This window comes from Muscardinus avellanarius (assembly GCF_963383645.1).
Source record: "Muscardinus avellanarius genome assembly, chromosome: 12".
Taxonomy (NCBI): domain Eukaryota; kingdom Metazoa; phylum Chordata; class Mammalia; order Rodentia; family Gliridae; genus Muscardinus; species Muscardinus avellanarius.
Window position 1 is genome coordinate 44,478,636 of NC_137798.1, and position 144,179 is coordinate 44,622,814.

The 144,179-nt window shown below is 39.9% G+C and overlaps 2 protein-coding genes across 3 annotated transcripts in view; one reads left to right on the forward strand and one right to left on the reverse strand.

Moving 5' to 3' along the window:
• Positions 1-39,237: 39,237 nt before the first annotated feature.
• On the reverse strand, positions 39,238-99,067 carry SEC23A (SEC23 homolog A, COPII coat complex component; the record flags this gene model as incomplete). Its single annotated transcript, XM_080706960.1, has 19 exons — positions 39,238-39,327; positions 45,855-45,920; positions 47,689-47,844; positions 50,968-51,054; positions 53,919-54,080; positions 58,732-58,809; positions 61,448-61,601; positions 65,826-65,932; positions 71,605-71,694; positions 74,704-74,784; positions 77,831-77,954; positions 79,440-79,555; positions 82,435-82,593; positions 88,026-88,170; positions 89,366-89,445; positions 93,884-94,120; positions 95,595-95,681; positions 96,601-96,658; positions 98,847-99,067. The coding sequence occupies 19 exons, from the start codon at positions 99,065-99,067 to the stop codon at positions 39,238-39,240; spliced, it is 2,298 nt and encodes a 765-aa protein (XP_080563086.1).
• A 30,299-nt stretch (positions 99,068-129,366) lies between these two features.
• The window catches only part of GEMIN2 (gem nuclear organelle associated protein 2), a gene marked incomplete at both ends in the record, with an annotated part of 18,907 nt that continues 4,094 nt past the window's right edge, over positions 129,367-144,179 (forward strand). Inside the window, 8 exons of one of the 2 annotated variants that reach the window (XM_080706758.1) lie at positions 129,367-129,535; positions 129,820-129,904; positions 131,619-131,708; positions 131,951-132,010; positions 134,842-134,955; positions 137,724-137,768; positions 140,452-140,520; positions 143,563-143,673. In XM_080706758.1, the coding sequence (XP_080562884.1) occupies positions 129,399-129,535; positions 129,820-129,904; positions 131,619-131,708; positions 131,951-132,010; positions 134,842-134,955; positions 137,724-137,768; positions 140,452-140,520; positions 143,563-143,673 (711 nt within the window). The remainder of the gene's footprint in view (positions 129,536-129,819; positions 129,905-131,618; positions 131,709-131,950; positions 132,011-134,841; positions 134,956-137,723; positions 137,769-140,451; positions 140,521-143,562; positions 143,674-144,179) is intronic. The other variant, XM_080706759.1, reaches the window with a different exon arrangement.

Below are 144,179 nucleotides of genomic sequence, written 5' to 3' on the forward strand. Positions count from 1 at the left end.
GAGGCGGAGACTGGAGGATCGCTACTTAGCTAGGCCCTCGGCAACTTAGTGAGGCCCTTTGCTACTTAGTGAGACCCTGTTTCAAGATAAAGAATAAAAAAAATAGGGCAGGGTATGTAGATCAGAGGTCAAAATCCCCCTGATCTGGGAAAGAAAAAAAAAGAGGAGGAACAGGAGAAGATAAAAAGAAAAATAAATTACATAAGAGAATAACTTTGTGTGAGGTATAGCTTAAATTCTAAAAATCAAAGACAACCTAAGTGACATTTGTGCTAGCAGGAGTCAGAGGAAGCCAGGAGAGGAGACCAAGAGAATTCCATGTGGGGAGGGGGATCCTGAGGAAGGAAAGGATTTGCCATCACTGTGGAGTAGGGAGGAGAGGCCAGGTGGCCAGGTCAGAACAAGCAAAGGGGATCTGATGCAAAATTAGATTGAAGGGGTAGGCATCTTACAGATGAGAAAACCAAAGCTCAAAGAGGTTAAGAAACATACCTGAGCTTGCCCAGCTAGGAACTTAACCGCAATCTTTGAACCCAGAGCAGCTTGACTCAAAGTCTGTACTGCTAACCCCACCAGCAGACTCCCCAATCCATCCTGATCTTACCAGTCCCCTCGGGCACTTATTAACACGCAGAATCCCAAGCTCGCCCCAAAACTTCAGAAGCAGAATTCCATAAAGAAGTAAATCAGAGTCCATAGAAAACACAGTATACTTGGATTAGGTAGTTCAAGGAGAGGTTAATACAGGAACTGAATTAGTCCCTGATTCAGGGAAGAAGCCCATCTCCAAACTCGTGTGTTTCCCCTGCATACAAATGTACAAAACATTCAGAGACTGAGCCGATGATGGTGCCTGTGAGTTTAGCGCCCTCATTCTGTGAATTAATTTGGCTTTCACATATGCACTGTTTTTCTACAATACATGATTACTACATTATGAAATTCTAATTGTCTTTGCTATCCTGCATGAACTGCCTGGGAGATGAGATGCAAATTAGCACATAATATAATTATGGCTGCTCTCAACCTTTTCAAATGTATTTTTCTTCTCGAATAGGCACAGGTAAGTGGCCCTTATTTTAATTTCCAGCATTCTACTCTAGTCCTGCCTCTTACAGCCGAGTAGTAGTTGTGTACTTTAAACAAACATATCAGAACTTCTGTATCCAAATAAGCTGTCTTTCTAAATAATCACCTTAGGAGACCAAATACTTGATTCATCCAGCTGCATTTTTGGTACCAGTGCATCCTCACTAAAATATTACATGAAGACAAACCCCAGAAGAGAAAAGAGGAGTCATCAGAGCGGGGTGGAAGGCGCATGTCAAGCCAGGGCTGCTTTCTGCCCTCATGGCCACACGGAGTATAACATGGGCACAGACCTTGCTCTTCTTTTCACCCGCTGTTTATGGCCTCCTTGCCAACGTCCCACCCTGATTTGCCCTGTTGTTTTACCAGGACAGAAGGAAGCACCTTACTGATAGACATGTGTCCAAAAGAAGAAAGAGAGGAAGGGGTCTAAGGGGGAAGGTAGGAAGGGAAGAGGCATCATGACAGGGAAATGTCTTTTGGTGAAGTACCTGAAAATCTGGCACTAATAAGACATAAAGCACTTCAGAATGTTCAGAGTGTGAGTCATTTTTACTTGTAAAAACTTAAAGCTGCTCAAGTGTTTGACCTCAGTGGATCAGTTGAATAATGGATGGATTATCCATACAATGGAATAGTTTGCTGTGATTTAAAGTTATAGTGTAGACCTATTTTCATTAGAATGAGAAATTGTTAAATGAGAAAATCAGGTTTCAGAACTCTATGCACAGTGTGATCTCATTTTTTAAAATATGTGTGTACTGTTGGTGGGAGTGCAAACTAGTTCAGCCACTATGGAGATCTGTGTGGAGATTCCTAAGAAAGCTGGGAATAGATCCACCATACGATCCAGCTCTACCACTCCTGGGTATTTTTCCAAAAGGGTTGAATTCAGAGAACTACAGCAACATATGCATACCTATGTTCATAGCAGCACAATTCGTAATAGCCAAAATATGGAACCAACCCAGGTCTCCATCAACAGATGAATAGATAGCAAAACTCTGGGAAATACACACAATGGAATTCTACTCAGCCATAAAGAAGAACAAAATCATATCATTTGCAAGAAGATGGAAAGTCCTGGAGAGCATTATGTTAAGTGAGATCAGCCAAGCACTAAAGGAGAAGGTACATATGTTTCCTCTAATATGCCCAAACTAGGGAACATAGAGGATACCAGTGGGACTCCAGATAATGGAGGGGAAATACCAGCAAAGCTTGAATGGAAAGATAGGAGAGGAGGAAGGCTGAACTTGATTAATGAGGGTCTACATCTGAATATGTGTAAAATTATAAATAAGGCATGGTTACTCTGGTCAATCATTGGTGGGGGGGGGAGGGAAAACTGGGGTTGTGGGGAGAGGGCACCAAGGATAGTTTAAATGTATACCATTTATGTTCAATAAAAAATAAAAATAAATAAAATAAATAAATCGGTGATGTTTACATGTACGTACACACAAGTTTTTTACCCCAATATGATGTATGAATATAATGCACCAATAAATATTTTTAAAAAAATACTTGAAAAAGGAAAAAAATAAAATAAAATATGTGTGTACATGGGAAATGTGTAGGGAGCCGGGGGAAAGCCCACCTAGTTCTGTGTGCATGTATGTCACTATCACTACAAACTATGTTTTGATGTGAGACTACAATGTACCAATAAAAGTATAAAAATAAAATATGTATGCACATGTGTGTTTGTATACAAAGGGAAGAGAAGAAAAAGACAAGGAGACACAGGCAAGAAAAGAATGATTCTTATTAAACATCGGAGGTAAAAGAGTATTTCTGAGAGAGAAAAATGATGGGTGGTTTCTTTCTTTTTACTTATTTCCTAATATCTTACAAGGAATATCAGTTACTAGTTTTAAAAATAAAGAAGGCTGTCAGAAAAAAAAAACTGAGTGACTATGAATAAATGTTTTCATCCTAGTCACTCAACATTTACTATTTTTTTTAAGTAGGCAATGTTGTGCCACAGAGACAGTGATAATATTTGTATACAACTCTCTGAAGCCACTTTGAATGCTCTTTTAAAATCAGACTTTGCATCTTCTAGATGTATTATTAACTGAAAAACTGGGATCAAAAATGCAGAAAATGTAGAGTATGCAACCAATTGTTTACAAAATAAAGTAAAACAAAGAAGATATATCTGATTGGCCTAAATGTGCACAAAAATTATCTGGAAGAATAAATAAGAACTGTATAACAGTGATTACCTCTGGGGAATGGAAACTGGTCTCAGGGAATGGAGATAAAACTATATCTCTTTGATGTTTGAACTTGCAAATGTATTTTATAAACAAAAGAAAGCGTTCGTGTGGTTGTTGTTTCTTTCCTCCTTTATTTACTTTGTTTTGTTTTGTAGTACTGGGGATTAAACTCCAGGAAATTCTACCTTCAAATTAAAGTGTCAGGCCTATTTTATTTTATTTTATTTTTGAAACAAGATCTCACTAAGTTGCTGAGGGTCTCTTTAAGTTGCTAAGACTACCCTCAAACCTCAATCCTCCTGTCTCAGCCTTCCAAGTACTGGGATTATAGATGTGTACCATCAAACCCAACTTGTTTTTAAAATGGAATCTTAGTCGCCCAGGCTGGCCTCAAATCCTTGATCCCAAAGTGATCCTCCTGCCTTAGCTTCCCAAGTAATTAGGACTACAGACATGCCACCTGGCCTGGATAACAAAATTTTTATTTTAGTCTTTTGTACTTTGTACTATCTTATTTTTTTGTGTGGTACTGAAGGTGGAACCCAGGGGCTTTCTACCTCTGGGCTATATTCCCAGACCTATTTTATACTTTTTATTTGGAAATAGGGTCTCACTGAGTTGCAGAGAGCCTCACTAAGTAGCTGAGGCTGGCTTTGAACCTGTGCGAGCCTCCCGTCTTAGTCTCCAAGCACTGGGATTACAAGTGTGCGCCACCATGCCCGGCTACTATCTTATTTTTTATCATATTTCTTCAGTGTCCTAGTCAGCATTCTTACTGATGTAATCCAAAATACCTGACCACCACACAACTTAAAAGGAAGATTTATTTTCTCACAGTTCTGGAGATTTTAGGAATTCAATCTATGTCAGACCAGGTCTGTGGAACTCAGGGCATGGCCACAGGAGACAGACAAGAGAGGAGAGAGAGGAGAGAGAGGAGAGAGAGAGAGAGAGAGAAAGAGAGAGAGAGAGAGAGAGAGAGAGAGAGAGAGAGAGAGAGAGAGAGAGAGAGATCACATCATGGACGCCAGAAATACTAGAAAGAGCAAAAGAAGAAAGAACCAAATATAAATCCCAAGGCCACACCCTCAGATAACTCTCCTCAGCAAATAAGCCCTGCCTCTGACATGGATTATTTGTTTCTTTAAAGTTTAGGGAGGCATTCTAAATCCAAACCAGTAGGGCATGATGGTGCACACTTGTAATCCCAGCACTTGGGAGACTGAGACAGGAGGATCGCACAGGTTCAAAGCCAGCCCCAGCTACTTAGTGAGGCTCTCAGCAACTGAGTGAGACTCTGTTTCTAAATAAAGTATAAAATACTGGGAGTATAGCCTGGAGGTAGAAAAGTCCCTGGGTTCCATCCCTACTACCTCCAAAAAAAAAAAAATTCAAACCTTAATACTCAAGATTATACCTAGTTATATGACTGCCTTCATGGTTGAGTCTTGATTTGATATTAATGAGATCCAAATGATTTGCAGTCATGATTTGTTTTGCACATTTCTCCTTGGTTTCTCCTCAAAGCTGGATGGGTGAATATTTTCATCCCACCCTTCTTAGGAGAGGTTAGTTAAGACGGTCAAATAGAAAATGAACCAAAGTTGTGGCTTTGTTGCTCACAGGCATGTAGGAGGCAAATGTGCTCATTCATTATTCTATTTTGGATTCAATGTTAACTTCCCTTGGATCACAATGCTGCCTCTATTGCTTCCCCATTAACACGGCGCAACCAATGGGAACATCTGCCCAACACTAATGAGCTATTCACAGGAGAAACAAGAACAGGGTACCAGGAGCCAAGGTAAAACAATTAGAGGGAGAGGGAAATGGTTGGCTCCTGACCTAAATCGAATTGCTTTTAAAAGACAGAAACATATTTTTAATTATGTAATCCCTTTGTTTCTCATTCCCTTTAAAATGTAAAGGTCAAATTCCCCTTGCAAATGCTAAGGACCCCATCTGACATTTATTGTGTGTGTCTGTGACAACCAGCTGGACTGAAACCAGAATAGGTACCCTGTTCAAACCAGATGAAGTAAAGCATTTTTGTTTCCTTTTTGTTATCATCCAAAGTGCTGTTTGGAATAATTAGTTAATAACTGCCATCTTTCTCCTTTTGCTTCTCATTCTTATTTTTCAAATACTCTTCTAAAAAATTTCAGTTTGCCACTACTAGGAAAGAGAAGTGTTAAGGCATAGATTCCCAAATTTATTTAGCTGACTGCCACCTTTCCAGAGGGGGATAAAAATTACTTAGCCCTCCCCTGGAAGTCTACCTTCTTTAATCAAATAATGTAAAAGATGCAGTGACAAATTTGTGCTCTTTTATGAATCTATATTTTGTTCTAGAATTTTCAGGGGTGGAGGGTGTCACCCACTTTAGGAACCTATCGTGTAAGGCATTGAGATTTGGGATAAAAAGTCTAGGTCACTTTTACTTTTGCAAGACTTCATTTGGCTTTGAGATTTTTTTAAGCCACTCTTCTTTTTCTCGTATTTTATTGTTTACATTTCTATAGTGGGAAAGCTCTTTCTTCTCATACACTTTCCTTCTGTTTTTCATTTTAATGCCCCTGGCACCTCTCTCCCAACCGATAGCCCCATCCTCCTGAGCCCAGCCAGGTCCATGTCTTCAGTAGCAACCTCCCTGATGGTATTGGCTTCCCAGGACTTGCTGTTCTCTGCGTTTCTGCATATTTCTCTTCATATCATTCCCCCTAACACTTAGGCCAACATTGTCTCATCTTTCATTGACAAGAGATATAAATAAAGAGACTGCATGGATTCACATGACAGGACATAAAAGGAATGAAATCACAGCTGTGCCCAGAGTTTCAATCATCATCAGACTCCCTCCTTCTCCATCTCTGAGCTCTACTTTCCTGCTGTGTAGTTTCTTTCACAGGAAAACTCTCCCCATAAGGTAGTCTATATAATCTTGCACTTGGAGACCCCAAGAGAAAAGGATCCTCTTTGCCAAAGTTCTAGCAGAAGTCCCAGGGCTGATGATAAAAGACCCAGACCATAGTTATACATTCACCTCTGGAGAAGAGTTCAACCCAAAATTTATGCCATAAAAAGGGGAACAGAATGGACACGCCCAAAAGAGAGACTGTCGTCGTCTTAGTCAACGTTCTCACTTCTGTAATCCAAAAATGACCGGCCACAAAATTAAGAGGAAAAAAGATTTATTTGCTCACAGTTCTTTAGAGATTCAGGATTCAGTCCACGTGAGCCTGTGTGTGTAAAGCTCAGGGCATTGTGATGGTAAGCAGAGAAAGGGAGAACTTATGGGTTCTGCTCCTCACATCACAAAGGCCAGAGGCAGAGAGAGAGCAGGAGGATCAAGGTCCTTTGGCAACCAAGCCCCACTTCCAATATTGCTATTTTGTTTCTGTGAGGGCTAGGGGAACATTCTATTTTTGTTGTTGTTGTTGTTTATGCAGGTCTAGGGATGGAACCCAGGGGCATTCAACCTCCGAGCTATATCCCCTGCCCTATTTTTTATTCTTTATTTTGAAACTGGGTCTCACTGAGTTGCGGAGGGCCTCACTAAGTAGCTGAGGCTGTCCGCGAACCGCAGTCCTCCAGTCTCAGCCTCCCAAATGCTGGGGTTACAAGCGTGCGCCACCACGCCCGGCTCTAGGGGAACATTCTAAATTCACCATCACATCCACCTTGGGCCCCTAGGCCTCACAGTCACCTCACAGTGCAAAATGCATTCAGTCCATCTCCACGAGTTTCCACAGTCTTAACAGTACCAGCATCTCTCAAATTCTCCTCTGAAAATTTGGCTATGGGTCCCTGTAAAAACAAAAATCAAGCTACATACATCCAATGTACAGTGGCACAGAGTAAAGATTTGCATTTCAATAGGACCAAAACAGGATCTAAATCCAGCAGGGCATTTGATCCCACAGCTCCATTTCTGGCATCTGGGGTACATGATGGTGAGATGGGATCTCCAAGGGGCCTTGGCAGACCCACTTCAATGCCCTGGTTGATTTCAATAAGCAACATACTGGCTCTTCCAGCCTGGTTCCATGCCTTGCAGCTTGCGGTCTTTACTCTCAGTTATTCCATGTTTCTGGCATTTCTAAATTGTAAGAGGTTTTCTTACAACATTGGCTTCACCCTCACAGCTTTACAAATTGCCCCATTTTGGCCTGCATGCAAGAATTCCAACTATGCCACACATTGCCTAGCTTTACCGGGCCTTCTTTTGAGACTCAGAACTCAACCAGCAGGAAGACTGCTTCTTGGCAAGAAAAGAAAAACAGCCATACCTCAATACAAGAAAGACAGTCGCCAGGCGTGGTGGCGCACACTTGTAATCCCCGCGCTTGGGAGGCAGAGACAGGAGGATGGCGCAGGTTCGAAGGCCAGCCGCGCATGCTGGCTTAGGAGACCCTGTTTCCAAATAAAAATGTAAAAATAGGTCTGGGAGTGTAGCCCGGAGGTAGAAGGGCTTCTAGGAACCCCAGTACCACTAAAAAAAAAAAAAAGAAAGAAAGAAAGAAAAAAAGAAAGACAGTCAAAATGTGGTGGAATTGGATGCAGCACAGAAAGCAGAGCTCTGAAAAGAGCTTCACGTGCCTCACCTGGTGAATGACGAGTAGAGGTCACACCATGTTTACAAGCCTGTGCCAGGGCTGGTTGCTGCCAGGGCCGGTGGCTCTCAGAAACCAATGCCAGCAAAGAAGAAGCAGAATCTTGTCGAACCAGTGATCGCAGAAAACTATCATCAAAACCAATCACATTTTTCTCTTCATGCTTGAATACCTCAGACTCAGCTCCCCAGACCGCCCAGCCAAATCACCCAGCAAACTCCTGTGGCTGAAGCTGAACTCATATCTACCTGCAGGGACCCGAGCAGCAATCATCAAGACCACGAGTTTATAAAGCATCTTAGTGGGAGCCTGCACAGCTGCAGGGATTTGAGTAGCGATGAACAGACCCACAGGATTTGTGAGTTGGCAAATTATATTCCTGCAGAGGTGGGGGTGGGGGCTACAGTAGACACAGCAAAAACATAAATTAGCAGAGAGTCCCTAGGGACATTCAGGAGGCGTACCTAGGTTCAGCAGTTTGTCTTGCCTCTGCAGTGTCTCAGCACTCACCACCGGATGGCCAGAAGTTAGGTGCATGGGTTGAAATAACTCATTCAACCAAGCTGAAGGCTTGTAAGGCTAGAAACATGTTCAGCAGTGTTTGGGTGCTAAAAGGACCAAAGCCAGAAGACTAAGAAGGCCTCATGATCACAGCTGCCCAGAGCAGCAGTGGTATCCCTAGGGCTAAATAACTGAGCCACCCAGGCCCCAGGCTCAGAACTGTACAATCTCTCCCTGCCAGTGCTTGGACCCTAAAAGCAAGGAGGTCAGGGGCCAGCAGGGGTTCACATGATCCCAACTACAGGGATATACACACAATGGAATTCTACTCAGCAATTAAAAAAAGAACATAAGAATGTGATTTGCAGAAAAATGGATGGACCTGGAGAACATTATATTAAGTGAGATTAGCCAGTCACAGAAAGTAAAGGGCCATATGTTTTCTCTCATATGCAGAAGCTAGGGAATAATTGGGATACCAGAGAAAGACCAAATAATGGAGGAGAAACTTCAGTGGATCCAGGGAGGTGATCTAGGGGAAAGCTGATAGGTAAGGGAAGGATCAATGAAGGAATCACCTCCATTGGCATGATGAACATATGTGAGAATATCAGTGCCAATCTCAGTACCCTGAATGGGGAAGGAGCAAATGGGGAGGGAGCCAGGGAACGCCCACCAAGTGCTGTGTACATGTATGTCACCATCACTATTCTTTACATTTTAGTGTGAGACTATAATGCGCCAATAAAAGTATAAAAACAGCCAGGTATGGTGGAACATGCTTGTAATCCTAGTACTTGGGAGGCTGAGACAGAAGGATCGCAGGTTTGAGAACAGCCTCAACAACACAATGAGACTCTCAACAACCTAGTAAGACCCTGTTTCAAATTAAAAACTAAAATAAGGCTGAGGGTATGGCTCAGAGGTTGAACTCCCCTGAGTTCAATCCCCAATACAATAATAATAATGATAAATAAAAGTATAAAAACAAACAAAAAATAAGTAAGGTGCTTACAGACTAAATAAATCAAAGGATGCTTTGCAAAAATAAAAGAAAAACTACAAGTTTAAAAAAAGTCTAGGGGGAAGCCTCCATAACCCCTTTTTTTCAGCAAATCCAGTATTATATGAGCACCCAAATGACTTCCAGCAGGAAAGGTAGTCATGTTTTTTCCAATCAGAGCAGCTGGGCCCACCTCCCTCAGGACCTTGGCCAATCCCCATCATGGGTAGTGCTGGGCCTGCCTCCATCCGGGCCACAGCAAAGAAATCTGAGTGTTTTTCTTCAAAATGGCTTTCCTCATCTCCATTTCTTTCTTTTTTATGCAAATCTTCAACTGCCCTGATTACATTCTTTTCTTTGTTTCTAATCGAAGTATTTGCCCTCCCTTTGCTGATCCTACTTTCTTCCATAGCACCATCTCTCTGGGTCCCAGCTCTACACGTGACTTTCTGACCAAACTACAAACCTATAAAGTCTCTATACTTTTCTTTCTGTTCCCCAAACTTTCTAAATGTGGACACCAATATCCATAATTCAGTATGAATACTTTGCTCTTTTACAGGTTTTCTCCACCAATTTAATTCATCTATCATCTTTCAATTCAGCCTCATTCAAAGTTTCAGGACACAAGCAAAATGCCAATAAGTTCTTTGCCAGAGTATAACACAAGTGGCCTCTACTCCATTTTTTTCTGTGGAGTCTTCATTGCCCTCCAAAATCTCCACCAGGCATTGTTGCACATGCTTGTAATCCCAGCATTTGGGAGGCTGAGACAGGAGGATGGTGATTCACAAATAGCCCCAGTTAATACTTAGTGAGGCCCTTTACAACTCAGTGAGACCCTGTTTAAAAAATAAAGAATAAAAAATGAGGGCTAGGGGTGTAACTTGAAGGTAGAATGCTCCTAAGTTCCATCCCCAGTACCGCAAAAAAAAAAAAAAAAAAAAAAAATCTCCTGAGCATAGCCTCTAATGTCTGCCTTTCTAGCCACATTCTGGCTCTTCCATTTTCCTCTCACAAACCAGTTCCAAATACTCACAAAAACACACGGATATATAGACTTGGATATATCAGTGATCCCACTCCGGGTACCCATTTCTGTCTCAGTCAATATTCTCACTTCTATGATCTGAAACAACTGACCATGCAACTTAGAGAAAGGAAGATTTATTTGCTCAGTGTTTTTTGGTTCTGACCCCCATTATGTGAGAGCAGAGCCTTGCTTTCCCCCTCTCTCTGCTTCCCACTGACATGACCAGAACTCCAGACCCTGGCTTCACATGCACTGAACCAAAAATCTCCAAAAACCTGTAAACAAATAAATCTTATAGTAATGAGAATATTGATCAAGAATGTTTACAGGCACCAAAAGAAACAATGCTGGACAGACACACATACAACAATCACTGCCAAAACAAAAGTCATCCCCCTAACTTAGCACTGGTGCTGCCCTGGGGTTGTATGTGTACATCTTCCTTTGCCTGTGTAGACTTGAAGATCAGACACAGCATAAAACACATCATTAATTAATATATGTATTCAGTAAATAAAAATTTCTCATGCCAAGAAAAAAAAAATGAGATGCCTAGTGTAAACCTCAGTATCCACACAGGTGAATACCTTCACAAACACAGTCGTAGTCCCCATTTTTGGGGCAGCAGACAGTGTTATCAATAATAATGGACACCTGATCCTGGTTCCCTATCTGAAAATCTAAAATGTTGGCCCCTCTTTATGCTGTGGGGAAGGTTCCAGATGTTATTCTTTCCTTTTTGAAGAGGCTAGACCAGGAATCAGTGAGCTTTTTCTGTCGTGAACCAGATAATACATATTTTAGGCTCGTGGGCCATATGGTCTCTGCTGCAGCATTTGATTCTACTGGCATTGTGTGAAAATAGCTTTAAATACAATACATGAACTGATGAGCATGGCTGAATCTCAATAAAACTTTATTTATGGATTCTGTAATTTGAATTTCATGTAATTTTCACCTGTCATAAAATATTGCATTGTTTTGATTTTCTGTCAATGATTTCAAACTGAGACATATATTTTTAGCTTGTATTCCATATAAAAATGGGCAGAGAATCAAAATCAATTCATAAGCCATAGTTTGCCAACTCCTTTCATAGAGAAGTTTCAGTGCTTTCTAGAAGTACTTTCTTATGTAATAATATGAAATCAAAAATCAAATTAGGTAAGTTTAATACTTCCACTTTTAGGTTAACTTCTTGAGGGGTGAAAACCAGTTGAACTATCAATATGCAGAGTATAGGGCACTGAGAACATTCAAATCCTTTTTTAGCCTAAGGACCTACAAAAACCATTTAACTATGATTACTGGAGTTTTCTACAGCTAGAGCCATAGGAGGCTTGATACCATGATAAAAGCTTCTTCTGATTTAAAAGTCATATCTCTAACATACTGTAGCAGATGGATTGTTTGGTGAACATTTATATTAACATTTATCCAGCTTCAAATTGATCAAAAAATCTAATTAATGGGGGGAAGCCTTTCCTAAATTCATGTATAAATTCAATCAATATTTACTGAATGCTCTAGATATTGGATAACAACAAATGGATATATTGCTTTATTCCACAGAGCAATTGAGATAGCCAAGTAACATTCACATAGTGTTCTAAAATTATCCAATTGCTTTGAGAATTACTGAGTCATTTATGTATCATTATGTTGTTTGCTTCTTCCACTCACTCAGAGAATCAATTGGGAAAGTTGATACTATCATGTAAACCCAGTTGACTACAAGGAAACAGCCAGCGAAGTTGAGAGACTTGAAGAATCGAAACCTGAGCTTAGTTATATGCTCCTATCTACCCTCTGTGCCTTTGGGAACCCCAGATGATTCCTATGGAAGATACAATTACATTTCTCCCTAAAGGTAGATGTGATGGTTAGTCTGGATGGTCACCTTGACTGGATCACGAAACACCTAAGATGATGTGACTTTGGGTGTGTTGATGAGATGATTGGCTTATGTGATGGCAGATTGAGGGAGGAGTCCAGCCCTGAATGTGGACAGCACGGTTCTGACAGGCACAGGACCTGGATAAAAGGAGAAAGCTGTGTGAAGGTATGTGTGGTTCTTCCTGAAGAAAGCCTGTCTGCTCTTGCCTGAGATATGGGTCTTCAGCTCTTCAAACTGGACATTCACCATTGTTTCTCTACAAAATTTCCTGGCCTTTCCTTCTTGGACTGGTTCTGAATTAGTGGTCCCTCTAATTCTGATTCCACCTCTTGTACCGCTCGACCAGCTGCTGGTTCCTCTGGCTCTCCATGTGTAGTTGGAAACTTGGGACTACACTGCTTTGGACTCTAAGCTGATTTAATAAATCCCCTTTTACCGTATATGTGTTCTGTGAGTTGTGTTACTCTAGTGAACTCTGACCAATCCAGCAGGCCAGTCCTAAAATAAAAGATGGCCTCAGCCTGGACCCCACTTTGCCCAGATCTTTCCTCTTTGCCCCTGCCGCACACGAGCCCACATTTCTTTCCCTCCTGAGCTAACTTCTACTTAACAAATAAAAAGCCATCTGGGGAATGGTGGTGGCCTAGAAAGACTCCAAAATAAAGCAGCTATTCAAAAGGGTTATCCATCATCCATGGTGCAGGGCATGAACTTCTACAGAGCTAATGACAGCTGACTGCCTTCCACCTAGGGAAACACCTACCTGTCTCCCAAGAATCAATCAACATCAATCACCAATCATCCATGACCCTGCATGAGCACTCTAGCTCTATAAGTAATTCTCCCCTGAGCTAGGATTCGACACTTAAATAAGGTCTGATAGCCTTGACTGTTATTTAACACTACCTGTATATTCACCTATCCCCAACTAGACTAAACTTTAGTCATCAGTTTCTCTTCCTCATAGCCCAGCCCTTTGTTAACATCTGCCTCGGCTGGAATCATTGTGAGAGTCTTTTACATCAGTGGCCCCAGTGAACCACAACTCCCAGTACTTACACACTTTTTGCTCCTCTCCCATGTAATTGAGGGTTCACCATGTGACCAGCTTTAATCATGACACACAGTGGAAATGATGCTGTACCAGTCCTCAGCATAAAACATGAGAAAACCTGCAACTTTTGCCTTGGAGCTCATGGGAATTGAGAGCTACTGAGGGAGAGAGAGAGGCCTTCCACCCGACTCATCTAACTTAGTCTAGTCCCCTCTGACTCACAAGACACAGGAGTGGCCTTCAGTGAAATTAGCAGATCTATCCAGGGGAGCCCCTATTGTGGAATCAGAAGAAAATAAAGTCATATTGCCCTAAGACACCATGTTTGGGATTTGGTATACAACAATGAATAAAAACAGATTTTCAGAAAATTTGTTGACTGGATAACTAAGTGGAATTCTTGATTTTTTAAAACTGCTGTAAAAGTGCCATAGCAATGAAGGTGACATTAAAAACTCATAAAGAGTGGATTGAGTAAAAGACTGCCAGAACAAAAAAAAAGAAAAATTATCATTTATTGAGAAATGTCTATGTCTGAGACATAATATCAAGGCATTTTTCACATTCACAGTTCAACTTCTCAATGACAAGCCAATGAGGTTAATATTATTTTTCTACATTTTTTGTTGAGAAAACTGAAGCTCTAGAAAATAAATTAACTTGATGTTTTAGTCAGCTTTTCAGTTTCTGTGACCAGAATACCTGACAAGCACAACTCAGAGGAGGAAAGGCTTATTTGGAGTCACAATATCAGAGACTCGGTCCATAATCAGCCAGCTCCAAGGCAGAAACCTCAGGTGCAAGGCATAGCCTAGGAATACCACCCTCACATCTTGATATCAGGAAGCAGAGAGAGCAAGAGGAAGGGGCAGGGAACATATGCAGTCCCCAAGGCTCTGCCCCTAATGACCCACACCTTTCAGCAGGGCCACTTCTGAACCTTGCTACATTGGAGAGAGCTTTCAACACAGGTTTAGAGGGACAAGCCTGACCCAAACCATAACATTTGGTCAAGGTCAAACAGCTTTAAGGTATGACAATATGGCTTCAAATACAAGTCTTTGAGCCAGGCGTGGTGGCATACACTTGTAATCTCAGCATTCAGGAGGCTGAGACAGGAGGATCGTGGTTTGTGGCCAGCCTCAGCTACATAGTGAGGCCCTTTGCAACTCGGTGAGATCCTGTTTCAAAATTAAAAATACTACAAAAAAAATCTGGGGGTGTAGCTCAGAGGTAGACTGCCCCCTGCGTTCCATCCCCAGTACCGCAAAAAAAAAAAAAAAAAAAAAAAAAAACACACCTTTGTGCTTAGAATAAACACCCATGTGACTTCCACCCTGTTGTACTGCCTTCATAGACATTTGTAGCCAGTGGCTGTAACCATCATCCCCAGATTCACCACTGGTTTTCCATGGGATTTGTGCTTCTCCCATGACCCCATGTACCCAGGTTTTAATTTCTTATGCATCATACTACTTTTCCCAACCCCTAGAATAGTTATGAAATTCTAGAGACTTTTTTTTTTTTCAGTACTGGGGATGGAACACAGGAACATTCTACCTCCGAGCTACATCCCACCCCCACTCCCAGCCCTATTTTGTATTCTTTATTTTGACATAGGGTCTCACTGAGTTGCAAAGGGCCTCACTAAGTACTTGAGGCTGTCTGAGAACCACCATCCTCCTGTCTCAGCCTCCCGATTACAAGCGCCCACCACCACGCCCGGCTAGAGAGTCTTCTTGAATAACAGTTGCTAACTTAGTCACTATTTTCACCGCGGCATCCCAGTAAACCTGACCATATAACTTAGAGTATCCTTGGAAATCTCAGAGTTCAGTCCATATGAGGCCAGGTCTATGAATCTCAGGACATGGCAGCAGGAAGCAGAGAGAGGGAGAGAGAGCGGGAAGGTTCTGCAGCTCACATCACAGAGCCTGACAGAGACAGAGTGAGGGGATCAGGTACCATATGTAATCCCTAAGGCCACCCACCTTCTCCAGCCACACCCCACCTGCCTAACTTAGCACCTAGTAAAACCATTACAGTGAGTTTATCCACTGATAAGCCCTGCTTCCCACATTGCTGCTTTGTTTCTGTGAGGACCAGGAGAACATTCTAAATCCAAATTATTACATTTGTTTATTCCTTCAGGCCTGGGATTAGATCCACAGAAGCACTGGGATCAGATCAGACCTAATTCCAGATTCAATGATGCCTCTGGCTCAGATGTACCTTGTCGGCAGTGTCCAAGAGGTGTAAAAAAGCTAGAGAAGAAAGTATGCCCTGGTCCAATGGCACCTCTTTAAAATGCACACCCATGGCCGGGCGTGGTGGCGCACACTTGTAATCCCCGCGCTTGGGAGGCTAAGACAGGAGGATCGCTCAGGTTCGAAGCCAGCCTTGCTGGCTTAAGAGACTCTGTTTCCAAATAAAAATATAAAGTGGGTCTGGGAATGTAGCCTGGAGGTAGAAGGGTTTCCAGGAACCCCAGTACCACCAAAAAAAAAGAGGAATAAATAAAAATAAAATGTACACCCATATCCTGGCACATCCATGGATATGCTGGCTCAGTAAGTCTGTGTGTGAAAAAAAAAAGTCTGTGTGTGACAGTAAATAAGTATGTACTTTGACAAGATCCAAAATCAATTCTAAAGCACAGCCACATTTGAAAAACACTATGCTAGTCCGTTTAGAAATACAACAAATAGCTGGGTGTGGTGGTTCACGCTTGTAATCCCAGCATTTGAGAGGCTGAGACAGGAGGATCGCAGTTTGCAGACAGCCTCAGCAACTACTTAGTGAGGCCCTTTGCAACTCAGTGAGACCCTGTTTCAAAATAAAGAGTAAAAAATAGGGCTGGGGGTGTAGCATGGAGGTAGAATGCCCCTGGGTTCCATCCCCAGTACTGTAAAAAAAAAAAAAAAAAAAAAAAAAAAAACAAGAAATTCAAGAAAAACTATTAAGTCTTTATTCCTCAAAACTGTTAAGTCTTTATTCCTCAGAGCACATGTCATACTGATAGTATGTGAAAGACGATACATTTTTAATTAAATGGATTATCTATCTCGACATCTCCAATTCACTAGATGTCATCAACCATATTCTTTAATGCTGACTTGAATGAAACTAATTTAATATTTCACAAGGTGAGATCAAAATCTTAGTAGTATCCTAAAACTGGTGCCAATATTCCATAAAATAACAAAGTAGGCTTGGTTCTGAACCAAACCTAAACACACACATAGGTTCAAAGCCAGCCTCGGCCACTTAGTGAAGCCCTCTGCAACTTAGTGAGACCCTGTTTTAAAATAAAGAACAAAAAACTGGCGCCCGTTTTAGGATGAAATGAACTAACCTCTGAAAATAAACTCTACATATATTGCAGAAGAAATTTTTCAAACTTTGGCCTCTTAAGGAAGTAAAAGCATAGGCTCCAACAAAGAGAGGCATGGCAAGAAAATGAGAAGTAAATGATGAGTAATTTTATTTATTTATTTATTTATTTATTTATTTATTTATTTACGTGGTACTGGGGGTGGAACCCAATGGCTTTCTACCTCCAGGCTATACTCTCAGACCTATTTTATACTTTATTTGGAAACAGGGTCTCACCAAGTTGCTGAGAGCCTCACTAAGTAGCTGAGGCTGGCTTCAAACCTGTGCGATCCTCCTGTCTCAGCCTCCCAAGCGCTGGGATTACAAGTGTGCACCACCACACCCGGCAAATGATGAGTAATTTTAAAGAATCAGAAACCATACCACACACACTGCTGTTTTGGTGACCGGTTTGACAAACAAAATTTTTTTTCAGAACTGGGAATGGAACCCAAGAGCATTTTACCTTTTAGCTACACTCCCAGTCCTATATTTAATTCTTTATTTTGAAACAGGGTCTCACAAAATTGCAGAGAGCCTCACTAAGTAGCTGAGACTGGCTGCAGACCAGCGATCCTCCTGTCTCAGCCTCCCAAGCACTGGGATTACAAGTGTGTGCCACTTCACCCAGCTACTACTAAAATTAATTTTACATGTGCTCCATTACCCAACAAGCTCTTTCAGAGGTACAATATTTACATTTAGAAACATCACCAGGAAGCTGGGCATGGTGATGCATGCCTGTAACACCAATGCTTGGGAGGCTGAAATAGGCAGATCACAGGTTTGAGATCAGCCTCAGCAATTTATCAAGACTCTCCACAATCTAGTGAGACCGTGTTTCAAAATAAAAAAGGGCTCAATCCCCTGGGTTCAATCCACAATACCACACACACACACACATACATGCACACCACAGGGCCATCAGGATACAAATTTCAAGACTGTTCATAGCAGCATTGTAGTAACCAAAGTCCACAGACAACCCAAGTACCTGACTATAGAGGGGATAATACAGTGCTATACACAAATGACAGAGCACAGTACATAAAGGAAAACGAGTAGCTCATAACACAGATGGATGTCGCAAATAGAATGGGTGTGAAAGGAACCAGACCAAAAAAAAAAAAAAAATCCACACTGGTTGATCTCATGTGCATAAAGTTTTAAAATTTGCTTATGGGTCTGGAGATTTCATCCGTACTCCATTTACACTGACTGCTGTGGGCACTGTGAGGTCTGGCTGAGGCCTGGCCAGAGGAGGTTGAGAACAATGGACTCCAGGAACGGTGGGAAAAGAGTCTCTTGCCATCCCCCTGCTCCCAGCCCCATAAATTCACCTGCTCTCGCCAGCTGTCAAGCCAACCAACCAGAGAAATGCACGACTGCCTTTTAACACCCATAAAAAGCCCCTAGTTCCTGCTGTCGAGCTGTACACTCCTTGTTCCCATCTTCCCCAAATGCTGCCAAGCAGAAGCCTGAACTATAGACCCTCAGACCATGATGGTGGGAGGCATAGAGCGCAAGGGGGCGGGACAAGGGACACATCTAGGCCCCACAGTCACGGCCCTAGGGACTCACCTCCCAGCACGAGGTCCGAGGGACACAAGCTATGACTACCAACAAAGGCAGAAGAGCGTTACCTTTAAGGGGAGCACAGCCCATGCTGGGGCTGAGGCACACAGGACCCTCCACGACCTGGCAGCCTTCTGTTTTGTAACCTGAGGCAATAATACAGTTTGTTTTCTTATAATTTCTCGAGATGCACATTTAGGATTTGTACACTTTTTCTTCATATGCATTATTTTTTAAGTTTTAGAGGCATATTAGCAGAATTAAAATTTTAAATTGAGGGCAATGACAAGTTTGGTAAAAGAAAAAAATTAATTTGTACCCTCTAACAGAATATAGAGGAAAAGACTAAAGATAAAATGCGAGGTAGCCAGGCGTGGTGGCGCACGCTTGCAATCCCAGTACTTGGGAGGCTGAGACAGGAAGATCTCACGGGTTCGAAGCCAGCCTCAGCTACTTACTGAGGCTTTCAGCAACTTAGTGAGACCCTGTTTCCAAACAAAACATATCATAAGTCTGGGAGTGTAGCCTGGAGGAAGAAAGCCCCTGAGTTCCATCCCTAGTACCACAAAAAAGAAAAAATATATATATATGAATATGAGAAGTAAGAAAAGAGACTGGAGGGAGAGAAATTTAGATCATTATTGTGCCCAGAAAAGAAGTCCAAGATGAAACAGAAGTCTATAGACAATAGGTACAAGACAAAGTGATTTATAGAAATTAATTCACTGATCCCTATGGTAAGCCTACGAGATTAAATACCATTAGGTGCTTTAAACTCTTGGGCCAAAAGCCACCTCCTAAAAAACTAAGAAAAAAGCAAAACAACTACTAGAATCAATTTAGAAGTAACCAAAATGTAAATGCTACTTCTAAAAGAATATATCATTGAAGCACTCATAGGGAAATATTCATAAATACTTTAACTATTAATAAGATAGCATCAAAATAAATGAGCTGAGCACTTGTAAGAAGACAATGAGGCAAGTTAAGGGTAAGCACAGAAAAGAAATTAATAAAAGAGTAAGATAATGGATAAGAAAACAGAAAAATATTAGAATTGATAAATAATCCCAAAAGATGATTTTCTGAAAGAGCCAACAGAGCAGACAAATTTCTGCTGAATCTAATCAAGAAGCAAAGACAGAATCATAAAGGAGCAAGAATTCAGGCATGAAAAAAGTTTTTTTAATAGGATTAAAACATTCAAAATCTGGATCAGATGATGAAATACCACAATCTCACACCAATTAGTCTAGCAAAAATCTTGCAAATAGCAAATGTTAACAAACACGTGTTTGGATGCACCAGGCTGCACCACAGAAAACTGTTTAGGTTTTGAGGACAGGCCAGAGTAGAAACTTAAGTAGTTCAAAGTTGCTCTTCTAAAGAAGCAGACACGCAGTGCAGACATGCCTATAATCCCAGAGAATCAAGAGGCTGAAGCAGGAGGACTGCCAGGTTCCAGGCTAGGCTGAGCAGCTTAGTGAGATGGTGTCTCAAAATAAAAAATAAAAAAGGAGCAGTGTTTCCAAATAATAAGATAAAAAGAAGAGCTGGGGGTATAGAATGGAAGTAGAATGCCCCTGGATTCAATCCCCAGTACTTTTTATTTAATAAAATTTTAAAAATCTAAGGGTAGCCAGGCATGGTGATACATGCCTATAATCCCAGTACTTGGGAGGCTGAGACAGGAGGATTGCAGGTTCAAGGTCAGTCTCAGCAACTTAGTGAGATCTTCTGCAACTTAATGAGGCCCTGTTTTAAAATAAAAAATAAGTCAGGCATGGTGGCACACACCTATAATCCCAGTACTTGGGAGGCTGAGATAAGAGGATCATAGGTTCAAGGCCTAATGAGACCCTGTTTCAAAACTAAAATAAAATAGGGCTGGAGCTATAGCTCAGAGATAGAATGCCCTTCCTGGTTTCAATTCCCAGTGCCAAAAAAATTAATTAATTCAATATAAAAAATAAATAGAGCTGGGTGTGTAGCTCAGAGATAGAATGCTCTGTGATCCCTAGTACCACAAAAAGGTGAGAGCTTGGTGAGTAGCTCAGAGTCATAGTATTTTTCTGGGTTCAATCCCCAGTGCCACACACACACACACACACACACACACACACACACACACACCTGGGCATTCTACCTCCGAGCTACACCCCAGCCCTATTTTTTATTCTTTATTTTGAAACAGGGTCTCACTGAGTTGCTAAAGGGCCTCACTAAGTAGCTGAGACTGTCCTCGAACCATGATCCTCCTGTCTCAGCCTGGGATTACAAGCATGTGCCACCACGCTCGGCAACACACACACAACTTTTACTGCCCAAGAAGTTCAGTGCCTATGCCTAATGGTAAGATTCCATGACCTGAGATTCTTGTGCCAGCTTTGGACAATACCTCTTGTCTGCACTGCAAGACCCAGGAGGGTTTGTTTGTTTGTTTTCATTTATGCTCACTCAGGAAAAATTTTTTTGCAAAGACCTAGCTATCATCTTTCACAGATTAACACCCATGACTCCCCTCATTTTTTTATTAACTCATTCAATCAACTCATTTAACAAATGTTTGACAGTCTTTATGTGCCAGGCAATGTAAAACTCTGGGGATACAAAAACTTTGGGCAAAATCAACAGCCTTTACTAGAGACAGCACATTCTCAAGGAAAGACAGATACAGCGAATAAAAGATTTGCAATGTGAACTGTGTACAGGTAGCTATGAAAGTGTTCCCGGTCAGCCCAGGGTTCTTTGGCTCCACTGGAGATAGAAATCATAAAGAGGCGAGCAACACCAGCCTGCCAAGGCTGTACTGGGGCTTGCGCTCAGTGCCTGGGGTAGGTCCAGGACCAGCTCCCCAAGGCTTTGATGGAAGTGCTTTTAGTCCTGCTTTTGCCTTGCATTAGGTGCATTGGTGGTGGTTGGATGTGATGCAGAATTTCTGCACGCCTACCATCTGCCTTCTGCCTCTGACACGGGGGTTTGTGCTTGACGGGACGGTCCGCCCAGTGCACGCTGGGTTCATCTCCATTCAGCTTTCCACCCTCAGGAGCTGTAACAGTGGACAAAGTCGGGTGTTCTGTGCATGCAGCAGTTGCTGGTAGGGACAAACTTATCTAGAGAACTTAAATAGCTTGAGTCAGGGAAGAAACATTGATGGGGGGATCGGAGCCTCCCTACTGTCTCAGAAGCAAGCCCTGGGAAGTCAGAAGGAGGCTTCGCTGGGAAGTACTTCAACAAATAGGTCTCAGAAGAAAAATGAAAGGGAGGGAGAGAGGCAGAGACAGAGAGGAAGAGAGAGAAGTGTGCATTTTTCTAGCTCAAGTAAGGTGACTCCAACAAAAGCAACATCCTCCCCTCCCCTCCCCTCCCCTCCCCCTCCCCTCCCCTCCCCCCTCCCCCTCCTCCTCTTCCTCCTCCATTTTCTCCTCTGAACTCCTCCTTCCTGTGTAAATGACCACAGGTACATCCCGCTGACCTCCTTGTTAATTACATCCAACCTCACCACTCTACAGACCTCTTCCATCTGGTCCTATATTTCCCTGCCATATAAGTCTGCCACTGGATCCTCGGTGTCTTCGACATAAAGTCTAAACGTCTTAACCAGACTTGGATCTTTAGGACTTTGGTTCATGTTTATCTCACCAGCACCACTGACTGCATTTCCCTAGTGTATTAATTAAAAGAAGCAAAAATTACCCAACTGCAATGACTCCTAGACTCTTGCAAGTGAATTATCTGTTAGCTGTTCTCCCGTGTACTGGCATTCCTCTTGCAACACACACCTGATGTGGTGCCAGAGCCGGGGATGTGCTATAAATGCTCAGGGATGGGAGTGATGTTCGGGTAATCACGTGCTGGAAACAGACTATATCTCCAGTAAAAAGAAAGAAATTTGGAGTCTGAGAAGAGAGAAAAATAGGAGACGGACAGGAGTAAGAGAGATTTGGGACATGAATATGAGACTTTTTGCCTCAAACCCACATCGAAAGGCTAGCATGAGCCGGGCGTGGTGGCGCACGCTTGTAATCCCAGCATTTGGGAGGCTGAGACAGGAGGATCGCGATTCGCAGACAGCCTCAGCTACTTAGTGAGGCCCTCTGCAACTCAGAGACCCTGTTTCAAAATAAAGAATAAAAAATAGGGCTGGGAGCTGGGCGTGATGGCTCACACTTGTAATCCCCGTGCTTGGGAGGCGGAGACAGGAGGATCCCGCAGGTTCGAAGCCAGACGCTCTGGCTTAAGAGACCCTGTTTCCAAATACAAAAAAGTATAAAATAGGTCTGGGAGTGTAGCTCGGAGGTAGAAGGGCTTCTAGGAACCCCAGAACCACCAAAAAAAAAAAAAAAAAACAATAGTGCGGGGGGGCGTAGCTTGGAGGTAGAATGCCCCTGGATCCCACTATCAGAAAAAGAGAGACAGAGACAGAGACAGACAGACAGGGAAGAATGGAAGAAGGAAAGAAAGGCTGGCTGGCATGTATTTCTGGGACAGTGAGTGAGGCTGGTCACACTCACAGGGCATTTCTTAAGTGCCAGGCAGTGTCTAAGCAGATTACAAGCATTCGGACGTTTAAGCCTCACACACCTCGTGCCCCTGAGAAAGCAAGATGAGAGAGGTTCAGAACACAAAGAGGAACAGCCCAGGATGGTAAAGCTGGGCCTCGGTCTTCACTTCCCCACTCCTTTTGATTGGTGTTTGTTTTTCTTTGTGGTAGTGGAAAATAAACCCAGAAGCATTTTACCTCCTAGCTATACACCCAGGCCTTTCTCTAATTTTTTTGTTTGTTTATTTGTTTTGAAACAGGATCGTGCCCAGCTTGCATTTATGTTTGAAGTCAACATTGGTGACCTTTTCCCTTTAAAGATATAGACTGTTAGTCGGGCAGAGTGACACACACCTGTAATCCCAATATTTGGGAGGCTGAGACAGGTGGATTGCGGGTCCAAGGCCAACCTCGGCAACTTAGAAAGACCCTCAGCCATCTAGAGAGACACTGTTTCAAAATTTCAAATTTTAAATTTTAAAAAAGGACAAGGAGCCAGGCGTGGTGGCACACACTTGTAATCCCAGCATTCCGGAGGCTGAGACAGGAGGATCGCGGTTCGCAGACAGCCTTAGCTATTTAGTGAGGTCCTTTGCAACTCAGTGAGAGCCTGGTTCAATAAAGAATAAAACTAGGGCTGGGGTTGTAGCTGGGAGGTATAATGTCCCTGGGCTCCACCCCCAGAACCGCACACCAAAAAAAAGGGGTCAAGGGTGTGACTCAAAGGTAGAATGGCCCTGGGTTCAATCCCCAGTACCACAGAAACAAAATAAATAAAATGAAATAAAATAAAATAGACTTTTTATATTTGCTATGTGAAAATATACTTGATTATACTTTAAGAAATAGATCTCGCGCCGGGCGTGGTGGTGCACGCTTGTAATCCCCGTGCTTGGGAGGCGGAGACAGGAGGATCGTGCAGGTTCGAAGCCAGCCGCGCTGGCTTAAGAGACCCTGTTTCCAAAACTAAAAAAATAGGTCTGGGAGTGTAGCCCGGATATAGAAGGGCTTCCAGGAACCCCAGTACCAACAATAAATTAATTAATTAATTAATTAATTAAAAAATAGATCTCTGAATCTAAATTGCTGGATTACCTCTACCAGAAACAGCAGATACTTCGACATTGATGCTCAGAAATAGCTAAGACTCCCACAATTTCTAACATGTACTAAGTATATTGGCACAAAGATCTCCACTCATATGATAAGTAACTTATTCAAACATGAAAACTGAATAAGAACGAGAGAATTTTTAACACTTTAGGATCTTCCACTAAATATTACTTACTGACATAAATTCGTCTGGGCATGGTGATTACACTTTTGCTGAATAAAGAGTATCACCAACCTTGAATTTATATTTAGGTTGTGAACAAAATGGAAATGTAGCTAAGATACTGAATATTCTACAAGAAATTATAGGTGGAAAAAAATGTGGTGGTCACATTGGGAGATGGAAGGAAGATGTGATCTCAAAATCCCACCCCGCCTCTCCTGTGCTGCCGAGTCCACAGCTGCTGCCTCTAAAAGGACTGACTCACACAGAAAACTAAAAACATTCCTGTATCCATCATCATCTTCTGGGAACTCAGACCTTGAAAGCTTTCCATGCTTGCTGTGGAGCTGCAGTATTTCTCCATCTTGTACCTTTGCAGCAAACTATTTTTTACTTTGGGGGGGTCCAATTATTTCAGACAGAAACAGGGATTATCTTTCAAAAATCAAAGACTTAAAAAGATATGGTTTTTCTTTCTGTCAAAGAAAAATCGTATTAAGAATTAGGAAAGTTCAGAATTTAAAGTGGAGGAGAAAGGTATTAGCTAGAGATGAGTTTCCTGTTCTGTGGTAGCTACTGCCTCCTGGTGGTGAGAAGTTGTTAGTGCCTTCAAAATATAGCGGACTCTACCGAAGTTTGATTTATCCTCAGCAGGTTCTGACATGTTACTCTTAAACGCTTTCTTTTGTATGCCCACTGTGATTTATTTTCTTATGTTAGCCATTCTATCTTTTGTTCACTGAAGGATTAATAATATAAGACACCGAAGTGAATTAAAACGTTCGCTCAGTTCACAAGCTCTTTCAGCAACCCTCCAAAATAACTAGACAGTGGAAATAATATAGAAAAATGTAATGACAAGTCTCCCAACAGAACAAAAGAGGAGCACAATATAATTTGCGTCTCTTGACAAATTTTATTTCACGGCCCTTCTAAAACTTAATAGTAAAGAAGACTTGGGCAGAAATAAAATTGTAGAGCTAATTTGGTTAAATCACAGGATTCAGAAATAAAAGACAATATACTCCAATGCATGAGTCACCTAACCCAGAAAAAAAAATTTCCATTGATTATTTGAAATGAAATTATGATTTTCTTTCCAGGGTATTTTTTGAGAAGATGAATGATTAAATATTTTATGCTGCTGTCCCTGCAGATATCTAACTGGTGGCTTTGTAGAACTTTGTAACTTTCTAGAATCATCGGCAACTGGTATTTTTAGCACAAGGCACTGCTCTCTAAGTCATTTTTATCTCTAGTCTATCAGCAGTTACGTAACCTACATACTATTGCATATAAAATGATTGAACAATAATATCCCTGAGCTATTTTTTAGCCATGACTGCCAAAAAAATTTAACTGATACTACACAGAGCGGTCTAGAGTTGAGCAAAGGATAGTCCATTTTGGCCCAGACTCTGAGCAAGGAAGGATTCTCCTCCCGATAGCCACGGCCCACGAAGAATCCCACAGGGTAGCTCAGACCCAGTGGGCAGAAGACAAAGCTGCAGCATCACGTCACCATCTTTGTCAACCAGAACAGCAGACAGATGGCCCTGACCAGCATCTTGGAGGCAAACCCAGCCTTTCACTAGAATTAGTGGATAAAGATTCAGCCGTTGCACATTATATATGTTATTGACATATCACACGGTACTCTACAAATATGTGCAGTTCTTATGCATCAATTTTTTATTTTATTTTTATGTGGATTATATTAAAAATGATATACATTCACACAGTGTTTGGTGCCCTTTCCCCCACTTTCCCTTTCCCCCCTCAACAATGAGTGTCCAGGTTGACCATGCTACATTCACCCTTATGCACATATTCAATGTAGCTCCTCCATTAATTAGCCTCAGCCTTCTTCCTCCCCTCTCCTTCCTGTCTAGCTTTGCCGAGGTTTCCCCTCCATTATCTGGAGTCCCTCTAGTATCCCTAATACTCCCTAGTTTGGACATATTAGGAACATGTGTCCCTTCTCTTTCTGTTGCATCGATTTTTTAAAGAGTCACCTCTTAAGGTTTATTTTGAGAAGTTTATAAGCAAATTCTGTGACTAGAAATAAAGGTTCTGAAGAGCTGTATATTCCAGAACAAACACTGTGCGGTAAGAGTTGGTGATGGGAAAGTCCCAAGAGAAAGTCTTCACGTCCTGGATGAATAATGCTAGAACAATAGAACAATTCCCAAGACACCTATTCAGGCCGGGCTTGGTGGCACACACCTATAATCCTGCCTCAGCAATGCAGCAAAAAAGAATTAGAACAAAAACAGGGTTGGGGTGTAGCTTGAGGCAGAATGCCCCTGGGGGTTCAATCCCCAGTCTCACACACACACACACACACACACACACACACACACACACACACATGCGTGCGCGCGCGCGCGTGAGCGCAAGACATACTGATTCAGAAATATCCTTAAAATCGGAGAATGGTTTCCGGGCGTGGTGGCACACACTTGTAATGTAGGCGGAGACAAGGAGGATCGCGCAGGTTCGAAGCCAGCTGTGCTGGCTTAAGAGACCCTGTTTCCAAATAAAAATATAAAATAGTTCTGGGAGTGTATCCCGGAGGTAGAAGGGCTTCCAGGAACCCCAGTACCACCAAAAAAAAAAAAAAAAAAAAATCGGAGAATGGCAATGGAAATGGAATTTTCTGTGTATCATTTGTATTCTCTTCTTGGGTAATTACACAACTGATGGCTTAAACTAAGCCATCAAGATAACACAGACGACAGACCCCAAGTGAGCTATGAGATGAACACCATGTGGAAATACAGATGATGTAGAGATTTCCCACCTAGCACAAGAGGGACCACTGTTAAATAGGGCATGTCTATGACTTAAGAGTGTCATTAAATGACCCAAAAATCAGCCTTCTGGAGTCTGCATCAAGTGATTGTGAGGTGAGAGCCTATACATATGGAGCAAGCTTACAAGGACATTTGGAAATAAAAATATAACAGCTTTCATGGGGAATAGGATGTAGTTCAGTGATAACAGTGTGTGCTTAGTATGTTTGATTCCCAGCACCAAAAAAAAACCCAGCTTCAGCCGGGCGTGGTGGCTACTTAGTGAGGCTCTCAGCAACTTAGTGAGACCGTTTCCAAATAAAATATAAAATAGGTCTGGGAGTATAGTCCGGAGATAGAAAGCCCCTGGGTTGCACCCCTAGTACCACCAAAAAAAAAAAAAAACAGCTTGCAGGGAGTGGTGTCTCGTGCTTATAATCCCCGCGCTTGGGAGGCGGAGACAGGAGGATCACACAGGTTCGAAGCCAGCCGCACTGGTTTAAGAGACCCTGTTTCCAAATAAAAATATACAAATAGGTCTGGGAGTGTAACCCGGAGGTAGAAGGGTTTCCAGGAGCCCCAGTACCACCAAAAACAAACAAACAAACAAAAAACCAGCTCTCATAATTATACCCTATCATTCTTGCTCATTCAATACCCTAGAATAAAGCTGTAGTGAATTTCCATCACACCTTTAGGCCTTCTATTGTTTTCAGAAAGCTGTACGTTCGAAATCCTGCTGGATATTATTAGAAAGATACCTAGAGCTGGGTGCAGTGGCACGCACCTGTAATCCCAGTGTTTGGGAGGCTGAGATAAGAGGATCCCAGGTTCAAGACAAACCTCACTAACTTAGTGAAATGCTCAACAACTTGATGAGACCTTGTTTGAAAATAAGAAACATAAAATTGAGCTGGGAGTGTAGCTCAGAGGTAAAGTGCTCCTAATAAGTTCAATCCCCAGTATAAGGAAGGCAGACAGGAAGGCCAGCAGGCTAACTAACTTAAGCTTGCCTATTCTGTTCTGAGGAGACAGATGAGGTAGACCAGTGAGTCTTCTGGAACGTGACACTCACTGCACCTCTGACTTGTGTCTGACCCTTGAGTCCTTATTCTTTGCAATATAGACAAGTCAAAGCTAAGATCACTGTGACCCTTGGCCCATAGGTAAGTTTAACTCATCTCACATACTGGGGGGTTATGGTACCTAAAAAGCACATTTGAAGCTGAGAGTGAAAGGATCCCAGAAACGGCCATGCTCCGAAACTCGGGGCCACCTGGCAGCGGCAGGAGCTGGTGACCCTTCACCCGCAGGGTCCACTGTCAATGTTCTTCTTCCACTCCTTGTTGTTTCTGCTTGTCCCTTTTCCTCTCTTTACAGAATGGCTGGTGCTCTCTGAAGTTTTCCTTATTCTCTCTTTGCAGAAGAGAATAATTAGTCAGGTAAATTACCATTATTCCTACTTGGGAAACTTTTCCATGCTAAGCCATATCAGAGCTCAGCGGCCTGTCTAAGTACATGGCTTCCCGCCCTGGGACACTTGACTCCACCCTTCACCTTGGCAAGAGCCTGAGGCTGCTGCTTGGCTCCAGAGAGACTGAGGGGCAGCACAGTGATTGGCCTGTCTGCTACAGCTAAGGTTTGAGGATTTTTGCTCTGCACAAATAACTTTTGATTTTCCTTACTAACAAGATTTACCTTTTTTTTTTACTTTTTTTTTATTGGTACACTGTATTCATGCATATTGTAGCTTTATATGGTTTGAAATCAGAAAATATACATCTTCTAGCTCTGTTCTTTTTCAAGATTGTTTTGGGTATCTAGAGTCCATATTCCATATTAGGATAGATTTTTTTTTCTGAAAAATAAATAAATAAAGGTATGATAGTTTCACCTAAAAAAAATATTCTCTGGTAAGAAAGAAAGCAAAAAGAAATATTGAAATGTTATCTTTAAGTCATCAAAAGCTTGGTATCAGACAAATGAAAATGTTCTGTGAGATTATCATTGTTAATTTTGGATAAATTGCTATAATACTAGATGACATTTTTCTTAATAATAAGTAGGCCGGGCGTGGTGGCGCACGCTTGTAATCCCCGCGCTTGGGAGGCAGAGACAGGAGGATCGCGCAGGTTCGAAGCCAGCCACACGCTGGCTTTGGAGACCCTGTTTCCAAATAAAAATATAAAAATAGGTCTGGGAGTGTAGCCCAGAGGTAGAAGGGCTTCCAGGAACCCCAGTACCACCAAAATAAATAAATAAATAAATAAATAAATAAATAAATAAATAAATAAATAAATGTAGGCTCTACACACATTTAAACATCTCTATTTGCAATCACAGCTTCAATAATCTACTTAATCATAACAAATCCTCGTGTTGCTTCACAGAGCTATATTTTTGTGGAAGATCTTGCAGGAAGGTGGAAGCTTTTCAATCCAGTAGTTTCTTTGGGCAGACACAGGCAGATTTTTAAGTGCTACAGACAGCTAATGATATCGACTTAGATCCGAGAGGTGCAGATGGAGAAGCAGATGTAGCTGTCACCACACGGGCTGAGTAAGCACAGCGTGCGAGCTGAGTGTTCTTCCCAGAGAAGCCACAATAATAAAATATTAGCTCTCTGAAACCATGCTGGACTTTAGACTCCAAATGGAAACTAATCATTAGAGTCATTTACCATGAGCCATGTCAGGAGTACACACAGCACTCAGTAAGTAAATAGAATTGAAAAGGCCCACTGTAAATATATAAGAAAATGAGAAAGGCCACCATACAGCGAACGGACATAAAACACACGTCTATGATCCAAAGTCTGCTCAGAGGCTGTCAAGTTATTTCTCTAATTCCAATCAGAGCCATGTCTATCCACCCTGTCATGGTTATCTAACCAATTAATAAACATGCCTAATTAGAACACTTTACAATATCTCTTGAAAATGTTTTTCAGGGTCCTAAAAAATGGGAGATCATTCTCAAAGTAACTAGAGACAATTATTAATTGATCCATTTCATAATTACTCAGGATCTTATTTTCTCAATATCGCTATTAATTCTAGGTATTATCAAAACCCAGAATTTGATTTAAGAAAACATTCTCTTGACTTCCGGGAAGATGGCGACCGAGAAAAGCGGGGCTTAAGAGCCCCGCTAACAACCAATCTCCATTACCACAAAATCAGCGCCTTTCATAGCCAGAAAACACCATCACCAGAAACAAAAAAATCACCAGGCTCCAGAGAGAAAGCGGACTGAGAACAGAGCTCAGAGCCACAGAGGAGATAACCGGCCTCACGCCCGAGGACGCGGCAGCAGCGCCATACTGCCGGCAGCAGCAGCAAATTCACCGGACGGCTACAGCAAGCTGAGGTGAGCCGCTGCAGAACAGCCAGGTGGGATTTCTCGCTGCAGGTAAAATCTAAAGCTCCCAGTGGCTGAGCTCAGCACACGCCGCAGGGATTCAGAGTGGAAATCAAAACCAAGAAGAAATACGCCAGCCTCACGGCCGAGGGCGTGGCAGCAGCGCCATATTGCCACCGGCGGCAGCAGCAGAGAATTCACCGAATCCAGTACAGCTACATCTGCGTACTCAAGAACAGTGAGTCAAATTGCGGGCCACAGAGGAGAAATCCCAGTACTGTACTCCCTGGGACTTGAACCAGTGGGGGAGGGGCGGTGGCAGAGATATCACACCATAGGAGAACGTGCAACCTGGCACGTAGAACCCAGAGAAGGCACAGGTAGAACCCAGAGAAGGCACAAACTTCCGAAATCATGGGAAAGAGGAATAATACTGGAGCAATGAATGCCCACAACCCCACAACATCAGAACCCGATAAAACAGAAAATCAGAGATTTCTAGAAGATCAAATCAGGAAAATAACTGTAGAAATAATAGAGGTGCTTCGAAAAGAACTCAGAGAGAGCCAAAAAGAGATAAAGGATGCAATTAATGAAGTAAAGGCCTCAATTCAAAGCACAAACAACCGATTAGACCACATGGAGAACAGAATCTCGCTCTTAGAAGATGATCATTCCAAAAATGAATGCATAGTTTCTAATCTAGAAAAAAATATCCGACAGCAGGAATCTGACTTCGAAGAAATATGGGCCCATTTTAAGAGAGCTAACCTAAGAATAATTGGAATAGAGGAGGGAAAAGAAAGTGAAACCAAAGGGATCAACAATCTCTTCAAGGAAGTAATAGCAGAAAATTTCCCAAACATAGAGCAAGAGGTTGATACACAGGTCCAGGAAACTTATAGAACCCCCTTTAGACAGGATCGGAGAAGAGGATCCCCACGCCACATAATTGTCAAAATGACCAATGTGGAAGCCAAGCAGAGAATCTTAAAGGCAACAAAAACAAAGGGCCAAGTGACATTCAGAGGGAAGCCAATTAGAATCACTCCAGACTTCCCAAACCAAGTCATGAGAGCCAGAAGGGCTTGGAGTAACATATTCCAAACTCTGAAAGAAAACAACTTCCAGCCAAAAATTTCCTACCCAGCAAAACTTTCTATCAAACTAGATGGAGAAATAAGAAGCTTCCATGACAAACAGAAACTGAAGGAATTTTTGTCTTCAAAACCAGCACTAGAGAAAATACTCAAAGAGATTAACTACAAAGAAGAAATAGGTAACACACACCAGGACCAGAGAAACAAGAGTTTCCATCCAACAGTCAACTAAGATTGGTTATCTGTGGAGATTCATTACTTATATTAGTCTTTTACCTATCTCTAAATGGTATTGTTTGCCTTTATTGTTGTTAATTTTTAGGATTTCTAGTTGGAATATTAATATACCTTCAGATATAGCATTTGGAAATATTTTATCCCATTCTATTAGTAACTGTTAACTCTGTTTACATTGTCTTTGGATATACAATTTTTTTTCATTTTTTAGGGAGTTTGTATACTCTTCTGTTGCCTGTGCCATTGAAATCATATCCAAGAAATCACTGCCAATTTCAGTGTTGTGAGGTTTTATGACCCAGATTTTCTCCTAAAAGTTTATAGTCTTAAGATTTATATTTAGGTCTGTTATCTAATTTGAGTTAATATTTGTATGTGGGATTAGGTAAGGGTCCAATTTTATTCTTTTGCATGTAATTATTATGTTTCAACAATATTTAGTTATAATATTATTATTTCTACCACCAAATGTTCGTGGAAACCTTGTCAAAAATAACTTGACAATATAGGAAAGAATTAAGCTCTAGGCTTGTATTTAACTCCAATGGCTTATATATCTGCCTTTAGAATAGTACTACACTGTTTCAATTATTGTAGCTTTATATGGTTTGAAATCAGAAAATATATATCTTCTAGCTTTGTTCTTTTTCAAGATCGTTTTGGGTATCTAGAGTCCATATTCCATATTAGGATAGAGTTTTTTTCTGAAAAATAAATATATAAATATATGATAGTTTCACCTAAAAAAAATAGAAAAAAAATATTTTCTGGTAAGAAAGAAAGCAAAAAGAAATATTGAAATGTTATCTTTAAGTCATCAAAAGCTTGGTATCAGACAAATGAAACTGTTATGTGAGATTATCATTTTTAATTTTGGATAAATTGCTATAATACTAGATGTCAACCACTAAGCCAAGCATGGGAGGGAGGGATGGGGAGAGAATGGGGTGGGGATTGGGTGGGGGCTGACTGGGCGATGTGTGCATGTATGTCTACAAAAGTTTGTATCCCACTATGATGTATGAATACAGTGCACCAATAAAAAATAAATAAAAAAGAAAAAAAGGAAAAAAAAAAAAAAAGAAAAGAATAAAAAAAAAAAAAGAAAACATTCTCTTTAGCTACATGATATTGTACTACCATTAATATTTCAGCAACTTGATAGCCTTGTTAATAGGAATGCTTCCTTGCTGAAAAAGGTATATTTGATAAATCAGTAAGCCTAATGATCTCATTAAAAATAGAATTTTAGAATTAAACATTGCAAGAGCCCATATATAATGGCATAATCGATTCTCGACAGAGAAAGTCTGTGTCTTACTTGGTGCCCCCTACCTACCTCATTAGTACTTAGTAAATAATTAAAGAAGAGTCTCATCTAGTCTCATAACTTACGTTACCAGTTCCATGCTATGATTCTCAAACCTGAGTCTCCCAATTCCAAAATGGACATTACCCACCGACTATTGGACATCTTCCAACAAAAGTCCCAAACACAGCAATGTTGCTCTCACTAAGTTGTTGAGGATGGTCTTGAACCTGCAATCCTCCTGTTTCAGTCTCTCCAGTACTGGGATTACAGGTGTGCACCACTATACTGGGTTAACATTGCATTTAAGTTGTGGTCCATCAGAGACTTTGTAATCATTAAAGGATGGTATGGGACCAATACTTCAACATATAGGCACTGGTACAAACTTCCTCAGTAAGACTTCCAAAGCTCAGGAAACTAAAACAAGAATAAATGGGATAGCATTAAATTAAAAAGTTTCCTTACAACAAAGAAAATCTTCCATAGTCTAAAGAGAGAGCCTACAGAATTGGAGATCTTTGCCAGTTCTGAGAAAGGACTAATATCTAGAAGGCACAAAAAACTTTAAAATTTAATGCTAAAAAAAAAAAAAAATTAGCCAGGCATGGTGGCACATGTTTGTAATCCCAGTATTTGGGAGGCTGAGACAAGAGGATTGCAGTTGGAGACCAGTCTGCAAGTTGAGGCCCTCTGCAACTTACTGAGACTTTGTTTGAAAATAAAAAATAAAAGAAAAAGAGCCGGGCGTGGTGGCGCACGCTTGTAATCCCAGGAGGATCATGGTTTGCAGACAGCCTCAGCTACTTAGTGAGGCCCTCTCCAACTCAGTGAGACCCTATTTCAAAATAAAGAATAAAAAAATAGGGCAGGGAGTGTAGCTCGGAGGTCAAATGGCACTGGGTTCCATCCCCAGACCCTCATAAAAAAAAAGTCACCCTTCTTAAAAATAAATAAATTGTGGTCCAAAATAAACTGGGTGTGGTGGCACACACCTTTAAATCCCAAAATTTGGGAGGCTGACACCGGATTGCAGGTTGAATGATGAGACTCTCGGCAACCTAGTAAGATTCTATTTCAAAAAAAAAAAAAGCAAAAAATAAAAAAGACTAGGGGATATAACAAGAAGGTAGAATGCTCCCAAGCTCAACCCCCAGTACCAGAAAATAAAATAAAATAATAAATTGTCATCTACAATAGCAGCACTGGTCTCACCTGGAAGTTTGTTATAGACATTCAAAATCTCGGCTAGGCGTGGTAGTATATGCCTATAATCTCAATACTTGGGAGGCTGAGACAGGACGATCACAGGTTTGAGGTCAGCCTCAGAAACTTAATGAGATTCTCAGCAACCTAACAAGACCCTGTTTCAAAATAAAAAATGAGATAGGCCTGGAGGGGTGCTCAGAGGTAGCATGCTCCTGGGTTCAATCCCCAGCACCACAAAATAAAAGAAAGGCAAAATAAGAAAGGCAAGAAAAATAAGAAAGGCAAAAAGAAAGAGGGAGGGAGGGAAGGAGAGAGGGAAGGAAAGGAAGAGGAATCCCAGACTCAGTGGATCAAATCTTTTTATCACAATCCCTCATGTTATGCATGTTCCAGTCTGAAAAGGACTGCTCTTGGATTCTCTCATCTCCGTTGAATTTTACTTCTTCACCAATGTTTTCAAACATACAGAATACTTAACCTACCAGCATCTTAACAAGGATTTCATGAAGATTAATTTTTAAACCTCTGCAGATTGTTATTTTTAAATTGCCTTGAAGAAAGGGCTCTAAGCCACTAAATATAGTGAAATGTGATCCCTCTCTACTGAAGGTTCTTTAATCAGTGGACTTATCACTTCAAAGTAAACCTTTACTCATAAGTAATCTTTATTCATAAGTAATCTCCAGATTTGTTATTCTTAGAAAAAATTCTAATCCCTAGGAAAAATTGTTGATTTTATGAATTTCTCTATTTTGCCAAAACAAACAGTGCGGTCCCCAGAACAGGTTAAAGGTGCACATAGGATCCGTGCAGCTCCTTCCGCCCATGAAGGCAGAGCAACATCTTGACTCAGATCAGAAAGGGCAGCTTCTCCAACACAGTCACCCTTCCCCCAGGACACGGCTCACAGCACCCAGCTCTATAACGTACTTTTCTCCACTTAAATTCCCTGGTTAGCCAGGCGTTGGCGCACACTTGTAATCCCCGCGCTTGGGAGACTGAGACAGGAGGATGGCGCAGGTTCAAAGCCAGCTGAGACTGGCTTAAGAGACCCTATTTCCAAATAAAACATAAAATGGGTCTGGGAGTGTAGCCCGGAGGTAGAAGCCCCTGAGTTCCATCCCCAAGACCACCAAAAAAAAAAAAAAAAATTCCCTGGTTATTACAGTTGGGAAATGTACAGCTGTTTTGTTGTGGTTTAACCCGGGTTTTTATTTTTTATTGGTACTGAAATTATTCATCACAGTGAGATTCAAAGTGATACACTGGTCCCTGCACACATCACGGGGGGGGGGGGGGGATACAGTTCTATAAACAGTGGATGCACAATGTACCCACATTATGGAAGCATTTTTCTAACCTTCAAGTATCTCCATTGCACTACAGACTGCCCTGATTTTTTCTAATGGCATTATCAGGGTGCGAGATGGCTTTGTAGGTTGATGGTTATAGCTCTCCGGTGTATGTTGTTGTGTAAAAAAGATTGAAATATTTCTTCATAAAATCCTGGTCAAAGCTTACTTTGACATGTCAGACATGAATCCACCCCAATTTTGTTAACATTATATTTTCTTTAAAAGTCTGGTGTTTGGTGGCCCACACCTGAAATCTCCGCACTTGAGAGACTGAGACAGGATTGCAGGCTTAAGGACAGCCTCAGCAACAGATCTTGACCCTATTTCAGAAACAAAAATAAAAAGGGCTGGGGCTGTAGCTCAGAGGTAGAATGCCCCTGCATTCCATCTCCAGTAGTGTGTGGGGGGTGGCGCGAGCACGCACACGCGCAGTTAAGTCACTCTTGGCATTCCATCTCCAGTAGTGTGTGGGGGGTGGCGCGAGCACGCACACGCGCAGTTAAGTCACTCTTGGCATTCAGCAACCTAAACCTATCTCGCTAACTTGAGAAAGCCATCGGGAGACCAGATGAATATTAATGATGTTTTGGGGAGTTCTTTTTTATTGGGGGGGGGGCCACTGGGGATTGAACCCAGGGGCATTCTATCTCCAAGCTACACCACCAACCCTATTTTTTGTTTGTTTTGAAACAGTGTTTTACTACACTGAGGCTGTCCTTGAACCGGCCATCCTGTCTCAGCCTCCCAAGTACTAGGATTACAAGCATGTTCGACCACGCCCAACTTTTTTCTGATTCTTTAATAACACACACAGACTCTCTCCCCCCCACCTCAATTCTCCAATACATACTGTCCTCAGTCTTGACAATTAAGCTTTATGTCAGTATAACCAACAAGTGGGGAAGAAGAAAAATCTAAATTTATTTAGTAATTTAATGTCACTCTCGCATACCTGGATATTATTATATTCCCTGGGTGATAAATGCATTAAAGCAACATCAGCTATTGTTTCAGTAGACTAAGTAGAATGAGCAGAAGAATATTTTAATAAGGCAAACTATTAAAAAGCAAACAAGAAAAAGAGAAACATCTGTAGAATTACTTGGTAAGATGCTCAAGAGAAATACAAATCAAGCACATTAGAGTATTAAACGTTTATATGTGTATGTTAGAGATACAGAAAATGAAAATAGAAATGTAAAGTATGTTAGAAAATAAGTCTGAATTTGTCAGCATTGTTTGAAAATTAACTGAAAAATACCTTATTTAAAGTAAAATACAAGTGCACATTTAATTTGCAATAACCAATAAAAATAAATTTTCTTGGTGCACACCTGTAATCCCAGTATTTGAGTCTGAGACAGGAGAACTTCAGGTTCACAGCCAGCCTCAGCAACTTAGTGAGGGCCTCAGTGAATTAGCAAGACTGTTTCAAACATGAAAACTAAAAAAGAAAAAAAGTCCAGGGTTATAGCTTAGAGGTAGAATGTCCTGGGTTCAATCCCCAGTATGACTAAAAAAAAAAAAAAAAAAAAAAAAAAAAGGAGTTTTAGGAGTTAGGACCTAAAGGCTCTGCCCTCCTGTTTAGCCCCTTCTTTCTTCCTTCTGCCACATGGCCCAGAGAGAAAGCATCCTCTATGAAGCAGAGGGCCTTCACATCTTCAGACACCCCCTCTGCTGGCAACTTGGTCTTGAATTCTCAGTTCCCAGAACTCTAAGAAATAAATGTGGCTTTTTATATCAACTACCCAATATAATGTACTTTGTTATAGTAGCCAACTAAGACAAAGGGCTCAACATTTTTTCAATAGTTTATTTAAATAGCTAATAATTTAGTAATAACTAAATGCAAAAAACATGATCCAGTTAAAAGAGTATAATGTATGTGTTCATCCTGTACCCCTTTTAGAGAGACTTTTATCACCTTCAGCTGCAATTTATTTATAAGTAAAGGTCAATTTCGAGGCTAAGTATCACTTCATTCAATTGGGTGATGTGCGTCTGTATGCCTCTACCATCTTGTACTCCATTGAGATGTATGACTACAATGCACCAATAAAAATAATTTTTTTTAAAATTGAAAAGGAAAAGAAAAAAAAAAGACAAGCCCAGCAGCATTCTTGAAGGACCTATCTTAAGGGGCCAGGCAAGACAAACGCATTCTCATCACAAGTTATCTCCTCATTCCTACATATATAAACTCCAAAGCACACTTACCTTACAGCAAGAATAAGTAGCTCAAAGGTTCCCAACACAAAGAAACAATAAATGTTTGAGGGTATTAAAATGATAATTACCCTAATTTAATTATTACATATTGTATTCATGTTTCAAAATATCACACTAGACCCAATAAATATGTACAATTAGGTGTCAATCAAAAAATTCTAAATGGTCTCCAGAACTCAAAACAACCAGAAAAACAGAGAAAAGTATATTTTATTGGCATTTTGGCCTAACACAGTTCAATTCAAACAAAATGGAACAAAGCAATTTATTTAAGCTAATTGAATATAACATATAAACAATTACAAGTTTCTGTTTTACCATATGATTGTGTTCATGCAAGCAACATCATCAAAACTTTCCTTCTAAGTATATATCAGAGCACCACCTTTCATTTGCAGTTCTTGATATGTACATTTCGTTGTCAAAATGTATCTGGTTTTAGCAATGTAAACATGTTTGCTACAAGTAAACTTTGAAAGATAAAAGTGAATGATACTAATGAATCAAAACAGAACTGAGTATCATCACACATGACATAATTAAATGAACATCACATAATACTGTTTCAATAAGAACTTAATAAATTTCACAAAAAGAAATCAGAAACAAAAGTAGTGAACAAACTCCCAAAATAGTGTTATAATAATGAAGGATATAATGTAAAACTTACCACAGGGAAAGAAAGAGAAACAAAATGATGTAGACAATATAATGTAGTGAAACCAAGTCATTTTACTGCAAAGGCTTTCTTTTATACAATTTCACCAAATGCCTTATATTCTGTCTTCCTTCTTAAAAAAAAATTATTGCAGGTACTCACATAAGTTTGGTACTTTGTGGGAATTTCACATTTACTGTCAGTTGCGGGAAGATAATCTCCCCCAAATTTTCATTTCCAAACAATTTTTCCAAGTCATCAAAAACATTAAATTATCTTCATGAAAACTGCCATTATCAAGTCAGATAACCTCTAAACAAATCATAAAAACAAATCTGCCTTAACAGAATAAGCACAGAAAAAGTGTATATATAAGTGCTGAAAATCACAAAAAATATTCAACAGAAAAGCAAAAATGTTCACATCTATCATCATTATTGACTTGTTCTTTTCTGGCTAAAATTAAATAAACTCAGTGCCACTTTGGATTTGTCTGCAATATACAAATAAGTTATATCTGTAGTGCAAGGCAGACTATTTTTACTTTTAAACATAATTAAATTATAAAGACCTCAAATTTCTAAAACCAGCTATAATACTGTGGCAAGCAAAACAAGTTTGTTCTCACTGCTCTCCTTATAATCCAACTTATTTACAAACGTGAACATTTTTCCATGTTTTCTCAAACCATACTGATACAAAAAAAGTCTAGATATATCTGTTGGTTTCCATAGATAAGAAAGAAAAGAATGAAATTAAAATAGTTTCATCTTCTTAAGTGTCCTTAACATTTTTAGCATGTCAAGCAGCACTTGACACAGCAAGTTTCTTCAAATGATCCATAAACACTTGCAGACTAACATCATCTGTGAGGATAGGTGCTCCAGACTCCTAGAGAAAAAGAAGCGTGAGCTGGATTAAAACACAGGACAATACCTTGGAATGGACAAGCCATGGATAAGCAAAGGTTTTTGACAGACAAGGAGAGCCAGGCATGGTACAATCCCAGTACTTGTGAGAGTAAGACAGGAGGATCTCGGGTTTGTAGACAGCCTCAGCAACGTGAGACCCTGTTTCAAAATAAAAAATAAGATGGGGCAATAAAGCTGTGGTTGTAGCTCGGAGGCAGAATGCCCCTGAGTTCAATTCCCAATAATCGAGGGGAATAAAAAAACAGACAAGAAAATCATTTTAGGTAGAATACTACCTATTCTCCTAGTTTCTGAAAGAAAAATTATCTAAATCCTTAAAATTCCAAGTTGTAACAGAACTGTCCTGTTATTCTTGGGCTGCTCCCATGACACCTGAATTTATGCTAGGAATGAGATGAAACTGGTTACCAAATATACCAAAATGTGACTAGAGGGTTGGAACTTTTTTTTTTTTTTTTTTTTTTTTTGGTGGTACTGGGAATGGAACCCAGGGGCCTTCTACCTCTGGGCTACACTCCCAGACCTTTTTTTTAATATATATTTTATTTGGAAACAGGCTCTTTTAAGCCAGCTGAGGCTGGCTTCAAACCTGCGTGATCCTCCTGTCTCAGCCTCCCAAGCGCGAGGATTACAAGGGTGCGCCACCACGCCCGGCTAAAGATTAGAACTTTAACACAGCTGCATCTCAGCCAGGCATGGTGGTACATGCCTGTAATCCCAGTACTTGGGAGGCTGAGACAGGAGGATTTCAGCTACAAAGCTAGCCTCAGAAACTTAGCAAGGCTCTCAACAATTCGGCAAGATCCTGTTTCCAAATAAAAAATAAAATAGAGCTGGGAGTGTAGCTTAGAGGTAGAATGCCTCTGGGTTCAATCCCCAGTACTGCAAAAAAAAAAAAAAAAAAAAAAAAAAAAACCACAGCCTGACCTCAAGGCCCCTTCTCCCTGGCATTTTAACAGGAATGTCAGCTGGAAGTAAATTCATAATATCATTTTAAAAATTAACCATGTATACCAAGTTTTCAAGCTACTTAAATTGATTTCTATAGGTTTCAAATAACTGACCAGAGTTAGGGAAAATTTCTAATATCCTTTTTACTAAAAACTGTATTGAAAAAATGACCTTAATAACTCAATTTGTTAAAAATGAAATATTATTGTAGCATGAAAAAGTATTTCTACATTTTATATATCTGAAATTTTGAAGTTTTCTTCAGATACTCAAATTCCATTTACTAATAAGTGAGGTCTAGAACAGGGAAATTATTAAGTAATTTTCAGAGGAAATCAGCAGGTTAGTGGCAAAGGTGAGAATTTATAGCTCTTGTAGGCCTAATCTTGCAGAGCCAAAGACATTTATTACCTCTTCTGAATAAATCATATTATACAGATTAATTCATAAAACCTGAATAAACTTAGTAGTGAAGGGAGGCAAAGGGTGGAGACTAGGCACAGAGTCAAGCCAGCCGGCCTGCCCCGCACAGGTTCTGGCTCTGCCACTTAGTACTCCTGTCGCTGTGGGGACGTTACATAACCAGCGTCTTAGTTTCTGCACCTGACAGATGAGCTAAACAGTATAAACAAAGTAAAAAGCAATCCCTGGCCACATATCATGGACACACATAGCTATCCTCACAATTACTTCTTTTGAAAAATCTGTTATTTTGTAACACTGAAACACTTTTCCTTATCTACATTAATAAAGTTATCACACTCTCTCAAAACTGTAGCCTAGAGCTGGGTCCCATGATGGTACAGGCTTGTAATTCCTGTCCTTGGGAGGCTGAGACAGGAGGATAGAGGTTCATGGCCAGCCTCAGCTACTTAGTGAGGCCCTCCACAATTTAATAAGACCCTGTTTCAAAATAAAAAATAAAAAAGAGGGCTGGGGTTGTAGCTCAGAGATAGAATGTCTCTTGAGTTCCATCCCCAGTACCACCAAAATAAAAGTTACCTGAACTAATAATAACCTGATGGCTCCTACCTTTTTACTTTCTGTTTTTTTTTTTTTACATGTTTCTCACTTCAATTCACCCAGTCCCAGATCTATTTCTTCTAGTCAAGATAAAACAGATAATGGACCGTCTAAACCACATACTGCAGACTTTATTTGAAATTATAAATACCAATGCACAGCTCAGCTTTATCCAAAATTAGTAGGAAGTTGATCTCAATTTTTCAAATGGGTCCTTTTCCTCTTTAAAAAGACATGAGAATTAGACAAAAAGGTCCGGCTTTACATCATTTAGCACATTAAGCACTGCACCACCAGAGGACCCAAGTCTTATCAAAGAAGCAACGGTGCGGTGCTGCCCTCTTCAGGCCACTCATGGAAAACACTTATCATTGGGTTTTATTTGGGGTTTTTGTTGTTTTATGGGGCGTTTTTTATGGGGGTTTTGGGGGGGGGTATTGGGGATTTAACCTAGAGGCGTTCCACATCCAAGCTACATCCCCAGCACAATTTTATTTCTTTATCTAGAAACAGTCTTACTAGGTTTTTGAGAGCCTCCCTACATTGCCGAGGCTGGCTTTGAACCAAGTACTGGGATTTCAAGCATGTGCCACCACTCCTGGCATCACTGGGTTCTTGATCACTAACAAAATAAGAAACTAGATTCCATTAATTTTTAGTAAAATGTTTGGCTACAAAGACAATTCCCTAAACTGCAATCATCAAATTATCTAAATGATTAACAATTTTGATCTAGAGTCAGACAGTCCTGGGTTATAATTGGGGTAGGCCCTGCCACAGTTTAGCTGTGATCGTAAGGTAAGTTACTTAGCCCATTATGTCTCAATTTCTTCTTCTGAACCACTGGCTTAATAGTGGAAATTTTTTCACAATTAAATGAGATTGTATAAAAATCTCAGCATTGTGATAAAACAGTACTGATTCAACTTAGTTATTATAGTTAGATATGAAAAAATTAACAATTTCTCTCATAATAATCATAGGTCAAGAAAGATCTTAGGGCTACTGTTTATGCCACTAATGCCCTACTTTGGGGCAGCATTAAGCTTCAAAGTTGAAAATAGGCTTTATTTTCTATGTCATCAATTATTTGTAGAAAAAGACTAACTTTTCTCAATTATGAAGAGTAAGAACTAACAGCTAATATTTAGACTACTGCTGTCCATATCAAGCAAGTGCTATTACTGAACTCAACAGACAAGGAAGAGGAGGGAAAGAAGGACCTTCCAAAGTTTGCATTCTCAACCACCATCCAGAATGATGCTTCTCTATTTCTTACCAACTAACAAGTCTTCATAAGCCTATCAACTATACCTCCATGTTGTGATTTAAACCCCCCCCAAAAAAAAAGAAATAAGAAGCAATCATTTCCATGAACTATTTAGTTGCATGAACTGTGTGTGCGTGTGTGTGTGTGTGTGTGTGTGTGTGTGTGTACTGGGGACTGAGCCCAGGGGCATTCTACCTATAAACTATACCCCAACCCTTTTTATTTTTGTTTTGAAACAGGGTCTCACTAGGTTGACCAAAGTCTATGTTTCTGAGGCTGCCCTGTGCTCCTCCTATCTCAGCCTCCCAAGTACTAGGATTATAGGCATGTACCACCATGCCCAGCTTAAACCACATCTTTTAAATGAAGAAATCCGGCCATAGAGTGAGTTTTTTGTTGTTGTTTTTGAGCTACTCCCAGCCCTATTTTGTTTTTTGTTTTTTTTAAACAGGGTCTCACTGAAGTTCCAAAGGACCTCACTAAGTAGCTGAGGCTGTCCGCAAACTGTGATCCTCCTGTCTCAGCCTCCCAATTGCTGGAATTACAAGTGTGTGCCACCATGCCCAGCTCAGGCTCTGATATTTTTTAAGTGAGTTACATGAATGGTAGTAACCAGCTGATGGGGAAGAGCACCTGCCTCCTTTAAAGAAGTAATAGCTCCACACAGCTTTGTTTACCAGACACCTGCACTCCCAGGTACTGCTTCTTAATAGTGAATGTCAGGTCTCCTTAAACCCTGCCACCAGCTTCACTCATTTTCTCACCTGGCCCCAGGGATGAGATGACCACTCACAAACACCAAAGTCTCCTTTACCCTCCCTTCTCCATATTGATCTAGTTATATCACACATATATTCTCTATATTCAAATTTCATAAATCTCAATTCTATTCTTTTTTTGTTTGTGTGTTTGTTTTTTGCAGTACTAAGGATAGAGCCCAAGGATATTCTACCTCCAAGCTACACCCCCAGCCCTATTTTTTTTTTTTTTTTTTTTTGGCAGTACTGGGGATTAGTAACCTAGGGGCATTCTACCTCTTATTGACACCCTCAGCCCTATTTTTTTTTATTCTTTTTTTTTTTTAACAGGATCTCACTGAGTTGCAAAGGGCCTGGCTAAGTGGCTGAGACTGTCGGCAAACCACAATCCTCCTGTCTCAGCCTCCCAATTGCTGGGATTACAAATGTGCGTCACCACCCCACCTTCAATTATATTCTTTATAGCTATTCTCTCCCTCTAATCCTAGATTCAAAATAATTTTGATTTTGTGTGTAGCTGTCATGCCCTAGAATGATATACTTTTCTGTGACTTCCATCAAGTACCACTGAGTCTGCATTGGAAATATCTCCATAATCTATTTTTATCATCTTGTCTTCATTCCCCCTCACACTTGAGTTATTCAGTAGAGATTCAACCTACAGACTGCTCCCATTTTGAGATGCAACTATACTAAGACTCAAATTTGCTCCTCTATCCAAAAACCTTCAACAAATTTCTTTTTCTTTTTTCTTTCTTTTTTTTTTTTTTTTGTGGTACTGGGGTTCCTGGAAGCCCTTCTACCTCCAGGCTACACTCCCAGACCTATTTTATTTTGGGAAACAGGGTCTCCTAAACCAGCGCGGCTGGCTTCGAACCTGCGCGATCCTCCTGTCTCTGCCTCCCAAGCGCGGGGATTACAAGCGTGAGCCACCACGCCCGGCCAACACATTTCTTTTTTCTTTTCTTTTTTTTTTTTTTTTTTTGTGTGTGTGTGTGTGGTACTGGGGGTACACTCCTAGATCCAGGCTACACTCCCAGATCTATTTTATACTTTATTTGAAAACAGGGTCTCACTAAGTTGCTGAGAGCCTCACTCAGTAGCTGAGGCTGGCTTTGAACCTGTGGGATCCTCCTGTCTCAGCCTCCCAAGCGCAGGGATTACAAGTGTGTGCCACCACGCCCGGCTAACAAATTTCTATTACCAAATCTAGGCAACTTCTTACTCTTCTACCTGGTATTCAAGATCCTCCACAATTTGGTAATGCAACACATTCCAGTTTGATGTTCTGCTATTCATCTCCACACGTACTGTATTACCTTAGTCCATACTATCCACTACCTGTAATTCTCTTTTTCAGGCAATTATACTAAAATTATAATCATTCTCTAAACACCCCCTTTTTCCTGAGTTTTCTGAGTTGTTTTTTTTTTTGTTGTTGTTGTTTTGGGTGGTACTGGGGGTGGAACCCAGGGGCATTCTACCTCTGAGCTACATCCCCAGACATATTTTATTGTTTTTATTTGGAAACAGGGTCTCACTAAGTTGCTGAGGGCCTAAGTTGCTGAGGCTGGCTTCAAACCTGTATTCCTCCTGTTTCAGCCTCCCAAGTACTATAATTACAAGCATGCACCACCACGCTAGGCTTCCTGAGCTCTTTTCTGATCACACACCTTCTCCTGCTACCACTTTACCTCTTCCCCTCTTCCTCTGCTAATCACTGTAACATTTCATATTTTTCTAAAGGCACATTGCCTGTATGTAAGTATGTATCTTATCTCAATACTAGACCACTCAAGCTCTTAAAAGGTACCCCAAAGTTCCAATACAGACTCCTATGCATATTGGATATTCAATAAATATCAATATTTTATATAAAGAGTTAAGACTTCCACCAAGTTAAAATATGTTAATAATGGTTCCCAGGCTTCCTGCCTTTCCTTTCCAACTATAACTCCCTGGCCTCTTCTGCTTTATTGAGGGGCTTTTGTGATTTACAGCCTCACATTAAGCCTCTTTTGTGTGTAAAGGCTGGGCACTGGGGATTGAACCGAGGGGTGTTCTACCTCTAAGCTACACTGTCAGCCCTATCTTTTAAATTTTTATTTAGAAACAGAGCCTCACTAAGTTTCTGAGACTGGTTTCAAGCCTGTGATCCTCCTGTATCAGCCTCCCAAGTACTAGAATTACACGCATGCACCCCTACGTCTGGTTCACATTAAGCTTCAGTTATATACTTTATTGCTTTATGTCTCCACAATATGGTGCTAAACTTGGAATAAAAAGGGGTTTTGTCTATTTGGTAGGATCATTTTTTTATTTTCTATGGTACCACCAAATACTATTTTCCACTCTTGTATTTTCATCCCCTTTTCAACACAAATCATCATCAAATACACACAGAAAAAAATATATAGCTTTCAGTAAAATAACAAACTATCAATACACAAAGAAGGAATTTCCAGGGCTGCCATTTATACTTACCTGCCCCCAGGCATACATGTTATTATGAGTCTGTGAAGGGTTGACTTTTGAAAGCAGGAAACGAGCCTTAAAAGAAAAAGGAAATAACATTATCCATCAGAAGTAGTTTTAGTAAATATAAGCCTAAGAATACATTCTAAAACCAACTTTATTTAATGTTTTATTAAAATTAATTTTATTAAAACATAACACTTAAAAATAGTAACTCAATTTTTAAATATATAGGCCATTATGTTAATAATAAATGTACATTCTCTCCAAATTATATATTTATAATATTCATAATAAATTATTCCATCTAAAATTCAGCATATAAAAACTATGTATACACAATGGAGTTTTACACAGCCATAAAGAAAAAAGAACAATATTATATCATATGCAGGAAATGGATGGAAATAGAGGATATCATGTTAAGTGAAATAAGCCAGATTCAGAAAGTCAAGTGTTGTATGTTTTTCTCTTAAGTAGCAGAAAGCTAGATAGAAAAAATGAGGAAAAAATGTGAGACTAGAAGGGAGGCCAGTAGAGTAGAGGATGGGATCCAGAAGAAGGAGCCAGGGGTAGAAGAAGGAGTACTGGGCAATAAAATTGATCAAATTATTTTATGTGCACGTGTTAATATATCACAACAAATAATTATATATATATAATTATATATATAATTATATATATAATTATAATGCACTTAATTTATTGTAACTCTAATCAGAATTACAAGGGAAAAGTAATAAGTATTTTATGAATGTATCTTAAGAGCATCTAAAGGGCATCTGAAAGCCTCAGATGGGATGGGTTTATGTGCATGTATTTTATTTAATCCTTCTGGTTTTAAAACTTACAAAGCGCCAGGCGTGGTGGCGCACACTTGTAATCCCCGCGCTTAGGAGGCAGAGACAGGAGGATCGCACAGGTTCGAAGCCAGCCGCGCGCGCTGGCTTAGGAGACCCTGTTTCCAAATAAAAAAATGTAAAAATAGGTCTGGGAGTGTAGCCCGGAGGTAGAAGGGCTTCCAGGAACCCCAGTACCACCAAAAAATAAAAATAAAACAAACAAAAAAAACTTACAAAGCCCTTTGTAATACCACAATGCTTTCCTTTAACTTGACAATTTATTTTCTAGGAAACTGGAATGAATGAGGAAGACAGATAAAAGTAAGTTCCCAGAAACTACATCTTCAAAGATTTTACCTGTAAATAAAACAGCTTTAAGAAAAGTTCCCTAAAGCCAAGTGTAGTGGCACATGCTTTTAATTCCAGTACTTGGAAAGCTGAGATAGGAGGATTGCAGGTTTATAGCCAGCCTCAGCTACTTAGTGAGACCTTCTGCAATTTAGTGAGACCCTGTTTCAAAATAAAGAATAAAAAATAGCACTCAGGTAGAATGTTCCTGAGTTCAATCCTGAGTATAACAAAAACAAAAAAAGGAAAGTACACTAGCCAGATGTGATGGCTACATACTTGGGCAATTGGTCAGTCACCTTATGGCTCTGCTCTCAAAAGTGAATATAAAAATCAACGATACCATTCTCTCCTGTTTCCTTCCCTTTCTGTCTGCCACATAAAGCAATCTATGCAAATTCAAGTCAGAAGGCAAAGCCAGGCACAGTGGCATATGCTTGTAATCCCAGTAACTGGGAGGCTGAGACACAAGGATGGCAGGTTTGGGGCCAGCTCATCAACTTAGCAAGACTTAGAAAGACTGTTTCAAAATAAAAAATAAAAGGGGCTGAGATGTAGCTTGGAGGTAGAACACCCCTGTACCAAATCCTAGTATCAAAAAAGTCAGAAGGCAAAACTATCAACAACCATGCAAACACATCAACACCACTCACCTGGCTGCCACCATGCTCGGTGTCAATGTATCTTGGCATTGGAAATCTAGAGTGAAGAATCTCCTGTGCATCATCCACGGGGGCTTGCAAAAGGTGGCGGAAATTTTCATATTCTGGCATGTCCTGGTATCCTGACTTCCTCCACTGTGCTATGGTCTGATTTTAAAGCAATCGAAAGAATTACTTTAGCCATCGAAAACTCTGAAGTTTTTCTTTTTTTCAAAGGAAGTAATCTTCAGGAAATATAATTATTCCATTTATCTCAAACTTTTAGGTTAAAAATACTAATTGCAGTAGAGAAAATATCAATAGATTAGAAACTAGGATATTTCTTCTACTTTAAAAATAAGACAAAATGTAAGTCAGAAAAATTTTACTGCACTATGCATGTCAAGTTAATGTTAGCTAAAAGTTATCTACCTACGCTTATGAGATGTGAGGGGCATTTCTGTTAAAGAAAATCTCCCAGAGACTCGGAAAAACTAATGGCCTACTATTATGAAGTCTTTACCAGCAGAGTATACTCTAGTAAGACATATAAACATAAAAGCTTTACTAATATTAACAACTATAAAAATAATATATCTGTAGAGGAATTGAATAAATTCTTTTTTTTTTTTTTTTGCAGTACTGGAGATGGAACCCAGGGACATTCTACCTCTGAACTACACCCCCAGCCCTATTTTTTATTTTTATTTTGAAACAGGGTCTCACTGAGTTGCAGAGAGCCTCACACTAAGTAGCTGAGGCTGTCTGCTAACCGAGATCCTTTTGTCTCAGTCTCTCAAATGCTAAGTGTGCACCACCATGCCTGATGAATAAATTTTGTCATTCAAATTTTAAAACAGGTTTAGTTGCTTTTTTTTTTTTTTTTTTTGCGGGTTTGGGGATGATGGAACCCAGGGGCATTTGACCTCCAAGCTACACCCCCTGCCCTATTTTTTTATTTTTTATATTTTGAAACAGGGTCTCACTAAGTTGCAGAGGGCCTCACTAAGTAGCTGAGGCTGTCCATGAACCGCGATCCTCCGGTCTCAGCCTCCCAAATACTGGGATTACAAGCGTGCACCACCACGCCCGGCTAAAACAGGTTTAGTTTCTAAGTTGTCTGAACCAGTCAGTACATATTCTGTAAATCTTTATACCTTCATGTTTTACATGGTTATCTGCACTTGATTTCTTACAAAAACAAGAAGCTAATTTGAAAAAACAAAATTACCATGTAAACAAACAAAAAAATCCCAGCCTGTCAGCATTATAAATATTTTTGTTAAAAAGTAAGGGGCAGCTGGGAGTGGTGGCTCACACTTGTAATCCCCACGCTTGGGAGGCTGAGGCAGGAGGATCGCACAGGTTCGAAGCCAGCCTCAGCTACTTAGTGAGACCCTGTTTCCAAATAAAATATAAAATAGGTCTGGAAGTATAACCTGGAGATAGAAAGCCCCTGGGTTCCACCCCCAGTACCACCAAAAAAAAGGGGGGGGGGCACTAGAACTTACCATCAATTAAAAATAAGCAAATAGTAATAATAATGAATTAATCCGTTAAACTCCTAGATATTACTTAAAAGGATATTTTGAATAGCACCTTTACTAGCACAGTGCAAATCTAAAATCATTTACAATTAAATAAACTGGAAAAAATGTGTATAATAACTAAAACACTATACTGTAAACTTGAGCACAAATCTATAAAAAATCTACCTTCATGCCTTCGAAAGCATCGAGTGCAATTTTTTAATTTTTATAAATAAGATAGACTTAAATGTTGGCTGAATTAATAAGTGCAGAAATAAATGAAATTCTGGATTAAAGCTTAAATGATACTCAAATACTCTGTTCTTTTCAATCATTTATCATTCCAATTAAGAGAAGTTATACATTTTAATTCATTTATGCCTTAAATGAAGATTGCAAGACCATGTATAACATTTTAACAATAACTTCTAGCCGGGCATGGTGGCGCACGCTTGTGATCCCAGCACTTGGCAGGCGGAGACAGGAGGATCACACAGGTTCGAAGCCAGCCACGCTGGCTTAAGGGACCCTGTTTCCAAATAAATTTTTTTTTTTTTTAAGGTGGTACTGGGGTTCCTGGAAGCCCTTCTACCTACACTCCCAGACCTATTTTTTACATTTTTTATATTTGGAAACAGGGTCTCCTAAGCCAGCGCGCACAGCTGGCTTCGAACCTGCGCGATCCTCCTGTCTCTGCCTCCCAAGTGCGGGGATTACAAGCGTGCGCCACTACGCCCGGCTCCAAATAAATTTTTAAAAAAGTATAAAATAGGTCTGGGAGTGTAGCCCGGAGGTAGAAGGGTTTTCAGGAACCCCAGTACCACCAAAAAATAAATAAGTAACTAAAAATTATTTCTTATAATGATATGAAATAATGAAAAGGAAAGATCACTGACAAAGGCTGGCTTTTCCCCTTTCAAGTTCTTCAGGTAAAACAAATGTGTAATATGTCTATTTACTTGTCAATGTTTTTATTTTCACAACACTGTGCTTGTATAAAATACATTTGCACAATCGTGTATGGACAAATGAAAAAAATAACCACAGGCAGGTGAACTGAAATTGAAGCCTAAGAACATGTACTAGGAAGATCAAATTCTATACATATAGGTTGAGCATTCCTTAAAGATGCTTGGGACTAAAAGTGTTATGAACTTCAGATTTTTTTCAGATTTTTTAATATGTCCATGCACACAATGAGCTATCTTGGGGATAGGACCCAAGTCTAAGCACAAAATTCATTTATGTTTTATATACTCAATATAGACACCATCTGAATGTAATTTTATACAATATCTTTAATAATTCTGAGCATGAAACAGTTTCATGGTGTGGAATTTTCCACTTGTATCATGTTAGTTCTCAAAAAGCTTCAGATCTTTTTTTTTTTGGTGGTACTAGGGGTGGAACCCAGAGGCTTTCTACCTCTGGGCTATACTCCCAGACCTATTGTGTATATTTTATCTGGAAACAGGGTCTCACTAAGTAGCCAAGGCTGGCTTCGAACCTGTGCGATCCTCCTGTCTCAGCCTCCCAAGCGCAGGGATTACAAGCGTGCGCCACCACACCTGGCTACAGCTTCAGATCTTGAAGCATCTTAGATTCTGAATTTTTCAGACTAGTGATGCACAACCTGTATTTTATATACATGGAAATCAAAGTTATTTACCATAAATGACAATACTAACTATATACTAAAGGGGGGGCTTCCCTGGGTAAAAAAGACTTCACATGCATAGCTATAGATGCTATCAAATCTTACCTCACCATGATAAATCAAAATCTGGAAGAATGTGTCCATGAGAAGGATACGATCTGCAAGGATGCTGCTGCTGTCAAGAAGAACCGGCTAAGGGGAGGAAAACAATGAGAGACAAGGAGAAATCAAAGTTTAAAGATACAAAACAGATCTTGCCAGCATACTTCCTTTTCATTTATTTTGGTGCCCGGGATTGAATCCAAAGGCATTTTACCTCTGAACTATTCTAGCTCTTTTTAAAATTTTATTTTATTTTGAAACAGGATTTCACTAAGTTGCTGAAAGTCTTGTTAAGTAGCTGAGGCTGGCCTCGAATATGCAATCCCCATCTTTGTTTCCCAAGTACTGGGATTGCAGGCATGCATCACCAAACCCAACTTTCCCAGGATTTTATGAATTTTAATTTTTTACTACTTAAAATTTCTTGATACTATGTATTCTCATAGTACAATTTAATTTTCTAAGGAATATCTCCAAGCTGAGAAAACAAATAAAAATACAGTCAAGAAGAAATCAAAACACTCCTAAGCCTGATGGTGCAGTGCTAAGCCAAATAGGAAAGGCTGAGGATACAGCAAATTTGGGACACATGGAAAAATAGTTCTGTGTATGAATGAAAAGGAGCCTGGACTGATTACATAATTTTGAGTGTCACAAACACAAAGACTATAATTAAAGCAGTGGGGTGGGATTTTCTTGGGTCAGTTTTCTTTTTTAATATGAGCACTGTTTCTAAGTTAATGAGTTCCTAAGTTTCTAAGTTAATGAGAATGATAGACAAAACGTGATGATGCAAGAGAAAAAGAAAATAAATTCAAAAGCAAAATCTTAGGAAAATGAAGCTAGTGGAATTCGCATGTTAAATAGTATGATTGGAATATGACAAGAGCAGATACTAGGGATGCTGGAATCCCAATTTTCTTCTAAACATTATCAGATATTTGACAAATGTCTACAATTTATGTACAATACTCAATTTTTTTTAAAAAGGTTATTTAAGCAAGACATGGTGGTGCACACTTGTAATCTCAGCATTCGAGAGGCTGAGATAGGAGGATCTTGGTCCATGGCCAGCCTCAGCTACTTAGTGAGGTTCTTTGCAACTCAGTGAAACCCTGTTTCAAAATAAAGAATAAAAAATAGGGCTGGGAAGCTGGGTGTGGTGGCACAGGCTTGTAATCCCAGAGCTTGGGAGGCTGAGACAGGAGGATTGCAAAAGTTCGAAGCCAGCCTCGGCTACCTAGTGAAGCTCTCAGCAATTTAGTAAGACCCTGTTTCCAAATAAAGTATAAAAATAGGTCTGGGAGTATAGCCCAGACGTAGAAGAGCCCCTGAGTTCCACCCCCAGGACCACCACCACACACACACAAAAAAGGGCTGGGGGTGTAGCTTGGAAGTGAAATGCCCCCAGGTTCCATCTGCAGTACCACAAAAAAAGGTTATTTATAAACTTACTTTCTTGTTCAAAAAAACTATAAAACCAAAACATAGCCAAATCACATATAAAAATATTATCCAGCCGGGTGTGGTGGTGCAGGCTTGTAATCCTAGCATTTGGGAGGCTGAGACCAGAGGATCGCAGTTCGTGGACAGCCTCAGCTATTTAGTGAGGCCCTCTACAACTCAGTGAAACCCTGAGTTTCACTGAAAAAATGAAAAACATTTTTTCAAATTAAAGAAAAAATGGGGCAGGGGCTATAGGTGGTAAGTCAAATGCCCCTGGGTTCCATCCTCAGAACCACAAAAAATAAATAAATAAATAATATATATTCCAAAAAAGTAGAAACTATTGACAAGTTACTAAAAAACTGTAGTAACAAAATAAAACATTTTATACCCTATTTAACAAAACATGGGGCATGATGAACATCACTAATCAATAGATAATTATAAATATTCTCTCTCTACTGATCCTTCCTAAAGAGATACTTTCATATATGGTCAAACATACTGGTAAAACAGACCAATTGAAAATATAGAATTAGGATAGACATGGTGGCACACACTTGTAATCTCAGTACTTGGGAGGCTGAGACAGGAGGATCACAGGTTGGAGGCCAGCTTCAGCAATTGTGAGGCCCTCTGCAACTTAGTGAGACATTGTTTCAAAATAAGCAATAAAATAGGGCTGGGAGTATAGCTCAGAGGTAGAATGCCCTTGAGTTCAATCCCCAGTACCACACACACACACACACACACACACACACACACAAAAAAAATATATATATATGTAAATAAAAAGGTTCACTGATAACAGGTTAAAGTAAGTGGGACAGTTCACCAAGCCATCTCACTCTCCTAATTCTTTTTTTTTCTTTTCTTTTAAATGGAACTGGGGATTGAACCCAGGACCATTCTACCTCCAAGCTATATCGCCAGCCCTATTTTTATTCTTTATTTTGAAACAGGGTCTAAGTTGCAGAGAGCCTCAATAAGTAGCTGAGGCTGGCCTTGAACATGCAATCCTGCCTTCCAAGTTGTGGGATAATAAATAAATGCCACCATGCCCAGCTCCAGCTCCTAAATCTTTACAATCAATGTAGCTTATGTTCTCAATAGACAAAAAGAAAATGAGAATCTGTTAAAATGAAACTTTGTTTAGACAGACTGTCCCAACTATCAAACACTAAACTTTGTAATAAGCTATGAAATCAATCACTCTGATCACTGTTAAAAATCTGAAGCAGCAGAAAATTTTATCAACAAAAGGCTGGACAAAACGACCTAAAAGTCGCTTCTAAAAGAGTTTTATATTTTTTATCGATTTCTTAAGATAACCTACTATGATAGGTAGTACATAGAAAGTACCCAAATATTTTAAGTGACTAGCTTGAGGTAACTATTCATTTAACTCATATTTAATAACTATCTTTTTAAACTTAGTTGTTTTCATTTTTTAATGCCATACATCACAGTTACAAGACCAATTAACCTTTTTCATCTGTTCCTCTTACCTCTGGTGGTCCACTAAAAGAATATGCATATAGAATAGGCTGAATCATAATGAGAGACTGGGTCAGATCTTGACGCATAAAATGGTGACGATAATACGAGCTCTCATCAGGACTATTGTTAAACACTTGCAAGAAAGGAGATCTTCTTAAATGAAACATAAACTGCAAGATAAAACATGTGGTACAGCTTTTACCAGTTTTAATATTGTGACAGGAATTTACTAGCAAGAAAGCATTTGATTATAATGATTAACAATACAATAAAATGAGTTATATTGAGAACACTCCAAATATATTCCTTAGAAAGGAATCTTATTCAATATTTATCAGCTGCTTAAAAATATAATTCTATAGCTGGGCGTGGTGGCGCATGCTCGTAACCCAGCATTTGGGAGGCTGAGACAGGAGGATCACAGTTCGCGGACAACCTCAGCTACTTAGTGAGGCCCTCCACAACTCAGTGAGACCCTCTTTCAAAATAAAGAATAAGCCAGGCGTGGTGGCGCACGCTTGTAATCCCCGCACTTGGGATGCAGGGACAAGAGGATCGTGCAGGTTCGAAGCCAACCGCGCTGGCTTAGGAGACCCTGTTTCCAAATAAAAAAGTATAAAAATAGGTCTGGGAGTGTAGCCCGAGGTAGAAGGGCTTCCAGGAACCCCAGTACCACCAAAAAAAAAAAAAAAAAAGAAAGAAAGAAAGAAAGAAAGAAAAGAAAAAAAAGAATAAAAAATTGGGCAGGGGGTGTAGCTCGGAGTCGAATGCCACTGGGTCCCATCCCCAAACCCGCAAAATAAATACACACACACACACACACACACACACACACACACACACAATTCTATGACAAGAAATTAAGAGAAGTGACTTAAAAGGAAAGAAACAGGGCCAAAAACCTCTCATTCAAAGAAATTACTCAGAGGCAGAAGAGGCAGATGCCAGGTGGTGTGTTAGTAACATTCTCTGTGTTTACCACCTCCGGGCTTTTTCATTACTATTCATCACCACCATAAAAGGCTCTTTTTTAAAAAGTGAACATATTTTCTACCTTTCGCATACCTCTCAAAAAATTGTGCCATGAAGGGTCTGCATAAAAAACCCTTATATATCGCCATATTATTAATTAATATTTAGGTCTTCCTCATCCCTAAAAAATATCCTCCAGGCTTTGCTTTACTGCTTCTTTCTTCTTTCACTTTCTCTCTCTCCACCCACTCCCCACATGAAAGAAATCATAGAGGAGAAAAGCTGGGCCTAAATAAAGCCAACTACACTGGATCTTTCATAAAACTAGCAGGTCAGTCCCAAGTCCACCCACCTGTCTTCAGTCATCTCTGAGTTCTTTCACCTCTGAGGTTCCAGGTTGTCTACATGTTAATCTTGCCTGAAATCAACAGTGCTCTCGCAACACAGGCCACTCACTGAAACACTCACTCCCTGTCCATTTTCAATGATCCACAATCCCTGAAAGACTCTTTTATCCCTGACTGTCTCAGTCATTCCTGTTTTACTCATGAGAATGTCTAATAGCTAAATTGTTAGGTAAATACTCTGAGGATGAAGAATCCCCTTCTATTTAGTATATACCATCTACCTTTTAGATCATCAAGCTTTGAAAACCCCAAGGAAAAATGTATTTCTGGGTTTTCTGCTGATTTCCAGTAGAGGGGGAAAGGGAAGATTCCAATATGTCATTGAAGATTTAAAACTCTAAAGAGAAGGCCTGGACTAAGGACAGAGAAAGAAGAAAAACTATAGAGAACATAGACCAACACTTAGGCTAATGGCCTCATTCTTCTTCTTTTTATTTTTTTTATTTTTTTTATTTTTTTTATTTTTTTGGTAGTACTGGGGATGGAACCCTTCGACCTCTGGGCTATACTCCCAGATGGAAACAGGGTCTCTTAAGCCAGCAAGGCTGACTTCGAACCTGCACGATCCTCCTGTCTCCACCTCCCAAGTGCAGTGATTTTACAAGTGTGTGCCATCACACCCGGCTGCCCTCATTCTTTTTGCTTTTAGTTTCTATCATAAAGATGAGGCCTCGTGTCGGGCGTGGTGGTGCACGCTTGTAATCCCAGCATTCAGGAGGCAGAGATCAGAGGATCGCAGTTCATAGACAGCCTCAGCTATTTAGTGAGGCCTTTCACAACTCAGTGAGACCCTGTTTCAAAAAGCATAAAGACTAAAAATTAGCACCAGGGGTAGAATGCCCCTGGTTCCATCCCCAGTACTGGGGAAAAAAAAAAAAAAAAAGAGGCCTTATCATTTCCAAAACAGGAGCCAGGTACGATGATGCTCACTTGTGATTCCAGTACTTGGGAGGCTGAGATAGGAGGATCGCAGGTTCATGCCAGCCTCGGTTCCTTGGTAACGCCCTCCGCAACTTAGTGAGACCATGTTTCAAAATAAAGAATAAGAAAATATACTGGGGATGTAGCTTGGAGGCAGAATGCCCCTGGGTTTAATCCCCAGTTACACACACACAAAAAAAAAATATCCCCAAAATGAAAGAACTTTGTTTACCTTAAGATAAGCAGACCCTACTTTTTCCTGGTTCTCTAAAACCTCACCTTAAGTTTAAAGAACTCTTGCTCAATAAAAAATGGAGTTTCTGGGTTACAGATTAATAAAGAATCTTTTAAAAAATAATAAAGTAAGCTGGTCATGGTGGCGCACACTTGTAATCCCCACGCTTGGGAGGCGGAGAAAGAGACCCTGTTCCAAATAAAATATAAAAAAATAGGTCAGGGAGTGTAGCCCTGAGGTAGAAGGGTTCCATCCCCAGTACCACCAAAAATAAATAATGAGGATGATGATGATAATAATAATAATAAAACAACAATAATAATAATAAAGTAAGAGCTGGGCATGGTGGTGCACGTCTGTAATACCAGTACTTGGGAGGTTTAGGAGGATCATAGGTTCAAGGACAGCCCCAATAACCTACCAAGACCCTATTTCCAAATAAAAAATAAGTATAGTTTAAAGGAAGAATGCCTCTGGATTCGATCCTTAGTACCACAAAAGAAATAAATAAAAAATAAAGCAGCCGGGTGTGGTGGTGCAAGCTTGTAATCCTAGCACTTGGGAGGCTGAGACAGGAGGATCACACAGGTTCGAAGCCAGCCTCAGCTACCTAGTGAGGCTCTCAGCAACTTAGTGAGACGCTGTTTCCAAATAAAATATAAAATAGGTCTGGGAGTATAGCCCAGAGGTAGTAAAGCCCCTGGGTTCCACCCCCAGTACCACAAAAAATAAATAAAACAAAGTAAGCCAGGCATGGTGGTACATGCTTGTAATCTCAGGACTTGGGAGGCTGAGACAGAAGGAGTGCAGGTTCAAAGCCAGCCTCAGTAACTTAGTGAGGCTCTCAACAACCGAGACTCTCAACAACAGAGAGAGACCCTGTTTCCAAATAAGAAATAAAATCAGATTGGGGGTGTATCTTGGAGATAGAATGCCCTGATTCAATCCCTAGTACCAAAAAATAATAATAATAAAATAAAATAAAATAATAATAATATAGACCTAAAAAGAAAACTAAAGTTTTAGATAGTTTTTATATACAAACACTTGAATTTCCATATCTCAGTATTAATCATCCCTCTAAGTTGAGCTGAAATGCCACCTCTTCCATAAAGATGATCAAACAAACCATCCATTTGAAAGGACTGCTTTAAATTTTCTTTACGTCTCCTCTCTCTTTCACAGCGTTTCTCACTTTGTCCTCTGTATTTGTTGGGCATTTATCATCTCATACTCTTGAGACTAAAAGTTCCTTAGAAGTGGGGAATCCATGTAATCATCTTTAGTTAACAAATATCTTCTGTCACTTTTTTTTTTTTTTTTTGCAGTACTGGGGGTGTTCAGGGCATTGTGTCTCTGATCTATACCCCCAGTCCTATTTTTAAGCCTTTTTTTTTAAAAAGGGTCTTACTGCGTTGCAAAGTACCTTGCTAAGTAGCTGAGGCTGTCCACAAACCACGATCCTCCATTTTAGGCTCCAGAACACTGGAATTACAAGTGTACGCCACCACGCCCAGTCTCACTTATTATTTAAACAACTTAGACTTTTGAAAACATCTTTCAAATCGACAGATTAGGAGAAAAGTTGGACGTCCATGGTGCACACTTGTAATCCCAGCATTTGTGAGGCTGAGACAGGACAATTGGGGTTTGTGGACAGCCTCAGCTACTAATGGGTGAGGCCCTTTTCAACTCAGTGAGACCCTGTTTCAAAAAATAAAAAATAGGGCTGGGGGTATAACTCAGAGGCGAATACCCCTGGGTTCCATCCCCAGTACCGAAAAAAAATTTTTTTGAAAAAAAAAAAAAATTAGGGGGAAAGATTCCACTGTTTCCAGTGGAAAAGGTTCAATAAGGGAAATAAAATTAGTTTCTTTACCTGGTATGACCATATAAATTTGTTTACAAGTGATAATATGTCCTAAGACCAGCTAGTTGGTAAAATCACATAAAGCCCTTTTGGAATTCACTATAAATAGAGCCACTTATATAAGATGTAAAGCTAATCAACCTTACACCTAATTTTACCTACAGTAGGAATTAGAGCAAATTTGTATTCACCACAAATAAATGACTATTTGTAAGGCCAATATTAAAATACTATATCCTTTTCATTGACTACTCAGAACACAATATTAATTTCTCAGCTATCCCAAAATTTAACTAGGAGAATAACCCAATAAAACAGGAACTGTAAGATGAGTAATAAAAGATGAATAACAGAAAAGGGAAGACCCAAAACTATTGGCAACAGAAGAAAAGAACATGGACCTTTTGTCTACTTACTTGCGGGTAAAGAGAGAACGTTTCTGAAAATCTGAAGGAACTTGGATCATCTTTGTGATACTCTCCAAATTTCTGACACTAAATTAAAAAGCAAAAGTGTTAGCAATGTATTTCCTGATATAAAGTGCTATAATTGTTGCCTATATATTCTATTTGCTACTTTTAAAAAAGATTTGATATAGGATAAAATTGGAATATTACATACAGACTTAGCACGAAATTGGCTACAACCAAAAGGAAACATCTGAATTTCAGAACAAACTTCGCCCCAGTGCAGTAACAACTCATCCTAAAATGTTTAGATTTGTGTATTTAACTGCTTCTGGTAGTAAATGAACAACTATTAGATACTGACCAAAAACACAACATAAGCTCCTTAAGACTTTACCAAAAAAGGTATTAGCCAACTGATGTAAAAATCCATTGTCAAATTACCATAGGATCTACATAAATTGCTAATCAGGCATGGTGACACATGCCTGTAATCCTAGTACGCATGAGGCTAAGAGAATGATAACAGGTTTAAGGCCAGTCTCAGCAACTTAAAAGAAACCCTAAGCAACTCAGCAAAACTCTGTTTCAAAATAAAAAATAAAAAGGGCTGGGGGTATAAGTTAGAGGTTGCTGGTACAAAACCTGGTATATCAGAAACACTATAAAGAAAAAAGAGTTAAGGAAAAAAATTGCAAAGACCAATGGGCAATACGGTAAAGGAAAAAAAAAATACACAAAAGCATAATTTTTTAAAAAAATAAAGAAAAGAAGGTAGCCAGGTGTGGTAGCACACACTTGTAATCCCAGTTCTTGGGAGGCTGGGACAGGAAGATTGCAGGTTCACAGCCAGCCTCATCTACTTAATGAGGCCCTCTGCAATTTAGTGAGATCCTGTTTCAAAAGAAAGAATAAAAAACTAGGGTTGGGGGTTAGCTCAGAGGCAGAATGCCCCTTAGTTCTATCCCCAGTACCACCAAAAAAATAAAAAAGAAAAAGAAGGTAAAGAGGACATACACTGGCAATGGAGAAGTAGGCTCTCTTATAAACATGACAAAAGGCATTTGGAGAATTAAGAAAGATCATCTATTAAAAAAACTACAACACAATGACTGGCATGTCTAAAGCACTCAGTGAATGTCAGCTACCTATCCTTATTCCTGAGCAGAAAGTCTCTGCCCAGCAAAGTTTTTAGAGTAGTTACAATAGTTATATAACTGGTCTATTTTCTAGCAATGTTTATCTTAATAGTTGCTCATGAGTCAAGGGCAAAAATAACAAACAAAATAATAAGAAGAAGAGTAACAAAAAGTTCATTGCTATAGTTGTATAGGACTTTTGCTGCCTAGAATGTTCAACTGTCATTTATGCGTTTATCTGTGCCTTACAGAAAATGTGAACAGGAATAATTAGTTTAATCTCATTGTTAGCTTCCAGGAAAAATCATTTCAGTATCATAACACAAAGATAGAAAAGCCATAGCTGGTGTCCTGGTAGAAGCACACTTGCCTAGCAATTCCGAGAGGGGAGAGGAGGTTAGGGGAAAAAAGGGGAGGGGGAAGGGGAGGAAATTGTAGAGCTAATCCTCAAAAAACACATCTTGGATCTACAAATAAAGAGTGCTGCTCTCCTAGTGTTCCCTGATTCACTCATGAATTAAGGTAATCTTTACTGCCAGAATGACTATCACTAGCTACATGCAGCTTAAATTAATTAAATTAAATAAAAATAAAAATTCAAGCCAGGCGTGGTGGCCCACAATTATATTTCCAACATTTGGGAGGCTGAGACAGGAGGATCACGGTTCGAGGACAGCCTTAACTACTACTTACTGAGGCCCTTTGCAACTCAGTGAAACCCTGTTTCAAAATAAAGAATAAAAAATAGGGCTGGGGGGTGTAGCTCGGAGTTAGAATGCCCCTGGGTTCCATCCCCAGTACCACAAAAAATTAAAAAATTAAAAAATAAGTAAATATTCAGTTCCTCAGTTGCACTGGCTGGTGGGATAAGAAACTGATTCTAAAATGTAAGCAATGGAAAGGAAAATATAATTTCAAAAATATATGTTAGAAATAAGGGTGGGTGTGGTGGTGCATGCTTGTAATCCCAGCATTTGGGAGGTGAAGCCTGGAGGATCACGTTTTGTGAACAACCTCAGCTAATTAGCAAGGCCCTTCACAATTCAGTGAGACCTTGTTTCAAAAATAAAAAGACTAAAAAATAAAGCTGGGGGTGTAGCTTGGAAGTATGATACCCCTGGGTTCTATCCCCAGTACTGAAAAAAAAAAAAAAAAGAAAGAAATAACAATTTTTAGAAAAACTTTCAAATAGGCTGGTAAGACAAACTAACACCATTGTACTGAAGAACTGCACACAAAAAAACCCAGCAAAAACAGGTATACTAATATAGAACTAAATTGCAAACCAACACCAACCAAAATAAATAGAAAAATAAGGACAATAATGTCCTTATTTTATAATGAAAAATAATTATTTATTCTTTATAATGAAAAATAATTCTTTTTCAGGAAAAAAGGCATTCTACGTTACTGTAAGTGACACCAAAATCTACTACTCGTTACTATGTTATTGTCTCGACTACTTGAAGAGGAGTCCTCAAACAGTATTTCAGGGACATTGTTAAGTACTTTGAAGGAGATTATGCACAACAATCATTTACTATAAATGAAAGCATACACACCTGGAAAGGGAAATGTTTACTCACCAGTCGAATGAGCTGTCTGTCCAGCCATCTAAGCACATCTGGCCCTTCCTCTGTTTCTGCTCTGTATATTGCCAGCCGTGCCATAAGAATGGCAGCTGCCTCCTGGTCGAAAGATGCGGCGATACTTTGGATTTGAGTTTGCGCATCTGCCCAGCTAAAGACATAAGAAAGTACAGAAATGTTACTGAATGGTATTCACATTACCACTTGGCCACCACACGGATTTAAATTTAAAAGATACAGAAAAATACTTCAATATTTCAAAATTCCAATATGATCTTGACAAATGCGTGCTTTTTGTGTGTGTGTGTATGGTCCTGGGAATTGAACCTACAGGCATTCTACCACTGAGTTACATCTCCAGACCAATTTTTTTTTTTCTTATTTGGAAACAGGGTCTCACTAGGTTGCTGAGGCTGTCCTTGAACCTGAAATCCTCCAGTTTCAGCCTCCCAAGTATAAGCATTACAACAAGTATGCACCAGCATGCCCAGCAAAATAGCATGCTTTTTAAAAAATCACTAATAGCATTTATCTATAACATTGTTTTTCAGAAAAATAAAACCAAACCTTTAAGAATTCTCAAAAGTGCTCACTTGGGCAACATATATACTAATATAGGAATAGTAGAGAGGTTAGCATGGCCCTTCGGCAAGGATGACACCCAAATTCAGGAAGCACTCCCCATTTCTGGAAAGCTCACCAAGTGCTGTTGCATGGGTGTCACCATCACTATAAGCTACATGATGACATAAGGCTATAATACACCAATAAAAGTATTCTTTAAAAATTCTCTAAAGTGTAAGGCACATCTTTCATATTCCTTAAAATATCAAAAAATTTACAAGTAAAAATAATGTGTTCATGTGTTTTTACATACACATAGAGACATGAGTCTCTATATTAGACAAAAAGGTTTTATTTCTTCAATTTAATAAAAGCAGAAAAATAGAGGGTTTTGTTTTGCTTCTTACAGTACTGGGATTGAATTCAGGGTCTCATTCATGCTAGGCAAATGCTCTACCATTCAGCTATATCCTTAGCTCTAAGAGCAGAGAAATGGAAATACAAAAAGAAATGCTTTTCCTATCAGCCTCCTTTATTAAAATGGAAAATTAATAAAAATCGAAATTTTTTCTCATTGGCTTTTAATTCAATCTGTGATAAAATCACATAATTAAAATTACTTTGTGTTTTCTCTCCATGTTAATACACTGACTAAAACCAATTAAGTTAAGAATTTTAATCTCAATAATTATCTTTACATTATGCATAAAATAGCAGTAATTTATTACCTTCACATGTTCTGTAAATCCACTGCAGTCAAACTATTTGTGGTAGACACAGCAATAGGGTTTATTTCTTTTTTTTATATACTAAGGATTGAACCCAGGGGCATTCCACCTGTAAACTACATCCCCAGCTCTATTTTATTTTTTATTTTGAAACCAGGTCTCATTAAGTTGCCAAGGCTGGCCTTGATCTCCAGTACTAAAAAAAGAAAGGTTAAAAAAAAATGGATAAAAGAGGACACTGGTAATTTTGGTTGTTTTTTTGTTTTTTTGTGGTTTTTTTGCAGTACTGGGGATGGAACCCAGGGCTCCAAGCTACACCTCTGGTTCTATTTTTTATTCTTTTTATTTTTTGAAACAGGGTCTCACTGAGTTGCCAAGAGACTCACTAAGTAGCTGTGTCTGATTGCAAGCCACGATTCTCAGTTTCCGACTCTCAAATGCTGGGTTTACAAGCGTGCACCACCATGCTTGACTTTTTGAACATTATTTTTAATGCACTTTAAACACAGTGAATATGTAAATCATTTACATTATTTTATTTTAAATAAGTCAAAGCACTAAAGCTAAATTGTTTAAATCAACACTTTCCCAATTAGAGAACCATGATACTTAGTTGCTTTAAACTGAACCATAAAGGTGACATTTCCTCTTTAGAAAATATAATGGTTTAACAATGAAATTATATTTGCAATTAAGCATATGCAAACATGCTAATTATAACTTGTTTGGCAATAAATTAAAATGTATCCATTTAAAGCCCAGTTTAAAGGGTATTCTAACATTATAAAATCTGTCTTCTGCCTTTCCAAAATCCCTTCACTGTGAATCTTATGACTAGCTTCATACCAAACTTTCTAGATCAGTTATTTTTTGTGTGAAAAATAGGGTAACTATGATTCTCTTCTCAGGACCCTGAAGTTTTACTTTCTCATGGCTTATTCCTTTAACAAAAATACTCACTTAAGCCTTTAAAGTCATATTTCTAGTTATTTATAAAACAATAAAACCTGACTATTGAAAATGGTCACATTAATCTAAAAAGATGGCAGCTTTAGTGTAAAACAATGCTATAGAAGGCACCATAACACCTATTATATCTCTACAAATTGCCTCATAATACTATGCCAGCAAGCTGAAACATAAATTCATGAAATTTCTCAAAGAAAGGTCTCTATCTGTTGAAAGTTTAACTTAACTTTTTAAATTTTTTAATTTTAAATATAAATGCTAAAATAGCAGAATAAATTCCTGTATACCCATTACCTAGATTCATCAATTGTTATCAATTTAACACATTTACTTTATCACTTTTCTCTTTATTTACACACACATTTTTTTCTTTTTACAGAGCTTTTGAAAATTAAGTTGGAGATTTTATGAGCCTCTCCCCTAAAAACTTCAGTGTATAATATCTCCTAAGAACAAACTACTATATAATACAAATCAATTATCAAGTTCATGAAATTTAACAATGAAATAATGCTATAATCCTACATGTAGGGCATATCCAAATTTTCCCGATTGTTTCAATAATCATACCCTATATTAAATTCTTCTCCTGACACAGAATTTTATCAAGGACATCCCATTAGCTTTAGTTGTAACATCTCTTCAGTATTCTTTAATCTGGACCAGTTACTCAGATTTTCTCTGGGTTCTAAAACTCAAGATTCAAGGCCAGTCTCAGCAATTTGGCAGAAACCCTGTTTCAAAGCATTTTTAAAAAGGGCTAGGGCTGGGCATGGTAGTGCATGCTTGTAATCCCAGTACTTGGGAAGCTGAGACAGGAGAATCACAGGTTCAAAGCCAGCCTCAACAACTTAAAAGGCACTCAGCAACCCAGTTAAAACCCTGTTTCCACATAAGAAGAAAAAAAAAAATCAGAGCTGGGTATGGTGATGCACACCTGTAATCACAATACTTCTAGGTACATAGCCAGCCTCAGCAACTTGTGAGATCCTCTGCAACTTAGTGAGACCCTGTTTCAAAATAAAGAACAAAATGTGGCTGGGACTGTAACTCAGAAGTAGAATGCCTTTGGGTTGAATCCTCAGTACCACAAAAAAAATAAAAGGGCTCGGGGTGTAGCTTGGAGGTAGAATGCCTCTAAGGGGGGGAAAAAAAAAGAGTACTACTATTAATCACTGCACTATTATTAAGTATATAGAAATTTTATATGTATATATACACATACACATGTGTATAAATATATATGTATAAAAATGTCCATTAAAGGAAAATGTTTGATTTTTTCCTCTTAGGAGAATGAGGTAAATAAAAATATTTTGAGAAGTGTGTCTTAGAATTAGTTCTTGGAAATATTTTTTGCCTTGAATGATGGCTCAAACCTATAATCCCAGTACTTGGGAGGCTGAAACAAGAGGAATATCAGGTTCAAAGCCAGCCTCAGCAAGTTAGACTCTCAGCAACTTAGCAAGACTCTATTTCAAAATAGAAAATAAAAAGGGCTGGGAACATAACTCAGAGGTAGAATGCCCCTGGGCACAATCCCCAACACCACAAAACAAAGAAAAAAGATATACAGATTTTACTTCCAAGCTCCACCCCCAGTCCTATTTTATTTTTTTATTTGGAAACAGGTTCTTGTTAAGTTGTTGAGGCTGGATTTGAACCCATGATCCTCCCACCTCAGCCTCCCAAGAACTGAGATTACAGGCATGTAATACCATGCCCAGCTTACAAAGATTCCCTCCCTCCCTCCCTTCCTCCCTCCCTCCCTTTCTTTCTTCCTTCCTTTCTTTCTTTTTTTGTGGTACTGGGGATGGAACCCAGGGGCTCTACTACCTCTGAGCTATACTCCCAGCCCTAATTTATACTTTATTTGGAAACAGGGTCTCACTAAGTTGCTGAAAGCCTCATTAAGTATCTGAGGCTGGCTTCAAACCTGTGTGCTCCTCCTGTCTCAGCCTCACAAGCACTGGGATTATAAGTGTACACCACCACGCCCAGCTTAAAGATTCACTTTCTAATCATAGATGTCACTCCAAATGGAAATCCAGTTTGGGAGTATGACCTATAATAGCTTTGATAGGTAAATTAAACCTCTAATAAACACTACTTACTTCCTAGCTATGGTGGTCACCCGGATGCGTCTCTGCCCACTTGAATGTTGATACTGGGTCACAAACTGGATTGCACCACGTCCTCCTTGAGGAATTGGAGCATTATGCTGTGTAAAAATAAAGAAGTAAAAACTAAACAAAACCTACTGTTGTCATATAATCACAGAATTCATATTCTCTAACACTAATAAAATTCATTCTAAAAATAAAAATCTCCCATCAAAGAAAAGCCAGGAGTAGTCAGCTTCACTGCTGAATTTTACCAAACATTTAAAGAAGAACTAATATCAATTTTTCTCAACTTATTCCAAACAACTGAAAAAGGTATTCTTTTAAACTGAGACCAGCATTACCTTAACACCAAAACCAAACAAGAACACAAAATTAGAAAACTATAGACTGATATGCCTAAGTAACACAGATGCAAAATCTCTCAGCAAAATAATAGCAAACTCAATTCAACAGCACATTAAAAAGATTATTCACCATGAGCAAGGGAGATTCTTCTCAGAGCTGTATGGATTGGTTCAACATACACAAACTAATAACCATTGTCAACAGAATGAAAGACAAAAACTGTATGATCATCTCAAGAAGGGCAGAAAGGCATGTGATAAAATTCAACATCCCTTCATAATAAAACACTGAACTAGATACAGAAGAAATGTCATACCTCAACAGAAGGGCCATAAATAACAAGTACATAGCTAACAACATAGTAGGGAGAAAAGTGAAAGCTTTCTTTCTAAAGATTTAGAACAGGGTAAGGATCCTCACTTTCACCACTTTTACAAAAATAAAGGGTATCCAAATTGAAAAAGAGGAAGTCAAAGAATTACTGTTTGCAAATGGCATGAACTTTCTTTTCTTTTTCTTTCTTTCTTTCTTTTTTTTTTTTTGGTGGTACTGGGGATGGAACCCAAGGGCATTTTATCTCCAAGCTATACTCCCAGTCCTATTTTTTAGTCTTTTTTATTTTTTTGAAACAGTGTTTCACTGAGTTGCCAAGGGCCTTGCTGAGTTGTGAAGGGCCTCACTGACTAGCTAAGGCTATCTGCGAAGCACAATCCTCCGGTCTCTGCCTCCTGAATGTTGGAATTACAAAAAGCATGCACCACCACACCCAGCATGAAATTTCTTATATGTAGAAAACCCCAAATGCTCCACCAGAAACCTATTAGAATAAACAATGTTAGCAAAGTTGCAGTAGACAAAATCAATATGCAAAAATCAGAAATGTTGCTATACCATAGTAAAAAAAAAAACTAAAATAAAATCAAGCCTTACGGGTGTAGTTCAGTGGTGGAGTGCTATCCTAGCAATGCTAGCATGCACAAGGTCATGAGTTCAGTCCCTGGCATCCCCCCGCACACACACAAATAGAAATCAAGAAAGCAACTCCATTTATAACCACTACAAAAAAATTAAATGCCTATTAATATAACCAAAAGATCTCTACAGTGAAAATTACAAAACTCTCATGAACTTAAAATTAAAGTGTGGGTCTTCCAGAAAGTTGGCAACCAAGGGAAGCAGTCCTGCTAATACTTGATCTCCACTGCCTTAAAAACAGCATTCTGCCGGGTGTGGTGGTGCACACTTGTAATCCCTGCGCTTGGGAGGCAGAGACAGAAGGATCGCGCAGGTTCGAAGCCAGCCGCGCTAGCTTAAGAGACCCTGTTCCCAAATTTAAAAAAGTATAAAATAGGTCTGGGAGTGTAGCCCGGAGGTAGAAGGGCTTCCAGGAACCCCAGTACCACCAAAAAAATAAATTTAAACAAACAAAAAAAAACCAGCATTCCACAATGCCAGAAAATACTATCAGTAGAGGAATAAAACTATAGGTACAAGGCTACAGAGAAAAAAAAGGTTATAAGATCAGAGAGCAGAAAAGAAACCCACCCACCTTGCAGCTGCAGGCGCCACAGCAGTGCCATCTTACCTCACTGCACCCGACTCCACACACAAATAGGAAAACAACCAAGGATCTGAAGTGAACAGCTGCAGATCATTGGAGTTGTAAGCAAAGGAGAAATAAGTAATACACGCCAAAACCAGAGAAACAAGAATTTCCATCCATCAAACAAATAAGCCAAGAAGAACAAACACTACCTCAAAAAGAAGTTAAATTTCTTTTCTTTTTTTTTTTTTTTTTTTTTTAGTGGTACTGGGGTTCCTAGAAACCCTTCTACCTCCGGGCTACACTCCCAGACACCTATTTTTTTATATTTTTATTTGGAAACAGGGTCTCTTAAGCCAGCAAGGCCAGTTTCAAACCTGTGCGAACCTCCTGTCTCCGCCTCCCAAGCGCTGGGATTACAAACGTGCACCACCATGCCTGACTGAAGTTAAATTTCAATGTTATAAATTAAAAATTATCTCTCAATAATCACGCTGAACATAAATGGCCTCAAATCCCCAATAAAAAGACATAAAGTAAACCAGGCAGGGAGGCGCACGCTTGTAATCCCTGTGTTTGGGAGGCTGAGACAGGAGGATCACACAGGTTTGAAGCCAGCCTCGGCTACTTAGTGAGACCCTGTTTCCAAATAAAATATAAAATAGGTCTGGGAGTATAGTAACAAACTTAAGGTAAAGGACTGGAGCAAGGTAATCCATGCCAATGGAACTCAAAGGCAAGCAGGAGTAGCAATTATGATATCAGACAAGTTAGACTTCAAGCCCAAGCTTATTAGAAGCGACACAGCATGTCATTTTTTACTGGTAAAAGAAACAATCCAGCAAAAGGAGATAAGGATAGTTAACAGTTATGCCCCAAACACAGGGGCAGCTACTTTCATAAAACACTCTTTATGACATTAAGTCACACATAAATCCCAATACAATAATACTGGAAGACTTCAATAACCCTCTCACACCATTAGACCAATCTTCTAGACAAAAAGTAAAGATGCCTCAGAACTAAAGAACACTATTAACCAAATAGATCTATTAGGCACATATAATATATTCCATCCAACTACAGTAGAATTCACATGTTTCTCAGCTGCTCACAGAATCTTCTCCAAAATAGATCATATCCTGGGCCACAAAGTAAGCACTAGCAAACTCAAAAAATATGACATACTTCCCTGTGGTACTTCAGACCATAATGGAATGAAACTAGAAATCAACTGTAAGAAGACTCAGAGAAACCATATAAACATGTGAAGACTAAACACTAATAGGTTCTTTTCCCTCCCCACAAGAGAAAGGAGGCGAAACCCTGGAAGCCAGAAGCGAAGATGTGGTGAGACTCCAGACACTATGGGGCAGAGACCAGATGCCACGAGTCTCCAGAGGTTGCAAGACTCCAGATATTGTGAGAGGACCAGAATTCCCATGCTGCTAGCCCCAAGCCAAGTCCCCGGCTACATAAATAGCATCACTTCCTCTCTGCGGTGTGACTTTGCTGACCGTGACTCTGCTGACTGGTGATTGGTCCCTTCTCCCATGGCCAGCAGAGCTTGCTAAAAAGTGTCAGTTAATTAAAGAGGCTTTATCGCACACAAAAATTTGGCTGGTTTTTGCCTTCTTTGCGGACCCCCAACTCAATTTCAACATTACAAACACCACACTGCTGAAAAAAGAATCAGTCCTTAAATTCGTTTGGAACAACAACAAAAAAAACAGATTAGCCAAGGTAGTTCTTAGCAACAAAAACCATGCAGAAAAAAAATCACAATACCTGACTTTAAACTATACTACATAAAATAGCACGGTAGCTGGGCGAGGTGCCACACACTTGTTATCCCAGTGCTTGGGAGGCTGAGACAGGAGGATTACGGTTCATGGACAGCCTCAGCTACTTAGTGATGTTCTCAGCAACTTAGTGAGACCCTGTTTCCAAATAAAGTATAAAATAGGTCTGGGAGTATAGGCTGGAGGTAGAAAAGCCCCCCGGGTTCCACCCCCAGAACCACCAAAAAATAAATAAAATAAAATAAAATAAAATAGCGTGGCACTGGCACAAAAACAGATACACAGACCAGTGGAGCAGAATAGAAGACCCAGAAACAAATCCACACACTTACAGCCAATTAATTTTTGACAAAGGGGCCAAAAACTTACACTGGAAAAAAAGATAGTCTGTTCAACAAATGATGTTGGCAAAACTGGTTAACCATATGCAGAAAAATGGAAATAAACCCCACTTTTTCACACTGTACAAGAGTCAATTCAAAATGGATCAAAGACTTGGAAATGAGACCAGAGACCTTGGGGCTCCTTGAAAAGGGCATAGGTCCAACACTGCAACAACACAAAGGCACAGATAAAAACTTTCTTAACAAGACCCCAAAGGCACAAGACTACAAGGTGAATCAATATGTAGGATTGCATGAAACTGCTGTATGGAAACAAAAAAGAAAGTATAAAATGCTTGCCAAAACCAAAAGTAAAAAAAGCAGTTTCACTCTCTATTGAGTCTATGTGCTGTTTCTCCGCTGTACTTTGCCGACTCCTCACCCCACCGCGGACCCCCGACTCTTGCTAGTGCTGGACCCCGGCAGGAAACTATCAAGAACCTCAACCAAGAGCCAACAGAATGGGAGAAGAATTTGCCAACTGCTCCTCCAATAGAGGACTAATATCTAGAATATATATAGAACTCAAGAAACTCAGCACTGAGAAAACAAATAAACCAATCAAAAAATGGACAAGTGAACTAAATAGACACTTCATGAAGGAAGAAATTCAAATGGCAATAAATGCATGACAAAATGCTCAACATCATTAGCAATCAGAGAGATGCAAATCAAAACTACCGTAATATTTCACCTAGCTCCAACTAGAATGGAAATCATTCAAAACACAACAAGAAGAAATGCTGGTGATGATGTAGAGAGGTGGGAACTCTAATACATTGTTGGTGGGATTACAAATTAGTGCAACCACTTTGGAAAACAATATGGAGGATCCTCAGAAGAATGGAAACAAACTTACCATATGATCCAGCAATACCATTATTGGTATCTACCCAAAAGAATGGAAACCAAACTACCAAACTAATGCATGTGTATCTATGTTCATAGCTGCACAATTCACCATAGCCAAACTATGGAACCAGCCAAGATATCCATAAACAGATGAATGGATTACAAAATTGTGGGATATGTACACAATGGAATTTTACTCAGCTATAAAGAAAAACACAAATATATCATTTACAGGGAAATGGGTGGAAGTGGAGGACATTATGATAAGTGAGATTAGTCAGTCACAAAAAAAAAAATAAGAAACTGGATGCTCTCCCTAATATGTAGAAGTTAGGGAGAAAATGGGTCATAGGAGGAACTCTAAATGAAGAAGTAAATTCTATAGATGAGCAAGTAAGGGGACCTAACTGAAGGCATGGAAGGGAGGAAGAGGGAAATTCTCTAATGCACATGATGTACATTAAATAACGTATCAATGTCAATCAATAAGCCAAACATGAGGAGGGAGGAGGAGGGAATGGGGTGGGAACGGGGTAAGGGCTAATTGGGTGATGTGTGCATGTATGTCTCCACCATCTTGCATCCAATTAAGATGTATAAATACAATGCACCAATAAAAAATTTAATAAATAAATAAAAAACTATATTCTGTTTCAATACTGAATCAATACTGTTAAAATGTCTATACAATTCAAAATTATCTACATATTTACTGCAATACTTGCCAAAATGCCAACTGACATTCTTCAAAGAACTAATAAAAACAGTCTTAAAATTCATATGAAATATTAATGGCCTTTATTATTTATTTATTTTCAATATTCAAATATAAAAAGCCATACCTGATTAACAACCTCAAAATATATGGCTAAGGTTGTGGTAGGACTGAGTCCACATATCTTCCATTGACAAGTGCCACCTGTTCCTATCTCCTGTAAAAATAAAAACATAATATGTTTGAAAACTAAAGAATACAACAATATATATTAAAAAGGAAAAAAGCCTTCAGTAAAAAAAAAACATTTTCAGGTTTCAAAGTAACTCATTGAATATTAAAAGCCTCAGAATTTTTTTATTGGGGGGAGGGTCAGGGGATGAAACCCAGAGGCATTTGAGCTATACCCCTTGCCCTATTTTTTATTCTTTATTTTGAAACAGGGTCTCACTAAGTGGAAAGGGCCTCACTAAGTAGCTGAGCTTGTCCATGAACTGCGATCCTCCAGTCTCAGCCTCCTGAATGCTGGGATTACAGGCATGCACCACCACACCAGGCTAGCCTCTGAATATTTAAGCCCATATCTCAAATATATCATGAAATAAAATTTAGCAAAATTTACACAATAAAATTTTAAGATAATTCAAATTTTTGTTATATAAATTTATACAGTATTGATCTAAGATCTTTATATTGTCATCTTTAAAATCATATGCCTCATAGTTCATGAACAGGCTCAGCTACTTAGTGAGGCCCTTCACAAATCAGTGAGACCCTGTTTCAAAATATAAAAAAAGACACCCAGGTGTGGTGGCGCATGCTTGTAATCCCCGTGCTTGGGAGGCTGAGACAAGAGGATCGCACAGGTTCAAAGCCATTCTCAGCTACTTAGTGAGGCTCTCAGCAACTTAGTGAGACCCTGTTTCCAAATAAAGTAAAAAATAGGCCTGGGAGTATAGCCCAGAGGTAGAACAGCCCCTGGGTTCCATCCCCAGCACACAAAAACTAAATAGATAGATAGATAGATACTACAAAATAGGGCTGGGGGTATAGGTCGAAAGTATAATGTCCCTGGGTTCCATCCCCAGTACTGCAAGAAAAAATCATATGCCATGTAATTAAGTATACAACTAACAGTAACTTTCTACCCAATTGTTTGATTTGTTTAAAGCAATATTAACTTACCCCATAATAGGAAAATCAAAATCCTCTGGATGAGAATTACAAGAAGTCTGATTCCCAGGAAAGCTTAGATATAGGTCTTCACCATGCAAAATGATTATAAATTGCTACTGTAGCTTTTCTTTTTTTTTTCTTTTTTTATACCTAGGGGCATTTAATCTCCAAGCTACATCCCAGGCCTTTTTGCTTTTTGATTGTTTGTCTGTTTTGGGTTTTGGTTTTTTTTTTTTTTTTTTTTGCAAATACTGGGGACTGAACCCAGGGGGATTCTACCTCCTCACTACACCCCCAGCCCTATTTTTAATTCTTTATTTTGAAACAGGGGCTCACTAAGTAGCTGAGGTTGTCCGCGAACCTGCGGTTCCCCTGTCTCAGCCTCCCAAATGCTGATTACCAGTGTGCACCCCCATGCCTGACTTTATGTTTTATTTTGAAACAGGGGCTCACTAAGTTGCTGAGGCTAGTCTCACACCTGTGGTCTCTCCGTCTCCGCCTCAAAAGTATTGAGATTCCAGGCATAACCAGGCACCACACCCAGCTGCCTTTGACATTTCTAAAGTATTGAGATTCCAGGCATAACCAGGCACCACACCCAGCTGCCTTTGACATTTCTAAAGCTATTTATTTACCCACTTTGTGTCCCATCATCCTCTCTACAACTATATAATGTTTTTTTAGTTTTGGAGTACATTATACCTCTACGTGGAATAAAGACAAAGAAAGGAACTGAAAATTAAATCTGGCTAATGCGGTTCCTTAATTGAAAATTCTGGTGACAAAAATCCATTCCATTTGGGATGTGGTGTGTGTGTGTGTGTGTGTGTGTGTGTGTGTGTGTGTGTGTGTGTGTGACTGTGGACAGAACTTAGGGGCCTTCTACTTTCACACCCCCAGAGTGTGTGTGTGTGTGTGTCACTGTGGAGAGAACTTAGGGGCCTTCTACTTTCACACTCCCAGAGAGTGTGTGTGTGTGTGTGTGTGTGTGTGTGTGTGTGTGTGTCACTGTGGACAGAACTTAGGAGCCTTCTACTTTCACACCCCCAGAGTGTGTGTGTGTGTGTGTGTGTGTGTGTGTGTGTGTGTGTGTCACTGTGGAAAGAACTTAGGGGCCTTCTACTTTCACATCCCCAGACCTATTTTTTGGTGGTACTGGGGTTCCTGGAAACACTTCTACCTCCAGGTTACACTCCCAGACCTATTTTTTTTTTTTTTTTTTTAATTTGGAAACAGGGTCTCTTAAGCCAGCAAGGCTGGCTTCAAACCAGTGCGATCCTCCTGTCTCTGCCTCCCAAGCACAGGGATTACAAGCGTGTGCCACCACGCCCGGCTCCCAGACCTATTTTTTAAATTTTTATTTGGAAAAATAGTTTCACTAGGTTGCTGATCCATCACACCCAGCTCTATCAATTTTAACTTTCAGAAACTTCCAAATTTCCAAACCATGAGATTTTTTTTAAGGCACCTTGGGACAAGAAACAACTTAGAAATAAAATAATAGAAGACTGGTGACAGTATAAAAGTTTAATTTAGGACGGATGTTCTACAGTATACGAAAAGAGCAACCACAAATAGAAATATACCAATGGAAGACAAACCATATAAAATAGCCTATGCATTTGGGAGGCTGAGACAGGAGGATTGTAGTTCTCAGACAGCCTCAGCTACTTAGTGAAGCCCTTTGCAACTTAGTGAGACCCTGTTTCAAAATAAAGAATAAAAAATAAGCTGGGCATGGTGGCGCACGCTTGTAATCCCAGTACTTTGGAGGCTGAGACAGGAGTATCAGGGTTCCCAGTAAGTCGCAGCTACTTATGTACGGCCTCCGCAACTTAGTGAGACTCTGTTTCAAAATAAAGAATAAAAAATTGATCTGGAGGGTGTAGCGCGGAGGTAGAATGCCTTTAGGTTAAATCCCCAGCACCACACACACACACAAAAAAAAAAAAACAGCCCATGTAATTTCAAAAGGAATACCACCTCAGGTCTCTGTTGGTGTTGCCTTAAGAATTAACTGTATTTTCTTTTTAGAATAAAAGTGACTTACATTTTCAGACACACAGGGTCCTTTAGAATTGAGAGACACACAGGGTCCGATTGCTCCTGAAATCTTTATTTCTCTTGATGTCTACAAAGTAAGAATATAATATGTTTGGTTTCTTCAAGGATAAGCTAATATGTTCAACTATAAGTATTTAAGAATTTTATATATTTTTTATGAACTGGGGATGGAACCCAAAGGCATTCTACTTCTAGGCTACACTCCCAGCTCTACTTATTTATTCTTTATTTTGAAACAGGGTATCACTAAGTTGTAGAAGGCTCACTAAGCAGCTGAGGCTGGCTGTGAACCTGCAATCCTCCTATCTCAACCTAAGACTACAAGTGAGTACCATCAAATCCAGCCATATTCTTCCATATTTAAAACTCAAAAGCCAATGGAAATATATTAACATTAAAAAAAAATCACTGAGCACTAATTTACTGACAACTGCCAAATATAAAATTTAGCTCTAACAATTTAATCCTCTATTTCTTTTTTTTTTTTTTTTTTTTTTTGGTACTGGGGGTGGAACCCAGGGGCATTTCTACCTCCGGGCTATACTCCCAGACCCATTTTATATTTTATTTGGAAACAGGGTCTCACTAAGTTGCTGAGAGCCTCACTGAGTAGCTGAGGCTGGCTTCAAACCTGTGCAAGCCTCTTGTCTCAGTCTCCCAAGCGCGGGGATTACAAGCGTGAGCCACCACACCCGGCTAATTCTCTGTTTCTATTAGCCCACAGAAGGCCTCCATTTGAGAACCTCACCCTGAATTCAAACTTATACCATACCCCAAATTCAAATATCCTAATCCTTAGCCGGGCGTGGTGGTGGCACATGCTTGTAATCCTCGCGCTTGGGAGGCTGAGACAGGAGGATCGCACAGGTTTGAAGCCAGCCTCAGCTACTTAGTGAGGCTCTCAGCAACTTAGTAAGACACTGTTTCCAAATAAAGTATAAGATAGGTCTGGGAGTATAGCCCAAAGGTAGAAAAGCCCCTGGGTTCCACTCCTAGTACCACCAAAAATTAAAAAATAAATAAAAAACAAATATCCTAATCCAAAACCTTAGACATCATCTATTTTTTCTCCCACAGGAAAAAAAAAATATGTCAAAATTGTTCTCTCACTATTCTACTGCCACAAAATTTAAATTATCACATTATCTTCTATCAAAAAAAAAAAAAGAGAAAGCCTATTTCAGTTTTCTTGCTTGAGATTCTTTTAAGGATCTATTCTGAATACCACCGTTAGACAAATTTTACCCAAAACACAGTTCTTCCTTAAATTGTCATGATTTCTGCATCCCCAAAAGTACTACCAATTCACATAACTAAACCTATTTCTCTAATATTTCAATACAAACAATCTACTCACTTTGTTTCAAAATAATAGATTCTCACTTCTGTACCTCAACCTGGGCTCCCAAGAAAATGCACTGTCCTCTCATCTTCCAAAAACAACTCTAAGTCATACCATCTTAGGATAAATTCTGTCCTACATACATTTCTTTTTTTTTCTCACCTTTTTTCCTCCTTTTAAAATGTTTTTAATTTAGTATATCTTTATAATAGTTTGCATGATCAAACTACTCTCTGGGATGTAGAAATAATTAAAAGAAAATACATCTCCAAGACAGACGTGGTGGCACAGTAAGTAATCCCAGTACTTGGGAGGCTGAGACAGGAGAATCACTGGTTTGCAGCCAGCCTCAGCTACTTGGTGAGTCTCTCTGCAACTTAGTGAATCCCTGTTTCATAAACAAAGAATAAAAAAGTAGTGTTAGGGGTGTAATTTACGGGTAGAATGCCCCTGGGTGCAATCTCTATTACTACACATATATCCAGAGGAAAGAAAAAAAAAAATCTCCAAATCACACTGAAAAATCAAGTATCCATTCCAGGGAGCTAAAAAGAATAGAATTCTATTCACAATTATGTTACAAATTCCCTCAAAAAAAAAATTTTTTTTTTGAGTGGGCACTGGGGTTCTTGGAAACCCTTCTACCTCCGGGCTACACTCCCAGACACCCGATATATATATTTTTTAATATAAATATATATTTATATATATTTATATATTATATTATATATATTATATATATATATATTTTTTTTTTTTTGAAACAGGGTCTCTTAAGCCATAGAGGCTGGCTTAGAACCTGCGTGATCCTCCTGTCTCCGCCTCCCAAGCGCGGGGATTACAAGCGTGCGCCACCACGCCCAGCCAAATTCCCTCAACTTTTATGGTACTTTTATAACTTTCATCCTTTCACATGACTCAGCCTTTGTCTATAATGAAGACCTGCACCTTAGATATCCCTTGACATCACTACAATTTTCTAGTATAATGCTGGATTTATAGCACACATTCAATAAAATACAAGAATAATAATATTTAATGAAAATTCAAAATTAGTGTGCTTGTAGTACATGTACAACTAACACAAAGCCTGTCGGGTTTTTTAATCCAAATTTGAAATGAATAATAGATTTTATAACAACTGACTGGCCACAAAACTATACCATTTCAAAATCAAAATAGTTTATCTTAAATAAGATAATAGCTGGCATTAAAAAAACTAACAATAAAATAAATTTAGCAATTAAGACAAAATATACTAAAAATGTTAAATCCAATATAAACAAAGAGTTAAATTAAATTTCACCTATGTAATTCTAGTTTCTAACAACTGTTCAGAAAGACTCAGTCTCATTTTATATATATATATATATTTTTTTTTTTTTTTTTTTTTTTTTGCAGTACTGGGGATGGAACCCAGGGGCATTCTACCGCCAAGCAACACCCCCAGCCCTAGTTTTTATTCTTTATTTCGAAACAGGGTCTCACTGAGTTGCAAAGGGCCCCACCAAGTAGTAGCTTGAGGCTATCTGCAAACTGCAATCCTTCCTGTCTCAGACTCCCAAATGCTGGGATTACAAGCATGCACCACCATGCCTGGCTCATTATATATTTAATAGTAACATTTTTTCTGGTGAATGAAATCTCTAAGGTTTCAATATAAAATAACCACTATTTTCAAAGCACATATTATTTAATGAGATTTTAAAATTATGATCAAGCCAACAGTTTCTCTTGACAAACCTATCACATGTTAGGTTTTAGTCCTTACCTTTATTTCTAATGTACCACCAAAGCCCATTTTAAATTGTCCATGCATATCTTTGGTAAAGACTCTCTGAAAAGTTTGTTTGAATAAGGAAGTGTTGAAAGAATCACCCATTACCATGTATCCTCTACATGAAAGAACAAAAAAGGAACATATGTGACAAAATAAAGTGGGTTCATGTGTTAGCAAAAATTAAGTACCTATCAAGATTAGTGACAAATTTTAAAGATACTTCCTAAAAATATTCTGTATTACCATTATTTTTTTTGGCGGATCTGGGGATGGGACCCAGAGCCATTCGACCTCCGAGCTATACCCCCTGCCCAATTTTGTATTCTTTATTTTAAAATAGGGTCTCAATGAGTTGCGAAGGGCCTCACTAAGTGGCTGAGGCTGTCCGCAAACCGTGCACAACCACACCCAGCTGGCATTACAATTAATTTTAAAAATTCAAATCATACGAGAATATTCTTACACTACAAAATATCTCAAATCTGAGGGTATGTGAATGCTCCTAACACATTTGTCCTCAGTAATTTTTTAGAATTCTGCTTTAAGTACTTGGGAAGCTGAGACAGGAGGATCTCAGGTGTCCAAGAACAATCTAAGCAATAATGAGACTCTCAGAACCCTAGTGAGACCCTATTTCAAAAACAAAAACAAAAAAAAACTGGGGGAGTAGGTCAGAAGTAGAATACCCCAGGTTCAATTCCCAGCACAAGACATGTACACACACATACACACACAAAAAAAAAATCTGTTTTAAATAGTAATATATCCATATATTATAAAATTCAAGAGGCACAAAAAGGCATACAGTAACAATTGTGTCTCTCCTACTCCTTTCCAGTTCTCCATGTTAGTGAAGATAACTGAGTAGACAGCACACATTCTTATTCTTAAAAACAAATGTGTACAACCAGGCGTGGTGGCACATGCTTGTAATCCCCGCTCTTGGGAGGTGGAGACAGGAGGATCGTGCAGGTTTGAAGCCAGCCTCGCTGGCTTAAAGAGACCTTGTTTCCAAATTTAAAAAATATAAAAAATAGGTGTCTGGGAGTGTAGCCTGGAGGTAGAGGGTTTCCAGGAACCCCAGTACCACTAAAAAAAATTTTAAAAAAAAACAAATGTGTACATGTATATGTGTGTCACAGAACTTCTCAATGTTACACTGTGAATGAAAACACTTTTCAGTATGGATACATGCATATTTTTAATTTTAAAAAGTTTTAAAAAATATTAACTTGCAAATAAAAACTATTCTGAGATACCTTTTTTTTAAAAAAACCAGGGAATGAAGCCAAAGTCTTGCACCTGCTACGCAAGCACTCTACTACTAAGCAACATTCCCAGCCCTTTTCTATTTTTTTACTATTTTTATTTTTTATGTGTGTGGTACTAGGGATTGAAACTAGAGTCATTCTACCTCAGAGCTATACCCCCAGCCCTTTTTATTTTTGTTTTGAAATAAGGTTCTTGCTGTTAACAGATATTGTTCTAAAGTGGTAAGACTATGACTCTTTTATTTTCCCAAACTGTAATTATTGGTTTATAATTGCAAACTGTATTATTAATTTATAATTGCAAAAACCATGAAAATCTAAGTACATACCCGGTAAGGTTGGGGCAGCACTTCATTTCCAGCAGACCTGTCTGATCTAATGCACAAGCGTAGATATCAATAACATGGCCGGTTGTGGCAGCTCGATTAGCCAATGCTTCAAAATGCTAGGAAAGATTTTAATTAAGTCAAGCAATGCATAAATGTAATCATTCTATAAATGTTTTCCAATTAATAGATCAAAATGATTTAAGAAAGACTAAATGAATAATTCATAATATAATTTATCTTTAATTTTCTATAATATCTCAAAAGATGATACAATAACTTCTAGAAGTCTGATATTTTCATTCTTTTATTTAAAAGCCACTGATTCTAAATAAACCCCTAAATGGAGCAAAATTTAAAGAAAAGCATACTGAACATCTTGCTCTTCCTATATAAATATGGTAGAAAAACAATATAAAACTTTCATCAACTAATCCACACTCAAGGAACAAAAATATCCCAAAACTGAGAGATAATAACCTATGCAGTAGGAGAAAGCTTTCAACCTGTGCAACTTAGTGAGACTTATCTCAAAATAAAAAATAAAATGAGACAGGAATAGTGGCACCTATAATACAATAAAATGGGCTGGGAATGTAGCTCAGCAGTAAAGCACCCCTAGGTTCAGGGGGGTAAGAGGAGAGGACAACTGTGGCAAAAAAAAAAAAATTAATAATGCTGGATGTGGTGGCACACGCTTGTAATCCCAGTACTTTGGAGGCTGAGACTGGAGGATCACAGATTTTTAGTCAGCCTCAGCAACTAATTGAGGCCCTTGGGAACTTAGTGAGACCCTGTTTCAAAATAAAGAATAAAATCCCTGAGCTTGGGAGGCTGAGACAGAAGGATCGCACAGGTTCAAAGCCAGCCTCAGCTACTTAGTGAGGCTCTCAGCAACTTAGTGAGACCCTGTTTCCAAATAAAATATAAAATAAGTCTGGGAGCATAGTCCGGAGGTAGAAAGCCTCTGGGTTCCACCCTATTACCACCAAAAACAAAAAACAAAACAAAGAATAAAAAATAGGGCCAGAGGTATAGCTCATAGGTAGAATGCCCCTGGGTTCAATCCCAACTACCACAAAAAAAAAAACTTACAAAAATTATCTGTCATTAATTATTTTTAATAACCTAACAATGACTACCAAAACAATGTGATCATAGCTGGGCATGGTGGCACATGCTTGTAATCCTCATATTTGGGAGACTGAGACAAGAAGACCGCAGGTTCACAGCCAGGCAAATTTTAGCAACTTGGTGAGGCTCTATTCAGAAAAAAAATTAAAAGCCAGGCATGGTGGTGCACACTTGTAATCTCAATACTTGGGAGGCTGAAACATGAGGATCACAGGTTCAAAGCTAGCCTCAGCAACTTAGTGAGGCTCTCAGCAACTTAGCAAGACCCTGTTTCCAAATAAAAAATAAAATTAAATAGGTATGGGTATGTAGCCCAGAGGTAGAAGTTCCTTGGGTTCCATCCCCAGTACCACACACAAAAAAATTAAGAATACTAAATAAAATAGGGCTTAGACTATAGCTCATAGGTAGAACATCCCTGGGTTCAATTTCCAGCACCAAATGAACAACAAAAGAATGTCATAATAGAGCACAAATAAACTCAAACTGTAAACTCTAAAGAATCAAAAAAATAACCTAGGGACATTAATAAACAGAACCAATATGAGTCAAGAATCATCATTTTTTTTTTTAAATACACTTGAACAGCTGAGCATGGTGGTGCAGGATTGTAATCCCAGCATTTGGGAGGCTGAGACAGGAGGATCATGGTTCACAGACAGTCTCAGCTACATAGTGAGGCCCTCTGCAACTCAGTGAGACTCTGTTTCAAAATAAGGAATTTAAATAGAGCTGGGGGTGTAGCTCGGAGGTAGAATGCCCCTGGGTTCCATCCCCAGTACTGCAAACGAAAAATACACTTGCGAAAACCCACCAAAAGTGAAGGTAGATGAACAAGAAAGAACTCTAAAGAAAATAATGGCCCACTCAATCCACTCACCTCGAGGAAATGTGAGAGAAAGGAAAAATTGGAAAACCTAGGAAATGTTTCCTGAACACAAAGACTAACATTTTATAAACATTTTGTGAATAAAAATGCAAAAATTAAAAAGGCACAGAGGGTATCCTTAGGAACGAGCCTTTTTTTTTTTTTTTTAATAACCACTACTAAACCCAGCATTTGGGAGGCTGATACCAGAGGATCACGGTTCACGAACAGCCTCAGCTACTTAGTGAGGCCATTTGCACTCAGTGAGAGCCTGTTTCAAATTAAAGAATCAAAAATAGGACTGGGGGGATATGTAGCTCTGAGGTAGAATGCCCGTGGGTTCCATCCTCTGTACTGCAAAAAAAAAAAAAAAAAAAAAAAAAAAGATATACCCCTACAACCTACTGTATTTTTTATGGCATGAGGGATTGAACTCAGGGGGCATTCTACTTCTGAGCTGCACCCCAGCTCTATTTTATGTGAAAATAGGGTCTTGCTAAGTTGATGAGTCTCACTACTTGGTGAAACTGTCCTTGAACTTGCAATCTTCCTGTCTTGGGCTCCCGAACACTGGGATTACAAGTATGTCTCACCACACCCAACTGCAACGTACTACTAAAAAATACTGTGATCAGCATTCAGGAGGCGGAGACCAGATGATCATGGTTGGTAGACAGCCTCAGTTACTTATCAAGGCCCTTCGCAACTCAGTGAGACCCTGTTTCAAAAATAAAAAGAATTTTTAAAAACTAGGGCTGGGGTTGTAGCTTGGAGGTATAATGCCCCTGGGTTCCATCCCCAGTACCTCAAAAAAAAAAAAAAAGGAAAAACTATAACAACTTATCCAGAAAAAGAGACTATTTCTCTTCTTTTGAATAGTAATTATAATATCAAATTTCATTGATAATCAGATTTCTAAAAAGAAGTGCTTTTCCTCTTTCATTAAAAGAATATTTGTTGTCTAGAAAGTAAAGAAGACTTAAAAAACAAAATTACCTTCGTTCCCTTTTTAACATATTTGGCATTGTCTTTGTCAATGTCATGCCATGATCTTATCGGTGTCTTCAATTCATCTCCAACCACCATGCCAGGCCCCTGAGTGGCAGGACCGCCAATGAACATCATGATGCGTGCACCAGTGTTGGGGAAAGTACACTATGGGAAAAAGTAATCAGTCAAGAGTTGAAAGAAAAGTAAAAGGCATATGGACAAACACTTCTGAAAAGGATTTTTGATTATGTTATTTGTAGAAAAAAGAAAAAGCATTATTTTATAAAAATAACCAAATGATTAAAATGAAATTTAAAACAGGTGTTTGTTTGAAAGCCAAAAGTTCTCTTCTAAACAGCAGTGCATTACTAACCTTAAACTAATCTATAAACTTAATACATGTAAAGAGAGATATTTCTCCTGCTTAATAAGTTCGAGGTCCTAGACAGAGTAGACTAAGAAGAAAAATTAGAAAAGGCATCTTCTTCTTTTTGTTTGTTACTATTTGATTTTTTTTTTAATGGAGGTGCTGCAGATAGAACCTAGGGCCTTGTACATCCTAAACAAGCACTCTACCACTAAGCTATATCCCCAATCTTTTACTCTTGTTTTCTATGTTTAAAACATAAGCATGATTTAATATGTTTAGCTGAAGATGATGAATTAAGTACTCCAATATACTTTCCCTTCCTCTCATGATGCCACTGATATGAGAGAGTTGTATTGTTTAAAAAATAAGAGCCGGGGAGTGGTGGCGCATACCTGTAATCCCAGCATTTGGGAGGCTGGGATGGAAGGATCACAGTTTGTGGATAGCCTCAGCTACTTACTGAGGACCTCTGCAACTTAGTGAGAACCTGTTTCAAAATAAATAATAAAAAATAGGGCCAGGGTTGTAGCACGGAGGTAGAATGCCCCTGGGTTCTATCCCCAGACCCACAAAAAAAGAAAAGAAAAGAAAAAGAAAAAGAAAAAGAAAAAGAAAAAGGGAAAAAAAGAAAAAAAGAAGTAAATAGACAAGTGTGGTGGGACACACACTTAGAAGGCTGAGATAGGAAGATTACAGGTTCAAACACAGCCTAAGCAATTTAGTGAGACCCTGTCTCAAAAAAAAAAAAAAAAAAAAAAAAAGAGGGCTGGGGGTATAGCTCAGAGGTAGAACGTCCCTGGGTTCTATCCCCAGTACCACAAAAAAAAAAGTTCATGAATGGACTTTGAAAAGCACATCTGAGCCAGGCATTGTGGCACACACTTTTAATCCCAGTACCTGAGAGGCTGAAACAGAAGGATCACAGGTTCGCAGCCAGCCTCAGCTACTTGGTAAGGCTTCCACAACTTAGTGAGACCCTGTTTCAAAAGAATAAGGATAAAAATTAGGATGCAACTTGGAGATAGAATGCCCCTGGGTTAAATCCCCAGTACCAAAAAAAAAAAAGTACATTTGAAGAGTATAAAATCAAAAGACCAAAAAAAATAATAATAAAGCTGAAGTTTTCATACTGAAAGGGCCTACCAAAAGCCAAATATAATTTATAAAAAATAAATTAAACCTAAACACAGCCTGATGAAATTTCTAAACTCTAACACAAAGAAAACAATCTAAAAATGTCTAATAAGAAAAATAAATTTCCTTTAAAAAAATAAACTAAAGGAAATTATCATCAATTATCAAACTCTTATGTTAGAATACCAGAAGACTCAGCAACCCAGCAAAACCCCATTTGAAAATAAAAAATAAAATAGGGCTGAGGGTGTAGCTCAGAGGTAGAATGCTCCTGGGTTCAATCCCCATACCAAAATAATAATAATTAATAAATGAAAGAATACTAGAGAATAATGGCTCAAATTTCTGAGTGAAGATTATCGTAAACCCAAATTCTAGAGCCACCCAAACTACTAATACTAATAAAGTGAGAGGACAAAATTTTAAAAACATCTGAGGTCAGGTGCGGTGGCGCATGGTTGTAACCTCAGTACTTGGGAGGCTGAGATAGAAGGATCACAGGTTCATGGTCAGCTTCAGCTACTCAGTGAGACCCTCTGCAACTTAGTGAGACCCTGTTTCAAAATAAAGAATAAAAATAGGGGGTAGGAGTCTAGTTAAAGGTAAAATGCCCCTGGGTTCAATCCGCAATACTGCAAAAGTAAAATAAAATAATAAAAAATATTTATGGATATTCAAAAATTCAGAAAATTTATAAGAAATAAAAGGGCAACTAAGTATGAGCCAAGGGATATATACAAATATGAGCCAGGCGTGGTGGCACACACTTGTAATCCCCACGCTTGGGAGGCGGAGACAGGAGGATCACCTAGGTTCGAGGCCAGCCAGGCTGGCTTAAGAGACCCTGTTTCCAAATAAAAAAATATATTTAAAAAATTGGTCTGGGAGTGTAGCCCGGAGGTAGGAGGACTTCCAGGAACCCCAGTACCACCAAAAACAAATTGTGAAAAAAAAAGCTAAAAAAATAAAAGAAACTTTGACACAAATTCTTTTCTTTTTTCTTTTTCTTTTTTTTTTTTTTTTTTCGTGGTGCTAGCGGTAGAAGCCAGAGGATTTCTACCTCCAGGTATACTCCCAGACTTATTTTATATTTTATTTGGAAACAGGGTCTCACTAAGTTGCTGAGAGCCTCACTAAGTAGCTGAGGCTGGCTTTGAACCTGTGCGATCCTCCTGTCTCAGCCTCCCAAGCGCGGGGATTACAAGCGTGCGCCACCACGCCCAGTGACACAAATTATTTTCTATCAAGCAGCAAGGTTACTATGAAAAAGAATTCTATCTCCTTTATGTAATAATCATTCTGCTTTACTCTATAATTAATAATACTTATATGATATTAAGAATATTTTATTTCCAAATTCTATAAAGTTATTAGACAAAATACAGAGTATATTTTTCAAGCTGCATTATAGCTTCATAGCAGAAAGTAAATTATATAAACTGACAAATTTTTTTTGTTGTTGCTGGTACTGGGGTGGAACCCAGAGGCTTTCTACCTCCAGGCTATACTTCCCTACCTATTTTATATTTTATTTGGAAACAGGGTCTCACTAAGCTGCAGAGAGCTTCACTAAGTAGCCAAGGCTGGCTTCAAACCTATGTGACCCTCCTGTCTCAGCTTCCCAAGCGCTGAGATTACAAGTGTGCACCACCACACCCGGCTTTAAACTGACAATAATTTTAAAAATCATATGACTAACAAATCTGCAGAGAAAGATAAAGCTGCCTTTTACTTTTCACTTTTATACATTTTTGTATTGTTTGGGTTTGGATGTTGTTTGTATGTTGTGTTGTCTAAAATTAGTTCAATAAGCAAAAGTATTCTGTATTCTGGTTACTGGAGGTAATACTCATGTAAAAATTAATAATGAAAAACATGATTAAGTAAAAGTAGATAAGCACACACTTTCACAAAATTAGGACATGAATAACATCCGAATTTTAATACTCTTATAGGTTAAAACAACAACAAAAAAGGCACTTATCCCTCTGAGCTCTCCCACGCTCACTGCAGTCATTCACCCAGAGCAAGGACATTTAGGGGACACACACATGGAAGAGAGAAGTGGGAAGCCAGCAAAAGGCCTAGAGCGACTCAAAATTTAATAAAAACTTAGAAGCACAAAAGAAAAGCTAGAAAACAACCTAGAAAAAGAAAATGAAATAAAAAATATAAAGTGCTGAAAGGGAAAGCAAGCTATGATCCAATTTATGTATAACTGGAGCTCTTAAGATAAAACCACAATACAAAACTGATACTTAAAACTATAACCCAAGAAAATTTTAAGGCAATTAAATAACTGAATATACATCTAGAAAAGGCCTAGTGGTTTACTAGAGAAAACCTCTAATAGCCGGGCGTGGTGGCTCACACTTGTAATCCCAGCATTTGGGAGGCTGAGACAGGATGATTGCAGTTCATGGTCAGCCTCAGCTACTACTTAGTGAGGCCTTTTGCAACTCAGTGAGATCCTGTTTCAAAATAAAGAACAGAAAATAGGGCTGGGGGGTAGCTAGGAGGTAGAATGCCCTGGATTGCATGCCCAGTACCACAAAAAAAAAAAAAGGAAAACCTATAATAATCATCCTAATACTAATAGATTATAAATCTCTCATTCAACACCAATGGGTAATAATGTAATTAATCTTTCCTATGTAAAGAAGCCTCCATTTAAAAAAAAAAAAAAAACTGTTAGAACCAAATTCTGGGAGCTTCTGGGTAACTGAACACACGGAAGTGCCTGGAGGGTGGCATACCCAAAGAAATCTTGGGAGCTCCATCCTTTACTTTATGCATTTCTTCCATCTATCCTTTGTTATATTCTTTTTTTTTTTTTTTTTTTTTTTGGTACTGGGGGTGGAACCCAGAGGCTTTCTACCTCCAGCCCTATTTTATATTTTATTTGGAAACAGGGTCTCACTAAGTTGCTGAGAGCCTAAGTAGCTGAGGCTGGCTTCGAACCTGTGTGATCCTACTGTCTCTGCCTCCCAAGCAAGGGGATTACAAGCATGTGCCACCACGCCCGGCCTTTGTTAAATTCTTTATAATAGGTAGATTAGGTGTTTTACCAAGTTCTGTGAGCCCCTCTAGCAAATTAATCAAACTTGAAAAGGAAGTTGCTGGAATTCCCAACTTATAGCTGGTTAGTCAAAAGTATAGGTGACAACCTACTACTTGTAACTGATACCTGAAACAGGGAACAGCCCCATGAAACTGAGGCCTTAATCTGTGAAATATGATGCTACCTGTAGATAGATAGTATAAGAAATGAATTAAATTATAGACTTATAGGACATTCAAGTGGTATTCCCTATAAGACTGCATCATTAGTGTATGGGTTAAGACTCACACATACCTAATGTAACTGAAGTTGATTTTTTTTTTTTTTTTTTGGTGGTGCTGGGGTTCCTGGAAGCCCTTCTACCTCCGGGCTACACTCCCAGACCTATTTTAACATTTTTTATTTGGAAACAGGGTCTCCTAAGCCAGCGCGCGCGGCTGGCTTCGAACCTGCGCGATCCTCCTGTCTCCGCCTCCCAAGCGCGGGGATTACAAGCGTGCGCCACCACGCCCGGCTGATTTTTTTTTTTTCAGTATTGAAGATGGAACACAGAGACATTCTACCACCAAGCTATACCCCAACCTCTATTTTTTATTCTTTATTTTGAAACAAGGTCTCAGTGAGTTGCAGAGAGCCTCACTAAGTAGCTGAGGCTGAAGGAGAAGCACAATCCTCTTGTCTCAGCCTCCCAAGTCCTGGAATTACAAACATGCACCACCACACCTAGCTCAGGTTTTTGTTGCTGTTATTGTTCTTAGCTTACTTTTTTTTCACCCAGAGTCCTTTTTTTTTTTTTTTTTTTTTTTTGTCTTTTTGGAACTGGGGATTGAACCCAGAATGTCACACCTACAAAGCAGGAGCTTTGCCACTGAGCTATATCCCAGGCCCCTACGTTGATTATTAAGTGCAAGAATAAAAAGAAAAAGCACTGTGATTTGGTTGTCTTACACCCTTAAAATTCCATACACACATACACACACACGCACAACACATATTCAAATTTACGTTCCAAAATCAATTCATGATCACCACCTCAAGTAGTCCTACAGCTATGGAAAGTGCCACTCCTGAGGAACGCAAAGGTCTCTTTCCCTGCGGTACAGGCCAAGGGTCTCGCTGAAGTTCTCCCAGAAGATCTGTGAGATTCATGTCTATTTTCTGGACTGGCTGTAAGAATCTGCAAAACAAAATTACAAAGCCTTTCAAATATGTGAGTGAGGGTTTAACAAACTTTCCTAGAAATAGAGAAAAATACTTTAAATATGCAACAAACCACTGGTTTTTCAAACTGTGTGCATCAAAAAAAAATTTTTTTTTTTTTGTGGTACTGGGGGTGGAACCCAGAGGCTTTCTACCTCCAGGCTATACTCCCGAACCTATTTTATATTTTATTTGGAAACAAGGTCTAAGTTGCTGAGAACCTCACTAAGTAGCTAAGGCTGGCTTCAAACCTGTGCGATCCTCCTGTCTCAGCCTCCCAAGTGCGGGGATTACAAGTGTGCGCCACCATACCTGGCTTCTTTATTTTATTTTTTTGGTGGTACTGGGGTGGAACCCAGAGGCTTTCTACTTCCAGGTTATACTCCCAGACCTATTTTATATTTTATTTGGAAACAGGGTCTCACTAAGTTGCTGAGAACCTCACTAAGTAGCTGAGGCTGGCTTCGAACCTGTGCGATCCTCCTGTCTCAGCCTCCCAAGCGCAGGGATTACAAGCGTGCACCACCACGCCCGGCTAGAAATTTATTTTAAAAAAGATCAGTAGGTTGAGAGGCTGAGACAGGAGGATCACAGTTCACGGACAGCCTCAGATACTTAGTGAGGCCCTTTGCAACTCAGTGAGACCCTGTTTCAAAATAATCAAAAATAGGGCTTGGGCGTAGCTCGGGGGTAGAATGCCCCTGGGTTCCCTCCCCAGTACCATCAAAAAAAAAAAATCAGTGGGTCTGGGCACAGGCCCATGAATCCGCATTTCAAACAAGTTCCCAGGTGATCTGATGCTTCTCAATTAAGAACCACAATGCTGAGCTCAACTGCTATGCACAAACACTCCAACCAAGAGTACTCAGGACTTCATTTTTCATCTACTCATCCAGCAGGTTTTAAGATCACTCAAAAAATTATTAGTTTATACTGAACTTAAAAAAAATCAGGAATATACCAAAACTAAACTCCTTATATTGTAATGGTGAAAAACAAACCATTTCAGTGATATGATTATACATCAACTCTTTAAATGGTAAATTAGTGCAATCCATTTATATTCCTGAAAATGTGTAATAACACGGTATCACTGAATGCCTACATTCAAATTAAGGGTGTGAGATGCTTAAAATAGCTTGCAAAATTCTGCTATTACATTTGATTATTACCTGTTGGAAGGAGGTGGCTGCTGTGCTTGAGGACCACGTGTTGCTTGAGTAACTGGTACTTTAGAAAGTCCCAGCATTTCCTGCAAAGAGAAGATTACCTGAGTGATATCTATGTAATTGCTTCCACAAAGATTTATCAACAATTTACCACATATGAAATGCTGTGCTACAAAGCAGGTACACAAAAACAAAAGACAAAAGGTTTCTTTCCTCAATGAAAACAGTTCAGTTTGGATGATAATAAAAAAAAAGAACAATTCAGTGAAATAATCATCACGAGAGAGCAAAGTACAAGGTGTTATGTGAACAAACAGAAAGGACACAAACTAGGGTGTCACTCAAAAGTAGAATGCCCCTGGGTTCTATCTCTAGTACCACACAAAAAGTAAACAAAATTTTAAAAAAACAAAAAATAAAAAATGCTTGGGTATAGCTCAGAGATAGAATGTCCTTGAGTTCATTCTCCAGTATCACAATAATAATAATTCATTCAGAGAACCGCAAAAAATAAAAATAAAAAATACCCCTGCCGTTATGGAAATTAAAATCTGGAAACAAAAAGAAATTAATCAAATCATCAGATAAATAAGTGTGAAACCGAATGATAAGTATTATGAATGAAAAGTACATGGGATTACACGAAGAGGATTATACAGTATATATGCCTTCTGAGTATAGACTTCTTGTGTGTGTGTGATAAGGGAGATGGAACCCAGGGACATTCTACCTTCGAGCTACACCCCCAGTCCTATTTTTTCATTCCTTATTTTCAAACAGGGTCTCGCTGAGTTGAAAAAGGCCTCACCAAGTAGCTGAGGCTGTCTGCAAACCGCGATCCTCCTGTCTCAGCCTCCCAAATGCTGGGATTACAAACATGAACCACCACACCTGGCTAGTGTATACTTCTTAATTGTCTAACTTAATGTCTAATCCAACTGCCAGCTTTGTTTTGAATTTCAAGTGTGCACAATGTCTAATCATATAAAAATAAGCCAGGCATGGTAGCACACACCTGTAATCCTAGTACTTGGGAGGCTAAAACAGGAGGATTACACAGGTTCAAAGCCAGTCAGCCAGTCTGGCTACTTCATGAGGCTCTCAGCAACTTAGTGAATAAACTGTTTCCAAATAAAATATAAAACAGGCCAGCCAGGCATGGTGATGCACACTTGTAATCCCAGCATTTGCGAGGCAGAGACCAGAGGACTGAGGTTGGTGGACAGCCTCAGCTACTTACCAAGGCTCTTTGCAACTCGTAAGACCTGTTTCAAAACGAAAAAGGCTAAAAATTAGAGCTGGAGGTGTAGCTCAGGAGTACAATGCCCTTTGGTTCCATCCCTACTACCAAAAAAAAATTATATACATATATAATGTCTTGGAATGTAGCCCATACGTAGAAAGCCCCTGGGTTCTATTTCTAGTACCACCAAAAAAATACATAAATAAAATAATAATAATGTTATTTTACTAAAGTTTTCTTAAATCTAAAAGTGCTTAGTCATGAAGTAGTAGAGTAAAACATAACAATCAGAAAGCCCAAATATCTGCAAAGATCAAAAATTATTAAACTGCCAGGCGTGGTGGCACACGCTTGTAATCCATGCGCTTGGGAGGCTGAGACAGGAGGATCGCATGGGTTCGAAGCCAGCCTCAGCTACTTAGTGAGGCTCTCAGCAACTTAGTGAGACCCTGTTTCTAAATAAAATATAAAATAGGTATGGGAGGATAGCCTGGAGGTAGAAAGCCTCTGAGTTCCACCCCTAGTACCACCAAAAAATAAAAAATAAAAATTATTAAACTAATCCTTGACTGTTTTCTATATGCTATCAGGAATAGCAAAGTGTGTGTGTGTGTGTGTGTGTGTGTGTGCGCGCGCGCGCGCGCACGCATGTGCGCACACTACTGGTAATTGAACCCAGAAGCACTCTACCTCTGAACTATACCTTCAGCACTTTTTTTGTTATTTTTTTGCTTGGAAACAGGGTTTCACTAAATTGCAGAGGCTGGCCTCAAACCTTCAATCCTCCTAACTCAGACTCCAAAGTACTGAGATTACATGCACGTGCCACTACACCTACTTTTTACTCAGAACCTTGCTACAGTTTGGGTATGAGGTGTCTCCAGAAAAGCTCATGTACTGGCAACTCAACAAAACCCAGAGACAAAATAACTGAATCAGGGCTCTAATCTCATCTGTGGACAACCCCACTGATGGATTAATCATTTGAAAGGACTTGCTGGGTGGTCACTGCAGGCCAGCAGGGGTCTGGCAGGAGAAGGTCGATCACTGTGGACACAGCCTTGGCATCAGTCCCTCCTTGGTTGCTCTCCTTCTGCTTCAGCTGTCCTGAGCAGCTTTCCTCCACACAGCCTGAGGCCATGTTTCTGCCTTGGAACCACCCACCCATTGACTGAACCTCTGAAACCATGAGCCCACACCATTTCTTCCTCTAGGTTGATCAAGTCAGGTATTTTGGTCAAAGCAACAAAAAAACTAACTAAAACAGACCTACAATGTACCAGAATGTGAGCTAAACTCTTCTGTGTGGGTAGGGAGGGGAGAGGTGCTGGGGATTGAATTCAAGAGGCTTCTCTATCAGAGCTACAACCCCAGCCTAATTTTTAAATTTTGAAACAAGGTTTCACTAGGTTGCTGAGGCTGGTTTCAAACCTGGGATCCTCCTGTCTCATCTTCCCAAATACTGGGATTACATAGGTATATGACACCACACTTGGCTCTAAACTTTTTATATACGTATTATTTTCACACAAAATAATAATTTAATTTCTACTTTACAAGTGAAAATTGACAATCAGAGACTAATCTGTCTAAGGTTATACAACTGGTAATTAACAAAACAAGATTTTAATCCAGAGACTAATTTGTCTAAGGTTCAATCCCCAACACCACAAAAAAAAAACAAACCTCAACCTATATCTCTATTTACAGATGACAAACTAAAGCACCGAGATTAAAACTAAATCACTTTCTCTCATCTCATGGAAATAAATGTCTACCCTCTCCAAGATCCTCTGCTCCCTGTACTCCTTAAGGAATCCCTGCCAAGCCTTCTGAAGCCTCATTCTGCTCAGCTCACTCTTGCTGGCACTCACCCTTTTTTTTTTCCCTGTGGGCTGGGGGTTGAACCCAAGGGCATTCTACTTCTGAGCTACACTCCCAACCCTTGTGGGGTTTTTTTTGTTCTGAAACAGTCTTGCTAGGTTGCTCAGAGTCTTGCTAAGTTGCTGAGGCTGTCCTTGAACCTAGTACAGGATTACAGGTGTGGGCTGTCAGGCCCAATACACTCACCCTCTTTATTCTCTTTCCTTTCTGTGTATAAATACATCCAAGTGTCTCTCCTCCTTAAATACTTTCAATTTGGTTCCTGCTCAAATTCCCACAGCCTCCTTCCTTTTCTTCAATAACAAACCTCTTCGACAAAAACCTCTTAAAAGAACAAATTTGAACTCTCTGCACTTCCACAATCTCATTCACTACTCATTTACTACTCACAGTCCTCCTCATGCAAATTCCTCCAGAAAGTTCTCTTAGTTAACTATAGCATCACAATCCCAGTTTGTCAAGCTTAAATAAAGAGTCGTTCTCAAAAATCTCTTCCTTTCTTTTTCATTTCAAGCTACCTGGATGCCTCCAAAGTCTGATTTCAGGTCTGCTGGCTTTTTGCCAGGCTTATCTGTCATCTTCTAGGATAACTGTTCTCAACTGAGCTTGTACCACAATCACTTAGAAGGTTTTTTGAAAATCCTTCCATAAACAACACTGGCCTCCCAACCACCTCCGAGTACAAACACACATTCACTTACTCTGTTTTGTTCTGTGGGGCTGGGGATTGAACCCAGGGGCATTCTACCTCCAAGCTACAACCCCAGCCCATTTTATTTTTTGTTTGGAAACAAGGTTTCACAGATGACAAATTAAAGCACAGAGAGATTAAACTAAGCCAAAATGTCTGGGCAAAAAGAGCAAAATCTCTGGGCAAAAAAGTCTAAAAAATATTCCCAGACAATTCTACTATGGTACACCTAACTCCCTTTCCCTGGAAGAAAAAGCTTGAGTTTTCTCCAATGATGAACATTATTAAAGTATATATACATACCCATATTTCATACAGAAATAATTCATACTTCTGAAAATACATCCCCTTGCCAAACATACTAAAAGCATTTAGTTCCTAAGTGAGAAGTCAAGAAGAGCTAATACTGTATGGTTTCTCCCTCAGTCTTCAGCATGACTCTTCTATGAGCCTTTTAAATCTCAAATAACATACTTTTCATTACACATTAGCTTTTAAAAATACAGTTAAAAGTAGAGTCATCCATCTGTATGATAGCAATTTAAGGCACATGAAAGAAAAGTGATGTTAACACTAAATTTAAAGGGTTTGTTGTAATCACATTAGTCATTCATACTTTTTGATGTTCTAGAAACACATAACCAGAAGACATATATAAACTTTACATAAAGTGACGTTTTCAAATGGGTTTAAAACTAGTTACCTGCAGTTGTTTAGCAGACAGATCTTTTGTTCCTCTGAAGACATAGCTTTTTGAAATGCCTTCACATCCAAGTTCATGAACCTGCACCATCCTCCCAAAGGTAATAAGTCCAACCAAAGCTGTTGGTGGCAAAAGACTTAACGACATCTGCATGGATTCTTTCAAGGCTTGTAAATCTTCATCCTCCATGCAAGTATCAACCACATAGAGGAATATCAAAGGCATCTGAGGACCACGCTTTTAAAAACAGTTTGCAATAAGAAGAAAAGTATTTTTAAAAGGTAGTAACACTTTAGCACAATATTATTATACATATATATGTATGTGTGTGTATATATAATGTATATACATGTATATATATGTATATATATGTATGTATGTGAATATATATATATATATTAGTATTGGGGAATTGAACCCAGGGGCATTCTACTTCCAAGCTACACCCCCACCTCTATTTTTTACTCTTTTTTTTTTTGGTGGTACTGGGGTTCCTGGAAGCCCTTCTACCTCCGGGCTACACTCCCAGACCTATTCTTACATTTTTATTTGGAAACAGGGTCTCCTAAGCCAGCGGGCGCGGCTGGCTTCGAACCTGCGCGATCCTCCTGTCTCTGCCTCCCAAGCGCGGGGATTACAAGCGTGCGCCACCATGCCTGGCCTTTTACTCTTTATTTTGAAACAGGGTCTCACTAAGTTGCAGAGGACCTCACTAAGCAGCTTAGGCTGGCCGCAAACCTGCAATCCTCCTGTCTCGGCCTCCCAAGTACTAGGATTATAAACATGTGCCACCATGCCCAGCTACTTCAGCACAATGTTTAACACAAATGTACACAATGGAATCCTAATACATGCATACATGGAATTCTAATAAAGCCATTACAGAAATGAAACTGGTTATATGCATTGTCATAGAGAAATATCCAAGACAGAGCATCACTAGAGGAAAAATTAAGTTTAAAAACATTCTATGTAGCCAGGCATGGTAGCCCATGCTTGTAATCCCCGCGCTTGGGAGGCAGAGACAGAGGGATTGTGCAGGTTCGAAGCCAGCCTCGCTGGCTTAAGAGACCCTGTTTCCCAATAAAAATATAAAAAACAGGTGTCTAGGAGTGTAGCCCAGAGGTAGAAAGGTTTCCAGGAACCCCAGTACCACCAAAAAGGGAAAAAAAAAAAAAAAACATTCTATGTAGTTACATAGAGGGAACTTCCACTTTCCATTTTATTTAATTACATAAGGTTTTATTTCTTATAACAAATACTACTTTTAAAACAATAAAATAACCATAAACTTTAGAAACAAAGTGAGATGACTTTTATAAAATATTTATCTTAATTATATTATCAATTAAACCCAAGGACATTTCAGCAAACATCAGAATTATATTAACTGAATATGTCTAAGTTGACCTTCCAAATAGAAGAGTTGTACTTTATTGCTCACTGATCTTGTCAGTGTAGGAAATCATACCATCCTACCCAGTATTTGACGACCCATCAAATAACTGGTTCAGGACCGGCCTCAGCAACATAGCGAGACTCGGTTTCCAAGGGAGATGACATTACTCAAACTGACCTAGACAGTTCTTACCACTGAAATACTTCAATTCACTGTACGATGATGCCTTTTATATCAATCTCAATTTAACAATTATTTTGGTATAAACTACTCAATATTTAAAACGTTCTTAAATATTTGTTATGTTCTTACCAGAACTACATACTCAATGCTAGAAAACTGGGGTAAAAGTTCAGCAGGCTGATTCAGTTCAGATATCCCAGCATAAGTCGGTGGAAACTACAAAAAAAATACAGTTTCAACAAATTATTTGCCAAAAAGAATAATAAAATTTTAAACTGAAAATAAATAATTATGTCCTGATCATTTCATTATTAAGAAATGATACTTTCAGCCAGGCAGGATGGTACATGCCTGTAAACCCAGTACTTAGGAGGCTGAGATAGAATGATTACAGCCTCAAGGTCAGCCTCAGCAATTTAGTAAGACTCTCAGCAATTCAGCAAACCCTGTTTCAAAATAAAATAGGGCTGCAGGTGTAGCTTGGAGGTAAAATGTCTCTGGGCTCAATCTCTAGTACCACCACCACAAAAAAAAAAAAAAAAAAAAAAAAAAAAAAAAAAAAAAAAAAAAAACAACTTTCAGCCGGGCTTGGTGGCGCACGTTTATAATCCCAGCATTTGGGAGGCTGAGACCGGAGGATTGCCGTTGGTGGAGAGCCTCAGCTACTTAGTGAGGCCCTCTGCAACTCAGTGAGACCCTGTTTCAAAATAAAGAATAAAAATAGGTCAGGGGTTGTGACTCGGAGGTCAAATGCCCCTGGGTTCCATCCCCAGACCCGAAAAAAAAAAAAAAAAAACTTTCATTACATGAAAGATATTTTCTCTTTCTTTTAAAATATTCATGTTTTGCGGGGCATGGTGGCACACACCTATAATCCCAGCATTGGGGAGGCTGAGACCAGAGGATCGTGGTTCACAGATGGCCTCAGCTACATAGTGAGGCCCTTTGCAACTCAGTGAGACCTGGTTTTAAAATAAAGAATAAACAATAGGGCTGGAGGTGCTTCTTGGAGGTAGAATGCCTCTGGGTTCCATCTCCAGTACCGCAAAAAAATAAAATAAAATAAATAAAATATTCATGTTTTTATATGACTAGTATTATAGGATTAACATCAGCAATTGAAGGGAGTTCTTACCTGATTCCTTTGATAACAAAAGTTGCAAGCCCAGAGTTTTGCTCTATAATCCACTTGACTATTTTTTAAAAAAGAAAAGATACATTAGTTCTTATTTCAGTTCAATATTACAAGGATCCTAATTTCAATATTAGTTTTTTTCTAACACATGAATCATTCAAATTGATAAAGTGATCTTTAAAAGTTGTTTATTTTTAGATGTTGCCAATATCCAATTCATTCTTGTAGCATATACAAGTTCAGATAAATGGTGAATATTTTTTACTATATAGCAAATATCAATAAAATTAATGTAATCCTATATTTTTCTTCAAATGACTTTAGTAACATCTCTACTTAGACCTAGTAAACTTGTATTCAAGTCAAAAATATGTGTAAACTGGGATATGTTAGTATACTCCTGTAATCCCAGCTACTCTGGAGGTTGGATGGTAAGATCACTTGAGTCCAAACTGGGCAATATAGCAATATAACATTTCCCTAGGCAATACAGCAAAATCCCACCTCAAAAAATTATATATATATAATATATATATATATATATATTAGATGCTGGTGACACATGTAGTAACCAAGAAAGAAAAGGTCCCTACTCTCAGGGAATCTACATTTTGGAAAAGAAAAACAAATAGATGTCTAGCCAGGGGTGGTGGCGCACGCTTATAATCCCAGCATTTGGGAGGCTGAGACAGGAGGATAACAACTTGAGGACAGCCTCAGCTACTTAGTGAAGCCCTTTGCAACTCAGTGAGACCATGTTTCAAAATAAAGAATACAAAATAGGGCTGGGGGTGTAGCTCGGAGGTAGAATGCTTCTGGGTTCCATTCCCAGTACCAGGAAAAAAAAAAAAGAAAAGAAAAACAAATCGATGTCTAAACACAAAAAATAATTTTAGGTAGGTATAATAAAGATTTTAAAAGGACTAGAGATATTCTCAATGGTAGAGTGCTTGCCTAGCATACGAGAAGGCCCTAAATTTAATCCCCAGCACTTCGAAAATAAAAAATAAAAATAAACAAATGAATAAGAAAGACAAAGATGTGAGAATGTTTTTTGATAGCTACTTTAAAGGAAAACTTTCTTAAATAGACAAATGAAGTATAACCTGAAGGAAAAAGAAGAGCCCCTCGCAGAAAAACCTGAAACCTGAGCAATGGAGGAGAAATGCACACTTACTGCACAACCTGAAGGTCAGAATAAGCTTGGTATGTCCAAGGATCAAAAAGAGGGCAAGAAGATATTATGTAGATAAGGAAAAGGAAGATGGACACTACAAAATGAAGGCAGAAATATAGAGAAGCTAGATTGTGTAGGACTTTACAGGTCTTTGGTAAGGCTCTTGACCTTTTCATTCCAAGTATATTAAGAAGTGAGTAGAAGATTTTAATAACCAATTTCCATTGTAGCCGGGCATGGTGGCACAGGCCTGTAATTCTAGTGCCTAGGAGGCTGATAGGAGAATTGCAGGTTCAAGAGCAGCCTCAGCAACATAGCAAGGCTTTCAGTAACCTAGGGAGACCCTGTTTCCAAACAAAAAATAAGATGAGCTGGGGGTATAGCTTGGAGGTAGTATGCCCCTAGGTTCAATCCCGAGTACCACCCCAAATTTTTCATTTCTATTCATAAAATTCTAGCTTCAAGTGGAGAATAAACTGCTGACAGACAATAAAAACAGGAAGACTGGTTAGGGGCATTTTGAAATTACAAAAAAAAAAAAAAAAGATGGTGGCATCTTTATGTAGGAAGTAGTAGCAGAGTATGAGAGACAGAATTTATAATGTCCTGAAGATAAAACAGACCAGATTTGTTAGTGGATTGGATAGGGGAAAGGGAATGGAAACAAAAATAAAACATAATTCACGATACTTTAGCCTAATTTGAAATGAATTAAATTTTTTCAAATACCATGCCACTCATTTATCACTTCTCCGATGACAGAAGATGAATCGATACACCAGTATCTAGGAAACACTAAGAGGCTCCAATCTGTGATCCTCCTGTCTCAGCCTCCTAAGTCTTGGGATAACAGTTATGTTCTACCACCCCAGACTTATTTGGTCTCTATATATTAACCAATTTGACATAACTAGAATGATTCTAAAATGCTAGTTCTTTGGGTCTCTTTTAACTATTGCACTTTGAAAAATAACTAGACCAAAACAAAGATTTTTTATATAAATAAGCATAAAGAAACTACATTTTTAATCATATTGCCACAATAGCTCTTTGAATGTATTTTAATTACCACAAAGGATTCAAAACTGCACGGCAAGTAGTTCTACTGCACAGAACAGGTTCATATTGAATGGGTGGTAAGTCAGGTCTCTCCTTCAGTGGTGTAAACAGGGCTGCCACTGGAACAACCATTCTAGTAGCTTCTAGTCGACTTGATGGCCAAACGTTCCAACTAAATCGAACTCCATCTCGTTCTTCATTTTGCTGGATGAATTCCAAATAGGTTGTCATGGTAAAGCTTTATTCTTATTTCTGTAACAAAATTAAAAGATTTTATAATCCAAAATCATTTTCAGAAGATTCAAAGTAAGTACATTTTCCCACATTCAGCAATATTAACACATTAGAAATGAGGAAATTAAAATGTTTATGTTAGAAAAGAATTAGCACAGCAGGGCATGGTGGTACATGCCTGTATTCACAGTACTTGGGAGGCTGAGACAGGAGGATCACAGGTTCGAGGACAGCCATAGCAAGTAGTCAGACTCTCCATCAAACTAGTGAGACCCTGTTACAAAATAAAAATAGGGCTGGGGCATGGCTCAGAGGTATAATGTCCCTGGGGTCAATCTCTGGTACCACAAAAAATTAAAAAAAAAAAAGAAAAGTAAAAGAATTAGCAATGGCCAAGGGTGGTAGCACATGCTTGTAATCCTGGTACTCAGGAGGCTGAGACAGTAGAATCACAGGTTCAAAGCCAGCCTCAGTTAACTTAGTGAGGCCCTCCACAACTTAGTAAGACCCTGTTTCAAAATAAAGAACTAAAATAGGGCTGAAGGTATAGCTTGGAGGTAGAATACCCCTGGGTTCAAGCCCCAATACAGTAAAAATAAATAAATAAATAAACAAATAAATAAATAAGAAAAAAAACTAGCAAGCAACAGTAACTACTCATATGGCTCTACAGACCCCAATGCCCATTAGTCCCAATAAGAGGTTTTCTACTGATTTTATTTTTTTTTAATATGGCAAAAAAGTGTCATTATTTATTTAAGGGTATATAGGAAAGAAAGGCAAAGCGGGGGGAAGATCTAGTTCTCCTAGCACCTATGTACATCAGCTTTGTAAATTATTATTCTAGTAGAGCTATCAAAATCATAAAATTCTAAAACTCACATGATTTTCTATCCAGAAAATTAAAAGTTCCCAATAAACATTCTTGAAGAGAGAGTGGCAAATAACAAGATTTTCCTGTAACTAGATACTTCTGCATAAGAAAGGTAGTTTTTTATTATACAAATATAAGACACTTGTGGCACAATAAAGTGCTAAAGTGGTGTTAAGCCATGAGTTATATAATATCACAGGACCTCTTCTGCAGAAACTTAAATTCAGAAAGTATCTAATATTCTAACTTCTGAGAGCATTTTAAACTCTAATCTGAGATACAGGAGGGAGAGGATGCTACTCTGAAGAGGATCCACTATCGAGAGATAGCTTTTGTTACTCTCTAACTGCCTACTTACAAAGGTAACTTCCTTACCTAGTCATCAGTTCTATTTCATACTCTCAAACGAGGGATTAATCCTGGAAAGAAGGTGAAGAATTTAAAGGTATAGAAAGATAAAGACTTTGAAGTGCTATGTGGCAGGGATGAAGGATGTGGAATTAAAAGAACTAAAGAACCATGAACCAAGAGTGTCAGAAGAACCAATAAGGATGTTAAAGTTGCTTAGTAGCTGGGCACATGTGTATAATCCCAGTATGTGGGTGGCTGAGACAGGAGGATTGCAGGTTTGAGACCAGCCTCAAAAACTTAGTAAGACTCTCAGCAACCTAGCAAGACCCTGTTTCAAAACAAAACTAAACTAAACTAAAAAAGTGCTGGAGATGTACCTCAGAGGTAAAAACATCCCAAGGTTCAATCTCCATTACCACAAAAAAGTTAGTTGGATAATAAACTGATTCTAAAATGTGAAGAATCCAGGCATGGTAGCACATACTTGTAATCCCAGTACTTGGGAGGCTGAGATAGGAGGATCATGGGTTCACAAACAGCCTGAGCTACTTAGTGAGGTCCTCTGCAATTTAGTGAGACCCTGTTTCAAAATAAAGAATAAAAAATAGGGCTGGGAGTGTAGCTCAGGGGTAGAATGCTGCCTGGGCTCAATACCTGGTACCACAAAATAAATAAATAAATAAAATGTGAGGGGGCTGGGTGTGGTGGCACACACCTGTAATCCCAGTACATAGGAGGCTGAGATGGGGGAATCAAAGATTCTGGGACAGCCTCAGCAAGTAGTGAGACTCTCATCAATCTAGCCAGAACCTGTTTCAAAATAAAAAATAGGGCCAGTCATGGTGGTGCACGCTTGTAATCCCCGTGCTTGGGAGGCTGAGACAGAAGGATTGTGCAGGTTCAAAGCCAGCCTCGGCTACTTAGTGAGGCTCTTGGCAACTTAGTGAGACCCTGTTTCTAAATAAAGTAAAAAAGCCGGGCGTGGTGGCGCACGCTTGTAATCCCCGCGCTTGGGAGGCTGAGACAGGAGGATCGCGCAGGTTCAAAAGCCAGCCTCAGCTACTTAGTGAGGCTCTCAGCAACTTAGTGAGACCCTGTTTCCAAATAAAGTAGAAAATAGGTCTGGGAGTATATCCCAGAGGTAGAAAAGCCCCTGGGTTCCACCCCCAGTACCACCAAAATAAATAAATAAAGTAAAAAAAATAGGTCTGGGGGTATAGCCCGGAGGTAGATAGCCTCTGGTTCCACCCCCAGAACCACAAAAAAATAAAAAATAAACAAAATAAAAAATAGGACTGTGCTTAGCTCAGAGATAGAATGTCCCTAGCACCACAAATGTCAGTCTCCATTACCACAGATGTTACAATTGTTAATATAAATTCTAGGACTATGTAATCACTCCAATTATTTTTCCATAAAAATGAAATTTTCTGTTTATTACTTGACTGTACCTATAACCTAAAACAAATCTCCAGAAAACATTAAACACTCAGGTATGTTAGACCAATCATGGCTGTTTCTCTGAAACACATATACTAAAATGGAGTTTGTTTGTTTGGGGCACTGGGGATTGAACCCAGGGGCATTCAACTTACGAGCTACATCCATCCCTGTTTTATTTTTCATTTTGCAACAGGGTCTCACCAAGTTGCTGAGACTGGCCCCCAGCCTTCAATCGTCCTGTCTCAGCCCAGCCAAAAAATGTTTTGAGGGACTATTTTCTCAATTCTCCCAAGGACAATACATAACTAGTAATTCAGACATTTTCTTAAAAGTGGACAAAATGAGCTGGGTACATTGGTGCATGCCTATAATCCCAGCTATTAGGGAGGCTGAGGCAGGAGGATCACAAGTTTAAGGCTAGCCTCAGCAACTTAGCAAGATTCTATCTCAAAGTAAAAATTTAAAAGAGAGCCGGGCGTGGTGGCGCACGCTTGTAATCCCAGCATTTGGGAGGCTGAGACCTGAGGACTGCGGTTCGCGGACAGCCTCAGCTACTTAGTGAGGCCCTCTGCAACTCAGTGAGACTCTGTTTCAAAATAAAGAATAAAAAATTGGGTTGGGGGTGTAGTTCGGAGGTCAAATGCCTCTGGGTCCCATCCCCAGACCCACAAAATAAATAAATAAATAAATAAATAAATAAATAAATAAAGAAAGAAAGAAAGAAAGGCTGAGGATATAACTCAGTGGTGGAGTGCTAGGTTCAATCTGTCCTATTGGAAAAAATGATCCTATCACTTTACTTCATGAAAAACAATTGAACAATACTTGTTGTCAATGATAAAATATGAACTTTCAAGCAACTATTAGAATTCTGAAAACTTGAATCTATACCATGAACTTGATAGCTTGCAAATATGTAAAGATTGTTCTGATATCAGTAATTTTGCTAATGTGATTTTATATCATATAATGAAGTCTGTCAATACTCAAAAGTGATAAGTGACTGTATTAATATTACTTGTTTATATCATACAGTAGATCAAAACATTTACTCAGTGAAACAGTATCTCTCCAGTTATCAGTTCATGTTACAGTATCATATATGGTAGACAATCCAGTACTTATAAATAAAAAATTTCACTTCTTTTCTTTCAGTACTGGGGATGGAACCCAGGGGCATTCTACATCCGAGCTACACCCTCAGCCCTATTTTTTATTATTTTGAAACAGGGTCTCACTGAATTGCAAAGGGCATCACTAAGCAGCTGAGGCTGTCCTCGAACCAGGATCCTCCTGTCTCAGCCTCCCAATGCTGGGATTACAACCATACACCACCAAAAATTTCACTTCTAAGGTTTCAGATTCAACACTGGAATCAAAACTTTTTGTGGAGGGCAAGTACTGGGGATTAAGCCCTGGGTCATTCTACCTCTGAGCTCGATTCCCAGCCCTTTTGCTGCTGTTGTTGCTGTTTTGGTTTTTTGGTTTTGTTTTTGCCGTACTGGGGATTGAACCCATTCTACCTCTGAGTTATATTCCCAGCCCTATGGTAGATGATCCAGTACTTAGAAATGAAACTTTTCACTTCTATGGTTTCAGATTTAACACTGGAATTAAAACTTTTTTTGTGGAGGGCAAGTACTGGGGATTGAACACTAGGGGCATTCTACCTCTGAGCAATATTCCCAGTCCTATTTTTTTTTGGGGGGGGGGGGCAGGGAGGTCTTTGTTTTTGTTTTTTGAGGCAGTACCGAGGATGGGACTCAGGGGCATTCCACCTTTGAGCTATACCCCCATCCCTATTTTATTCTTTATTTTGAAACAGGGTCTCACTGAGTTGCAAAGGGCCTAAGTAGCTGAAGCTGTCTGTAAATCACGTTCCTCCTCCTCTCTCACTCGTTTTTATTTTGAAATGGGTATTGCTAGATTGCTGAGGCTTGCCTAGAACCTGTAAGCCTCCTGTCTCAGTCTCACAAGTATGGGATCACAGGCCTATGCCACCATGCCCAGCCACCTTCAACCCTTTTTATTTTTTGTTTGGAAACAGGGACCATCCAGCCAGGCTACCAAGAGTCTCACTTATGTGATTGAGAGTGTCCTCAAACCTGTGATCCTCCTGTTTCAGCCGCCCAAGCACTTGGTTTACAAGCACTGTGCAACCACTCCTAACTTGAAATTAACCTTTAATTTCTTTCTTTTTTTTTTTTTTTTTTTTTTGTGTGTGTGTGTGGTACTGGGGGTAGAACCCAGGGTTTTGGGTTTTTTTTTTTAAACCTCCAGGCTAGACTCCCAGACCTATTTTATACTTTATTTGTAAACAGTCTCACTAAGTTGCTGAGAGCCTCACTAAGTAGCTGAGGCTGGCTTTGAACCTGTGCGATCCTCCTGTCTCAGCCTCCCAAGTGCGGGGATTACAAGCGTGGGCCACCATGCCCAACTAACATTTAATTTCTTAAATAAAACTATTGGGTTTTGAGCCAGGCATGGTGGCATATACTTGTAATCCCAGTACTTGGGAGGCTGAGACAGGAAGATTTTGAGTTTGAGGACAGCCTCAGCTTAGTGAGGTCCTCTGCAACTTAGTGAGACACTGTTTCAAAAAATAAAGAATAAAAAATAGGGCTGGGTGAGGCTGGGATCAGAACCTGCCCTGAGGCAACACTGGTCCCAAGCATTCGAGAGTGGGATCGGGATTGGAGCCTGCAATGTGGCATCCACAGGGAAATATCACAGAAAATTTAAAAATCGGATGCTTTCCCCAATATGCAAAAACTAGGAAGAAATGGGTAATAGGAGGAAATCTAGTTGAAGAAAAGGCCCTACGGAGGAGCCATTAAGGTGACCAATCAGAGGGGACAGGAGGGGGGAAGATGGAATCTCTTTAAAGCACATGATGTACTTGAACAAGTACATCAAAGTCAATCACTAAATCAAGCATGGGATCAAGAGAGGGGGAGGGAATGGGATGGGGATTGGATAAAGGCTAATTGGGTGATGTGTGCTTGTATATCCTCACAAGTCTTATATTTCATTGAGATGTTTGACTATAATGCACCAACAAAAATATATTTTAAAAAAAATAGGGCTGGGAATGTAGCTCAGAGGTAGAATACCCCTGGGTTCCAATCCCAGTACTGCAAAAACCAAAACCAAAACTGCTGGCATTTGGTGTAGTAACAAAGAGGCATATGCATAATTAACTGAAAAAGCTATTAAAATAGCTTTTTTTCCCAATTATACCTCCATGTGAAGCTAGACTTCCTCCATACAACTCAAAACAATGTGTCTCAACAGACTGCAAAAGTAGGTACAAAAACCTGCCTTCTCTTAAACCAGTTTTTTCCCCCTCAAAAATGTTTAAGAGTATAAATGGATACTGAGAGGCCAGGCACAGTAACACATTCCTGTGATCCCAATTCTCGGAGGCTGCCCCAGCGACTTAGCAAGACTTGTTTCAAAAAAAAAAAATTTGCTGGGTCTGTAACTCAGAGGCAGAAATGTCCCTCAGTTCAATCCCTGGTACAAGAAAAAAAAAATAAAAAATAAAAATAAAGGGATTCTGAGAAACACCGCCTGGAGACTTCTAAGGAATTTCACCAAGAATGGTTGTAAAAGTCGTAGCAACAAGACACCCATATGCAGTCTATAACTGTTAAATTTCTACAATGGGTTAGTAGGCTGGATTATAATTCCACATCTTTATACTTTAAGAGACATTAAATATCATCTGAGTAACATTTGAGTACAATTCCCCTCCTCTTTCTCATACTTTTTTTTCTCAATCTCTGTTCTAGAAGATCATATTAACTTCTAAATCACATTTATTATATTTCTTACATTCTTACTTCCCAGCCAGTTTGAAGAAAGTTCCGCCTCTTTCTCTTAACTGGTCTACTTACATAGCCATCTAAAACACCTCCTGAGCTGGGTGTGGTGGCCCACACTTGTAACCCTAGCATTTGGGAGGCTGAGACGGAAGATTGCAGTTCACAGACAGCCTCAGCTACTGAGGCCCTTCACAACTTAGTGAGACCCTGTTTCAAAATAAAGAAGAAAAAATAGGGCAGGGGGTGTAGCTCGGAGGTAGAATGCCCCTGGGTGCCATCCCCAGACCTGCAAAAAATAAAATAAAGAATAAAAAATAAAAAATAGGGCAGTGGGTATAGCTTGGAGGTCAAATGCCCTTGGGTTCCATCTCCAGACCCGCAAAAAAATAAATAAAATGCCTCCTGATTTCCCTCACCTTTTAAAGGCAGGAAATATGCTCAATCTTTTTTTTTTTTTTTTTTTTTTTTTTTTTTTTTTGGTGCTGGGGATGGAACCCAGGGTTATTCTACTTCCGAGCTACACCCCCAGTCCTATTTTTTAGTCTTTTTTTTTTTTTTTTAAAAAAACTGGGTATCACTGAGTTACAAAGGGCCTCAATAAATAGCTGAGGCCATCTGGGAACCTCCGGTCTCCTGGGATTACAAGTGTGTTCCACCACACCCGGCTGGAATTGCTTAATCTTAAAAATCACTAATTTGAGTACAAAAGTCCTTTTACAAGCTAGTTTCATCTAAAATGGCATTATTTAGCCAGGTGTGACGACGTGCACCTGTAATTTGGAATTACAGGAGGATCTGAAGTTTGAAGACAGCCTCAGCAACATAGAGACTCTCAACTTAGTGAGGCCCTGTTTCAAAACAAAAAATAAAAAAGGGCTGGAGGTATAGCTCAGAGGTAGAATATCCTTGGGGGTACTCCCCCAGTACTCCCCTTACACACAAACACACGAACATACACAAACACACACAGAGGCATTATTTGACAAGTACTCTATTCCCTAACATTAACATATTTACATAAAAGCATAAAACCAAATATTATTCACACTATATTAGAATGCAGACTTAAGGATCTGGGTGTGGTGGCACACGCTTGTAATCCCAGCACAGGAGGCTGAGACAGGAGTCTCAGCTACTTAGTGGGACCCTCTGCAACTCAGTGAGACCCGGTTTTTTTTTTTTTTTTTTTTGAAACAGGGTCTCACTGAGTTGCAAAGGGCCTCACTAAGTAGCTGAGGCTGACCTCGAACTGCGATCCTCCTGTCTCAGCCTCCAGGCCCAGCTTGCCGATTGTGTTTTAAAAGGCTTTTCTTAGTGTATTTTCACTATCCCAATTTTAACCCTTTTATACATAACAAAATCAGGTGGATTTGCTGCCAATTAAATGTGCCCCTTCTACTTTTTGGTTGTAAAATCCTCAACGAAGTGAATAAGTAGCTTTGGGATCTTGAACAAATAGCTTAACCCCTCTGCTCCTCGATTTTCTTGTCAGATGAGGAAATGAGGCTATAAAACTACAAAGTGCCATCTAACTCTAAAATTCTATTAATCAATTAAAAATAGATGGGCTTCTAAAATTGCTAAGTACACCACTGCAGAAGGGACAGAAGGAAGACTTAATGATTTATATTTACGTCTACATTTAAATATAAAACTTTTTAAACCAAGTTGGCTAGTTTTCCGCGGCTGGGGGTGGGTGGAGGGGAGTAAGGAAGAGGTTATTGAAGTTCATGTGAGACCGTGAATCCAACATCTCCGAGCCAGCGATTGCTGTCGATTTACTATGACTTCTCGCTGTGACTTTACCACCGGGAAGACACTTCTGGCAGAATGGAAACCCGAAGGTACGGGGTTGGTCGGATCTGAAACTAAACTCTCCTAGTAACCAAAGCCTAATGCATTATCTTTACCTAGCATCTCTGCCCTTAACCTCTCTAACTCCAAAGGCCGACGGCAGGTGGTGAAGTCACCTGGGTTCAAAGTCTAGGGCCTCGGCCGGCGAGGAGGGCGCCCGAGCCGCGGCCGGGCCGGGCTGCAGCGCGCGGGTGGCGGGCAGCGGGGGGGTGCGGGGCGAGGCTGGGGCTGCGCTTCCCTCCGCTTCCCTCCGCCGCCCGCCCCGGCCCGGCCCGGCCCGCCCGGGGGCGCCAGGAGAGCGAGACGCGGGCCGGGGCGCCGGCGACGGCTCCGGGCTGCGCGCCCCACCCGCGCCGCCCGCCGCGCCCAGCCCGCCGCGGCCCCGGGCCCAGCGGGAGCAGCCAGACCCGCCCGCCGCCGCCGCCCCGGCTCCCGGCCGGCCAGAGGGCGGGGAGCGGCCCAGCGGCGCGCCCGGTGCTTACCACACTGCCCCGAGGAGATCCGCGCCCGGCGCCGCGCACTCAGCCCTCTCCGCGGAGCTGGAGCTACCGAGGCACCACGATCAGGGCCGGCTCCGCCCCGCCCCCGACCTCGGAGAGGACCTCGGCCCGGCCAACATGGCTGGTGCCGCCTCTGCCACGTCAAGGGGAGGACGCGGCCGGGCGGGGAGGGGCGGGCCGCGGGGCGGGGCTGCGGCCGCCGGGGCGGGGCTATGTGGGTGTGGGCGGGGCCTCGGGGAGACGTGGCTGCTGGGGAGGCTAAGGGCGGAGCCATGCGAGGGGCGGGGCCGCGGGGGAAGAGAAGCAGTGGGAGGGCGAGGGCGGGGCTACGCGAAAGGGGCGGGCCCCGGGGGAGGGGCGGGCCGCGAAACGCGAAGGGCGGGGCTACGCGAGAGGTGAGGGGCGGGGCCGCGGAGATAGGTGGGCGGGGCCCAGGTAAAGAGGCGGGCCTAGGAACAGCGAGAGCGGGGCTTCGAGGAGCTGAGGGCGGGGCTTTTAAAGGGCGGGGAGGCGAGAGGCGAGGCTTCAAGGGGAAGAGCGGACCGCAAAACAGCGAGGGTGGGGCTGCGGGGATGAGAGGGCGGGGCTACGTCGGAGTCTGGGCGGAGCCTCAGAGAAGGGGAGGGTTGAGGGGCGGGGCTATATGACCCCAGAAGTAAAGGTCAAAATGAGGGACTGGGGCGCAGCACCAAACCAGAGTTTAAGGAAAGAAAAGGGAGATGGGGATAGGATGGAGCCAGAGAAAGCAGAATGATCCGAACTATCCGGGAAAGGAGGAAGGGAGTGAGAAGGCGGTAGAGAGCCTTCCTGTAGGTCACAGAAAAAGTTGCTGTAGGTGGCGCTCAAGGCAGCTCTGAGAGGTGTCATCTAGAACATCTTTCCTCTAAGGCCCTGGTTGATTCGGAAAACCACAAACCACATCTTTGAAAAAACAAGGTGATAACTTCCTTCTTTCCCATGCTGCAGCTACACCCTCCAGCCTTATTTATTCTTTATTTTGAAAGAGTCACACTGAGTTGCAAAAGGTCTCACTAAGTAACCTAGGCTGTCTGCAAACCCCAATCCTCCCATCTCAGCCTCCCAAATGCTGAAATTACGAGTGTGCGCCACCACTCCCAGTTTGCAACAAATATTTACTGAACACCTATGTGCTCAGATACCAGTCGAGATGCAATAATATGATGAAAGCAAAATAGGCCCAAGCCTGTAAGAATCTACACACTATCTCTAGTCTTTTTTCCTCCTATACTTCTCTATCACCCATCTCCATCAACTCCCTGCCCCCAACACACATACAAAATACAATCTCTGCCAGGCTGGGTAGCACAGGCCTGTAATGCTAGTACTTGAGAGGCTCAGACATGAGGAACACAGGTTGGCAGCGAGCCTCAGCAACTCAGAGAGGCCCTCCACAACTCAGACCCTGTTTCAAAGAATTTTCTTAAATAGGGCAGGTAGCTTGGAGGTAGAATGCCCCTGGGTTCAATCTCCAGTACACACACACACACACACACACACACACACACACACATACACAAATACAGTATCTAGATGATTATTCCTTTTTTTTTTTTTCCATACTGGGGATTGAACCCGGGAGCATTCTACCACCAAGCTATACCCCCAGTCCTATATTTTATTCTTTATTTTGAAACAAGGTCTTTCTTAAGTTGTGGAGGGCCTCATTAAGTAGCTGAAGCTAACCGTGAACCTGTGTTCCTCCTGTCTCAGCCTCCCAAGTACTGAGATTACAAAAGTGCACCACCAGACCTGGCTCTAGATTATTATTTAATGTGTTTGCTGTTTGTGTGTGTGTGTGTATTTGTGTGTTCACTATTTTTCTTTTTAAGAAAAGATCTAGCCAGGCATACTAGTGCATTCTTGTAATCCCAGCATCCGGGCGGCTGAAACAGGAGGATCGCAGTTCACAGCCAGCCTCGGCTACTTAGTAATGCCCTTTGAAACTCAGTGAGACCCTGTTTCAAAATAAAGAATAAAAAATAGCGTTGGGGGTATAACCATAGAGCAATAGTAAAAACAGCATGGTATTGGTACATCTACAGGCATACTGACCAGTGGAACAGAATAGAAGATGCAGAAACAAACCCACACGCCTATAGTCAATTGATCTTTGGCAAAGGAACCAAACTTGTATGCTAGAGAAAAGACAGTCTTTTCAACAACTGGTACTGGGAACTAAATCCTTACCTCTCACCGTACACAGGAATCAACTTGAGATAGATCAAAGACTTCGAAATTAGACCAGAGACTGCAATGTTATTAGAGTAGGGCATAAGCTCAACACTCCAACATATAGGCATAGGCAGTAACTTCCTCAACAATACCTCCAAAGCACAGGAAATTAAAGCAAGAATTATAAGTGGGATGGCATCAAACTAAAATGTTTCTTCTAAAAGGAAACCATCAAGAACCTAAAGAGAAAGCCTACAGAATGGGAGAAGATCTTTACCAGCCACCACTCTGATAGAGGGCTAATATCCAAAATATACAAAAAGTTCAAAAGACTCTACACTAGCAAAACAAATAACCCAATCAAGATATGGGCAACTGAACTAAATAGACACTTTACAAAAGAAGAGATACAAATGGCCAATAGATACATGAAAAGATGTTCAACATCATTAGCCATCAGGGAAATGCAAATCAAAACTATGCTGAGATTCCATTCTAATCCCAATCAGAGTGGCAAGCATAAAGAAATCAAATAACAACAAATACTGGCGAGGATGTGGGGAAAGAGGAACTCTTTTACACTGTTGGTGGGAATGCAAACTAGTTCAGCTGCTATGGAGATCAGTGTGGAGATTCCTTAGAAAACTGGGAATAGATCCACCATATAATCCGGCTATACTACTCCTGGATATTTGTCCAAAGGGGTTGAAATCAGAGAACTACAGTAACATATGCATACCTATCTTCATAGCAGCACAATTCATAATAGCCAAAATATGGAACCAACTTAGGTCTCCATCATGAGATGAATGAACTGCAAAATTATGAGAAATACACACAATGGAATTCTACTCAGCAATAAAGAAGAAGAAAATCATGTCATTTGCAAGAAGATGGAAAGAGCTGGAGAACATTATGTTAAGTGAGATCAGCCAGGCACAGCAAACTAGTTAGTATTAGGAATACCAGAGGGACTCCAGATAATGGAGGGGAAACCTCAGGAAAGCTAGAAAGGAAGGGTAGGAGAGGAAGAGGCTGCGGTTAATTAATGAAGAAGCTACATCTGAATCTGTGTAAAAGTATGAATGTAGCATGGTTAACCTGGATACTCATTGTTGAAGGGGAGGGGATACGGGGGTAGGGCACCAAGCACAGTCTGAATGTATGCCATTTTTAATATGTTCCACATAAAAATTAAATAAATTTTAAAAATAGGGTTGGGGTATAACTAGGAGGTAAAATGCCCCTGGGTTTCATCTCCAGTACTCCAAAGAAAAAAGAAGAAGAGAAAGAAAGCAAGCAAGCAAGCAAGCAAGAAAGAAAGAAAGAAAGAAAGAAAGAAAGAAAGAAAAGAGCTGAACAAGCCAGGCTTGGTGTCACATGCCTGTACAATTCTAGCATTCGGGAGGCGGAGACCAGAGGATCCCAGTTCTCAGACAGCCTCAGCTACTTAGCGAGGCCCTTCACAACTCAGTAAGACCCTGTTTCGAAAAATAAAAAAAATACGACCAGGGGTGTATCTCGGAGATAGAAATCCCCTGGATTCCATCCCCAGTACTGCAAAATAAATAAATAAATAACTCAGCTGGGTGTGGTGGCACACACTTGTAATCCCAGCATTTGGAAGGCTGAGACAGGAGAATTTGGGTTCATGGATAGCCGCAGCTACTTAATGAGGCCCTTTTCAATTCAGACTGTGTTTCATAATAAAGAATAAAAAAATAGGGCTGAGGGTGTCCCTGGGTTCCATATAATAAAGAATAAAAAAATAGGGCTGAGGGTGTCCCTGGGTTCCATCCGTAGGACCACATTAAGAAGGGGCTGGGTGCACAGTTCAGTGGTAGAGCATCCTCCTGGGTTCAATCCTTAGATCCATGGGGAAAAAAAAGAAAAGGATGAATGAAATGTTATTTAGAAATTAAAATTTAGCCGGGTGTGGTGGCGCACGCTTGTAATCCCCGCGCTTGGGAGGCAGAGACAGGAGGATCGCGCAGGTTCGAAGCCAGCCGCGCGCGCTGGCTTAGGAGACCCTGTTTCTAAATAAAAATATAAAAATAGGTCTGGGAGTGTAGCCCAGAGGTAGAAGGGCTTCCAGGAACCCCAGTACCACCAAAAAAAAAAAGAAATTAAAATTTATTTGTATTGATCATTTATAAAGCTAAAAACAAGCCGGGCATGGTGGCACACACCTGTAATACCAGTACTTGGTAGGCTGAGACAGAAGGATTGCAGGTTCAAGGACAGCCTCAGCAAGTAGTAAGACTTTCATCAATCTAAAGAGACCATGTTTCAAAATAAAAATAAATTAGGGTCATAACTCAGAAGTAAAATGCCCCTTGGTTAAATATTTTTCAACAATATTTAGTTAAAAGATTATTATTTCCACCACCAAATGTTCGCGGAAACCTTGTCAAAAATAACTTGACAATATATGGAAGAATTTCTCTCTAGGCTTTTATTTAACTCCAATGGTTTATAGATCTGCCTCTGGAACAGTTCTACACTGTTTCAATTATTGTAGCTTTATATGGTTTGAAATCAGAAAATATACATCTTCTAGCTTTGTTCTTCTTTGAGATCGTTTTGGGAATCTAGAGTCCATATTCCATATCAGGATAGATTTTTTCTGAAAAATAAATAAATAAATATATGATAGCTTCACCTAAAAAAAAAAAGAAAAAAAATATTCTCTGGTAAGAAAGAAAGCAAAAAGAAATATTGAACTGTTATCTTTTAGTCATCAAAAGCTTGGTATCAGACAAATGAAACTGTTTGTGAGATCATCATCATTAATATTGGATAAATTGCTATAAAACTAGATGTCAACCACTAAGCCAAGCATGGAAAGGAGGGATGGGGAGGGAACGGGGTGGGGATCGGATAGGGGCTGACTGGGCGATATGTGCATGTATGTCTAAAAAAATATTTTCTTTATACCATTATGATGTATGAATACATTGCACCAATAAAAAATAAAATTAAAAAAATAAAAATAAAAAATAAAAAATAAATTCAGCTGTAGAAAAACCTGGACCAAGGCACTTGAGACCAATCTGTGAATCTACAGGATGTTTGTTGTTAAACATTTACAACTGGGTATAATTGTTTGTATTCAATTACAACACTGTATGTATGTCCTGCCAAAAATGACAATTCCCTAAATACTCATGAATGGGAACCTGAAAATAAATCTTCTTACATTATTATTATTACCATCATTACCATCATTGTTGGTATATATTAAGGAACTAAATGTAAAAACAAAAATATCTAAAACAGCCCTCCTCTTCCCCCACCCTTGGTACTAGAGATTGAACCCAGGGGCATTCTACCTCCAAGCTACATCCTCAATCCTCTTTATTCTTTTATTATTATTATTATCATTATCATTATTATTATTTTGGTGGTACTGGGGTTCCTGGAAACCCTTCTACCTCCGGGCTACATTCCAGACCTACTTATTTGAAAACAGGGTCTCTTAAGCCAGCATGGCTGGCTTCGAGCCTGCGTGATCCTCCTCTCTCTGCCTCCCAAGCACAGGGATTACAAGCGTGCGCCACCACCCCCAGCTTTATTCTTCATTTTGAAATAGGATCTCAGTAAGTTTCTGAGAATCTCCCTGAGTTGCTAAGGCTGACCTCAAACTTGTGATCTTTCTGTCTCAGATTCCCAAGTACTAGGCTTATAGGTATGTACCACCACATCCAACAACAAGGCCTTTCTTTAAAAAGTCTTTTCTACAAAGCAAATGCCCTTAAGATCATTAGTTCGTCAAAATAGCATTTCTCAAAATTACAGACTAAAAAATGTTACGGTTTGGGAATGTCATGGTTTTGGGGAAACTGTCCCCAGGGACCCCTGTTAGGGTCCCAGATACAATTTCCCTCAAACGACAACAAAACCAAAAAAACAGAAAAAAGCGTGGGTTCTTGTCCTAAGCTAAGGGTAAATATACATTAGCCTGGACTCTTGTTGAAGATTTAAAGTTTATTAAAAAGATAGAAATACAGCTGGGCATGGTGGCGCACGCTTGTAATCCCCACGCTTGGAAGGCTGAGACAGGAGGATCGCACAGGTTCAAAACCAGCCTCAGCTACTTAGTGAGGCTTTCAGCAACTTAGTGAGACCTTGTTTCCAAATAAAATATAAAAAAGGTCTGGGAGTATAGCCCAGAGGTAGAAAGCCTCTGGGTTCCACCCTCAGTACCACCAAAAAGAAAAAAAAAAAAAAGAAGAAATACAGAAGATAGTTACAGCCCCATGCCAGAATGGCATGGGGGGATGGGTTCATATGAATGCCCCACCAAAGATACAGCATGTGGACCAGACTTTTTATACCCATGAATTCCATCTTGTTTAAGCAATTCTGACATAGTAAACGTATCTGTAAGGCTCCTCCCCCAACAAGGTGTGACAAGGAGTCTCCTTTCACGTAGACCCCTCCTCCCATCCTAGCTAGAGCACCCAATTATTATGTAAACCTGTCTTTAGTAGAGGATGAGGAAGTCCTAGTTCCCCTCTCCTATTGACTTGCTAATTACCTTTAGCTAGGTTAATTTACATTGGAATAATTGCCTGCTTCTAGGCAGAAACCAAGTCCTTTCACAGATTTGCCCCTCACCCAATTTTTGGAATATATTAATAATCATAACTTTCTCAAATCTTCCTAGGCCATTCCCAATACTGGTACAAAAAAGAAAAACAGGGAGAGCTTCTGTGTTCAAATTAAATCAGGAGCATATAAACCGATTCCTTTATTTGTCAAAGTTTTTGGTTTGCTTTGTTTGATTTTTTGTGGCACTGGGGATTGAACCCAGTGGCATTCTACCTCTGAGCTATACCTCCAGCCATATTTTATTTTTATTTTTAAAAAGGGTCTTGCTAAGTTACTGGGGGTCCAAGTTGCTGAGGGTGGCCTCAAATCTGCGATCCTCCTGTCCAGCCTCCTGAGGACTAGAATTATAAGCAGGTGCCACCATGTCCAGCTCCTGTCAAATATTTTAATATAAATCTCATTATGAAGTATGAGTCTTCAAGAGAGGGATTTAAGTAAATTTCTCAAATACTTTTGGCCCCCCAAACTTCTTTCAGGGGCTATGTTTGGGCAAATATTTCAAGAACCTTATGAAATATGTTGTCTTCCACCATTAATGACTTTAAATGCTAATTAATATGTGACAGTCAGCAGTTACCTTCCTGTTCAGAACTCCCAGGCGTTTTCATGTCAGAGATTGCAATACTGCAGTCCAGTGAAACACCACAGTGTCAATTCTTGGAATTTTTTTTTTACCTTAACCACCAGATGGAGCTTTCACCTCTATTTTTCTTTTTAGTTTACTCTTTTCTAATATGCATGAAGCACTTGCAATGTTTTTCTAACATGATTCTCTTCCATTTGTTTAGATGGTGACAGAACAAAGCGCTAGCCATTCTTTTTCAAGTATTCATTCAGGAATAAGTGATGCTCAGATTCTTCTCATGTTGAACTCTCAGCATCAAAAGTATGTCAAGCCAGGCATGGTGGGCAAGCCTGTTATCTCAGTACTTGGGAAACTAAGACAGGAGGGTTGAAGGTTCATGGCCAGCCTCAGCAATTTAGTGAACCCCTTTTTCAAAATAAAAAATAAAACAGAGCTGAGGGTTGAGTTTATGGTAGAGTGACCCTGAGTTCTATCCCCAGTGCCAGAAAAATAATAAAAAGTAAAATAGGGCTGGGTGAGCTCAGAGGTAGATCTAGAGGTAAACTAGGCTCAAACCTGATACCACAAAAAAAAAAAAAAAAAAAGAAAGAAAGAAAGAAAGAAAAGAAAAAACAAAACTGGCAAGCTGGGTGTGGTGGCATAAGCTTGTAATCCCAGCATTCAGGAGCCTGAGACTGTAGGATCACAGTTCTCTAACAGCCTCGGTTACTTAGTGAGGCCCTTTGCAACTCAGTGAGACCTGGTTTAAAAAAAAGAAAGAAAGAAAGAAAGAAAGAAAGAAAGAAAGAAAGAAAGAATAAAAAATAGGGCTGGGGGTATCGCTCAGAGTTAGAATGCTTCTGAGTTTCATCTCCAATACCCCCCCCCCCAAAAAAGGACAGCATTTTTTCTTTTACTTAAATATTTAGATAATAATAATGTTTGATTTACAAAGAACATAAGAATCTTGGGAGGCCAAGACAGGAGGATTGCAGGTTTGAGACCAGCCTTAGCAATTTAGTTAGACCCTATTTCAAAAAAATAGCTGACATGGTGATACATGCTTGTAATCCCAGTACTTGGAAGGCTAAGACAGGAGAATCGCAGGTTCATGGCCAGCCAAGCAAGTAATGAGACTCTCACCAACCTAGTGAGACCCTATTTCAAAATAAAAATTAAAAAATAGGGCTGGTAAGCTGGGTATGGTGGCACACATTTGTAATCTCAGTACTTGGGAAGCGGAGACAAGAGGATCACACAGGTTCAAAGCCAATCTCAGCTACTGAGTGCAGTTCTCAGCAACTTAGTGAGACCCTGGTTCCAAGTAAAATAATAATAGTTCTGGGAATGTAGCCCAGAGGTAGAAAGCTCCTGGGGTTCCATTCCTTGTAACACAGACAGACAGACAGACAGACAGAGACACACACACACACACACACACACACACACACACACACGCACACACACAGGGTTGGTGGTGTAGCTCTGATATAGAATGCCCCTTAGTTTCAATCACCAATACCACAAAAGAGAGGTGTTTGGCCAGGCGTGGTGGCGCATGCTTATAATCCCTGCATTTGGGAGGCCAAGAAGGAGGATCACACAGGTTCAAAGCCAGCCTCAGCTACTTAGTGAGGCTCTCAGCAACTTAGTGAGACACTGTTTCCAAATAAAATACAAAATAGGACTGAGAGTGTAGCCCAGAGGTAGAAAGCCCCTGGGTTAAGCCAGGCATGGTGGCGCACGCTTGTAATCCCAGCATTTGGGAGGCTGAGACCTGGAGGATCGTGGTTCGCGGACAGCCTCAGCTATTTAGTGAGGCCCTTCACAACTCAGTGAGACCCTGTTTCAAAATAAAGATAAAAAATTGGGCAGGGGGTGTAGCTCGGAGGTCAAATGCCTCTGGGTTCCATCCCCAGACCCTCAAAAAAAAATAAAAAAGGAAGCCCCTCGGTTCTATTCCCAGTACCACCAAAAGAAAAAAGGAAAAAAAGAGATGTTTGGGGGTGTAATTCAAAAGTAGAATGCTCTTGGTTCAGTCTCCAGTACAAAAAAAAGAGAAAGTAATAATTTATTAAAGCTATATAATAAAAGGGAGAAATCTCACTTTTAAAGGAAGCAGCTAGATTTGGTTTTGTTTTGTTTTTCTCCTTAATAAACTGGACCTTCCCTCGACTTTGCAGCATAAAGTGAGTTTCCTAGCCCTCTTTTGGATCTAGACCCCAGAGCCAGAGGATAGCACTCAGACTGTGCACACCCAGAGGACACTGCTCCGGGAAGTAGCCAGATTTCTCGGTAACTATTTTCATTGACTGTCTCTAATTTATGACCCTATGCGCTCACAGAACTTTCCCTGGAGTTTGCTGAGTTTTTGCTCTGGGTGTTGTTTTCTGTGTTTTGTGTTGTTCTTACTCCTACTGAGCTCTGTCTTGTGAAGTATAGTGATTTTGAGCAATGGCTTGCAGTCTACTCAACCAGGAGAAAAGTGCAGCTCCAACACTTCCTAGTTGTGTGATCTGGACAGGTCATGTAACTTTTTCTGAGCCACAGTTTCTTCCCCTGGAGACAGAGATAACAATAGTAACCGCCACTTAGGAAACCATATATTTTTTTTTCTTCCTTTCTTTTATTATTATTTTTTTTATTGGTGCACTGTATTCATACATCATAGTGGGATACAAACTTTTGTAGACATACATGCACACATCGCCCAGTCAGCCCCCACCCGATCCCCACCCCATTCTCTCCCCATCCCTCCCTCTCGTGCTTGGCTTAGTGGTTGACATCTAGTATTAGAGCAATTTATCCAAAATTAAAAATGATAATCTCACATAACAGTTTCATTTACTGATACCAAGCTTTTGATGACTTAAAGATAACATTTCAATATTTCCTTTTACTTTCTTTCTTACCAGAGAATATTTTTTTTCTATTTTTTTAGGTGAAACTATCATATATTTATATATTTATTTTTCAGAAAAAAAATCTATCCTAATATGGAATATGGACTCTAGATACCCAAAACGATCTTGAAAAAGAACAAAGCTAGAAGATGTATATTTTCTGATTTCAAACCATATAAAGCTACAATAATTGAAACAGTGTAGAACTGTTCCAGAGGCAGATCTATAAACCATTGGAGTTAAATAAAAGCCTGGAGCTAAATTCTTCCCTATACTGTCAAGTTATTTTTTTTTTTTATTTTTATTTTTTTTTTGGTGGTACTGGGGTTCCTGGAAGCCCTTCTATCTCCGGGCTACACTCCCAGACCTATTTTTACATTTTTATTTGGAAACAGGGTCTCCTAAGCCAGCGCGCGGGGCTGGCTTCGAACCTGCGCGATCCTCCTGTCTCTGCCTCCCAAGCGCGGGGACTACAAGCGTGCGCCACCACGCCCGGCTGTCAAGTTATTTTTGAAAAGGTTTCCACGAACATTTGGTGGTGGAAATAATAATCTTTTAACTACATATTGCTGAAAAATAATAATTACATGAAAAAGAATAAAATTGGACCCTTACCTAACATATTTACAAATATTAACTCAAAATAGATAAAAGACCTAAATATAAATCTTAAGACTATAAACTTTTAGGAGAAAATCTGGGTCATAAAACCTCACAACATTGAAATTGGCAGCGATTTCTTGGATATGATTTCAATGGCACAGGCAACAGAAGAATATACAAACTCCCTAAAAAATAAAAGAAAATATTGTATATCCAAAGACAATGTAAACAGAGTTAACAGTTACTAATAGAATGGGATAAAATATTTCCAAATGCTATATCTGAAGATATATTAATATTCCAACTAGAAATCCTAAAAATTAACAACAATAAAGGCAAACAATACAATTTAGAGATAGGTAAAAGACTAACATAAATAATGAATCTCCACAGATAACCAATCTTAGTTTTCTGTTGGATGGAGAATCTTGTTTCTCTGGTTCTGGTGTGTGTTACCTATTTCTTCTTTGTAGTTAATCTCTTTGAGTATTTTCTTTAGTGCTGGTTTTGAAGACATAAATTCCTTCAGTTTCTGTTTGTCGTGGAAGCTTCTTATTTCTCCATCTAATTTGATAGAAAGTTTTGCTGGGTAGGAAATTTTTGGCTGAAAGTTGTTTTCTTTCAGAGTTTGGAATATGTTACTCCCAGCCCTTCTGGCTCTCATGACTTGGTTTGGGAAGTCTGGAGTGATTCTAATTGGTTTGCCTCTGAATGTCACTTGGCCCTTTGTTTTTGTTGCCTTTAAGATTCTCTGCTTGGCTTCCACATTGGTCATTTTGACAATTATGTGGCGTGGGGATCCTCTTCTCCGATCCTGTCTAACGGGAGTTCTATAAGATTCCTGGACCTGTGTATCGACCTCTTGCTCTATGTTTGGAAAATGTTCTGCTATTACTTCCTTGAAGAGATTGTTGATCCCTTTGGTTTCACTTTCTTTTCCCTCCTCTATTCCAATTATTCTTAGGTTAGCTCTCTTAAAATGGGCCCATATTTCTTCAATGTCAGATTCTTGCTGTCGGATATTTTTTTCTAGATTAGAAACTATGCGCTCATTTTTTGAATGATCATCTTCTAGGAGCGAGATTCTGTTCTCCATGTGGTCTAATTGGTTGTTTGTGCTTTGAATTGAGGCCTTTACTTCATTAATTGCATCCTTTATCTCTTTTTGGCTCTCTCTGAGTTCTTTTCGAAGCACCTCTATTATTTCTACAGTTATTTTCCTGATTTGATCTTCTAGAAATCTCTGGTTTTCTGTTTTATCGGGTTCTGATGCTGTGGGGTTGTGGGCATTCATTGCTCCAGTATTATTCCTCTTTCCCATGATTTCGGAAGTTTGTGCCTTCTCTGGGTTCTTCCCTTGGGTCACTATGACTTCACTTAAGGTGTTCTGGATCTCGAGTCAGTAGTATCTCAGACCCCACTACTCCTTTACTGGGTTGTATCACAGAGTCTCCGACCCAGAGAGTCGATAGAGGCTGCTTTAAACTATGGGGGGTGCCAGGTTGCACGTTCTCCTATGGTGTGATATCTCTGCCACTGCCATTCCCCCACTTGGTCATGTCCCAGGGAGTACAGTACTGGGATTTTCCTCTGTGGCCCGCAATTTGACTCACTGTTCTTGAGTACGCAGATGTAGCTGTACTGGATTTGGTGAATTCTCTGCTGCTGCCGCCGGTGGCAATATGGCGCCACTGCCGCGCCCTTGGCCGTGAGGCTGGCGTATTTCTTTTTTGTTTTTCAACTCCACTCTGGGTCCCTGCAGGGTGCGCTGAGCCCAGCCCCTGGGAGCTTTAGGTGCTCCCTGCGCCGAGAAATCCCGCCTGGCTGTTCCGCAGTGGCTCACCTCAGCTTGCTGTAGCCGTCCGGTGAACTCGCCGCTGCCACCGGCAGTATGGCGCTGCTGCCGCGTCCTCGGGCGTGAGGCCGGTGTATCTCCTCTGTGGCTCTGAGCTCTGTTCTCAGTCCGCTTTCTCTCTGGAGCCTGATGATTTTTTTGTTTCTCTGGTGATGGTGTTTTCTGGCTATGAAAGGCGCTGATTTTGTGGTAATGGAGATTGGTTGTTAGTGGGGCTCTTAAGCCCCGCTTTTCTCGGTCGCCATCTTCCCAGAAGTCCGAAAACCATATATTATGAGGATAAAATAAATAGTCTATGTAAAAGATCTAGCCCTAGCAGCTGGGAGCAGGAAGCTGGCCCAGCTGTGGTTAAAAGCTGCTGTGGCAGACGGGCATGGTGGTGCACGCTTGTAATCCTAGCATTTGGGATGCTGAGACGGGAGGATTGTGCTTTGTAGAAAGCCTCAGCTACTTAGTGAGGCCCTGTGCAACTCAGTGAGACCCTGTTTCAAATAATAATAATGATAATAATAATAATAATTAATAATAAAGCTTCTGTGGCACTCACAACCAGAACTTCTTGTTCTGTTGAACATAAACTGATCCTGAAGGATCAAGATGAAAACAATATCATTCTGCAATCATATTTAACTCAGACAAAACCAAGATTGTCCAAACCACAAAATGACCAAATACCTGGCCCTCCTGGCTAATTTCAGTTATCAGTGCTTCTCTAACAATCATAACATTAGTTTCCCTTCTTCTTTCTACCTTCTAGGTAGGAATCACGACAACTAATCATAGAATGTGTTAAGTGTGCAGATGTGCTGGCTTGAAAGCTGAATTACCAGTTTTATGAGTAGCCAATAAAAGCAATAAGCCAAACTTTGAGTAAGAGTGAAGACCTTCCTCACTTACTGTGATGGTATGAACACTCACTCTCTTCCACCTACCACACTTACCTCCATGGAATGACGCATTGGTCAAGAGGCTGGTGGATCTGTGCAAACGTGGGGATGGACTGTTTCACTATTGAAGGAATCCTCAACAAAAGAGGAATCTAGGAGAGGAAAAGTATAGAGCAGCAAAAGTCAGAGTGGGAAAGTTTCCAGATAAGAAGACCTCCAAGTGGAGGCATCTGGGCTAGAGATGCAGCTACCTGTAAGAACATGGCCAGGAAGAGGAGGCCAGAGGTCGTGAGCTGCAATTCCCTTCAGAGAACACAGTGCACTAAGTCTGTGCACCAAGTCTGGTGGTGCAGTGGGGGTGTCTTTCCCCTGTGAAGCCTGCCAGGAGAAGCCTTTGTAATTGCCTATGGTCAGGCTTAAAAAAATAATCACACATAGATCTTTTTTAACCATTTGCTGCACTCCTCAGAATTAACCCCACTTCCTGACAGGAAAGGTCCACTTTCCCCAAATCACCTAACAATGCCCAAATCCTATTGTGATGGGAGAACACAATAATTCCATGGAGTTCTTGGCTTCAGTGGTGAAAAGAATTTCAACACATACCAGTCAGAGAAAAGACAGAGGTTTAAGAACAGACCTGTGGCAGAGAGAGCGCCTGAGATCTTTTCAATCTTTTTTTTTTTTTTAATAGGATATCTAGAGAAGAGTGGCTAAAGGCATGTGGCGGGAAACGAAGGAACATGGGATGGCGACCTCTTCTCTTTGAAACTTAGGCTCATAAAAGATGGGAATTATTATTACTTTTTTTTTTTTTGGTAGATCTGAATGATCACAAACCATGATCCTCCAGTCTCAGCCTCCTGAATACTGTGATTACAAGTGTATGCCACCACGCCTGGCCTAAAGATGGTAATTCTTAGAGCCAGGTGTGGTGGCGCACCCTTGTAATCTTAGTACTTGGGAAACTGAGACAGGAGGATCACTCTTTCTCGGCCAGCCTCAACTACTTAGAGAGGCCCTCCGCAACTTTGTGAGACCCTGTTTCCAAATAAAGAATAAAAAATGAAGCTGAGGGTAAAAGATGGGAATTCCTTTGAGATAGAAATCCCAGGGAGTAGAGCCATGAAGTGTGTGACTTTTCTGGAATCCCAGCAGATGGGGTGTGGGAGGGGCAAGGTGTGATTTTCTCCAGGACTTTCTTCCTGGGAAATTGGGACTCTGACAAAGGGTAAAACTCTTTCTGGGGTCTAATCACCTCAAAATTTTAGGTATGGAACTAGGCCATTATGATTTAAAAGTATGGGACTGCCTCTTTCCTAAGAGGAAACAAGTTCTAGTTTAGTTTGTTTTAATAAACAAAACTAAAGATTATGAAGTTTGAGCCATACATGGTGGCACATGCTTGTAATTCCAGTACTTGGGAGGCTGAGACAGGAGAATTGCATGTTCACAGCCAGCCTCAGCTATTTAGTGAAGCCCTCTGCAACTTACTGAGACCCTGTTTCAAAATACGGAATAAAAATAGGGCTGAGTGTATCTCAGAGGTAGAATGTCCCTGGGTTCCATTCCTTGTACTGCAAAAAAAAAAAAAATTATAAAGATTTTTAGATTTTAAAACTATATTTCTGCTGGGCATGGTGGTGCATGCTTATAATCCCCGCACTTGGGAGGCAGAGACAGGAGGATCACGAAGGTTCAAAGCCAGCCTCACTGGCTTAGGAGACCCTGCTTCCAAATTAAGAAAATATAAAAATTAGGTCTGGGAGTGTAGCCCGGATGTAGAAGGGTTTCCAGGAAACCCAGTACCACCAAAAAGAAAACCCAAAAAACAAAACTATATTTCTCTTTCTCAAATTTTCTCCTTGCTATCTAAAATTTTATTTATCTATTCTATCTCACCACAATCAGTCCAATACCTTCTTACTGAGATATCCCCTGGCTCCCCATCCTGTGACTACAGGAGTGCTCCAGTGGTCTTTGGTTGGAGGGCATTGACAGCACCCTGGCACAAGGCAAGACAGAGTCTTATAAATATTAACTACATGTAGTTAACTTTGCTCACAACACTCTCCAGCCCCACTCACTTCCTACTCTCTGACCATACTGACCTTCCAATTTTCCATCATGACCCACTTGCTCCAGTGATGAAACTTAAACAAATTCTTCTACCTGTTGAGACACTGAATATACAAATGGACAATGATCAAATTACACATGTGACAAAGTACCTGAGAAAAATACTATTGTATTACATCTTTACAAAAATAGATATAGATTGCCAAGCATGGTCGGTGTGGTGGTGCACGTTTGTAATCCCCGCTTGGGAGGTGAAGACAGGAGGATCACGCAGGTTCGAAGCCAGCCGCGCTGGCTTAAGAGACCCTGTTTCCAAATTTAAAAAAAAAAACACATATATATTGATGGAGGACATGGAAGAAACCTGAGGAACGAAAGGTTCCGAAAGAGTTAAGGCAGTTTGGCGAAAGGTCAAGCTTTCCGAGACTCTGGGTGACTTCTGGTCTTTCCGGAATTTCTCACCCCCAACCCACCGGTGAGAGCGGGAACTGGCTGCAATCATGCTCTTAATAATCTTTAACCAGGCCTCTTTGTTTCTTCTTGGTTTTTCTTTTTTTTCGTTTTGTTTTTTTTTGGTGGTACCGGGGTTCCTGGAAGCCCTTCTTCCTCCGGGCTACACTCTCAGACCTATTTTATATTTTTGAAACAGGGTCTCTTACGCCAGCGCGGCTGGCTTCGAACCTGCGCGATCCTCCTGTCTCTGCCTCCCAAGCGCGGGGATTACAAGCGTGCGCCACCACGCCCGGCTTCTTCTTGTTTTTTAATTATCCCTCCATGATTGTATTCTGCAAGCATATGACGTATGTTCTATATCAATCATTCTGTATTGTGTTTGAGATTGTACTTTGATGTTTTTCTTTCTTCTGAAGTTGTGGTTTTGATGCAGGGGAAAAAAGTATAAAAACTTAGTTCTAGAGAATAAAGTTGTCAGTGGTCCAAGAGACTACTGTCCAAGTCTTCATTTCAGGTCTCTCCCTCCCAAGTCCCGGGGAGGAATCATATATATATATATATATATATATATATATATATATATATATATATATATATCTGTCTGGGAGTGTAACCCAGAGGTAGAAGGGTTTCCAGGAACCCCAGTACCACCAAAAAAAAAAAAAAGATATAGATTGGGGCCGGGATGTAGTTCAGTGGCAAAGCAGCTGCTTTGCAGGTGCAGCACTCTGGGTTTGATCTCTGGTTCCAACCCCCCCCCCTTCAATAAAAAGGCTCTTTTTTAAAAAAAATAAACTAAAAAATAGAACTAGAGAGCCCGGTGTGGTGGTGCAGGCTTGTAATCCCAGTACTTGGGAGACTGAGACAGGAGTATCAGAGTTTCAGTGCCAGCCTTAGCTATTTAGTGAGGCTCTCTGCAACTTAGTGAGACTAAAAGAATAAAAAATAGGGTTTGGGGTATGCCCTTGGGTTCTACTCACCATACTGAAAATAGATAGATGATAAATAGATATACATACATAGATATAGCCCAGGGGTGGTGGTCCATACCTGTAATCCCAGTTTAGAAGGCTGAGACAGGAGGATTGCAAGTTCAAAACCAGCCTCATTAACTCAGTAAGGCTTATATCAACTTAGTGAGACCCTGTTTCTAAACTAAAAAGAAAAAGGGCTGGGGTATAGCTCAGAGGTAGAATGCCCCCAAGCAAAACACACACACACACACACACACCCAGAATGGATGAGCTAATCTGTATTTCCCACCTGGAAGGTTTCTTTTCTTATTCTTCTTTGTGTGTGTGTGTGTGTGTGTGTGTGTGTGTGTGTGTGTGTGTGTGTGATACTGGGGATGGAACCCAGGGGCATTCTACCTCTGAGCTACACCTTCAGCCCTATTTTTTATTCTTTACTTTGAAACAGGGTCTCACTGAGTTGCAAAAGTCCTAAGTAGTAGCTGAGGCTGTCTGTGCACTGCGATCCTCCGGTCTCAGCCTTCCAAATGCTGGGATTGCAAGCATGAGCCACCACACCCAGTTTTTTGTTTTTTTTTTCTTGCTCTTAACTTTTGGTTTTTGGACTTTTTTTTTTTTTTATCTTTTTGGAACTGGGGGTCAAACCCAGGGCACTGCACTTGCAAGGCAGATGCTTTGCTACTGAGCTACATCCCAGCCCTGGAATGTTTCTTAACATGTAGTTTCTTCCAGGCACAGTGGGACATGCCTGGAATCCCAGTATTTGGGAGGCTGAGACAGAAGAATCACAGGTTTGAGGTCTGAGTGCTGTGGCTTAGTGAGACCCTGTTTCAAAATAAAAAATAAAATGGGCTAGGCATGTAGCTCGACGGTAGAAAGCCCCTGGATTCAATTCCCAGTGCCACAAACCAAAACAATTTCTAAACTCCATACCCAATCAATGGAAACAGAAGCTCTGAAGGAAAGAGTTATAAGATCCAGGAATTTGTATCTTAAATAATTTCTTTCAGATGATTCTTACACATACTAACATTTGACAATAACTGAATTGATTAAAGGGATAGAAAACAGATGACCTCTGCATTTAGCTGTGTTAAGGCTAAGTTAACAGATGTTACCATCATTAGAAAAAAGCCACATCATCCATAAATACTCAACAGCATGTTCTGTTCTCACAGTCCTCATGTAACTCCTACAGCCAAGCTGAAATGTCAAAAATACTGACACACAAAGATCTCCCCAATCATCTGTTCTTTTTTCCAGAAAAGTAAGGTGAAACTGCTAATAATTCACATCTCAAAAGAAAAAAGTATAAGAAAATCCAGAAATGAAATCACTGCTGACTTTCAAAATATATTCTTCATGACCATCAACATGTTGGGGGGCTGGAGTATTTCTTTCTATTTCTTCCTTTTAAGTCTGTTTCCCCCCTCCAGTCAGTGAAAAATATTTTAACCAAATAACTATCTACTTCGACTGCAGCCACATAGAGTTTTCCAACTCTCCAGTTACAATTGTAAGCACTAATTCTTTAGCTTTTTTTTTTTGTGTGTGTGTGTGTGTGGTATTGGGGGTGGAACCCAGAGGCTTTCTACTTCCGGGCTATACTCCCAGACCTATTTTATCTTTTATTTGGAAACAGGGTCTCACTAAGTTGCTGAGAGCCTAAGTAGCTGAGGCTGGCTTGGAACCGGTGTGATCCTCCTGTCTCAGCCTCCCAAACGGGGAATTACAAGCGTGCGCCACCACGCCCGGCTAATTCTTTAGCTTTTAATCTAAGAGATGTTGTCACTTTATCTTAAATTATGAGTTAAGATCTGGCTTGAACCCAATTCCTTGCAGGCTGAAAGCACTGCTTTAAAAAAAAAAGCCGGGCGTGGTGGCACACGCTTGTAATCCCTGCGCTTGGGAGGGGGAGACAGGAGGATCACACAGGTTTGAAGCCAGCTGAGCTGGCTTAAGAGACCCTGTTTCAAAAATATAAAATAGGTCTGGGAGTGTAGCCCGGAGGTAGAAGGGCTTCCAGGAACCCAGTACCACCACCAAAAAAAAAAAAAAAAAAAAAAAAGCTGCCTGGCGTTGGTGCATGCTTTATTTATTTATTTATTTATTTATTTATTTATTGTTTTTTGGTGGTACTGGGGATGGAACCCAGGGACTTTCTACCTCCAAGCTATACTCCCAGACTTATTTTATATTTTATTTGGAAACAGGGTCTCTTAAACCAGCTGAGGCTGGCTTTGAACCTGCATGATCCTCCTGTTTCAGCCTCCCAAGCACAGGGATTATAAGTGTGCACCATCACGCCCGGCTTTATTTATTACTAGTAGTATTAGTATTAGTATTAGTATTAGTATTATTTTGGTGGTACTGGGGGTGTAACCCTTATACCTCCGGGCTACACTCCCAGACCTATTTTTTATATTTTTAATTGGAAACAGGGTCTCTTAAGCCAGCGAGGCTGGCTTCCAACCTGCGCGATCCTTCGGTCTCTGCCTCCCAAGTGCAGGGATTACAAGCGTGTGCCACCACACTCGGCCAAGGGGCATGCTTTTAATCCCCGCACTTGGGAGGCTGAGACAGGAGGATCCCACAGGTTCGAAGCCAGCCTTAGCTACTTAGTGAAGCTCTCAACAGTTTAGTGAGACCCTGTTCCCAAATAAAATATAAAATAGGTCTGGGAGTATAGCCTGGAGATAGAAAAGCCTCTGGGTTCCACCCCCAGAACCCCCCCCCCCACTAAATAAAATTTTAAAAAGAAAGTAAAAAATAAACATAGAAAATAAAAGTCAATTGTATTTACTCAGAGTGTATCTTAGAGAAACAGATACAGTACTTTCACTGTTTCCTGTACATCTTGACCCAGCACAGTACTCACTCCAATCCTGTCTTGTAAAATAAAGATATAGTGGTATCTACTTCACAAGATTGACCTAACATTAATTACGATAATTTTTAGGTTGGCATTCACTTTATTCTCTGCACTATTTGTATCTAAGCAGATTTTTTTTTTTTTTTTTTTTTTTGGTGGTACTGGGGGTGAAAGCCAGGGGCCTTCTACCTCCGGATTACACTCCCAGACCTATTTCATATTTTATTTCAAACAGGGTCTCATTAAGTTGCTGAGAGCCTCACTAAGTAGCTGTGGTTGGCTTTGAACCTGTGCGATCCTCCTGTCTTAGCCTCCCAAGCGCGGGGATTACAAGAGTGTGCCAGCATGCCCGGCTAAGCAGATTTTTCTTTTAAAAAGAACAACACAAAAAGGTGATGGTTAATGTAGGATAATATTCATTTTATTTATTTATTAATTTATCTATTTATTTTTATTTATTTATTGCAGTATTGGAGATGGAACTCAGGGGCATTGTACTTCCGCGCTACACCCCCAGCCCTATTTTGTATTCTTTTTGATACAGGGTTTCACTGAGTTGCAAAGGGCCTCACTAAGTAGTAGTTGAGGCTTTTGGCGAACTGTGATCCTCCTGTCTCAGCCTCCCAAATGCTAGGATTACAAGCGTGCACCACCACGACCAGCTCTATTTTTATCTTTTGTTGTTGTTTTTGGTTCTGGCGATTGAACTCAGGGACATTCTACCTCTGAGCTACACCCCAGACCATTTTTTTTTTTTTTTTTTTTTTGCTGTGCAGAGCAAAAATGGAACCCAGGAGCATTATCCTGTGAGCGACACCCCCAGCCCTACTTTTTATTCTTTATTTTGAAACGGGGTCTTGCTAAGTTGCAGAGGGCCTCACTAAGTAACTGAGTCTGGTCTCAAATGTGATCCTCCTGTCAGCCTCCCAAGTACTGGGATTACAAGCGTGTGTCACCACGCTTGGCTTGTTGCTTTTTAGGTACTTGAGGTTGAGCCCAGGGACATTCAACCTACACTCCAACCCTGTTTTATTTTTTATTTTGAAACAGTCTCACTAAAGTGCTGAGGCTGAACTTGAACTGCAATCCTCCTGCCTCATCCTCCCATATACAGGACTTACCGGCATGCATCACTCTCTCCCCCAGCCTCCAGTATTCATTAATTTAAAAACATTATTAGAGATTTATAAAAATTAACTCTCAGTCTTCAGCCTTCGATAAAAGAATAGAGAGTAAAAAAAAAAAAAAAAAGAAAAAAAGAAAAAGCAGCAACACTCCAGAACAACCACTGCTAGGAACTAAACTCGCAGCCCGCTTCACGCCACCGGAGCCTTAACCTCAGTGCAAGCCGCGTGTTTGCTCATGCGCAGTCGCGCCCCCTCGCCCTTCCACCGGCGCCGCTCCGCCGCACAGGGGCGTGCTGTGCGCCTGCGCCCGACCTAGGCTTCACGCATGCGCAGACCGGGACTGGCCGCTGCGGTATCATGGCGTGGTTACCCGCGGAATCTGCAGTGGAAGAGTTGATGCCCCGGCTCTTGCCGGTGGAGCCCTGCGACTTGACGGAAAGTTTTGACCCGTCGGTTCCCCCAAGGACGCCTCAGGAGTACCTGAGGCGGGTCCAGTGAGTGGTGTGGCCCGGGGGTGGGCTGGTCGGCGGGTCTGCCCAAGATGCTGGACTGTACCCAAATGTGGACGAGTTTCCTTTGAGCTGATCGCCCCTACCAAGACGTGTGCTTAGATTCCCCTGCTTTTAGTCCAGATAATTTCAAACATACATTTCATACCCCTAATGAAAGTCTGATTTTTTTTCTGATTTCATAATGAACGGAAGTGAATCGTTTATTTTACTACATACGAGTAAAGCGCAGTAGTTATTAAATGCATTGCATTATTTCTTATTTGTAGGATCGAAGCAGCTCAATGTCCAGATGTTGTGGTAGCGCAAATTGACCCAAAGAAGTTGAAAAGGAAGCAAAGTGTAAATGTTTCTGTGAGTTTTAATAACCCTCTAGGGATCTCTGGCTCTCTTTCTCCCCCCGCCCCCCCAGGCACCCGCGCGCGATAAAGGCTAGTGCTTTTGTATTATCCGGTAGTATCAGTCATGATGTACGTAAGATTTGATTACTCCCTATACAGTGAGACATTTGTGTGTACCTGTTCCTCCAGAAGTGCAGTTGGCTTTACTGCCTACTACAGCTTTCAGTAACCCTGATATTTGTGTAGACTTGCCATCCGACCTTGGGACATAATCTAGTCTTCTAATTACTTATACTACTTTTTGTAAAGGAAATTGTTTACTGGTTTTGTCTTGATCATTATTATTTCTGTTTGATTAATTATTCTGTTTGATCATTGTTATTTCTGTTTGATTAATTTTTTTGTGTATGGTGGTACCGAGGAGTGAACCCAGGGCATGATTGAACCCAGGGGCATTCTATCTCTAAGCTACATCCCCAGCCCTATTTTTTATTATTTTGAAAGGGGTCTCACAAAGTTGCAGAGGGCTTCATTAAGTAACTGAGGTGTACTGTGAACCCGCAATCCTCCTTGTCTCAGCCTCCCAAGTACTGGGATTACAATCATGTGCCACCACACCTGGCTTGTTTCTGTGTTTTAACTTTGACCTGGTATCATATTTTTTTTTTTTTAATAAAAACTCAAGCTGGGCATAGTGGCACACACTTGTCCTTGAGAGGCTAAGAAAGGAGGTTCGCAGGTTTACGGCCAGTCTCAGCAATGTAGTGTGGCCCTCCACAACTTAGATCCTGTTTCAAAGTAAAAAATAAAATAGGACTAGGGGTGTAGATCAGAGGAAGAATGCCCCTAGTTCAATTCCTGGTAACACACACACACACACACACACACACACACACACACACACACCTCCCCAGCCAAGCATGATGGTGGCACATGCCTGTAATCCTGGTAACACACACACACACACACACACACACACACACACACACACACACACACACCTCCCCAGCCAAGCATGATGGTGGCACATGCCTGTAATCCTAGTACTTAGGAGGCTCAGACAGGAGGAATTCAGGTATTAGGCCAGCCACAGCAACTTGTGAGGTCCTCTGCAACTTCATGAGACCCTGTTTCAAAATAAAAATAAAAGCTGGGCGTGGTGGCGCATGCTTGTAATCCCAGCCTCAGCTACTGAGTGAGGCTCTCAGCAACTTAGTGAGACCCTGTTTCCAAATAAAGCATAAAAAATAGGTCTGGGAGTATAGCCCGGAGGTAGAAAGCCCCTGGGGTTTTTTTTTTTTTTTTTTTTTTGCGGTACAGGGGTACCACAAAAAAAATTTTTTTTTTTTAAATAAATGCCCATATGCCTTGTACCTTTGTAATTATTTGCACACTTTGGACATTTTTATTTATATACTTATCCAGCACATGGTTTATTAAGCAACTAGCTTGGGCCAGACACTAGGAATACCACAGAAGGTAAGATCCCCACTAGCTAAATGTGGTGGGGCACACCTATAATTCCAGTACTTGGGAGGCTAAGACAGGAGGATCCCAGGTTCTAGGGCCAGCCTCAGCAATTTACTAATTCCTTTTTCAAAATTTAAAAATGGAGCTGGGATTTGGCTCAGAGGTAAAACACCCCTGGGCTCAATCCCTGGTACCATATATACACACACATACAAAAGAAACACTATTTCTGCTAACAATTATGAACTGACTTCTAGCTTTCAGGATGCCAGCCTGCACCTGAAGGTTATTCCCCAACACTTCAGTGGCAACAGCAACAAGTAGTACAGTTTTCAGCTGTTCGACAGGTAAATGTCAAATTTAATCAAATTAAGCCCCCATTATACTTTTTGATATTCTGTAATTGAAAAAGTAATATTATGGATTCTAAAGTATTTAGACTTTATAATTAATTGTTGAATTTTTATAATTATTAGAAATATTATTTAACATTTTCCAATTTTTAGGATAGTTAGAATTTTGTGCAGAAAATTACTTCTTTTCAGGTACTCATCCTCTGAAGATGACTGTTTAACTTTTCTTCATTTAGAGTGTGAACAAACACAGAAGTCACTGGAAATCACAACAGTTGGATAGTAATGTGACTATGGTATGTAAGTTTCTCAGTTTGTTATACAATGTATGCCTGTTTGAAATAGTCCACATTTACATCTAGTCTTTAAAGTTTCATTTCAGCTGGGTATGGTCGCACATGCTTGAAATCCCAGTACTCAGGAGGCTGAGAAAGAATAGAAGTTCATAGTCAGCTTCAGCAACTTAAGGCCTCTGCAAGTTAGTGAGACCGTTTCAATATAAAATAGGGCTGGGGATGTAGGTTGGTGGTAGAATGCCCCTGAATTTAATCCTCAGTCACACACACACACACACACACACACACACACACACAAGTTTCATTTGGTTTGTCCTTATTTGTTTTCATTCTCTCTAAATACCGAAATTTAATAGTAACAATTCCATTATATTAGTAACCTGAAAAATATAGAATCAATAAATAGTACAGTATGTTATTTTCTTGACTATTTTAATCTACATCTTGGAGGACTTTGGATATGTAAAAGTTTTCAGGGTCAAAATGGAATGACTCCTCGAGCCAGGCATGGTGGCGCACGCTTGTAATCCCTGCACTTGGGAGGCTGAGAAGGAGGATAGCACAGGTTCGAAGCCAGCCTCAGCTACTTAGTGAGGCTTTCAACAACTTAGTGAGACCCTGTTTCCAAATAAAATATAAAATAGGTCTGGGAGTATAGCCCGGAGGTAGAAGGCCCTTCACCCCTAGTACCACCGGGAAGAAAAAAAAAAAATGGAATGGCTCCTGTACACTTGTAATCTTAGTACCCAGGAAGCTGCAACAGGAGGATCACAGGTTCATAGTCAGCCTCAGCAACTTACTAAGGTCCCTTGCAACTTAGTGAGACTGTTTCAAAATTAAAAAGAAGGCCGAAATATAAAATAAGCTTGAAGGTAGAAGTAGAATGTCCCTGGGTTCAACCCCCAGCAAACCCCCACTAAAAAAAGGAATCACGTCTATCAGAAGTACTTTTACAAGGATATCTGCCAAGCAGCTCTCTGTTCAACCTTAAAATGATGCCGCTCTGGTTTTTTATCATCATGACCAAGAATTATTGTTTCACAGTTTATAATATGAACCTCATTTTTTTGTGTGTGTTTGTGGTACTGGGGATTTAACCCAGAGGCCTTCTATCTTTGAGCTACACTCCCAGCCCTATTTTTTTATTCTCTATTTTGAAACAGGGTCTCACTAAGTCGCTGAGGCTGGCTGTGAATCTTCAATCCTCCTGTCTCACCCTTCACGTACTGGGATTACAAGCATATGCCACCACGCCCAGTTTGAACCTCACTTTTTTTTTTTTTTTTTTGGTGGTACTGGGGTTCCTGGAAACCCTTCTACCTCCAGGCTATACTCCCAGACCCATTTTATATTTTTATATTTTTTATTTGGAAACAGGGTCTCTTAAGCCAGCCAGAGAGGCTGGCTTCAAACCAGCGCGATCCTCTTGTCTCCACCTCCCAAGTGTGGGATTACAGGCGTGCGCCACCACTCCCGGCAAACCTTACTTTTGTCTGTAAAAAGTTCCCTTGTTTCAATCTCTTTTTTTTGTTTTTTTGTTTTTTTTTTTGGTGCTGTGGTGCTATTTTGAAACAGGGTCTCACTAAGTTGCAGAGGGCTTCACCAAATTGCTAAGGCTGGCCTTGAGCCTGAAATACTCCTGTCTCAGCCTCCCAAGTACTGGGATTATAAGAATGTGCCACCATTTCTGCTTCAACCTCTTTTTAATATGCCCCTGAGTAACTAAAGCACATCACTGCAGAACTCTCTTGTTCCCAAATCCATAACATTATTCTTTGGAAAAATCTATGATTCTTTTAGTTTAGGTGGACAAGTAAGTAATTGGTCTCTACAAGTTTTTAAAGATTCTTCTGGACAGTTTTCCTTAAAAAAAAAAATTATTCTACTTTGAGACATGGTCTTGCCAAATTGTTCAGTATGGGCTCAAACTTGCAATCTTCCTGCCTTAACCTCCCAGGTAGCTGGGATTACAGATGTGTGCCACCATAGCCAGACAATTCTCTTTAGGAAACAGAAACATTTTCATATTTGAAAAGATTGAATAAGAGCTTATTGAATTTTCCGCGATAATGATGCATCCACTAGACTCACATGTTTGAAGGGTATCATCTTTGTTTCACAGTAACAGTAACTTAATAGTGAAGCCTGTTTGTGCATAATTTTAAGCTCTTCAGAAATAAAAAGAGAAGTTGAGGAAGAGATAGGTACATTGTACCAAGTAGTGTTTGTTTGTTTTTTTTTAACTTTTTAGGGAATCCCATATTGTTTCTGAGACTCTAATGTAAGCTCTTTTCTTCAGAGGGAAAAAAAGTATTCTTTGTGTGTTCAAGTCTCTCATATAAGGACTCGAGTCAGATTGGATTAGAGCTCACTGTAGTGGTCTCATCCTTCTTTTTTTTTTGAAACTGGGGATTGAACTGAACTCAGGGGCATTCTACTTCTGAGCTACACTCCCCAGTCCTATTTTTTATCCTTTATTTTGAAACAAGATCTAACTAAATTGTGGACAGCCTCACTAAGTAGCTGAGACTGGCCAAGAACCTGTGATCCTGCTGACTTAGCCTCCCAAGTATTGAGGTTATAAGCATGCACCAACACACCCAGCTGCCTCATCTAAATTTAATCAACTCCTTAAAGGCCCTCTTTCTAAATACAGTTATAGCCTAAAGTACTATGAGTTAGTGCTTCATTGTATGAATTTTGAGGACACACAATTAACTGACACAAATCTTTGTGTTGAGGTAGTGGGAATATGGTGATCACCACTTCTTTTTTTACCATCCAAGTAAATATGTGGAAATAGGTAAATATGTTGTCTTTTTTTCTTTCAGCCAAAATCTGAAGATGAAGAAGGCTGGAAAAAATTTTGTCTGGGTGAGAGGTTATGTGCTGAAGGGGCTATAGGACCGGCTACAAATGAAAGTCCTGGACTTGATTATGTACAAGTAGGTGATATGTGGATAAACAACAAAAAGTGTTTGAATTTTGGTACACCACGTAGTATCAGGGGCTAGCAAACAACGGGTCAAATTCAGACCACAACTGGCTTTTGTACTCCTCTTGTGCTAAGTTTGACATATTGTGTTGATAAAGGCTAGGAAACCAGGCACTCTCACACAAGGTGTGGGAATATTAGTAGACTTAAGCCTTTAGGGAAGCTAATTTGGCTTTTTTCTTTTCTTTTTTATTACGGTACTAGGGATAGAACTCAAGGACATCCTACCTCCTAGCTACACCCCAGCCCTATTTTTTATTCTTTATTTAGAAACGGTCTCACTGAGTTGCAAAGGCCCTCACTAAGTAGTAGCTGAGGCTGTTCTTGATCCAAGATCCTCCTGTCCTAGCCTCCCAAATGCTGGGATTACAAGTTTGCGCCACAATACCTAGCTTGACTTTTTTCTTTTTTTTTTTTTCCTTTTTCTTTCTTTTTTTTTTTTTTTTTTTTTTTTTCGTACTAGGAATAGAATCCAGGGACATTCTACCTCTGAGCTACACCCCAACCCTATTTTTTTTTTTTTTGAAGATTTAAAGAAGTTTATTAAAAAGATAGAAATACAGAAAATAGAAATACAGAAAATAGTTACAGCCCCATGCCAAAATGGCATGAGGGGGAGGGTGGCCCGGGCCAACTCACCACTCTTCCAACCCTATTTTTTAAAATAGGGTTTCACTGAGTTGCAAAGAGTCTCACTAAGTAGCTAAGGCTGTCTGAGGACTCGGATCCTTCTATCTTGGCCTCCCAAATGCTGGGATTACAAGCATGCACCACCATGCCCAGCAGCTCGACTTTTTTCTAATGCTACTTTCTAGTGTTAATTTCTTAAGTAACTGATTGTTCTTTTGATACTTAATGTATACTACATTTTTTTAAATGTTATAATATAATAGAGAATATTTACTTATGCAGCTTGTTATCACAGACTATAGGCAAGTAAAATAAACCATGTTAAAAGGACCATTTCAAAAAGGCAAGACTTAGGCCGGGCATGGTGGCGCACGCTTATAATCCCAGCATTCAGGAGGCTGAGACCAGAGGATTGTGGTTCAGGGACAACCTCAGCTATTTAGTGAGGCCCTCTGCAACTTAGTGAGACTTTGTTTCAAAATAAAAGGCAAGACTTTAATGCTTATCTTCTTTTTTTCCAAGTCAGTCAACGATGGTTTCATAATTAGGGCTCCCCATGTCAAACTTCAAAGTATATATTTTTTGTTATTAGTACTGGGGATTGAATCCAAGGGTGCTGTACACTAAGCTTCATCACCAGTCTTTTTTATTTTTTATTTGAAACAGGTTCTTGCTAAGTTGCCTAGGATGGCCTGGAACTTGCAATCCTCCTGTCTCAGCCTCCAGAGTAGCTAAAATTACAGGCATGTGTCACCATACTTTTTTTTTTTTTTTAACTGAATTAGATTAGGTTTAAAAAATATTCTAGCCACGTATGGTGGCACATGCCTATAATCCCAGTACTTGGGAGGCTGAGACAGTAGGGTCACAGGTGCAAGGACAGCCTCAGCAATTTAGCAAGACTCTCAGCAAGTAAGACCATGTGAAAAAAAAGGGGGGGGGGCTAGTGCCGGGTGTGGTGGCATACACTTGTAATCCCAGCGTTTGGAGGTCAGAGACTGGAGAATCGCAGTTCTTGGACAGCGTCAGCTACTTAGCAAGGTTCTTCACAAATCAGTGAGACCCTGTTTCAAAAATAAAAAGATGGGAGCTGGGTGTGGTGGCGCACGCTTGTAATCCTAGCATTCGGGAGGCTGAGACCAGAGGATTGCGGACAGCCTCAGCTACTTAGGCCCTCCACAACTTAGTGAGACCCTATTTCAAAATAAAGAATAAAAAATAGGGCAGGGCATTTAGCTCAGAGGTCAAATGCCACTGGGTTCTATCTCCAGACCCGCAAATAAATAAATAAAAATAGAAAGATAAGAAATAGGGCTGGGGGTATAGCTCAGAGGTAGAATGTTCCCAGTATCACAAACCAAAAAAGGGGGTGTCTGGGGTATAGCTCAGAAGTAGACTGCCTCTAAATTCAATCCCCAATACCACACACAAAAAAAATCTTAATTCAAGTGCCTTTAAATCCTAAAAATGTTCACTTTCACTAAAGATTCTTAAATGTTTTCTACAACGTATTAATATCATAGTAGTAATATATGTTATAATTTTATTGAATATATTTAATAATAAGTTTGCTTTAAGGCTTTTAAAGGGTTTTAAATGGTGTTTATAACCTATTAATATCATAGTATTAGCGAAGTGTGGTGGCCTGTTGTAATCCTAGTACTTGAGAGATTTAGCAAGACTTTCAGCACCTTAGCAAGACCCTGTTTCAAAGTAAAAAACAGGCTGGGGGTAGAGCTCAGAAGTAAAATGCCCCCAGGTTGAATACCTTGTACCAAAAAAAAAAACCCACAAAAAAAGTAAAATAAAAAAGGACGAGATGTAGCTCAGTGGTAGAGCTCCCCTGAGTTCAATCCACATAAACTTTTAGTGACTAAAATCATACTTTATTTTTAAATTTACATATTTAGATTTCATTAAATTAGTTTTTTGAACCTTACAAACATAATAGTTTCTAGAAAGACTCATAATGCGCAATGAAGGAATTTTATCCGTTTCTAAACAAAAATGTGGCCACAAATTCGCTGATTTGAAAACAAGCCCCATCTTATACTATTAAATAAGTTTTGGTCTCATTTTTTCTTTCAGATTGGCTTTCCTCCCTTGCTTAGTATTGTTAGCAGAATGAATCAGGTAAAAGCATTTAATAATAATATTTGCATTCTTTTGTTTGCATTGTATGGAAGTATTTGAATACATTTACTTAATATTTATAGTATGCAAGACCTTTTCTTAACCTCTTCAACGATACTACATCTCTATCTGAGGAGTTACTATTAATCACTGTGTTTTATAAATGAAGATTTATAAAGGTTTGGGGTTAAGTAACTTGTATGTGGCTTTTTAGCAAGTAGAATATGATGCCAGACAGACCCTGCTTCAGGGCTGCTGCTCTAATATGATTCTAAATTATCTATTTGGAGCAGGGTGTAGGGGCTCAGGCTTGTAATCTCAGCATTTGGGAGGCTGAGACAAGCAGATCGTATTTCACAGACAGCCTCAGCTACTGCTTAGCGAGGCACTTGGCAACTCAGTGAGTCCCTGTTTCAAAATAAAGAATAAAAAATAGGGCTGGGGTGTAGCTCGGAGGTAGAATGCCCCTGGGTTTTATCTCCAGCACCACAAAAAAAAAGTATCAGTTTGTATACATTTCAGTTTTAAGTCTTAAGTTTTAAGATTCTGAGGTTTGAATAAAATATTAAGGTCAGATAACTGGTTTTAGTTCTAAAGGCTCTGCATGTTATATTAAGATTGAAATACATAATTTCTTGGATCATGAGCCAGGTGTGTAATCCCAGCGTTCGGGAGGCTTGGGCAGGTGACTGGTTTGCAGACAGCCTCAGCTACTACTTAGTGAGGCCCTTTTTGCAACTCAGTAAGACCCTATTTCAAAATAAAGAATAAAAAATAGGGTTAGGGGTGTAGCTCGGAGGTAAAATGCCCCTAGGTTCTATCCCCAGTACCGCAAAAAAAAAAAAAAAAAGATTTTTTTTTTCTTGGATCAAAGGGGGAGGTGTATGACATTTTGCCCTGCAGTCTTTTTTTTTTTTTTTTTTTTTTTGTCTTTTTTTTTTTTTTTTTTGGTGGTGCTGGGGGTGGAACCCAGAGGCTTTCTACCTCAGGCTATACTCCCAGACCTATGTTTTTATACTTTTATTTGGAAACAGGGTGTCACTAAGTTGCTGAGAGCCTCACTAAGTAGCTGAGGCTGGCTTCGAACCCGTGTGATCCTCTTGTCTCAGCCTCCCAAGCATGGGATTTACAAGCGTGCGCCACCACACCCGGCTTGCCCTGCAGTCTTTTGTGAAACTGTTTCGCTTTTACTTATTTATTTTTAATTTTTTTGTGGTACTGGAGATGGAACCCAGGGGGCATTCTACCTCTGAGCTACACCCGCAGCCCTATTTTTTATTCTTTATTTTGAAACAGGGTCTCACTGAGTTGCAAAGGGCCTCACTAAGTAGATGAGACTGTCCACTAACCGTGATTCTCCTGTCTTAGCCTCCCAAATGTTGGGATTACAAGCATGCGCTACCACACCTGGCCTGTTTTGCTTTTAAACAACATTAAGTACCTTTAAACATTAAAAAAAAATTTTTACTCTATAAAATGAAAATTTTACTTAATCATTTGTATTGATAGCTAGCAGTCATACTAAATTACATTAGCATGATTTTAAGTATCCAACTATAAGCCAGAGAATATTTTTAAGAGTTTGATAATTTCATCTATATAGTTTTTTTTTTTTTTTTTTTTTTTTTTTCGGTACTGGGGATGGAACCCAGGGGCATTGTACCTCTGAACTACACCCCCAGCCCTATTTTTTTTTATTCTTTACTTTGAAACAGGGTCTCACTAAGTTGCAGAGGGCCTCACTAAGTAGCCAAGGCTGGTTAGTCACACACAGCAAGGCGAGTTCATCTATATAATTTGGTTTTAACCCAGGGGCATTCTACCTCTGAGCTACATTTTTTATTCTTTATTTTGAAATGTATTTATTCTTTATTTTTATTCTTTATTTTGAAACAGTGTTTCACTGATTTGCAAAGGGCCTCACTAAGTAGCTGAGGCTGTCTGTGAAACCAGATCCTCCTGTCTCAGCTTCCCAAATGCTGGGACTACAAGCATACACCACCATGCCCGGCTATGTAGTTTTATTTTTTATTTTTTATTTTTTTGGTGGTACTGGGGTTCCTGGAAGCCCTTCTACCTCCGGGCTACACTCCCAGACCTATTTTTACATTTTTATTTGGAAACAGGGTCTCCTAAGCCAGTGTGCGCGGCTGGCTTCAAACCTGCGCGATCCTCCTATCTCTGCCTCCCAAGCACGGGGATTACAAGCGTGCGCCACCACGCCCGGCGGCTATGTAGTTTTAAAACATATCTTTCTCTGGCTACTTTTTTCTTTAGATTTGTACTTTGATTTAATTTGAATTGGGAAATATTAAGAGCATGTGGCTTTATCAAGTAGTTATAAACTAAATTAGTAGTACAAATACAAAGTGAACTCTAAACTACAAACCAGACCCTTTGTTGATAATTGAAAGCATAAAAATATTTGTTTTGAGCAAGGCTTTGGTTTGATCCGTAGTGCCATTAAAAAAAAAAAAAAAACTCTTAAAACCTCTTATCACTAGGTGAGCTATTTAAGCAAATTACTAGAGTCACATTTTTCTTTTAAAGTTTAAAGAATGAAGCCATTTTTAAGCATAAACTTAATGAAACTCACAATGAATATTTTATTCCTAATATACCTCTTGCCCATTCTAACACTTTTTTTTTCTTTTTTCATTTTTCTTTTTTTTTTTTTTTTTAGGCAACAATAACTAGTGTCTTGGAATATCTTAGTAATTGGTTTGGAGAAAGAGACTTCACTCCAGAATTGGTAGTATTGCATCTTTTTATTTCATAATGTAGACAAAATTATATGTATTTATTACTTATGTGTATGTACATACTTGTATATTATATGTAAAATCCAAACTGTGCTAATTTATACTGAAATAAGGAGCTTAAACAAGAATATAAATCAATATACTACTTCTTTCATTGAGAAAGCCTCGCTTTGGGGAGGGGAGAGTTAACTGAAGAATTCGTTGGTAAGCTAGGTGTGGTGTCACATACATGTAATCCCAGTACTTGGAAGGCTGAGACAGGAGGATCATAGGTTCAAGGCCAGCCTCAGCAATTTAGCAAGACCCTCAAACAATTTATTGAGATACTGTTAAAAGTAAAATAGGCCTGGGGGTATTGCTTAGAGGTAGAACACCCCTGGGTCCCTGGGTTTAATCTTTAATAACACACACAGACACACACATACAAAATTTATTTATATTCTAATATAAACTAATAGAAACTTCTTATCTCACTTCAAACCAGTAACAACTGGTTATAAACTAGAGGTCCATTTGCAGATTATACTTTGAGTAGCACTAGCTCAAAGAAATTTGAAATGCATTTTCTAAAATGGCCTTGATCTGGGCATGTTTGTACACACCTGTAATCCCACTATTTGGGAGGATGAGCAGGAGGATTGCAGGTTCGAGGATAGCCTTAGCAAGTAGTGAGACTCATCAACCTAGCAAGACCCTTTTTCAAAATAAAAATAAAATAGATCTGAGGTGTAGCTCAGAGGTAGAATGCCCCTTGGTTCAATCCTCAGGACCACAAATAAATAGATAAATAAATAATAAAGTGAAAACCTATCACTGGAAATTTGCTTATGGTATCTAGCTGAAGGATTAAAAAAAAAAGACTTTTTTTCTTGTGGTACTGGAGATTTAACCAAGGTGCATTCTACCTCCAAGCTATATCCCCAGACCTATTTTTTATCCTTTTTATTTTGAAACAGGTTATTACTAAGTTGAAGAGGACCTCACTAAGTAGCTAAGGCTGGCATGAACCTGGATGCTCCTGTCTCAGCCTCCCAAGTCCAGGTGTTACAAGCATGGACCACCATGCCTGGCTCTTATTTTTTCTTTACTTAGAATAACTTGTCTAATATGGTGTTGAGAAATAAAGCTTTATAGTATTAAGCTATTAAGAAAAGTTTTTAGCTTTTGGTTTGGGTTTTGTTTTTTGGTACTGAAGATTAAACCCTGGGGAGTTCTACTTCTGAGCCACACCCCCAGCCCTATTTTTATTTTGAAACAGGGTCTTGCTAGGTTGATGAGTCTCACTATGTTGTTGAGATTGCCCCTGGGTTCAATATCCAGTACCAAAAAATTAAAAAAAATAAAGATAACTACAAATAGCAAGATCATATATACAAGAAACAGGAAAACGTTTTGAAAAAAGTTAGAAATTTTGTTTCAAAATAAAATATTTTTAAAGGGCTAGAGTGTAGCTCAGAGATAGAATGCCCCGGGTTCAATCCCCACTACTACACACACACACACACACAATTTTTTTTTTTTTTTTTTTTTTTTTTTTTTTTGGTGGTACTGGGGTTCCTGGAAGCCCTTCTACCTCCGGGCTACACTCCCAGACCTATTTTTACATTTTTATTTTGGACACAGGGTCTCCTAAGCCAGGACACGCAGTTGTCTTTGAACCTGCGCGATCCTCCTGTCTATGCCTCCCAAGCGCGGGGATTACAAGCGTGCGCCACCACGCCTGGCCTATTTTTTTGTTTTGAAACAGGGTCTCACTAAGTTGCTGAGGCTGGCATTGAACCTGCCATTCTCCTGACTCAGCTCCCCAAGTACTGGGTTTACAGTCCTGTATCACCACACCACACCTACCTTGAGTATTACTTATATAACTTAAAATAAAACCCCATTCTAAAAGGAGTGGGAATAAATTCAACTTCTGTGTGTGGAGAATCAAGACATCATTTTGTCTATAGTTCTTTAATATGGACCCAAGGGACATATTATGAAATTATTTGTTTACATCTATAAAAGGCAAAGGAAATATATCTTAATTTTTCCAAAGATTTATGTAAATCTTAGTTTAATTTTCTGCTGTTAGATGAGAACTTCAACTATACTAGCAATCTCTGAAATAAACTCTTGGAGTCAGGAAATACTTTGAAAATGTCCTGTTTCTTAGTTATAAGACATAAAAGATTCATCACCTGGCTTTCTGATGATTCTTTTTTTTTTCTTTTTTTTTCTTTTTTTTCGGCACCAGGCATGGAACCAAGGGGCATTGTGCCTCCGAGCTATACCCCCAGCCCTATTTTTTTTTTTTTAAGTCTTTTTTATTTTTGAAACAGGGTCTCACTGAGTTGCGGAGGGCCTGAGTAGCTGAGGCTGTCGTGAACCGCGATCCTCCAGTCTCTGCCTCCCGAATGCTGGGATTAGAAGCGTGCGCCGCCATGCCTGGCTCTGATGATTCTTTGTTGTCTATATCCAAACATGGTACAGTTAAAATGTTCTGTGAATTTATTCTTAGCAAATAAGCAGGCACAACATTGGATAGTTAAAAAATAAGTTAAATTTATGGCTTAAGGACAGGCATAGTGACACACGCTTTTAATCCCAGTACTTGAAAGGCTGATACAAGAGGATCACATGTTTGAAGCCAACTGCTTCCAAATAAGAAATAAAATCAGGCTGAGAGTGTAGCTTGGAGGTAGAACGCCTCTGGATTCAATCCCCAGAACCAAAAATAAAAATAGGGCTGGGATGTAGCTTGGAGGTAGAATACCCTAGTACCACAGATATATGTGTGATATGTGTGTGTGTATGTGTGTGTGTGTTACTAGGGATGGAACCCAGGGATTTTCTACCTTTAGGTCCCCAGACCTATTTTATGTTTTATTTAGGAATAGAGTCTCACTACATTGCTGAGAGCCTCACTAAGTAGCTAGGGCTATCTTCAAACCTGTGTGATCCTCCTATCTCAGCCTCCCGAGTACAAGTATGCATCACCATACCTGGCTTATATTTGCTCGTTTATTACTTGTTACAATTCCCTTTAGGGAAGATGGCTTTATGCTTTGTTGGCTTGCCTTGAAAAACCGTTATTACCTGAGGCTCATTCACTGATTCGGCAGCTTGCAAGAAGGTGCTCTGAAGTGAGGCTCTTAGTGGTAAGTTGAACCTGTTTCATATTAAAAGCACATACCAATTTATACAGAGATAAAAGAGGATTCTAATGAAATAAGAAAATGTAGAATTATTTTATAGGTGGGATTAGATTAGGCCACAATGGGGAAGGAGCCAAAATAATGCTTACTTTATATAAAATGAGTTTTTGTCCCCAGATAAGGGAAGCCTTCTGGCCAAATCACAGTAGTATGGTGGATGGTACCACATGGGAGCATGTGGGAGAGCAACAGAGAAGTGCCACGCTCAGGTGGTAACCCTTGTCACAATACTAATCTAGTCCCATGAGAGGTGGGACCCCTGCAGGATTGCACTGGTCATTTCCTAAACAGGATCTTGCTTTAAAATGTGAACCTAGAGCCAGGTGTACTGGCACTCGCTTGTAATCCCAGCATTGTAATCCCAGATCACAGTTCTCGGACAGCCTCAGCTACTTAGTGAGGCCCTCTGCAACTCAATGAGACCCTTTTTCAAAATAAAGAATAAAAAA